Source organism: Macrotis lagotis, chromosome X, assembly GCF_037893015.1.
Source record: "Macrotis lagotis isolate mMagLag1 chromosome X, bilby.v1.9.chrom.fasta, whole genome shotgun sequence".
Taxonomy (NCBI): Eukaryota; Metazoa; Chordata; class Mammalia; order Peramelemorphia; family Peramelidae; genus Macrotis; species Macrotis lagotis.
The window spans coordinates 13,701,569-13,845,747 of NC_133666.1; the positions used below are offsets into that span (position 1 = coordinate 13,701,569).

Genomic DNA, 144,179 nt, shown 5'->3' on the forward strand with positions numbered 1-144,179 from the left:
GGTCAAAAGCTTTTCTGAGGAGAAGCAAAACCAGCCATTCGTCATTATTTAGCAAGTATGCCAATTGTCACAGCATTTTCCTGGGATGATCTTCTGTCCGTATGCCTCCCTGCATGTCATAATGAATCATAATAGTTTCATATGAACTATAACTTAGAAGTGAAGAAGTCCTTTAAGAGGATGGCATTGTACCATCTGGCTGATTCCTTTTCAGGATATGACAGGATGTCTGGCATACAGGACACTCTGGTTTTTGTTACATAGTCTCTCTCATAAAAGGATCACATACACTTGCAGTTTTGGAGAACTTAGTTTTGGTGGATGATTTCCAGACAGATATCCTCCTCCTCTTCCTCCTCCTCTTTTCCTAAGTCTTCACAGTTAGACAGTCTCTTGGAGGAAGGTAAAGCCATCTTGAAATCATCACCAATTGTGTCCAAGGGGAATTTGGAGATTATTCTAATTCTCTCCAAGGGAGAGACCCGGCCCTTGTTTCTGCTGAGCAGGAACTTCGACACTAAAATATCTCTTGATATATTTCATTGCTTTTTCAAGGTACTTGGGCAAACCGGTCAAGGTCAGTTCTTGTTCGTTCCACTCGAAGTTTACGTGGGAGTGCTTTCTTTCCAGGTTTTCATAGAATGTTTTCTCAAGCCAGCATTTTTTCTTTTGGTCTAATGGTTTCAGGATCACTACCTCTTTAACAATCTGAGGTACAAGCATCTGAAAGATATCAGCAAAATCTTCATAAGCATGTGCAGAGAGGTCTATGTCTTTGTCTTTTGGTTTAAATATAACGAGTGTTTTCTGAGTTTTGGTTTTGTGTATCAATTCCATTACAGTGTGATATGTTTTCTCGATTTCTCTGAATTCTTGACCCAGAAGACGCCAATGAAGAGTATCAACCTCAATTCCATTCTTCACATTTTGAGAGACCATTGATTGCCCAGGTTGTTTTTGGGAGAAGCAACTTGCTTCAATGAAATGCTGAGCTTCTAAAATATCCTCTGTGTTTCCCCAGAGGATTAAGTCTTTTTCTTCAGCTTCAATATGAAGATTTTGAAACTTGTCAGACAGTGTTTTTTGCATGCCAAGTACCACCTTATCATCTGTGAAATGAACCTCCTTCTGGTTCACATTCTGTATTTCTGCCTGAAAAGCTTTGATAAAAGCTTCTTGAGCCTCTTCTTGGGTCCATGCCTTACTTGTTTCAACGTCTAAACTCACATTGCCTGTAGGATACACCAAAGCACTTCTGATATGCACTTGATGCTCATTTTCTATTCTGTTTATAGTTTGCGAGAAGATATCTTTGAAATATTCATACATATGTGGAGGAATTGTGATAAGATTTGAATCTTCTTCAGGTATGATTTGTGGTTTTGAGTAAAGAACAAGACTTCTGCATTCATTTGGTGCAATCTCCTCGGTTTTGCTTGGTGAGACTGAGTCAGGAATATCTTCTTTCTGGTCATTTCCCTCGACCTTATCTCTTAAGAAGTGATAAATTTTTTCAATATCTTCATAATCACCAATCACTTTCTCAGGACCATCATGGCCTCCCTCTATTTTGATATTTGGACAAAGATTGGTAATTATCTCCCTTTGCTCTTTGGAAAGCTTGAAGCTCAGCTGAGCCTCCACTTGGAGAAATACTTTTTGTTTGGAGGAATTAGAAGCACTAGCAGCACCTCCTTCCTCTGGTTGCTTCTTATCTGGAAATTCCTTTGGCAGTGACTGAGTCTGAGGGGAAAGCTGGCTTATCTCCAATGTGTTGTTCTCCCCTGGATCTTCATTTGTTTCTATGAAGACATTCACATGTTTTGTATCACTGACAGGCACAGAGTGATCTCTCTTGGCTATCACACCTTCCTTGGCTTGTTTTTTATAAAACTCTACCCAGTAAGTGCCTTCAGTGGGACCAGCTTTGACCTTGCACTTGCCTCCCCCAGACTTCCATGGGTTCTGGAAATATTTCTGCAGCTTCTTCTGCATTCCAGGGCAACTCTCAGATACCCGGATCAGGACCCGGTATGGTGGGCTGTGGGCAGTGCTGTCAGTAGCCATCAGGGCAGGGAAGAGACTTGTGAGTACAAGAGCTGAGGCTGTGTGTGATCTTTATTTGCTGGGCTCTGGTGGGGGAAACTGGGGAGAAGAAGAGAGACAAAAAAGTGCTGTCAGCTCTCTACCTCACCTCTTTACCAAGACCATAATAAAAATAATTGGTTGAGAAAACACAAACATAAGACAGAGAATCAAATGGCAACAACAATGAAATCCCAAATAATTAGTAGTTCAAAGAATAATTTTTAAAAAACCAAGTAATTATTTGAAAGAATGATGATTATGAGTATGAAGATCATGGTCATGAAACAATATACAACTGCCAGAATGTAGATAAAGCAACCCCAAGGAGGAAAGATTGTGTATGTGTGTGTGTGTGTGTGTGTGTGTATACACATAGATAGATAGATAAACGACATAGAAAACAAGAGAAGTAATGATCTGAATATTAGTTGAAATACTAAGAAAGCCAACAAGTAAACAAGATTAAAATAAGCACAAAGATTTTTTTTTTAAATAGAGGAGAGACTTCTGGGGTGGAGTCAAGATGGAAGCATGAAGCTAGCATGCTTCTGGAGATTTTCCCACCACAACATTAAATGAAGCCTCTATACAGACATTAAAGCTACATCTCCCCCACCCCCAAAGAAAGATCAAAACAAGTTTTCAACTGCAGACATCATGGAGGATCTTTACTGAAGGTCTGTATCTCTGGTAGAAAAGAAGAAGTAAAGTCCAGCTAGGTGGGAGAGCAGGAAAACCACTGGAGGTTTTTTTAGCCACAGTGTAGTCCAGGTCCTGGCAGCCAGACAGCAGCCCAGGCCCCTGCAACTAGAAAGCAAGCCAGTAGGGAGGATCCCAACTACAGACAATATCAGAACTTTGGGAACGATAGGGCAAACGTCAGAACTAGTGTGAGAAGAAACCACAGCAGAGCAGTGACAAGTTACCTACAACAGAAGTCTCAAAGGAGTCGATGACTTGGACATAAATCCAAAATTTCAAAGAAGAACTTGAAAATAAAACCCTATTAATTAGAATTGAAGCAACAAAATCTAAAGAATCTATAAGAAACCAAAATTCCATCAAACAAAATTAAAAGGCTGAAAAAAATGAAAGAAAACAAAGTACTTTTTAGGAAAAACAAATGACTTGGAAAGTAGATCTGGGAGAGATAATTTATGAATTATTGGTCTATCAGAACACCTAGGTCAAAAAAAGAGCCTGGAAAATATTCTCTCAGGAAGTTATTACAAAGACCTGCTCCTATATACGAGATCAATAAGACAAAATAGTCCTTGAAAGAATACACAGAACACCTCCAAAAAGGGACTCAGGATTAAAAACTATCAAACTATCATGGCCAAATTCCAGAATTCTCAAATAGAGGAAAAATTACTATAAGTAGCCAAAAAGAAGCAATTTAAATACAAAGGATTCAAAATCAGAATTAACACAGGACATATCAGCTTTAACATTAAAGGCTTAGAGGACCTGGAATATGATATTTCAGAAGGTAGATTGCAACAAAGAATTTACTACCCTGCAAAATTGAACATATTCTCACATGAGAAAAGATGGATGTTCAAAGAAATAGAGGACTTCCAAAATTTCCTGATAAAAGGAACAGAACTGAACAGAGAATTTGCTGCTCAAATACAAGATTCAAGAAATGCATAAAGAGCTAAATGGAAAGGGGAAAAATCAAATGTTAATCAAGAACATTAAATTATATACAACCCTACAAGGAAAGATAACCCTTGTAACTCCTGAGAATTTTATTTCTCTTAGGATAGTTAAAGGGTTGAATATGGTGGAAGAGATTGTACTTAGGGATATAGATATGGTGGGTTCTTGTCCTTCTATTGAAGAAAACCAAAATGACATCACTATGTTTGAGACAAATTACTGGGCATCTGGCTGTGGCTGATCAGACCAATACAAGCTCAGAATGCTCTGAAAGGTCATATACAAATAGTCCAGGTGAAAATCTAGGATGCTCACTTTAAACTTATATGTCTCATGTTTCCTTTGACCTACTTTAATTCTGCCTTGCTCATAGATATCAGTCCTTTCTTTGATGAGGGCATCATAACCTGGGTGGTCCTGTGCCAGTGTCTCCCATATTATACAATCAATTGTAAAGTTCTCAAGAGAGACCTTCAGGATGTTAGTAGAGTCCTTAGAAGTTCTATACTTATTTAAATTAGAAGTGATTTTACTTTACTAGATACTTAGAGGTTTCTTTCCCCATTTATACTTTTCTCTTTCCTTTTCTCTCATTCCTCCCTCCTCCCTAATGTTTTCCTCCCTTTCCACTTTAAATTTTCTGTTAATTTTAATTTTTTTTTACTTTCACTTATACTTTCTTCTTCCCTTTTCTTCCCCCCCCCCCACTTCCCTGTAGGGTACAATAGAATTTTAAACCCAAACTCTCAGTATCCCCAAGTCTCCACACCAAGATGTCCAGGGCAAGAAACAGAAAGGAATTGGCTTAGGCTTTGTTGAGCTGGTAATGAGTGACACAGATTCCATAGGGCTCTGATTGACTATCTAGCAGCAAGAAACAAAGCAGGAACAAATTTGCAATTTGCTCTTGGACTGAATTAGGGACTGCAGGAAAAATTCTTTTTACAAAATACTCCCCCCCCCCCAGATAATCACTTAGGCAGATAAAATTGGGTCGGCTAAATTTTAAGAATTATGTGAATGAAAATGAAACAGGAGATAAACTTTCACTACAAGGTATCTTTGGCTTACTTTCTTCTCTCCCACTTCTCCCCTGAAATTCTCTGCAAGACTCCTCTGCAGCCTCCACCCACCTTTCTCCCCCACTTGCCACTTGTACTGGCTCAACCTTGAAACAAGAACAGAAGGGAGGAACTAAGAAAAAGGACTAGTTAATAGAAAAAGGGGGCATTGTTTCATGAAGACTTGGTGAAACAACTTTTAAAAAGGAAATTTATTTGAAGTTGTAGAAACAGAAAAAGAAACAGTGAGTTTTACCAGATGGGAAAATATGTTAAATAAATAAATCATGAGAGAAATGATATTTTATGTTGAGAAAACTTTAAGGAAACAAATTCTAGGAGGATGAGAGTCAGCTCTTTGTCCATTCTAAAGTGCCTAAAGGGATATATAGAAATGCCAGAAAAAGGGAGACTGAAGCATATGCTGAAACAGTTGATCATTTAACAGGAAGAATCCAAGTATACCCTATGGTAAAATTAAAGCTTCAGGAGTTTAATAGTGAAAATATAGATTCTGATAATGTTATTTATTTCATTTCCAAAACAATCACAGGAATTCATGAGACAATTGAGATCTAAGAACAGAAGAACCCCTAGAAAAGATTTAGGGCTGCCCCCTTAAAGACAAGTTATTTGGTTTATTCTATCTGAAAGGGGGTAGGGAATATTCCAATTAGGCTGTGGGATTTTTGAGTGGCTGTTTGTTTTTCCAAAAGTTATACCAGTTAAAATCAAGGAGTGTTAAATATTAAAACGTTTGAATGGAAAGGTGTATTGTGAAAAACAGAATCAGAATCATGTAAGAAAATGTGGTTCATAAAGCTGTAAAAGTTTAAATAAGTCAGTGAGTCTAGTTAAGAACAGTACATCCTAAAATGAAAAAGAAAAAGGAAAGTATAATGAATACAGTCTGAAATATGGCTAAACAGCATGTTAAAGGAAAGTGTAAGTTGTGCTGTCTGAGTAATGAGTTTGAAAGAACTGTGGAGAAAATAATAAAAGGGTTGCAAGGAAAAATAAAAAGGTATGGAGGAAGTTGAGGGGTTTTGAAGTATATCAAATTTATGGAAGTTAGCTAAGGCATGTGGGAAAAAAGTTTAACTTTGTATAAGTAAAAAGGATTGATTTGGGGAACTCTGAAAATTGATTTCAAAATCAATGTAAAAAGAGAAAGACTATAGAGAGTTATAAGTCAATTGATAAGCTATGGAATGTCTTCTGGTTTTGCATATCCCTGGTTTATGCTAAATTGAGATGTGCTTTTAAATCAGTTTGGGGGTAATTTGAAAATTGCTTTAGACTGCCACTTTTGCAATATCTGGTAGTGAACTGACTGGAAAGTAATAAACCCCATAATATGACTTGTGAGCAATTGCTAGGTTAATGTTAATTTTTTAATTTTATTATTATTTCTTCTATTAGATAACTCTAATAGGCTAATCTTCTGTACAAAGTAATCTGGAAATACATGTAACTGAATTAAGGGGTTTGTAAAAATGTATAATTTTGATTATGATATGTGGTATTCCTAAATGTTCTAATATTAAGAAATGTTGGTCAGTGAGGATAAAAAGCTCTGATAAGCTAGAACATTAGGAAGTTAGAATTGCACTGATAAAGATTAAAATTTGCAAACTTTTCGGTTTTGAAAAGAAAATAGTTTAAGGTTATGTTGGATATAACTTTTAGAATTTATAAGATTGTTAAGAAAAGTATAAAGAAAATCTTATAATAATAAGAAGGAATTTTTAGAAACATCTGGTCTTAGGAATTTTCTGTGTTGCAAAGTTCTAGGGAATAAAGGAAATATACATGAAATTGGAATGTATTTCATATAATTAGTAAACTTCATTTAAGAACAGATTCAAACTATACTTTTTGAGAATCTTAAATTGTGTTGTAATAACAAAAAATGAATGAATTGAAGTTTCATCTATCACCTTTTAAAGTAACTTACTTCATATCTGTCATTTGAAAAGAAGAAAATGTGTCTATTTGAGGTCTTGTTCTAGGTAAATGTAACACTGCATGGCATAGTTTTACATTAAGGCTTTTGAAATTATCATATGTATAAGATTAATTCATGAAGAATCTAATTTTCTTTTTGAAAATAGAAGTGTATTTGGAATAAGAGGTAAATAAGCTTGTAAAAGAGATTTGCATGTAGAAGATATTCAGGTATAAGGTTAACTTTAAGAGAACTTGTTCTGTTTTGCTTTAAAAGAATGAGATGTCAGCATGGAAATATTATGTTTCATGTAGGTTAAAAATTAAATGTTCAATTTTGAAGAAGTAAAATTGCAGATTTCTCTGCCTCCCTCCCTTGTTAATTGCAAATTCAAAAGAATAGTATATAGGAGATTGGAAAGTATATTCTAACTGCGAGATACCTTTCCAGTAGCATTGAATAAGTGTAAGGGAAGAATGACTGGAAAAGTAAAAAGTATGTAACCCCTAATTAGGTAACTTATTGGGTAAGCTGTTGAAACATTTTTGTTATGTTATGTGATATACTTTTGTAAATATAAGATATTTTACTGTAATGATGTCAAAGCCTGGAATTAATAATTAATTGCTTTGTAGGGATAATGAGGAGAAATATCAAAAGTCACAACCCTCTGGAATCCCTGAAATTTTTAAACAATGTGTTGGAACTTGCTCTAGATCTCTAGGTTCATATATAAATGTAACAATGGAAAGATTGCTTCGCAAAATCTAGTAATTAATGTGTTACTCATTACTTTTTTCTTACATTTGGAATTGATAGCACATTTTGAAGATTAAAAGTCCCCTAAGATGTTCTAATGGATTGAAAGAATTTTAAAATCAATGATTTGTATTTCAAACGTGAATAATAATCAAACTGCTTTATTATAGATAATTGTTTACATAGGAACTTTCTGATTATATATGTAAATTAGGATTATTGCCATTAGCTATTGTGATATATATCACACACATATATACACACACACACATACATACCCCAAAACTGTGGTTGTTTGCTTTGAAGTAAAAGCACCTGAGCAAAAAGGGAAAGAAAAAAATAATGATAATAATTTGACATTTTTCTGTGACAATCTCTGGCTAATTTTTATGTGGGAATTCTGGAGATGATCCCCTTAGCCAAAGGAGGTATTTATTTACTGTACAGAAGGAGGGGTCTTTAACCAAGAGGCTTCTGACATAATATCTTTATATAGGAATAAAGCAGATATGATGTCAGACAGAAAGATATGTGTCTAGAGATAAGAAGTTAGTGCCACTAGAGGGACAGATCTTCTAGTTGAGTTATGAAACATGCTTGTGAAGAAGTTTTTGTATTTCAGGGAATGCTCCAGATGCTGGGAGAACTTGACTGCTCTTTGCATGGGTTGAAAGATAACCTTATTTAGTGTATTCTGATGACAGGGACCCAGGAGGTGTGCTCAGTGTAGATATATGTGTAGGGGAGAGGGCTCATTGATTCGGAACCCCCTCTGTCCAGATTATAATTAGTATTTAGTCCTTGTAAAGTTGGTTCACTTGGAGGTCTAATCTGATGGAATTACTATTTTAGATCAATGGTTTTTGTTCTGTGTCTGATATCAGGTATGATCAGCAAGGAAATGTTTTGGGTTAATGCGCTTCTAAAGCCAGGACGCCCAACAGAGGTTTGGAGACTACATGTGACAAGTGCATTGGGATAAAATGTTGAAGGCGCAGCTTTTCAGTGTAGACTTAAATCTGACTTGATTTCCCTAAATGTAACATCTGAATAATTCTCACCAGATAAATATAAAATTTAGTTTAAGGCATTTGACTACCCATATGACCTCTGCCTGGAAACTGACACTCAAAATTATCTATAAAGGAATTTTTTTGATGTCCTGGATCTTTATAGTAAATTGCTATAAGAAAATCCGATTTAGAAATTTTAGGTCAATTGAAGAATAAAAAGACCTAATTCTGCACAATAGTAGTCTTAGGTTTGAGCCAAATATTCCCAACAAAACCTTCTTAAGGTTAATATTTCTAGTGAAGTCCTCTCAGGGTTAAAAAATTTTAAGGAAAAAAAAAACCATTCTTCTTAGAAGAACAACCTTGCACTCCAAATGAGACTTGTAATGCCACCTGTTTTCTCAATAAGGATATTTTTACTAAATAGGAGAATAGTAGACTGTTCCTATGAAGACTTTGCATTCCAAGACAAGTTCATAACTTTATGAGAAACCTATTTTTACTAGACTTAGACATTATTTCAATAAGAAGTAACTGAAGGTTATTCTCACTATCTGGATGGTGAGGTAATATTTTATAAAAACCTTTCATTCTTTTCTTTGTTGCTGGGGTAGATTTTCCCAAGTAGAATGAAACTCTGAAGGCTAACCAATGAGTTAACAGAGAGGATAGGGAGTAGGAGGAGGAGGGGATCACATTAGGCCATATAATTTTGCTTGACTGTCCTCTGGGTGCATGAGTCTGCCCTTCTCTCAAGAAAAGCAAATACATTTTTTTTCTCAGAATATTCTGTGAAAATTTTCTTTAGTGTATTTTTATCACACACAAGTTCTACTGTAAGTGGGGGGGAATGAAAGTCAGTTGAGGATATCAGGAGAAGAATCATCTATAGTATATTTAGAAACATTTTGGGAAGAGAAATTCATTTTAGTTAAGGATGCTTGAGTTATTATTTTAATGAGAAGCAAGAGGTAGAGAATGTATGTCATTTGCTGAACATTGTACTCAGATGATCATCTAATGTAGATGTTATAAGCTCAAATTAATCTACCACTTGTTTTTACATTTTTGCAAGGCAAATGGGGTTAAGTGGCTTGCCCAAGGCCACACAGCTAGGTCATTATTTAGTGTCTGAGGCCAAATTTGAACTTGGGGACTCCTGACTCAGGGCCAGTGCTCTATGCACTGTACCACCAAGCAGCCCAATCTAGCAATTTTTAGTGAATCCACTTGTGTAGTGACATAATTATGGAAGATTTATTTTGTTAAAGTGAAGTATGTATATCAATGTGACAGCGAGTAAGGCAGAATGTGAATTGTAATGGCACTAGAATTTTATTGTCTAATGATGAAAACATGAGTGTAAGTCTGATAAGATGTTGTGATAAGAAGTTCCTTTACCAGAAGAGAAGATTTCAACAAGTTATCTGACTTAGGGTTTGGAATGGACTCTGCAAATACGGAAAGATATTGAATGTCTTCAGGGGAAAAGAGAGAGACCAAACCAGTTCATCTTCCCTCATCTTACATCTTTGTGTGTGTGTGTGTGTGTGTGTGTGTGTGTGTGTGTGTGTGTGTGTATGGCTCAGGGAGTTGTGCCCCCTTTAATATCTGTAACATTCCCCATGACTCTGTAAGTCTAACACCCTTACTTATGCTCCTTTCTGGCTGACCAATCTTATGTTTGTTGCCTGTCTATTACCTAGAAGAAGAAGGAGAGGCAACTATTAACTCCATTCCTACTCCCAAAAGACTCATAAGGGTACAGGCAGTGATAAAGATCATTACCAATCAAGAGATAAAGAATTTCACAGGAAGTTATGGGGATTATGGTAATGAAAACACAGGGAATGGGCCCCTCTTGGAAAAATAAAGTTGAATATGGAGGGAATATTGAGAAGAATGGTATGAGGAAACTTCATAGAGGATAAAAAGAATAGGGGGGGTTGTGAGAGACAGTCATTTAGTGAAGTTTCCTCATTAAAAACCTTATTCAAACAGTTTCTGGGTTTGCCTTGGGAGACAGATTCCCAAGTTATCTGCAGTTACTGTAAATGGAATTTCTCTTTCTATCTCTTGCCCTTGGACTTTGTTGTTCATATATAGAAAGAAAACATTCTTATATACAGGTGGTGAGAATGAACTTCCATTTTTATATTTTTATATTCTTATACATTTTTGCATTCCTTAACAGTGTTGTTCACTGGGAGAGAAAAACACTATCTGGTTCCCATATTATTGGAACCTGAGGTAATCTTTAGAACTGAACTGATTCTTTCTTTCTGACTGGACATCTCTAAATTTAGTCAAAGGAAATGCATGATAAGGTTTTGTAAAACATCACCTTTAATAGGGTATAGATTAGCTATGAATAATTAGGATACTAAGGATTGAATTTGCTCTGCACAGTTTAGATGTTAGTGAAAAGACTATGAGCCCGACTTACCAGCCAATGCTGGGATAAGACAGAATTTAGAGGTGGGAGTATTAATCACTATAAAAATAAGCTGCCAATTATTATTTCTGACCCACTCCCTGCCATTTTGCAATGGAATGTGTCCTTTCTCAAGGAAAATTCCTAAGAACATTATTATTATTATTAGTATTAAGGTAGTTAGAAGGAAAATACACAGAGGGGAAAGATATAAGCTGTCTCTGAGACATGATATTAATAAAAAAAAATAAGGAACAAGAAAAAGGGATACACCAGGAGAAGGAGACAAATAGACGCACCATCAGGCAAATCATCTCATATATAAGATGTGTGAAAGAGCTTTTACAAATAAGGTAACATGTCTTCTCAATGATGTGGCATGGCAAGGAAGGTAGAAGACAATTTGGAACTCAAAAGTGTAAACGTTTGAAGATTAAAATTGTTTTTACATGTAATTGAGAAAAAATAAAATATCAATTAAAAATCATCCCTTTAATTATGACTAATGACTTCTTGGGGGAGGAAATGACATCAGATGGTTTAAATTCATTTAAAAAATCAGTTCTTTTCACTAAACCCGTAAGTAACAATAGGTTGCTTTGATTTTAAACTGCTAACGCTATTTTTAAGTCTTTCAGATAATGATTGCCCAAAGTTTTGAACTGAGACTAGAGTATTCATCAGCTAAAATTTCCCTTATTTTTAAATCAGATATTACAGAAACTAATTGTTTCTTTTTGTTGTTCCTTCCTCAGTTGGGAGTTCTCCCTTATCCCACGCTTTAAGGAGTTTCCTTTGATAGATTATTTTTGCCTACACTAGTGTTTTGTGTGTGTGTGTGTGTGTGTGCTTGTGCATATTATACATATATATGAAAAATTCTTAAACATGACAAAGAAAAATCTGTAAGACACATATACATACACACCTGTGCATATTCACATATATATACAAAAAAGATAATGAATGTGAGGTCTTCCCACTAGTGATACCTTGAAGCTTCAGTAGCAGCCTCTGGATTTTACTTCTCCTTAATTAGGTAAAGTATCTCTTCTGGATGGAAAAGCTAAAAAGATTATTTTACTGGCCCAGTTTGAATCTGGGGGAGATATTTGTGGAGACAGTCTTCAGGAACACCCTAGATAAAGTTTTAATTATTTCTCAACACACTCCTATTACATTCACTCCACTTAGTTGAACAGCATTGCCACAGGTCTGGCGCTCAGTTTGTGAATCTAATCAGGATTCAGGACATTAACTGAATGTTGCACACAAGTGTTTGCCCAAAGTCTTGATATTGTCTAGCATTTTAAAAACAATGAGGAGTTAGTGACAAGTTTATTTAAGAGATATTTCCTGAAAGCAAATACTGTTTGAAAGTTTCTGATTTGTCCTATCATAATATTAATAGGGTTTATTTTTGTGTTGTTGATGCTATGGTGCTGCTCTGAACATAACAGTTGTGAGAGACGGCCTTTTAGTGAAGTTTCCTCATAACAACCTTATTCATACAGTTTCTTGGTTTGCCTTGGGAGGCAGATTCCTAAGTCTACAGTTACTAGAAAAGGAATTTCTCTGTCTCTTGTCCTTTATTATTTTTTATTCATAAATTTATTCATAAATTATTCATAAAGAAAACATTCTTATGCACAGGTGGGAAAAATGATGGCTCTTTAGTGAAGTTTCCTCAATACACTTTTGTGCACATTCTGGTGAGAATAACCTTCATTGAGACTTCCTTGGATACATTTTTATATTCTTTATCAGTGTTATTTGCTGGGAGAGAAAAACATTGTCTGGTTCCTATATTCTTAGAACCTCAGGTAATCCTAAATGAACTGACTATCTTTCTGACTGGACATCTCCAAATTTGTTTAAAGGAAATGTTATGATAAGGTTTTGTAAAAATATCTTTTTCGTAGGGAATAGATTAGCTATGAATAATTATGGTGATAAGGGATTAAAAATGATAACTTCCTAATAAGATAGAGATTAATTATGAATAGGTAGGATAACAAAGATTGAATTTGCTATGCACCTGTTGGATAATATTAGTGAAGAGACTGTGAGTCTGTCTTACCAGCCACTGTGTATAAAATGAGAATTAAGAGGTAGGATTATTAATTACCATAAAAATGACCTACAAAATATTATTTCTGACATACTTTCTAGTTTTGGTTTTGCAATGGAATGTGTCCTTCCTTGAGGAAAATAATGACATATCCTGCTGCCTGACTTAGACTCCAAATTCTTGATTCCTGTGAGCGTTGTTTTACTTCACACAATAGTTATACGAAAACCTGAGAACTGTATAATTGTAGTATAGCTCTTGAAAAGATCTGAATTCCCTAAAGTGGGTGATATTTTGTAAAATAGTATCAAAAGGTAAGTGAGGGTTAAATTCTAACATTGGATTGTCCTAAAGAGATTATATTCTAACCTAGTTTTGAGAAGTAACTTTGTATAAGATTCTTTACCTTCTCCCATGATCAGGTACACAGAATGGAACCAGACAAATATTCTGCTAATGTTATGCCAACATTATTGAGGCACCTGTAGGTCATGATACACATAAAATGAAAAAATACCTGGATAAAAGATCTGAAAAATAGTTGTATTGAAATAAATTTTGAGAAATAGTTATACTGCATATTATTTTTAGATATCTAGAAGAATTCCTACTCTGTGGTCTGCTCTTGTGCATTTCACTCATAGTCTCTTTTTTTTTTGCAAGGCAATGGGGTTAAGTGACTTGCCCAAGACCACGCAGCTAGGTCATTATGAAGTGTCTGAGAATGCATTTGAACCCAGGTACTCCTGACTCCAGGGCCGGTGCTCTATCCACAGCACCACCTAGCCACCTCCCCCATACATATTTTCAATGTATTAATCAATCTTGTTCATTATTTTCTTCTTTTATTTATTCTGTGATTATCATCCTTGTTGAGAAAAGAGATGAGGCTGGAAGTTAAATATTAAGAGTAAAGGTTTGTAGATTACAGCATGCTTTCTCTGGTTCAATAAATGTCTTGTAGTGATGGGAAGATCATAATAATAAGACAACAAACTAAAATTTGTGAGATGCAGGCGAAGCAGCGCTTAGGGGAAAGTGTACCTCTCTAAACACATAAAAATAAACAAAAGAAAGAGAAGATCAGGGAAGCTAGGTGGCTCAGTGGATAGAGCACCGGCCCTGGAGTCAGGAGGACCTGAGTTCAAACCGGCCTCAGACACTTCATAATGACCTAGCTGTGTGGCCTTGGGCAAGCCACTTAACCCCATTGCCTTGAAAAAAAAAAACCTAAAAAAAGAGATCAATGAACTGGGCATTCAAATAAACAAGAACAAAAACAAATGAACAATCTCCATTTCAACACCAAAATAAAAATCCTAAACCTCAAAGGAGAAATTAAAAAAAAAATTAAAGTAAAAATATATTGAACTAATAAATAAAACTGGAAGCTGATTTTATGAAAAAAAAGACGAGGATTTTCATTCAAAATAGCAACTCAATATAAAATATTTGTAAGCCAATCTATAATAGAAACCTAGGAACTACATGAACATAATTACAAAATAATTTTCACTCATTTCACAAATAAAGACATCTAAACAATTAAAGAAATATTAATTACTCATTGTAGGCTAAACCAATATAATGAAACTGACAATTCTATCTAAAATAATTCACATATTTATACCAAAGTATTATTTAACAGAGATAGAAAAAAGTATTAGCAAAATGCTAAATAAAATATTAGCAAGGAGGTTAGAGCAATTAATCACAACGATCATACACTAAGACCAGGTGTTATTTATCCTTGGAATGTAGGACTGATTCAATATTAGAAAAATTAAAATCCAAATGACCATAATACAAGCAAAAAACCCCCCAAATCATAAGTTTATATCAATAGGTATAGGAAAAAGCTAGAAGAATAAGAGTTCAAGAATATCAAGGGAAACAATGAAAATATGTGAAGAAAGGCTGCCAAGCAGTGCCAAATTTCAAATTGTTAACAAAGCATGTTAATCATCCAAACAATCTGGGGCTGTCTAAGAACTACAGTGGTGAATCAGAAGCATGGATTACATACACAATACATAGTAGTAAACCATAGTAATCTGGTGTTTGAGCAACTCTGGGGGCAAAAATTCACTGTCTGCAAATCATTGCTGAAAACATTGAAAAGCAGTTTACAGAAACTTGGCAGAGACCATCATCTCACAATTGTTTACCAAGATAAAATCCCAATGGGTAAATGATTTAGACAAATTACTGGAGCATGGTAAAATTTACCTGTCAGATCTATGGATAAGGAAATGGAGGTAAACTGATACAAATACAAATCACTCCGCAATTGTTGTAAACAAGTAACATTCAGAAGAAGAAATCAAAGCTATCAATGAAAACATATACTCTAGGGCGGCTAGGTGGCACAGTGGATAGAGCACCGGCCCTGGAGTCAGGAGTCCCTGGGTTCAAATCCGGCCTCGGACACTTAATAATGACCTAGCTGCGTGGTCTTGGGCAGGCCACTTAACCCCATTTGCCTTGCAAAAAACTAAAAAAAATGGAAAATATATACTCTAAATCACTCTTGATCTATTCCAGAAGGAGAACTGATTAACTGTGCAGATTAATTTTATTCTAATTATTGCTCTAGCTAGCAATTCTAGTATGATATTCAATGGTGGTGGTGATAATTGATATCTTTGCTTCATTTTCTTTCATTTTCTATATTTTTCTTGCTTCTGATTTTATTCTATTTTATTTTCTAATTTTTGCAAGGCAAATGCAGTTAAGTGACTTGCCCAAGGTCATACAGCTATGTATTAAGTATCTGAGATCATATTTGAACAAAATGCAGGGAATCAAAAAGAGAAAAAAGCCCCATAACCCAATTTTAATAATGACTAATAATAAGAAAACTTTAAATAAAATATTAGCAAGGGGGATTTATAGTAATATATACTGTGATCCTGCTGATTTATGCCTGGATTGGAGATTTTGTTCAACATGGGGAAAAATAAAACTCTCTAGGGATTCTGAGGTCCAGGTAAGTGTTCTCCTCTGTCACTGCAGAAATCTCTGGTTTTTTAATCCTGGAACTGAAGGGGGAATACCTTCTTTTTTTTGACATCAAAAATTAGCTATATTTTATGCCATTAAAACACAGTACTGTCCATGTGACAACATCACTCATATTATATAGCATTTTAAAAAGAGACTCTGAGGTGTCAGTATGACCAAGAGCATACATTATATTTATGGAGAGATAAGATGAGCAAGGAGGAAAAAAGTCACCTTTCATATCCACAGATAATGGAAGAGACTATGAACAAGCTTTACAAATAATCACAGAAAATGAACAACTGAATGAATAAAATTGAAAAAGCTTTGGCACAATCAAATCGAATAAAAATTAGAAAATAAACAGTATAATGGGGGAAATTTGGAGTAAACTTCTCTCTTAAAGGCTTTACACAATAATAATGTGTATACATACATCAATATAGACACAGTATTTATATGGAATTGATTCAAATTTATTAGACTAAGGGGTCATGCACCAATAGATAAATGGCCAAAGTCTATGAAGAGGTAGGCTGCAAAGGAAGAAATCTCAGCAATCAACAGCCATATGATAAAATGCTCTAAGTTATTAATAATTAGAGAAATGCCAATCTAAAGAACTTTGAGGTTCCACCTCCTACCCCTCAGTCTGGGTGACAAAAAAGGAAAAATGAGCACCCACACCAGTTTTCTTCTGTGTTATCTTCTTCCTTTATATTGTAAACTTTCTGACACAGGGACTAGCCTTGATGATTTTATCCCCAGTGCTTAGCACAGTGGCTGGCATATCATAGATGGTTAATAAATGTCTATTGACTGTTCATGAACAAAATGACAAATGAAGCAGAGACAGCAGGAAAACAGGCACAGTAAAAACACAACTAGTAGAGGTGCAAATTGGTCTCGACATCCTGGGAACAATTTATAATTGTGCCCCCAAAGTTACTGAATTGTGGCCCTAAATTGTACTAGCACGGAGCTTATTACCACATAAGGAGCAAAAGAAAAAGGATTGTTCATATAAAAATAATTACAGGAGTGCTTTTTTGAAGTAGCTAAAAACTGGAAACTAAGGAGGTGTCTACTTACAGTGAAGTAACTGTGATCTATGAATACAATGGTAGGAGAACATTTTATTTTACTGTAAGAAATGGACAGTTTTAGAGGAAACTGGGAAGAACTCTTAAAATCTGATACAGATGGCAGTGAGCAGAACTAAATCAATTTATACAAAGATAACAATATTGAGGAGAGAAAAAAAGTTTAAAAGTTTTGGGAATCCTATTGGATGCTGGATCTAGATGAATCACTCCTACTAAGGAATGGATGGACTGAAAATCCACAATGGCACCTGCTTATTTGGACTTGATCAAGATGAACACTGGTTTGGCTAGAATATACATCATTATGGTGAGCCTTTTATTGTTCTTGCTGCTGCGAGGAACCGGGTGCCATTAGGAGGAATTGATAATAAATCCTTGCAAAAATAAATTTTAAAAATACTTTAAAATAAGAGAATTATTCTTTTAAATTCAATTCAATTGATTAGATGATCTACACAGGGACCATCCTTTTGTCCATTTTTAAAGTATTTGAGACGGGGAGGTAGCCTTATCTGCTTGGCCTCCTAAGCCATATTAGCTCTGCAGCTACTTCACTGAGCCTAAAAGAGGTGGGGTTTGCCCCTGTGAAAGACTTCAGGTCTAATCAACGAAATGATCAATGAATATCCTGGAAGACCGATGAAGAAGCATGGGACCCACATTTAATATTGGCCAAATAAGATACATTTTCAGATAGAGCCAAAATAGGGATTTGTGTTCTTTGACTGTGCATATTTGTGACAAGGGCTATCTTTCTTTTTCCTCTTTCTTTTTTCAATGAGGTAAGGTGTGGGAAGTAGAGAAACCAGAGCCTGGGGAGAGGGAAAAACCAAACTCACACAAAGACAGCCACTAAAGCATTAAAAACCCCAACAACAATGGAATAGACCAGAACAGAAGGAAGACCAAAAATCAACCACAAAAAATCGGTAGCTTGGAAAAATACGTAATGAATTTATTGATTAAAAAACCCCCAAGCTAAAGAGAACAGAGATCAACAGGTGCACAGTCAAGCCTCTTGTTCCTTTTGTCTGCTGTACAAGGGAATCGGGAGTTTGTTGAGCCCAGAATAATAAATATATGCATGAATGAATGAGTGACGATGAAAAAGACGAAAATAGTAAGCATTTCGTGGACTGAACACTTTTTTCCCTTCCACCCCCCAGCAATGCCACCTTCCGTCCCGTTCTTGCGAGGGTCGGAGGCGGGCGCGAGGCTTGGGGGGGGGGGCGGAGGGAAGGGGTGCGGGGATCGGGCAGTGGGAAGAGGGCCATCGGAGGTTGGGGGGGATGGGGGATGGATGCATTCCCAGAGGACCCCCCAGGCCTCCCGGGACCCGTTCGGAGCCCCGGGCACATGCAGCTGCCGAGCCATCCGTGGGGGAAGCCCGCCAGGCCCGGGACCGAGGGGGGGGGCGCACCTACACGCCCCGAGGGGTGCTGGGGAGCGAGTCCGAGGGACGCCCCGGGAGACCGTACTTACCTCCCACACACAGCGGCTCCCGCGGGGATCGAGCAGGCCCGGGATGCGGGAACAGACAACAGCTGCTGGCAACCCCTTTTCACAAAATGCGCAACAGCCCAGCCCAGGTGAAAACCGCAGAAAGGAGGAGACTGTGACGTCACCCGGGAGGCGGGGCTTGACTCGGCCAATGTATTAAAGAAATGAACAAAATTTGGACAACGCCTCCCCTCCCAGCTAATTAATTGCTCAGTTTTAAAATTTTTAAATAAATTTATTTTCCAAATACATGCAAAGAGAACTTTCAATATTCGTTTTTATTGTAAAGGTTTTTTTTTCCCAAATTTTTCTCCCTCCCTCATTCCCCTGCCCTGCCCTTCCCCTTCCCCCTCCTTGGCCCAAGTCATCTTAGGTTACTTTGGGTTGGGATAGTGAGATCTGTGCTTTAGGATAATCACTTAGACGGCTGAATGGTGAAGACCAATCTGAGTGGGGAGACATTTGAGACAAATGAAATAAAGAAAAATATTAGTTGAAGCTCTTTTGTCTAATTTTATGCCTAAAATACTGATAAATGGATGAATGTTTTTTTAAAAAAATAAAGTAGCCAGTTTAACAGAACAAAAATAAATTTAACAAACCACAAATGATCTTACAAAGGATGGGGGAAGGAGAGAAGGAATCCAAGTTGAAAATGGATTTACACAATTGCAAAACACTTCTCACATAAATAAAATTAGATTTAAATGACTGGGCAAACATCAACTGCTCATGGATGGGTCAAGCTAACTTAATAAAAATGACAATTCTACCAAAACTAAACTGTTTAGTACTCTGCCAATAAAAATTTCAAAAAAATTACTTTAATGAGTTACAAAAAATTGTAAGTAAATTCACAGGAAGAAATAAAAAGTCAAGAATTTCCAGGGATTCAATGAAAAAAACTGCAAAAGAAAATGGTTTAGCCCTACCCGATCTAAAATTATATTATAAAGCATCAGTCATCAAAACTTTCCGGTATTGGCTAAGAAACAGAGTGGTTGACCAGTTGAATAGACTAGGTGCAATAGAAGGAAATGACTATAGTAAGCTGCTGTTTGATAAACCCAAAGAGTCCAGCTATTGGGACAAAAACTCTCTCTTCCATAAAAACTGTTGGGAAAATTGGAAGTTAGTATGAAGAAACTTGGATTAGACGAACACCTCACACCCTATACCAAAATAAGATCAAAATGAATACAGCATCTTGACATAAAAAATCTTATTATAAGCAAACTTGAAGATCAAGGAGTAGTTTACCTGTCAGATCTATGGAAAGGGAAGCAGTTTATGATCAAGGAAGATATGGGGAATATCATTAAAAACAAACTAGATGATTTTGATTACATTAAATTAAAAAAGCTTTTGCACAGACAAAACCACTGTAACCAAGATCAAAAGAAATATAGCAAACTGGGAAACAATCTTTACAACTAGTATTTCTGACAAAGTACTCATTTCTAAAAATTATAGAAAACTGAGTCAAATTTTTAAAAAACCAAGCCATTTCCCAATTGACAAATGGTCAAAGGATATGCAAAGGCAATTTACAGATGAGGAAATCAAAGCAATCCATAGTCATATGAAAAATTGCTCTAAATCATTACTTATTAGAGAAATAGAAATTACAGCATCTCTAAGGTGTCACCTCACACCTCTCAAACTGACCAATATGACCAGAAAGGACAATGATCAATGTTGGAAGGGATGTGGAAAATCTGGGACACTAATGCATTGTTGGTGGAGCTGTGAACTCATCCAACCTTTCTGGAGAACAATTTGGAATTATGCCCAAAGGGCAACAAAAAATGTGCATACCCTTTGATCCAACAATATCACTAATGTGTCTATACCCTGAAGAGATGATGAAATAGACTAAAAACCTCACTTGTACAAAAATATTGATAGCAGCCTTATTTGTGGTAGCAGGAGGTGGGGGGGTGGCATCAAGATGATGGCTTGAAGGCAGCATTTCCTGGGAACTCCTTCCCCCCAGAACTCCAAAAGCCAACAAATGATAACTCTAGCCAAAATTTAGAGGGGCAGACCCCACAGAAAGACTGAGTGATACATTTGCCCAGTCCAAGATAACTTATAAGTCCTGTGGTAAAGGTGTGTTTTTCACCAGGCCCGGGGTGGGGGGGAGGGTGGAAAAAAGCTGCAGCCACAGCCCAGCCCAACCCAGCCCAGCCCAGAGATCACCAGCAACAGCTTGAAGGGGTGGGGAGAGAACTCTGCTACACCAGAATGAGTGCAGAGTAAGGAGCACTAGTCACAGAATATGCAGTGAGAATCTGGAGAAAGCAGCCTGCACTCCCAGAGATGGTAAGTGAAGCCTGCAGAGATTTCTCTGCTCTCCCTCAGAATAGGACTCTGCTGCTAGCCTACACTCAGATCCAGGTTGCAGTTTGGGCTACTATACTAAGTAGCCAAACTGGATCCCTCCTTATAGCTACAGGGCAGAGGGAAGTTCAGGGGCATCTACATATTAAAGCACAGGCAAGAGAGCATAAGACCTTAGAGGAATAAGGGTCCCAGTGGGGTGTCACCCCCCCAAAAATACCCCCAAACCTTGGAAATCCTGTCTTGGGCTGAGGAAATGAGTAAACAACAGAAAAAGAAGACGCTGACCATAGAGAATTCCTTTAGTTCCATGGAAGGTCAAAACACATACTCAGATGATGACAAAATCGAAACTTCCATATCCAAATCCTCCAAGAGAAATAGAAAATGGGCTCAAAAAAGAATTTGAAAATCAATTAAGGGAGATGGAGGAAAAATTGGGAAGAGAAATGAGAGCAATGTAGAAACTTGTTGGAAGATATACACAAAAATACTGAAGAAAATAATATGTTAAAAATCAGTTTAGGACTAATGGAAAAAGCAAAACAAAAGGCAAATGAGGAAAAGAATGCCTTAAAAAGCAGAATTGACTAGTTGGAAAAGGAAATAAAAAATCTGTCTGAAGAAAATAATTCCTTCAAATGCAGAATGGAACTAAAGGAAGCTGATGACTTTGCAAAAAATCAGGAAATAAAATTCTTCCAAAAAACCCAAAAATTAGAAGAAAATTTCAAATAAATCTCATAGGAAAAACAAAGGACCTTGAAAACAGATCCAGAAGAAATAATTTAAAATTATTGGGCTTTCTGAAAGCCACAATCAGGATAAGAGCCTAGACTTCATTTTTCAAGAAATAATACAGCAAAATTGCCCTGAGATCATAGAACCAGAGGGTAAAATACAAATAGAGAGAATTCACTGGTCACCTCCTGAAAGAGATCCTAAAGATCCTAAAAGAAAAACTTCCAGGAATATTATAGTCAAATTCCAAAACTCTCAAATCAAAGAGAAAATTCTAAAACCTGTCAGAAACAAACAATTCAACTAGTGAAACTCCCTAGTCAGGATTACAGAGCATTTGGTAGCATCTACATTAAGGGCTCATATGGATTGGAATATGATATTCTGGAAGGCAAAGGATCTTGGTTTACAACTGAGAATCAACTACCCAGCAATACTGAACATCTTCTTTCAGGGGAAAAGATGGATTTTCAATGAAACAGAGTACTTTGAAACTTTCCTATTGAAACAACCAGAGCTGAACAGAAAGTCTGATCTCCAAGTACAGGATTCTGGTGAGGGGTTGGAAGAGAAGGACTAACTATGAGGAACTTAATGATATTGAACTGTTTGTATTCCTGCATGGGAAGAAGATATTGATAACTCATATGAACTTTCTCATTTATAAGAACTGTTAGAAGGAGTATATATAGACAAGGCACAGGAAGGAACGAAATATTATGGTAAAATATAGTAAAAAAATGGAGTCAATGGGTGATAAAGGGAAGTACTGGGAGGAAGGGAAAGGAGATGAACAAGAAGCTAAGGCATTTCACATAAGTGTCAAGAAAAAACTTTTTCAATGGAGAGGAGGGGGGAAGGTAAGGGGGAATGAGTGAGCCTTCATTCTCATCATAAATGCCTCAGAGGGAGCAGCTAGGTGGTGCAGTGGATAAAGCACCGGCCCTGGAGTCAGGTGTACCTGGGTTCAAATCTGGTCTCAGACACTTAATAATTACCTAGCTGTGTGGCCTTGGGCAAGCCACTTAACCCCATTTGCCTTGCAAAAACCTAAAAAAAAACATAAATGTCTCAGAGAAGAAATAACATACACACTTAATAGGGTGAGGAACTCTATCTTACCCTAGAGAAAAATGAGAAGAAAGTGATGGGATAAGGGAGAATGGGCGGAGGGAAGGGGGGAATAGGTAACAGAAGAGAGGGAAGAATGAGGGAGAAGGTACTCAGATTCAATACACTTTTGGACAGGGCCAGGATGAAAGGAGAAAGAGAATAGAATAACTGAGAGTGGGGAGGAATAGAGTAGAGGTACAGTTAGTAATAGCAACTGTGGGATAAATATTGAAGCAATTTCTCTGGTGGACTTATGATAAAGAAAGCAACTCACCCCAGTGACAGAGCCATTGAAATCTGAACACAGACTGAAATACATTTTTTTTCTCTCTCTGTTCCTGAGGGTTCTCATCTTCTTGGTGGGTGGAGGGGGCTTATGTTTACTCTTTTTTTTGGTTTTTGCAAGGCAAACGGGGTTAAGTGGCTTGCCCAAGGCCAGACAGCTAGGTAATTATTAAGTGTCTGAGGCCGGATTTGAACTCAAGTACTCCTGACTCCAAGGCCAGTGCTTTATCCACTGCGCCACCTAGCCGCCCATGTTTACTCTTATAATACATTCAATTTACATCAATGTATAGCATGGAAACAATGTAAATACTATCAGACAGCCTTCTGTGGAGGGGGGAGGGAATGGAGGGTGGGGGAAAATTTTTAAATTCAAAACCTTGCAAAAATGATAGGTACATACTACTATTGTATATAATTGGAAAACAAATAACATTTTAACAAATTTTAAAAAAAGAAAGAAACCACAAGGGATGGGAATTCAGGAAAGCCTGGAGGTATTTGCATGAACTGATGCTGAGCAAGATGAGCAGAACCAGAAAAACACTGTACACCCTAACAGCAACATGGGGTGGGGTGATGATCAACCTTGATGGACTTAATCATTCCATCAGTGCAACAATCAGGGACAGTTTTGGGCTCTCTGTGATGGAGGATATCATCTGTATCCAGAGAAGAATTATGGAGTTTGAACAAAGACCAAGTACTATTACCTTTAATTTATGATAAACTTTTATTTAATTTATGATCCAGATAGTGAGAATAACCTTTAGGATTATATCTTAATGAAGTAATGTCTAAGGCTAGTAAACATAGGTTTATCATAAATTAAATAAAAGTTTATCATAAATTAAATAAAATAAATTATTAAATAAAAACTGATATCTTATTGTCTGATCTTGCTATTTCTTATATTTTATTTTTCTTCCTTAAGGAAATGATTTCTCTCTCATCACAATCAATTTGGATCAATGTATACCATGGAAACAATGTATAGAATAGCAAATTCCTTCTATGGGAGGGGTGGGGAGAGGGAAGCAAGACTAGGGGAAAAATTGTAAAACTCAAAATAAATAAAATCTTTGGAAAATAACATAAGGATGAAAATTAAAGAAACAAAGAAAATGGATTTACAAATGAATTCTGGGAAACCTTTAAAGAAAAAATTGAATTCATTTTACACAAATTGCTCTTAAAATAGGGAACTCCAGTGAGAAAAATTATGTTTTTAAAGTCAAAGAAAGAATATGGCTAGACCATTCTTTCTGATGAATATCAAAACAAAAATGCTAAATATAATATTGACAAAGAAGTTACCAGAACACATTACAAAGATTTTTCTGTGGGCAGATTGCATTTATACTGGGAATGCCAGTCTGGTTCAATATTAAGAAAAATTACAAATATAATAAACCACATTAATAACAAAATGAAAGAAAACACATAATTATATAAATACTGTATCTCTCTTGATTTTAGATAGTATTTTATCTTTTCCAATTACATATAAAGATTTTTCAGTCATTTTATAAAAATTACTAATTCTAAAATTTCTCCCTCTCCTCTCCCTCCAAATTTGATATAGGTTATATATGTGTGATCATATAAAATTTATTTCAATATTGACAAAAAAGAAAAAAAGGGAAATAATATGTTAAAAATGAATATGCTCTGTTTCTATTTGAACTCAGACTCCTTCATTTCTTTTTCTGGATGCTGATAAGATGTTTCCATCATGAATTTTTGGAATTGTCTTGTATCACTGTTATTTCTGAGAAGAGTTGAATCAGTCATAATTGATCATGGCATAATGCTGCTATTTCTCTGTACAATGTTCTCCTAGTTTTACACACTTCAGTGTGTATCAATTCATATAAGTCTTTACATCTTTTTCTGAAAGCAGACTGGTAATCCTTTCTTTTAGTAGTCTAATAGTATCCCATTTCATTCATATAAACTCAACTTGTTTAGCCCTTGATGGGCATACTCTCAATTTGTAATTCTTTGTCTCCACCAAGAGGTGTTATAAATATTTTTGTACATTTATACCATTTCCTTTTTTATATAGGCTTTTGGGATAAAACTTTAGTAGTGGTTTTGCTCCATCAAATGGTATCCACAGTTTAAATGCCAAATTTTCCTCCAGAATAGTTCTCCATTAACAGTGCATTAGAGTCCAATTTTTTTCTACATTCTCTTCAAAAATTTATCATTTTTCTTTTCTTTCATAATAGCCAATTTGATAGGTGTGAGACAGTACCTGAGTTGCCTTAATTTGCATTTCTTTAAACAGCAGTGATTTAGATAATTTTTCCCATAGGACTAGAGGTAACTTTGATTCCTTCATCTTGTTTGGGATAAAAATCCACTTAAAAATATAGAGAGACTCCTCTAAGCAAAAAGGAAAAAAAAAGGTTTACTTTTCTCGAGAGAAGGGAACACCACAAGACTCACAAAGGTAGTAAAGATCAGGGAGCTGCCCCCAATTGACAGTCAAACAAGATTATATGGACTAACTCAATCCCCTCCTTCTCCCTATCCTCTCTCTCTGTGGATTCATTGATTAGTCTTCAAAGTTACATTCTACTTGTGAAAATCTACATTCTACTTGTGAAAATCTACCCCAGCAACAAAGAATGAAAAGTTATCATAAAATATTACCTCACCATCCAGATAGTGAGAATAACCTTTAGGATTATATCTTAATGAAGTAATGTCTAAGGCTAGTAAACATAGGTTTATCATAAAGTTATGAACTTGCTTTGGAATTCAAGGTCTTTCTAGGAAACAGTGTACTGTAGTTCCAGTTTTTAAAGCAGGTTGTTCATAAATGCTTTTTGGAATGCAAGGACCTTCTTCTAAGAACAATCTAGGAATGATGGTTTGTTTTCCTAATATTCTTTAATCCTGAGAGGACTTCTCTAGGAATATTAACCCTAAGAAGGTTTTATTGGGAATGTTCCATTCAATCTAAAAATAACCTAGTCATATTCTTTTACCATTTATCAACTGAGGGATGACTTGTATTCTTATAAATTTTTTTTTAAGTTTTTTGCAAGACATACGGGGTTATGTGGCTTGCCCAAGGAAACACAGCTAGGTAATTATTAAGTGTCTGAGACCAGATTTGAACCCAGGTACTCTTGATTCCAGGGCCTGTGCTTTATCCACTATGCCACCTAGCCACCCTATTCTTATAAATTTGACAGTTTTCTATACATTTGAGAAATGAGACCTATCACAAGTACGTGCTGTAAAAATTGTTTCTAATCTTTCTACTTTCCTTCTAATCTTGATTGCATTGGTTTTGTTTGTGAAAAAACTTATTCAATGTAATCAGAATTATCCATTTTATATATCGTTATGCTCTCTATCCCTTGTTTTGTAATAATTTATTCTCTTTTCCATCGAGCTGATAGTTAAACATTCCTTGGTCTATTAATTTGCTTATGGTATCACCCTTTATGTTTAAATCATATGGCCATTTTGGCCTTATCTTAGTATATACAATGCAGTATGCAGATCTGCCTATAATTGGTTTCTGCTATAGCATTTTCCAGATTTCCCAATAGGATTTGATAGTGTGTTCTTATCCCAGAAGCTGGACACTTTGACTTTATCAAACACTAGGTGATATGTTGATTTGTTACTGTGTCTTGTGTAACTAATCAATTCCAGTCATCTACCACTGTATTTCTTTACCAGTAGCAGATAATTTTGATGATTACCACTTTACAATATAGTTTTAGATCTGGAGTGGCTAGTCCACCTTCCTTTACATTTTTTTTCATTACTTCCCTTAGTCTTTTGTTCTTTCTAATGGATTTTGTTATTATTTTTTCCAGCTTAATAAAATAATTTTTGGTACTTTGGCTTGTATGATAGGAATAAGTAAATTAATTAAGGGAAAACTGTCATTTTTATTATATTGACTCAGCACCCTTGAGCAATCAGTGGTTTTCAGATTATTTAGATCTGACTTTATTTGCATGAAAAGTCCTTGTAATTGTGTTCATATATTTCCAGGCAGGCAGATTCACAAGTATTTTATTGTGCATAGTTTTTTGTTTTTGTTTTTGTTTTTGTTTTTGTTTTTGTTTTAGTTTTTAGTTTTTACAAGGCAATGGGGTTAAGTGTCTTGCCCAAGGACACACAGCTAGGTACTTATTGTCTGATGCTGGATTTGAACTCAGGTCCTCCTGACTCCAGGATTGGTGCTCTTTGCATTGCACCACCCAGCTGCCCTTTGTTTTTTAAATAGAATTTCTCTTCTATTTCTTGCTGTTGGTCTTTGGTGGTAATGTATAGAATATTGATCATTTATGTAGGTTGATTTTGTATCCTACAGCTTTGTGAAAGTTGTAAATTATTTCAGGTAGTTATTTTCAGTTGAGTATCTAGGAATCTATATATATATATATATATATATATATATATATATATATATATATATACCATCATGTTATATATAACATCTTCAAAGAGTGATATTTTTTCACTTCTTATTCTAATTTTTTCAAATTCTTTTTCTCTTATTGCTAAATTAAGGTTTCATGAAAAATATTGAATATTAGAGGTGATAGTTAACCTTGCTTCATTCCTGATAGTGGGAATGCTTCAATCTTATTCCCAATAAAATAGTGCTTGCTGATAGTTTTATATAGTTACTATTTATCATTTTAAGGAAAGTTCCATTTATTACTATGCTCTCCAATATTTTTAATAGGAATAAGTGCTTTTTGTACAAAGCTTTTGCTGTATCTTTTGAGATGATCATAAGATTTCTGTTGGTTATGTTACTGTATGAGAGTTTTCCTAATAGTGAACCAGCCCTACATTCCTGATATAAATCCCATCTGGTCATAGTGCATAATACTGGTAATGTACTGGGTTTTTTTTTAGTTTTTTGCAAGGCAATGGGGTTAAGTGACTTGTACAGGGTCACACAGCTAGGTAATTATTATGTGTCTGAGACTGGATTTGAACTCAGATCCTCCTGACTCTAGGGTCAGTACTCTATTCACTGTGCCACCAAGTTGCCCCCTTATCTTTTTTAATGAAATTAACAAATTGTTTATGCATTTCATTGTTTTATTTATAAAGGAAGCCCTTAGTTTTATTTATTAGTTTAATGGTTTTCTCACTTTTAATAGTATAATTCTCTTTGATTTTCAGGATTTCCAATTTGGCCATTCATTGGGAATTTTTGATTTGTTCCTCTTCTAGCTTTTTTTAGTTACATATCTAATTTATAGATCTGCTCTTTCTCTATTTTATTGATTTAGAGAGATTTAGAGATATAAATTCTCCTAAGTACTGCTTTGGCTATATCCCATAAATTTTAATATATTATCTTATAATTATAATTATTATAATTCTCTTATTATTTCTGTGATTTATTCTTTGACCTATTTATTTATTTAGGATTATTTAGTTTTCAATTAATTTTTTATCTATCTTCCCAGAATCATTTATTAAATAAGAATTTTATCATCATGATCTGCAAAGGAATCATTTAATAGGCAGTCTGTTAGTCTTTACTTGTTTCCATGGTATACATTGATCTAATTTGAATGTGATGAGAGAGAAATCATATCCTAAAGGAAGAAAAATAAAGTATAAGAGATAGCAAAATTATATAATAAGATAACTTATTTTTTCTAAACTGTAGGTAATAGTCTTTGGTCTTTGTTCAAACTCCACAGCTCCCTCTCTGGATACAGATGGTATTCTGCATCACAGATAGCCCTAAGTTGTCCCTGATTGCTGTACTGATGGAATGAGCAAGTCCATCAAGGATGATGATCACGCCCCCATGTTGCTGTTAGGGTGCACAACATTCTCTTGGTTGCACTCATCCCGCTCAGCACCAGTTCATGCAAATTGCTCCATGCTTTCCTGAATTCCCATCCCTCCTGGATTCTTTGTTTTTGGTTAATATGATTTTTTTATACATTACCAAAATTGTCTTGGTTAAGAGTAAATATAATACCCCCTCCCCCACAAAAACATAGAACCTCATGAGAAAGAAAGTAAAAGAAAGAGAAAAATGTGTTTCAGTTTGTGTTCCAATACAATCAGTTCTGTATTGGGTGGATCACATTCTTTATCATAAGTCCATCACAGAAGTTACTTCCATATTTTTCCACAGTTGCTGTTGCTCATTGTAATTCCCTCCATCCATTCCTCCCACTACCATAATTTATATTTTCTCTCTCCTTTCACTCTGTCCCTCTTCTAAAATGTGCTGTAGGGTAGCTGAGTGGCACAGCGCACTGATCACCAGCCCAAGAGGTCCCAAACCCACATGCCACCCCAGATACTGAGGAACCACATGGTCCTGTGGTCCCGGACAGGCCACTCAATCCCAGCACCTTGCAAAAAGTAAAAAAGAAAATGCGTTATATGTGACTGTTCTCTCCTAAGATCTACCCTCTCCTCTGTCACCCACATACCCCCCTTTCTCCTGTCCCCCTTCTCCTCTCCTTTTTACTCCAGATGTTGTTACCATATAGAGTGTGTTTGCTGTTTCCTCTCTGAGCCATTTCTGATGGGAGTGAAGGTTCCCTTATTCCCCCTCACCTTCCCCTCTTCCATATTATTGCAAAAGCTCATTGCAAAAAAATATCTTTTATATGAAATATCTTAGCCAATTCTACCTCTTCTTTATCTTACTGCACTTACATTTCCCTTTTAGCCATTGACTCCATTTTTACAATATATTATATCTTTAAATTCAAAACTCTCCTGTGTTTCATCTTTAAAAGCTGCTTGTACCTGTTTTATTAAATATGAAGGTTCATATGAAGATTTTCAATGTCATTTTTCTATGCAGGAATACATGCAGTTCATCATCTTAAGTCCCTCATAATTTACCCTTCTCCTCTGCTCTCTATGCTTCACCTGAGTACTGTACTAGAAGGTCAAACTTTCTGTTCAGTTCTGGCAATTCCAAAAGGAACATTTGAAATTCCCCTGGTTCATTGAAAGTCCATATTTTCCCTTGGAAGAGGATGTTCAGTTTTGCTGGGTAGTTGATTCTCAGTTGCATTCCAAGTTCTTTTGCCTTCTGGAATATCATATTCAAATCCCTATGAGCCTTTAATGAAGTTGCTGCTAAGTCTTGTGTGATCTTGACTGCAGCTCCATGATATTTGAATTGTTGACCTTCTGGCTACTTGTAATATTTTCTCTTCGACTTAGGGATTCTGGAACTTGACTATAATATTCCTGGGCAGTTTTTTTTGGATCTCTTTCTGGGGGAGATCAGCAGATTCTCTCAATTTCTATTTTGTTCTCGGTTTCTAGGATATAAGGGCAATTTTCCTGTAGGAATTCTTTAAAAATGAGGTCAACTCTCTCTCTTCCTGATCATGACTTTCAGGTATTGCAATAATTTTTAAATTATCTTTCCTGAAACTGTTTTCCATATCAGTTGTTATTTCAATGAGATATTTCACATTTTTCTTCTAATTTTTCATTCCTTTCATGTTGAAGTATTGTGCTTTGATTTCTTGCAGTCATCAGTTTCTTTTGCTCCATTCTACATCTGAAGGATTGGTTTTCCTCAGAGACCTTTCTTATCTCTTTTTCCATCTGGCCAATCCTGCTTTTTAAAGCATTCTTCTCCTCATTAACTTTTTGAACTGTTTCATCCATTTGACCTAAGCTGATTTAACATGTTATTTTCTTCAGCACCTTTTTCGATCTCTTTGACTAAGCTACTGACTTCTTTTTCATGTTTTTCCTGCATCTCTCTCATTTTTTCCCTAATTTTTCTTCTATCTCCTTCACTTGATTTTCAAAATCTTTGTTGAGCTCTGTCATAGCCCGAGCCTAACTTCTATTTTTCTTGGAGTCTTTAGACGCAAGAGCTTGTACTTCCTCATCTCCAGATTGAGTATTTTAATCCTCGTTGGGACCATCGACAATGTATTTGTCAATAGTCCAGTTTCTTTTTTTTTCTGTTTACTCATTTCTCCAGCCTGTGCCTGGTTTGGGGGTATTTCCTGAACTTTTGAGTTTTATTGAGACACCCCCACAAGGAACTCAGTGTGTGAAGCCCTGACTGCTCTCCTGGTCTGTGAATGACCACAACCACACCCCTCTGCCATGGGACTGTGGGGGGGATCCCTGTTCTTTGGGGTGCCTAGACTGCAATAAGGATCTGAATGTTGTCAGGGCCCCAGAGTCCTGTTCCAGGGACAGAGGACAGACCTCAGAAGTCTCCCTCCACTTCCTTACCTTCAGTGGGCTGAGCACTCAGGGTACAGCTGCCTAGAGGCTGCTGCTTGCCAGATCCTCAAGCCTGCTTTTGTTTCCTGGATCTGGGCACACTGAGTGAGGTTGCACAGAGCACTGTGACTGGCTGAGGGCCTGGGCTTCATGCTTGATCTGGCAGAAGTCTCCCTGCTGATTGTCCAAGTTGTGCTTCGTGCTCTCTGGGGTGCACGTCAGGAAACTGCTTCTGCTGCCAGGAGCCATGGCTCCCAGGTGCCCTGGGGCTATTCCCAGGACTCTGAAGTTTCTTCACTCTGGTGGGGCCACCCCTCTAACCTCGTGGAACAGAGTTTTCCCACTCTTTTTCAGGTTACTTTGGGCTGAAGAATTGTCTCAGTGGATCTTTCTGTGGCATATGTCTTTTGAAAATTTAGTTAGAGTCATAATTTTAAGATTTTTAAAATATTTTGGAGAGAGCACATAGGAGAGGCTCTTCTCCTGCCACCCCAATTGATTTTTAAATTCCTTCTGATATCTTCTAAGAAGTATTTTTGGGCTGGAGACCAATTCATATTCTCCTCAAAAGTTCTAGCTCTCTCTGAGTCTTTCTTTGAGGTAGCTTTCAATGGACTCCCCTTTCTCCTGCCCTTTCTTTGTTTTCATAGGATCTTGTGTTGGGGGAAGGGCTTTGCTCACTGGGCTTAGTAACTCCAAGTGGGCCCACCAGTAAGGGGAACTAGAGGCTTTTTCTGGTGATTCTTTGAACTTCATTTGTGGCACACTCCCTAGGTCTGGGGGGGTTGGGGGTAGCAGCAGGATACTGTTATCCTTAAACAATGTGGGCTGGGCCCTCAGGATAGATAGTTAATCTCATTATTCACTCAGCACAGAGAGGGATCTTCTACCCACACCTGAGCCTGAGGGCGGGTGGGACTAGGGCAGAGTTTGTTACTGTGTTATTCTGGGAAGAGTCTCTTTCTCTCACAGGGATGGGGGGGAGGTGAGCAACTGAAAACATGGGGACTTCACTGAAAATATGGGGTTTGCAGCCTTGGTCTTCTAGGCCAGTGGAACTGATCAGATTGATGTTCAATTGCTGTGCTGGAGCTCTCCTTCCAACCTCAGTGAAGCTCTCCTGCCTGCTTAAAGCCAAAATCTTCTCAGGATGTTCAGGGTTTAGTAACAGATCTCACCCTGCTGCCCCTCACCCTGTTGACGGTCAGTTCTCTGCCGCCAGCTCACCCATGTTCCCCTGAGATAGAACTTGTTGATAGATGTTCTCCTTTGCTTTTTCTGGATTTTGTGGATCTGAATTCTATTAAGAGGCCTAATTCATATTAGTTCTGAGGGAAAGCCAAGATACCTTAGAACAGTGCCTGGCTTCTCTTTACCATCTTGGCTGGAAGTTGTGTCTACCTAGTAATTCTTAAATTATGTCCCTTGGATTTATTTTCCAGGTCAGTTGTTTTTCTCATGAGACATTTTACATTTTCTTTTATTTGTTTCATCTTTTTGATTTTGTTTGATTGATTCTTGATGTCTCATAGAGTCATTAGCTTCACACTTCCTTAATTCTAATGTTTAAAGAAATATTTTCTTCATTTAGCTTTTGTACTTCCTTTTCCACTTGTCCAATTCTGCTTTTTAAAGAGTTATTTTCATCAGTGAATTTTTGTATTTCCTTTTCCATTTAACCAGTTCTACTTTTTAGGGTGTTGTTTGCTTCAGTGAATTTTTATGAATCTTTCCCCTTTTTTGTGCTTCCTTTATCAAGCTCTTCACTCTTTTTATCATAATTCTCTTGCATAATTCACATTTCTCTTCCCAATTTTTGTTTTAATTTTCTTATATGATTTTTAATACTTTTCTAGGTATTCTTAAAGTACTTTTGGGGACTGAGACCACTCTATATTTTTTTCACATGTAATTGTTTTTGACATAGTTGTGTTCTTCTGAGTTTGTGATTTGATCTTCCTTGTTGCCTGAGTATCATTCTAGGGTCAGGACTTTTATTTTTGCTTCTTACTCATTTTCCAGACTGTTTTCTTGCTTTTATTAAGCTCTGCTCCTTGGATAAAGGAGGTAATATCCCAATATTCTTGCAACAAGGGCCAGGGACTGGTTGGTTGCCCTAAGGCCTTTGGGGTGAGGACTTGCCTGCTGCATGAAAGGATCTGGGGTTAGTGGCTCTCCTTTATTACAGTAGGATTTATGACTGGCATATCACTTATTATAGTACTGGAGGTCTCATAACTGGCCTATTGTGCACTTGCCTTCTGAGCCTGGGCCTAGTGTCTTAGGCTGTGTATTTCTCTTGGGGCTAAGATCCTCTTACTAGCTTCTCCAAACACTGTCTGTGCCAGCCTGTGTTCCTCTTCTACTCCAGTTAGATGGATCTTTCCTGCAGTTCAAGTTATATTGAAGTAGAAAATTATTTCACTATTGTTTCCTTTTGTTGGTCCTGTCTCTCCAGAATTCATTTTGAGGCAAGATTATAAAGTTGTTTTGAGGGAAATTGGGGAGAACTCAGACAACTTCCTGCCTTTTCTCCACCATCTTGATTCTGCCTCTAAATAAATATTAACACTCATAGTAAAGCAAGGATATTTATTTTTTTTCATTAAAGATTTTATTTATTTTTGAGTTTTACAATTTCCCCCCTGATCTTACTTCCCTCCCCCATCCCCCACAGAAGGCAATTTGTCAGTCTTTACATTGTTTCCATGGTATACATTGATCCAATTTGAGTTTGATAGGGACATTTATTGTTAATACTATTATGAAATAGAGTAATAAAAATATTAAGTGGAGTAACTAAACAAAAGGAATAAAGGAAAGAATTTCAATGGTTAAAGAAACCAAATTATTACTTTTTACAGTTAATGCACTCGATGTAATATTTTAGGGAATCTGACAATTGACAAAAATAGTAAAATAAATAAAATATTCATTAAAGTGGAAATTTTTTTGTATATCAACAAAAACTCTAAAAGACATTGAACAAGAAGTTCTTTTCAAAACAACCCCAGAATTTATAAAAGATGTGGTAGTCTACCTAAAAGCCATATTCAGAAATTATATGAAAACAATCACAAAACATTCTCTACAAAAATAAAAAAGATCCAAATAATATTAGACAAATAAATTATTAAATATTGTGACATCCTAGGGACATACTAGAGACTGACCCTGGGATTTCATTGTTATAGGATAAGGATGGGGTCCTCTGACCTGTGGGCCAAAGGAGGCCCACAAAATCATTTGGTCTTGTGCTACCATGGCAAGCACAGGCAGAACTTGAAATTCAATAAATTTAGAAACTTTCTAGGCAGAAATTAAATGTTTGATCAAATAAAGCAGGCCTGCTGATGATGTTGTAAGTATCCCAATGGCCCTTGGTAGAAAAAAATGGTTATCCATCCTTGTTAAAAGGAAACGCTTAAGGAAGAAGCTTCTTTTAAGTCTGCTGCCATCTCTGCAGTTTAAAATTTTAGTGAGTTGTCTAAAACATTGAGAATTTCAGTGACTTGCTTAAGGTCCCTCAGTCAGTCTGTATCACAGTGAAAAGCTTGAAACTGGCTAATTCTTCAGACCTATAAAGCTAGTTCTTTATTCACTATGCCAAACTTATCCAATAAATGTGACATCATTACCTTAAATAAGTTGCAGATTTCACTCCATATCAATTAAACTATCAAAGGTCTACTAAAATTCATCTGGAGGTACACATGATCAAAGGCTCTATGGAAATCATCAAAAAATATTAAGGAAGTAGGGTAGCCATATCAGATCTCAAATTATACTACAAAGCAATAATTATCAAAAAGAATTTGGTACTAATTTTAAAAAATTAGAAAGTCACTGAACGTAATAGTGCTGGTTTTGAGAAATCCAAGAATACCAAATACTGAAGAAGTTTGGATATAACAGCAGATGATAGTGTTTCAAAAATTATAAAACAATATTGGGACATTTAAGCTTAAATTAATAGCTCAAACAATAAGGTTCAAATGGTTGTGTACCAGATTGAAAGATCAGATCATTAAGAAATTAGAGAAGCCTACCTTTCTTGCCTTGGCTGGGGAAGAATTCACTTTATTGTATTTGTTTAATCAAACCAATGATAGGTTAACTTTGATAACATAAAATTGAAATAATTTTGGGCAAACAAGATCAAAGACGTCAGATTTAAAAGGTAAATAGTTAACTGGGAGGTGAAAGGGAATTTTTACAATAAAATTTTCAGATTAAGAACTTGTACCCAACAAATATTGGTAAATATGACACAAATATATGGGAACTAGAGCCCTTCAAAAATAGATAAATGGTCTTTGGAAATGAATAGATGGTTTTCTTAAAAGTAAATTATCAAAATAGTAAAACTTTTCCCAAATCACTAATAATAAAAGAAATGAAAATTGAAACATCTCTGTGTTTTGGGTTCATAAAAAATAATTGGCAATGTGGACCAAAAAAAAAGGAAAGAAAAATAACAATTGTTTAAATGGTTATGGGAAGGACAGGAATCCTTGGTGGAAATGAGAATTGATGAAAAATCTTTTCTTTGTTTTCTTTTTAGGGTTCATTTATTTCATATTATTACAATAATCTTGTTGTGAAAGTAAACACAACCACCCCTCCACCCAAAAAAGATAGAGAAACCTCAAGAGAAATGAAATGAGGGGGAAAAAAGTGTACTTCAATCTGTGTTCAAATTCCATTGGCTCTGTGTCTGGGATGAGTTGTTTTCTTTATCATAAGTCCACCAGAGAAGTTGCTTGAATATCTTATCCCACAGTTACTATTACTAGCTGTATTTCCCTCCAGTCTATTCCTCCCCACTCCCATTTATTCTATTCTCTTTCTCCTTTCACCCTGTCCCTGCTCAGAAATGTGTTGTATCTGAGTACCCTCTCCCTTGAACTTCCCTCTCTTCTATCACCTACTCACCCCTCCCTTCCCCTGTACCCCTTATCCCATCCCTTTCCTCTCATTTTTCTCTCTAGGGTAAGATAGATTTCCTCACCCTATTAAATGTGCATGTTATTTCCTCTCTTAGCAATTTCTGATGAGAATGAAGGTTCACTCATTCCCCCTTACCTTCCCTGCTTCCACTCCATTGCAAAAGCTTTTTCTTGACTCTTATGTGAAGTATCTTAGCCCCTTTTCCCTCTCCTTTCCCTTCCTCCCAGTCCTTTATTACCCATTGACTCCATCTTTATACTATTTAATTCATTTTATTCAACTCCCTCTTCTACCTTATACATGCTCCTTCTAACTGATATTATAAATGAGAAGGTTCATATGAGTTATCAGCATCTTCCTTCCATGCAGGAATACAAATAGTTATTTTCTTCAGCATTTTTTGCATCTCCTTGACTAAGTTGCTGAATTCTTTTTCATGTTTTTCCTGCATCTCTCTCATTTCTTTTCCTAATTTTTCTTTTATCTCCCTTACTAGATTCACAAAAATCTTTTTTAGCTCTGTCATAGCCTGAGCCCAACTTCCATTTTTCTTGGAGTCTTTGAATGCAGGAGTTTGTACTTCCTCATCTTCACATTGAGTATTTTGATCCTTCTCGGGATCATAGACAAAGAATTTCTCAATGGTGTTTTTCTTTTTTTTCCCTCTACTCATTTCTTCAGCCTGTGCCTGGTTTGGGGGTGCTTCCTGAGTTTTTGAGTATTATTGGGACACCTGCTTTGGGGTTTTTTGGGGGCCACCCCACTGGGACCTTTATTCCTCCAAGGTCTTATGTTCTCTTGACTGTGCTTTGATATGTAGATGACCACAGGCACTCCCCTCTGAGCTGGAACTGTAAGGAGGAACCCTGCTATCTTAGTATGGAAGGTCACACTGCAACCTTGATCTAAGTGTGGGCAAACAGTAGAGCCCTGTGCACAGGAAGAACAGAAAGATTTCTGCAGGCTTCCCTGACCCCCTTACCATCTGTGGGCTGTACTCTAGAGGTGCAGGCTGGTTTCCCCAGATTCCCACTGCAGGTTCTCACTACAGGGCTGCTCTGAAGCTGGTACTCCTCAGTCCACACTCATTCTGGTGTAGCAGAGTTCTCTCACTGACCCTTCAAACTGTTCCCGGTGATCTCCAGGCTGGGTTGTCCTGGACTATGCTGAGCTGTGTCTGGGGCTTTATTCCAACCCCTAGACCTGGTGAAACACACATCTCCCACAGAACTTCTAAGTTATCTTGGACTGGGAAAATGTATCAGTCTTTCTGTGTATTCTGCCCCCTCTAATTTTTGGCTACAGTCATTATTTGATGGCTTTTGGAGTTTATTGGGGAATGAATTTTTGGGATATGCTTCCTTCAAGCTGCCATCTTGATTCCACCTCTATGCCTTCATTTATACTTTTCCAATGCCTGGGAAGTTCTTGATCCTCACTTTTGCTTCTTAAAATCCTTGGTTTTGTTTTCCTTCAAGTCTTACTTCAAACCTCGCTTTCTGCTGAAAAGTTTTTCATGGTATCGCTCCTCTGCTAGAAACTTCCCCACCACAAAAAAAATTAGCTCATTTTTCATTCTTTTGGTATTGGCTTATTGTTTCTTGATTTCTCGCAAAGGCATTAGCATCCTTTAGTTCTATTCTATATTTGAAGGAGTTATTTTCTTGAGAGACCTTTTTTATCTTCTTTTCCAGCTAGCCAGTTCTGCTTTTTAAGGCAGTCTTTTTCTCATTTTCCTTTTTGGGTTGCTTTTTCCATTTGGCCTAAAGTGGTTTTTCACATGTTATTTTCTTCAGTATCTTTTTTCTATTTCCTTCACCAAGCTACTGATTTGGTTTTCATGATTTACCTGCATTGCGCTCATTGCTCTTCCCAATTTTTCCTCTACCTCCCTTACTGGTTTTTCAAAGTCTTTTCTGAGATCATCCATAGCCTGAGCCCATTTCCTACTTCTCCTGGAGGCTTTGGATCAGAAGCTTCAACATTGTAATCTTCTGAGTGTGCATTTTGATCCTCCATAGGACCAAAGTAATTTCCTATGGTCAGGTTCTTCTTTTTCTCTTGTTTTCTCATTTCCTCAGTCTGTGATTGACTTGCCACACTTCCAAACCTTTAGGGAGTGGAGGGTTTGGAACACCCCACAGGTTCCTCAATTCCTCCAAGGTCTTATGAGAAGCTCTGACTGCTCTCCTGGTCCATACTCTGGTGGATGACCACAAGCTCTCCTCTCTGCCCTGAAGATGTGAGGAGGTTCCCTGCTCCTCTATGGTAGTATGGAGGCCCAGACTACAACTTGGATCTGAGTGTGGGCAAATAGCTGAGTCCTGCCCCAAGGAGAGCAGAGAGACCTCTGCAGTCTTTCCCCACCCCTTTACTGTTTGTGGGTTGTGCTCTGGAAGTGCTGGGTGGTCCCACAGGTTCCCACCGCAGGGCTGCTCTGAGGCTAGTGCTGGCTGGGGCTTCATGCCCACTCTGGTGCTGCAGTTTTCTCACTGCCCCTTCAAGCCTTCCCTGGTGATCTCTCGGCCAACCGCCCCCTCTGCCATGGACCCAGGTGTCCCCAGGGACCCAGGCACCCCATGGGCTATTCCTGGAAGACTGGAGCTGGTTTGCTCTGGCTGGCTGTGCTGCGGCTCTTTCCAACTCCCTGTCCCAGTGAAACAGACCTTTTCTGCAGATCTTCTATGTTGTCTTGGACTGGGAAATTGTATCACTCAGTCTTTTGGTGGATTATGCCCGTCCATATTTTGACTAGAGTCATAATCTGATAGCTTTTGGTTTTTTTGGGGGGATGGGTTTCTGGGAATTCCTGCCCTCACGCCACCATCTTGGCTCCACCCCAATCCAACCTTTTCAAGAAAGCAGTTTGAAACTCTACCACAAGACTCACTTTGACCCAGAAACAACTATTAGATGAATACTCCAAAGGTCAAAGACAGAAGGAAAAGATCTGTCTTTGCTTTTTGTTATAGTGAGGTCCTGGTAACAAAGTAGGTATCCATCATTTGGGGAATGCCTAAACAAATTTTGTGATAGGAATGCAATGGATTATTATGGTAGTATAATAAATGAAAGTCATCTATAAACTTATTCAGAAAAAAGGGAACAAAACCAAGAGAAAATATTACATGGTGAAAATATTTGAAAGATAAATAGCCTGGACTTATTAAATAACTGGACCACTTAATGGTGAGAGCAACAAAATCGATCCTTAACAGACAACACACCTCAAGGTGACTGGTCATCAGTATCCTCTGGAGAAAGAAGATTGCGGACACTGGGTTTCTGGAATTCTGGAATTGTGAGTTGCCATTGTCACCAATATATTTTAAATTTGTTCTTAGATTTCCTCTTCCCAAATTCTGTGTGTATTTGTGGAAGACTGTCTCCATAGTGTTGGGGTAAATGTTTTGAAACTACTCTTCTTGCTATGCCACTCAAAGAAATCTTTGCTGAAGAATTGCATCTACTGATTGAACATAGATGGATGCATGCTGTGGTGTTACAAGTGGTGCATTGTAATTGCGAGACAAGTGAGCGATGAGATAGAGATACCTTTGCAGGCTTACAATTGATTAGTGTCTCTTCCATTACTCCCCCACCTTCCCTATCCTGACTACAACTTTAGGCACAATACTTCAGTTACTCCATCCTTTTATTAATCTTTTATCAAACATGAGGTTAGCAAATCCTTAGATTCTCAATCAGGAAGGGTGAGAGAAAACTGACAGGTGGTGAAGATACCTGGGAATATGGCCTAAACCATAAGTTGTCCAGAATCCAGAAAAAATAATGCTTGACTGAAGCTAAGTGGTTAGATCTAGCTTCCTCCAATCCCTTTATGATGTAAGAGATGATCTTCAAGGGGAATTGTTGCCAAATAAACACTAGAGAGGTAATATGGTATAATCGATACAAGGTTGGCTTGTTCTCAAGTCTCACTTCTGACTGTGTGACCCTGGGAAAGTCACTTAATTTCTCAGCACCCTAGGTAAAATGGATCTGTAACTGATAAAAGAGTTTCTCACCTGTAGTTTTCTTCCCATTGTCCTGATGGTCACTGAAGTAAAGGAGCTAAGGAAGACCAATGGTGGTGTTCATGTATCTGATTTTTGTTAAGTTTATAGAAAAAAGAAAATATAAAAGAAGAAATCACACCTCTTAAGACCATGATAAATTCCTGTAATTTAATCTTCACTGTGTCCTTGCTTTTCATGGTAAAACATTTTTCTTCCTTGATTCATTCTCCATCTCATTCCCTAAGTTTAAGTTCTGACTCTAGACCATCTTGTTTTCTCTTTTCTCTCAGATCTGTCTCCTGTTCTCTTGTAGCACATTTCTTTTCAACCTCTCTGCTGAGGACTTCATCTCATATTTGAGGAAGTAAATTGATGTAATTTACTATCAGCTCCCTCTTCTTCCACCTGAACATTCAACTGAAACTCATCTCTCCAAAATCCCCAAGAATGAAATAAGACAAATTTGTAAGAATAAAGACAGTCTTCAAGGGAGGAAATGCAAGCTATCAATTATCATATGGAAACATGTTCTAAATCACTAAGAATTAGAGAAATACAAAGTAAAACAACCCCAAATCTTTATCAAATAACCTCAAAAGACCTCATCCCTATCATATTGAATATGATGGCAATAAATGTACAGATGTTGAAAAGGATGTAGGAAAATCAGCTCAAATCTCAAATGGCTGTACATGTTGTGGTATATATATGGAATTATAACAAAAGATGAAGGGGAGATTTGTATGGAGCTATAACAAAGGATGAAGGACAGAAAAATAAGAGAAGATTTGTATGCACAGATTCAAATTAAAGTGTGTAGAACCAGGAGAAAAATCTACATAGCAGGAGATATATTGTTAAGATTGTCTACTTTCATCATAATTATTAAAAGTTTCCTTTGCTTTATCTTCATCCCAATAAGCCCTGGTGCCCATCAAGGGCCTAACTTTGTTCTATACAATCTGATAGTGAAATCCAGTCTCAAATCGCTGGACTAAATTCAACCAAAAACTAGTAATTCACAGGAAATTGATGCCTAAGAAGATAGAGAGTGATCAAATCCCGTCCATATATAGCTACCCAGAAATTTACCAAATGGGGTAACAGTGAGAGTAATCTACTACAAGGAGTCCACTTTGGTCTCATATGCTAGATGTCAGTGAGACTATGTGGGATGGGGATATTGTGTTAGGAGGTTATTATAACAACTTCTAGAGGAACAGAAAACCTTCTGGATCATTCAACCAACAGAATTTCAGATTAAATATTATTTCCAGGAACACTATTAACTCCCCAAACTTCTAGCAAAGAGGAATTATGCATCACATGTAGAAAAATTAAACTCAAATCCACAGAACAAAGAGGGAATCCCAACAAGGCAAAATGTGACTGAATTATCACTGGAAGAGCACAGAAATCCTGTTAACACTCAGCATCCCTCCTTTACCAACCTCTCCTTTTCCTTCAGGGAGTCAGCTACTGATGGATATACCTGGCATTCACTTACTGTTTCAAAGACTTTGCCAACATCTTGTCACCACTCTACTCTCCTACCTCTCTGGCAACAGACACTAATTTCTGTTCTATCCTTCAGAAAGGAAGGGGAAACTAAAATATGCCATTTTCTCCATAGGGCATACCCTAGGTTAGGGACTCTCAAGGTTGTAAAGACTACCTGGTATATCCTCCTTGTATCCTGTAGAAGATGCTGATTCAGTTCAAACACAAAGGGAATTGAGAACCAAGGAAGGAAAATGGTGAAGAATACTTGCTGACTTCAAGTCCAAAGGGAAATACACCTTTACCTGAGTAGAATTAATTGTGTAGAATTTACAGATCAGTAGGAATAGGAGAGAGGCCACTTTTGTTTCTCTGAAATCATATTTCACAGGCAGAGATCTATTCTGCATACATGGTCAGGATCAGCCCTATAGCACCTTTGTCTATGTCAGGATCCTTCTAATGGCAAAGCATTTCTCAAGAAACGCATAATTCAGCAGTTTATTCAATCCCTAATCAGGCTATAGAAATAAAGATATTGAGACATCAAGGATGCTATGGGCTCTCCCTTGTGTACTTATACTTGTGGATATGGGCTGCCCTGAGCTATATTTCCATTTGCCATCCCTATCCCTGATTCAGCTCAATGATCTTCCCCTCTGAGATAGCTTATAAGAACTGGAGATTAGACTATCAACTCAGAGGAGTACTTAAGAACTAAATCTTGGCTCTTTTGAATAAGGGTTGCTTCATTCTTTGTATTTGTCCCAGGACTTGGTGTATGGTAGGCATTTAATAAATGCTTATTGATTGGATGGGATTGGAAAATATTCTCTAATGGTTAGCACCCTTTATCTTAAGAATGGTTGGGGCAGCTAGGTGGCACAGTGGATAGAACACTGGCTCTTGAGTCAGGAGTACCTGAGTTCAAATCCGGCCTCAGACAATAATTACCTAGCTGTGTGACCTTGGGCAAGTCACTCAACCCCATTGCCTTGCAAAAACTAAAAAAAAAAGAACGATCAGCTTTCTGGCCACCAGACGTAGCCTCACTCAACAGATAGTACCCCAAGCTCTCTGGTGGCAGAATGGAAATCACAAGATACCTTTCCATCAATGAGCCAAATACTTCAAAGAATAGTTGTGTGAAATAAAAATATCTTTCATCACTCAAGACTTTCAGGTTTACAAAAATTCTTTCCCCCTATAATTCTGTGGAGGAGATCATGCAAGATTTATTGTGGGTAGAGAGGGAGGAATGTGGACCATCAGTCTATAGATAGAAATTCTGGGGAAGGTGGGGAGTTGACAAGAGGGATTGGGGTAGATTCTATTTATCTCAAGTCTTTCTTTCCCCTTGCTGAGTGAGGGACCTCAACCTTTGGCAGAGACCCATGGAAAGAGAAGAAGAGCTGTCCTGAATATTTATGGACTTAATCAAACAGGTATTTATTATGGATCCACTCTGTCAGGCACTATGGTCAAGCAAAAATCCCTCAAATTTTACAATTTTCATCAGGTTCAGTAAAGATTTTCCTATATTTGTTGTGTTGTTACATTGACTGGAAACAGGAAGTCTTTTAACTGTTTTTGTTTGCTTTTTCTGATTTTCCTTGGGGGAAACCAAAAGTATAGGGCAAAAGACTCCCTGGGAGGCAGAATCGTAAAGTATAAAGACTAAATCATGTCTCTCATGCTTTGTACCTGTGGGACCTTGGCTAATTCACTTACCTTTTTTGGGCCTCTTTTACTTCACTTGAAAAATGAGAGGGTTTTGAACTCCATTGCCCTGAAGTCCTTTTCAGATCTACTTCTAAAATCCTTTACCACACATTGCTAAATACAGGTTGAAGCTTGCTCACTGAGGGGTGATTTTCTTTTACTACATCAACTCATAAAATGACCAATCCTTGAATTGTAACAATATCCAATGTTACTTTAAGAGTCCTTTTCTCTTTGTACAGAAGGGGGAGACTAAAACTCCAATAACTGCTCTGTCTTTTGTGTGATACTACACACTTTCTCACTGATATCCCTCCCATATCCTCCTTTGCAGTTTCTTATCAACTGATTCTCCATTAAGTTGCCAAAGGACTAAGATTGTTCATCTATTTGTATTCTCAGAGCTTAGTCCTGTGTCTGCCCTCGATAAATCATACTTTGTGACTTGATTTGACTTGGAAACATGGAAAATAATCTCTATCTTCTCTATTTCACAAGGGTTTTTATGTCTTGCCTCTCATCCAGAGGGCAATAGGTGAACTGCCTTCCCCTGTACTGGACCCAGAATTAGGTAGAGGGTGAAGCCTAAGGAAATCAGGATACAAGTTTTACATTCAAGAATGGGGAGGGTCTCCACCCAAGTAGCTTTTAAGATGACAATTGTTTCTGTTACAATCATAATTCTCTACTCCTAGCCAATTTACATCGCAAGAGTCAATTTACATCTCCATCCAATTTCTACATTCACAATTCTCTTCATCTTTCCCCTGCATCAATCTTAGACAAAATCCTACAAATTCACTCACAGTGTCAAATTCCTCACACTTCAGCAGAGGTTGGGGTCTAGGACCACACTTACATTTACAGCTGCTCTCTAAGAGCAGTTTTCTCAGACAGAGGGAGTGTAAGTAATCCTGTGAGCAGCAGTGAGCTAAGGAGGGAGCCCTGAGAGCAAGTGCTGCTCCCTTCTTTTGGATTCCTGCCCCCAGCACCTTCAGCTGACGTGCACATAGCACACAGCCCACAAGGAAGAGAAATATGACACCAAGGATAGCTTTACTGTTTGGGGAAAACAGTCAGAACAAAGGCCCCTGCAGGCAAGTGAGGTCCTTGTCAAATGCAGCGGGTCAGTGATGGATAAAGATGCTAGTGATGGATTAAGATGCTAGTGACTAGGCACTTGATTGCCCCCCCCCCCAACCTCAACTCATATGCTTTTGGGGGGAGAGGGGAAATGGAGGGAACATTCATGCAATGTGAGTTAGAGGGGGAAGGGGCATTAGAATAAAAATGTCCTATCAGCAAGTGGATCTTGGAGATCATCCTGTCCACCCCTCATCTTACACATGAGGAAACAGGTTTCAGGAGATTTCACTTCCCAGGGTCATGGAGAGGCAGGAGTTGAACACAAGTTTTCTGATTCTCAAGCCATCACTCTGTCCACTTTTTCCAGGTCCCCCTCTGCTTGCCACTGTGTGGGACGAATGTAACCACTTAATTAAATTTCAGAGATTTCTCAAGGTATAAAGAGAAAAAGCTTTATTTGATTCTCGAAAAGTGGGCTCCACTCAGCCTTAAAAACAGAAAATGAGGCAAAGAGACAAAGACCCTAAAGGTCATATACCCTAACATAATCTTGCTCCCCCCCAGACCCATCCTCATTAGTGAGGAATGTGGTCTTCACAAACTAAAGGAATAAAAAAATCTAAAGAAAAAAAAAAGCATATAATTCATATAGAGACAGGATTATCCCTCCAGGCCAGAGGAATGTATGGACATCTGAACTTCAACACATAAGACAGGGTCAGTTGACTCTTTACATTCTGATATTCCAGAAGTTGCTTGTCAGGGGAGGAGGGGCAGAAGAGATATAACACATAGTTCAACCATTTCTTTTTTTATCTTTTTTTAAATTTTTTTTTCGGTTTTTGCAAAGCAAATGGGGTTAAGTTACCAAAGCCACACAGTTAGGTAATTATTAAGTATCTGGGATCAGATTTGAACTCAGGTACTCCTGACTCCAGGGCCGGTGCTCTATCCACTGCACCACTTAGCTGCCCCTCAACTATTTCTAATCTATAATATTCTACTTAAGAAATCTCAAGTCTTCCCATTCACCTCTCATGCTAACTTACCATATACCTTTCATTGCTGTGCATCAGGTTCTTGCCCCCCCACCCCCCACCCCAGCATCTGTCTATTAGTCATGGATAGAATTGGCCCATTGAATACTTCCTTTCTCCTTGTTCTCTACCACCAGTATGCCTTTATACCTCATCTACATGGACTGAGGTCTATTCTTTCCTTTAAGCCACAGAGCAGCTGAAACATTCTCCAGGAAGTCTTGCTGAAGCCTTGCAAATGTCTTCTCCCTCCTCCAATTCCTCTCATCATTCTAAGTCTCTCATATGCTACCCCGACAGACTAATAGCAGGTACCTTTTCTATAGGGTTTTGAAGTTTAGAGTAATTTTATTTACATAATCCTTGGAGTTTTACCTTGGATCATCCTGATTCTTACTCCACTCCATTTGTCCCACCCTCATTCATAATCCCAGTAGACTAAAGTCATTAAAGGCAGGGGTTTAAAAATAATTCAGTGCTTTATTTCTGGATTATGAGCTGATAAACAACATTGAGCTTACCAATAATTGACAAATACAAGCACACAAAGAATTAAAAAGAGGATTATACATGACACACAAAACTTCTGTTATATGTAAGTATAAAATGTTTGTTCTAGAAGTTATGAACAAATCATCCAATTTGTTTCCATACCCTTTTTTGAACTTTTTGCCTTTTCTTGTTTATTTTTGTATTATATTGATTGTTTTCCTCCCTTTTTTGAATATTTGTCACTTCCCACTAACCCACCCACCTTCCTGCACTCTGAAACTATGCAATCGTCATCATTATTTTATTCCCAGCAGGAAGCACCATCAGTGTGAAGGCTCCAAGCAAAATCCTCTAGGCTTCCTATCTGGCAGGTCCTTTCCATCCTGGGTGCCTGGAATCCTTCACAAGTAACCAGAAGGAAAACTTTCCTGACAACAATACATAGAGGAAGGAGGGGGTATCAGGACTTAGAATTTTAGTATGTCTGAGGTGAACAAAAGTTTGGAGATCCTTGCATATGATCCTGCTATTTTCTTTCCACAAGTGATTTTGTAGAAAGAGTTATTTTTCTCCCAAAACTAAACCAAAGAAGAAACTTGATCTGGAATGGTACATTCAATGAAATTTTTTTTTAATAGATGAGTATGTGCTTTTTCTCTTCTATTTTGTATAAGGAAATATTTTTTCTGGATGTGAAATTCATAATAAAACGAAATGAAATGTAAAGATTTCTAAAGGGTAATAAATTACTTTTATGTTTTATCTGGATATTTTTACTTCTGGAAACCTTGGCATGTGTTATTGAAATTGGAATAGGATGACCCATTACAGTTTGTTATAACCATATCAGCATATTCTCCTCCTTCAGCAGAGCTGAGTAGATATTTCGAGCAGCCCAGAACCACTCCAAACTTTCCTTCTATTGTGCTGATTTGTGGGAAGGAGAAATTGGCTCTAAATAGCAAAAGAAAGGAGACTAAGGCTTACTGGAGTGTGGGAAGAATTAATCCATTTATTAACGGCTCTTGTAAGACATGGGTACCCCTTAGTGACAGACGCACCAAATCCTCATTACATACGGGTTTATATAATAGAATACCCCTGCTCCTCCCTTCTGAGGCCTGATAGGTCCCCATCATCAGGAAAGGAGGCTGGGGGGGAGGGTTGGGGGGAGGGGGGGAGTGCATTCTTAAGACATAAGCTTCCCTCACTAAGCAGGCTCACCAGTTTGAGTTAATTCACAACTTTCACTATCCCCCTTTCCCTCCCAGAAAGGCAACTTTCTGGTGAAGGGCTTCATTTAGCTCACAAATTAGTCAAATTCCTTTATAATTACTTTTCCCTTTGTTCCTTCAGCTTCCTATAGAACAGACTGGCATCTTTTTGGTTTTCACAATGACCAGACATCCTGGCTTTTGTAATGTATCATTCTTACAATACCTTTTCTCACCCTTGTGAGAACAAAGCACTTGATTCTTTCCCACATATTAAAACACTAGACAACATAGGATTAAATGGAGTTTTCCTTGAAATGATAAGCAGTATTTATCTAAAACCATCAGCAATCATTTAAAGGTAATGAATATAAAGTCAGAAGCATTACCAGTAAGATCAGGGATGGAACAAGGATGCCTGTGTTATAAATGGCTGGAGAATACTTAATCCAGAGTGATTAAAATGCTTTTTATTAAGATATCTTAACAAAATGGCACACCTCTCTCATAGTGGGAGAGAGAGGCAGGAAAATCCCAACATACAAGGTCTTTTATGCATTTTGAAAGACTTTGTTCCTGCCCCTTCATGCCAACCATAGGCTGGGGTCACAAATCTAATTGAAACATTGGTTCTTATACATTTCCCTACCCTGCTCATTAGACTACTAATAATAGTAGTAAGATACCCAGCAACTGTTTCCACCATGAACCAGTAAACCCATTCATCCAAGAGGTACTAAAGGGGCTTGTCCAAGTTTGGGTTGGAATACGTGCCAATTTTCTGATATCCCTGGTTATCTTTCGACAATAACTTGGTAAGTTCAGTTGACCACAGACTCCTTCTTCAGCCAACAGGTAGTCCAGTACCAATATATGTTGAATGATTGCCTCTTTTGTTAGCATGGTCAACCAGTAAGTCCAAGGCTTTAGCTGTGTGATTTGTAATTATTTCCACTAGAGCTTGGAGTCTTATTAGTCTATTCAGGATATAAACTGTGGTTCCAGGTTCTATAGCCCCAACTCCCATCCTATGCCCATGTAGTAGGCAATTAAGTCTAGATAACAACCCCTGACCAACTCTTTAGACAACTGGGTCTAGGCAGTAGTCCTACAAAGCCAATAATGTCCCTCTAGTGCTAGTTGGTCTTCCAGGAATATAGTTTCCAACAAATGGATAATACTGTTCCTTTTTACTTCCAAGGGGCCGTCTTAAATAGGCCATATAATCATCATTATGATAATAGGTACATTTTCAAAGTTACTGCACCTCCTTCCACTGGCAAGTTTTTATACCAATGTCTTTAGAATGGTCTTCCTGGCTCCAAAATTGATCAAAATAAATTCTTGATTTTGGGCCATTGGACCAACCCCAAGAATAGATAATATACCCAGTGATGTTCCTTAAATTATTTTTCTTTCAGATGGCCATTTCAGCACTTTCCTTGCAAGTCCATATTAACTCTTAATCACAGTTTCCCTTAACAAGTGCCCCAGTTTGCGCATCTTTACAAAGGATCCAGGTACCATCATTAATCTCACATGAGTCTGAGGTCACCTATCTCTAAATTGTATAGTCCTGAATATATGTACCCTGCTTCTGGACATGTACAGACATTTGCTACTTCTCAGGAAAATATTCTAGCTAGTCAGATATAAACAATAGTCATCCCAAACGGACTCAGTCATATGCCACTGGTATTTCTCTCCTCTGGATTAGAATCTGTACCACAGTGCATCTCTGACCAGGGACTGAGAATCTAGGCTAGACCCAGGGGTACTGCCACCCAAGGTCAATTCTCAAACTGCTGTGAACCACTACAAGTCCAACAGTTAGCCACACCAAAAGACTGGGCATTGACTTCTGTCAGCTAGATTCTCCTCCCACCTTTACTAATACCCCATTGTCTGAATCAGAGATAGGACTCACTCCCTAGATAGGATATACAGGCTCATGTAGATATAATCATGCCACCCATTAATCTCCTTTTTCTCTCTCAATGGAGAACATTTTCACGCTGCCTCCCCTCTTAATTTCTATAAGGAGAAGGGCATAAGTAGGGGTGTCAGACTTAGAGAGTCAAGGGGAAGTTACAGAGAAACAATGTACGCATAAGCAAGATGTGATGGAGATGAACTGGTCCAGTGTCTCTCCTTTTTTCTCTTCTCCCTTGGAGGGATCCAATGTCCTTCTGCATCTTCTGAATTTGTTCCAAAAAGTGCTCTCTATCTCAGGTGACTAATTGAGACCTTGTCTTCTGCTAAAGAAAATGCTTAACAACTTATTCTGATCATGTTTCCAGAACAAAACATGAGATTCTGGAACTTATTTCAATTTACATTTTTGCCTTATTCCCATATTTGGCACACATACTTCAATTTGGGGGGGGGGGCTAAGGTTAGGAAGGCAAATGGAGTTAAATGGCTTGCCTAAGGCCACACAGCTAGGTAATTATTAAGTGTCTGAGGCTGGATTTGAACTCACGTACTCCTGACACAAGGGCCGGTGCTCTATCCACTGCACCACCTAGTTGCCCACATACTTCACTTTTAACACAATAAACTCCCATTAGTGTTTTACTACATGAGCAGACTCCCAATGAGAATGATCATATTGACTCAAGCTTGTAACATATACATTCAACGGTCATCTTTGCTCTAAGAGTACCCAGCACCCGGTTTAAAATAAAATAATCTTAACCTTTACTCTCATTACAACAATGGCTCAAATATCCTTAACGAAAATGAATTGTTTTTCAAAATATTCCCATAGTTTCCTTTTCCTGGCATACTTATCTAACTCACATTCCTTTCCTTAAACTAGACCTTGGGACTCTAATTATCCTAAGAATTTCCCATTCTTCTTCTTACCTACATATTCCCCTAAATAAAAATTAAGGAAATGTAATTTCTACCTCAACATGGAGCTGATAGCAGATGTCAGAGCCAGACACCTAACCCATCTCTGGCTATTAGATCCTATTCACCTAAAACTTCTTTTTCTGGTTGCTTAGTAACTAACTATAAAGATCCAGGACATTAAATGAAAATTCCTTTACAGATGTAAATACTGAATGTTAGTGTACAGGTAGAAGTCATGGGGGTAAGTTAAATGTCTTAGGCCAGATTTATTCCTCCAAATGTCATTTTGGGGAAATCAAGTCAAAGAGGTCCAACCTCAGCCATAGTGAGAAGCCCTCCCTTTGGCTGCCTGTCCCTGTCACCTGATATCTTTAGCCCATTGGCTTTTTTGATGCCAAGAACATGGCATTTAACCAGTAACATTTCCTTTTGTTGGCCATTCTGGTATCTAACAAGAGAAAATTGATTAAAAATCCCTTGAACCAAAATGGTTGTTTTACCTAATTATAACTTCCAGGGAATACAATTTGCTTAATTCCAATTATAATCTTAATGGAGTCCTAATTAACGAAACCCCTACCTAAAGCTTTGAGTGCCTTCCTGGGTCTTTGCCTAAAACCAGGTGTTCTAACTATGACTGGCCCTACAGGCCTGTCTCCTACCTCTTACTAGAATCATCCCTTTGTCTGAAATCATATCTATTCTATCTCTGTATAAAGAAGGTATATCAGATTCCCCTTGTCTAGAGAGAAACCTTCTAGCCTGCTGTATTTTACAACAAATTAACACCTCCTCTGTCCAGGAGATTGCACAGAAAATCTCAAAGTATCTTGTGCTTATCTTTCCCATATTACATAAGGCTTTTACTTCAAAGCAAACAACCACCACTTTGGAATCTATATACATATTGAAAATATTCCTAATTCACATATATAGCTAGAAACTTTTGTACATAAACTTGTTTAGCTACTAGCCATCTTCGACATACAAATGGTTATTTTTGCTTTGGCAAGGCAATTGGGGTTAAGTGATTTGTCCAAGGTCACACAGCTAGGCAATCACCAAGTGTCTGAGGCATTAACTCAGGTCTCCTGACTCCAGGGTCTAGTGCTCTATTATGTGCTCTATTATCTGTACCAACTAGCTGCACCCTAACAAAGAAATTACTTTTCAGACTTCTTTAAAACCATTAGAATATCATAGGTAGATTCAAATTGCCAACAAGTGTTATTAATTTTAATATAACAGAACAACAATAGGAGTAACACACAAATTACTAGATTGAAAAAACAATCCCTCCATTATTACCTTACTCTTGAAACCACAGATCTATCCCAGAAATGGTCATACTTTTTTGATATTTCCCTTATCACCCTTCAAAGCAATCACACATTAATTCGAGGCTTTATCAATACAGTATTTAAATAACATATTCACAATAGATAGCTAAATATTGCAAATATAATCTCTTTTTAGTTACAGAAGAATATCACATAACTGATAAATATGTCTTATTCATCAATAAGTTGCCTTATCAGAGCCTCCTCATATCAGCTTTCTGCATTTACCAAGACAGAAGTCCACATTCTTGACTTCTTTAAAATTAAACATACATTGATAATATACATTAAGCATAAGATTCTTATTTTAACATCTCATTTCCCTTAGAACAAGAGCAAAATGAACATGATCTTTACACTTGTTTTCCAGACCTCTTTGCCCAGATTCTCAGAATCCAATCTCATATATATGATACATTTAAAAGTCAAATGCAATTACAAGTGAACTTTCCAACAGTTTAGTTTGATAAAAGCTTTAGAGTACCTTACACAGAGAATACAGCACTCACATTCCAAAAACTCTATCCAAAATAAAAATACAATTGTTAGCATTATTAGGCTTAACATTAAAAGGAATTATTAGAGTTTTTTGCCAAAAGAAATGAGTAAATATCCCTGATAACACAAGTATTTCTCTTCTCAGTAACACAATACCACTTTCCTTTAACCCAAAGGTGTTACAATAAAGTTTAAAATCCCAAACCACTTAACTCCTTACAATAGTTACAATAGAGTTAGAACTCTAGTTTAGAAACCTTAAAAACAATGAGTCATCACTCAGGCCACTGGAGCCAGAGCAGATATTCATTAAACATTTCCTTTCAATAAACATGTCTCCTAACCATTGGATTTTATATTTTCTTCCTTTCCTATCACATATCCCACCTATGATAGGGTCTCTTTCCGTTAACCTCCTGTCCCCCCCCCCACCCCCCCCCCCCCCCCCCCCCCCCCCGCTTCTCCATGGGCAGTTAGGGCTCTCAGGAGAACTCAGTTTATAGTTCGAGTCTTAACAAGATGGCAGATGGAATCAAGACTACCACGTGTACAATGCACCACCCTCTTCCCCCAAGCCAGGGAGAAAGCATGGGATCTTTCACAGACACTCATTATGATAAGAAATCTTCCCTCCTATAATTTCTCAATCCTTCCCTTTAAAGGTTCTTTCTCTTAAACTCTTCTAAACTCTCCCTAAACCACAGTCTTTTCTCTTTAAGAGTCCTCCTCCCCTTTTCTCTTTAACTACACACCAGCATAGTGAGGCTAAGTGAGGGAGGGGTTGATTTCCATATGAGGGCCCCTGCATAACTACTTCCTTTCCCCCCATCTTCTGAAACACTTAGCCCAACTCCCAGATCTCCCCATTAAAACTTAAGCTGGATCCTCAGACCCAGAAATTCATAAACATACACACTCCTGCTGGAACATTCGAATTCACTTACACAGCACTGATCCAATCAGTTTCCTTCATTCTGGCTTCCTTGGCTTTCAGCTAGCAATCACATGGCTCACTTGCCCCTAAATTTGGAGGCAACCTCCCCCCTTTAAAATTTTGGGGAAATTCCTGGAGAGGGAACCCAAATCCCCCTTCTTTGGGTCACCCTATCAACCTCCTGCCTCTCCTTCAGGATAACTCTCCCACCTGGAGGACGTCTCAGCCAGTCCAGGGTGGTCCTGGCCATTGATGCCACCCTGGAAATCACCCCATACCACGGTTCTACTCCCAGACATTTTAACCACTCTTTGCTCCAAACCTGGGCCAATCTTCCCAGGAATCTCAGCTATTTCCCCAGAAAATAACACTCAGAAAGTGAGCTTGAAATCAAAACATTTGCGCACATTATTTTCTTGTGTTCTTCCTGAAGAATACCAGGAAAAGAGATTTACATTAGTATCACAAGACGAGTTCCCAAATTGTTATAAATGGATCCAGAAAACTTAGTCCAGAGTGATTAAAATGTTTTTTAAGGTATCTTAACAAAATGGCACACCTCTCTCATGGTGGGAGAGAGGGGCAGGGAAATCCCAACATACAAGGTCTTTTATGCACTTTGAAAGACTTTGTTCCTGCCCCTTCATGCTAACCATAGGCTAGGGTCACACATCTAATTGATACATTGATTTCTATACATTTCCCCACCCTGCTCATTATACTAATGAGCAATAACAGATAGATCTGCTTGAGCGTGTACAAAGGAGAAGGTCAAGGCTCTAGGTTACTCCTGACCAGTTTAGGACTAATTTCTTCTAATCTAATTTGTCATTTTTAGAATGGGATTAGGAGAACTCTTCAGTTTTGTGATTAGCTGGGGCCATTCCCCCTTTGTAATAGATTTCAAAGGGACTCCCCTTCACAACCTGTGAAGACCAACAAGGCCCTTCATTCCTCACACCTGTTTCACCATTACTATTCAATATTATATTAAAAATATTAGCTTTAGCAATAAAAGAAAAAGAAATTTAAGGAATTACAATAGGAAATGAGGAAAGAAAACTCTACCGATGACATGATGGCATACTTATAAAATTCTAGAAAATCAACAAGAAAACTACTTGAAACAACTTACAAAAGTTGCAAGAGATAAAATAAATCCACATAAATCATCAACATTTCTATATATTCGCAACAATGGACAGCAGTAGGGATACAAAGAGAAATTCCATGTAAATCAACTGTAGACAACATCAAATACTTGGGAATCTAACTGACCAAAACAAACTTAGAAACTATATGAAATTAATTATGAAACACTTTTCACACAGATAGAATGAGATCTAAATAATTTGGTAAATTTCAATTGCTCATGGGTAGGCCAAAATATAATAAAAATGACATTTCTATCTAAATTAAATTACTTATTCAGTGACATTATCAGTCAACCCCCCAAAAAACTAGAACTAGAAAACTATAGTAACAAAATTCATATGATAAAACAAAAGGTCAAGAGTATTAAAAGAATTAATGAAAAAATGCAAATCATCTTATTAGACAGCAATCATCAAAATTCAAAGAATGGAGTGGTAAATCAGTGGAATGTACTAGGTATAAAAAAACAGTATTTGTTCATTTGCTGTTTGAAAAACCCAACGATTCCAGCTTCTGGGATATGAACTCACTCCTTGATAAAATCTGCTGGGAAAACTGGATGAAAATATGGCAGAAATTAGGCATAGTCCAACATCTAATACCCTCTACTAAGATAATGTCAAAATGGGTGCAGAATTTCCACATAAAAAGTGATATTGATACAGAGAAACCTGGGCATGGGAGTCATGAGATCATTTGGAGACAAACTTTGTAAATCTTTTGTTTGCCTTGTAAAGGGAGTCTTCTTTACTTTATCATCTAATTTAGGCCACACCTGAGGGCCCGACCTTCAACCTGATTTGGATTGCCTTGTTTTCTAGTGGGGCAACTAGGGAGCACAGGCCCTGGAAGACCACCAAATGAGACTCCTCCCCAAAAAGCAAAATCTCCAGTGAGGGTTTTATGAAAAAAACAATAAAATTGATGAACCTCTGGTCAATGTGATTAAAAAAAGAAAGAAGAAAACCAAATTGCTAGTATCATAAATGAAAAAGGTGAACTCACCAACAATGAGGAGGAAATTAAAGTAATAATTCAGAATTATTTTTCCCAACTCTATGCCAATAAATTTGACAATCTAAGTGAAATGGATGAATAGTAAAAAAAAAAAAACTATAAGTTGCCCAGGTTAAATGAAGAGGAGTTTAAATACCTAAACAAACCTATCTCAGAAAAAGAAATTCAGCAAGCCATCATTGAACTCCCTAAGAATAATTCTCCAGGGCCTGATGGATTTTCAAGTGAATTCCACCAAACATTTAAGGAACAATTGGTTCCAGTTCTATATAAAATCTTTGGAAAAATAGGAGAAGATGGACCTTTGCCTCATGCTTTCTATGGCAACAATACGGTGCTGATACCTAAACCAGGAAGAGTTAAAACAGAGAAAGAAAATTATAGACCTATCTCGCTGTTGAATATAGATGCAAAAATCTTAAATAAAATCTTAGCAAAATGATTACAAGTTATCACTAGGATAACACATTATGACCAAGTAAGATTTATCCCAGAAATGCAGTGTTGGTTCAATATTAGGAAAACTATTAGTATAATTGATTATATCAACAACAAACCTATCAGAAATTACATGATTATATCAATAGATGCTGCAAAAGCTTTTGACAAAATACAGCACCTATTCCTACTAAAAACACTGGAGAGTGTGGGAATAAATGGACTGTTCCTTAGAATAATAAGCAGTATCTATCTGAAACCATCAATAAGCATTATATTCAATGGGGAGAGGTTAGAGGCATTCCCAATAAGATCAGGGGTGAAACAAGGATGCCCATTATCACCACTATTATTCAATATCCTATTAGAAATGTTAGCTTCAGCAATAAGAGAAGAAAAAGAAATTGATGGAATTAAATATGGGAAGGAAGAGAAAAAGCTCTCACTCTTTGCAGATGACATGATGGTATACCTAGAGAATCCCAAGAAATCATCCAAAAAACTACTGGAAACAATTAGCAACTTTAGCAAAATTACCAGATATAAAATAAACCCTCATAATTCCTCAACTTTTCAATATACGAATAGCAAGGTACAGCAGAAAGAGGTAGAAAGTAAAATCCTATTCAATAGGGGCGGCTAGCTGGCATAATGGATAAAGCACCGGTCCTGGAGTCAGGAGTACCTGGGTTCAAATCCGGTCTCAGACACTTAATAATTACCTGGCTGTGTGGCCTTGTGCAAGCCACTTAACCCCATTTGCCATGCAAAAACCTAAAAGAAAATCCCATTCAAAGTAACCTCAGACAATATAAAATAGCTGGGAGTCTACCTGCCAATGCAGACTGAAAAACTTTTTGAAAACAATTACAAAACACTTCTCACACAAATAAATCTGTTTTAAATAACTGGGCAAACATCAACTGCTCATTGATAGGTCGAGTTAATATGATGGAAATGAGAATTCTATCAAAACTAAACTACCTGTTTAGTGCCCTACCAAGGAAAATTCCAAAAAATTACTTTAATGAGTTAGAAAAAGTTGTAAGTAAATTCATATGGAGAAATAAAAAGTCAAGAATTCCCAAGGATTCAATGAAAAAAAGTGTAAAAGAAAGTGGCTTAGCCCTACCAGATCTAAAATTATATTATAAAGCATCAGTCATCTAAACTGTCTGGTATTGGCTAAGAAATAGAGTGGTGGACCAGTGGAATAGACTAGGTGCAAAAGCAAGAGATGATTATAGTAATCTGCTGTTTGATAAACCCAAAGAGTCCAGCTATTGGGATAAAAACTCTCTCTTCGATAAAAAATGCTGGGAAAATTATAAGCTAGTATGGAAGAAACTTATATTAGACCGTCACCTCACACCGTATCCCAAGATAAAATCCAAATGGATACAGGATTTAGACAAAAAAACCAATATTAATAATAATAAGCAAACAATAATAATAAGCAAATCAGAAGCTCAAGGACTAGGTTACCTGTCAGATCTATGGAAAGGGGAGCAGTTTATGACCAAGGAAGAGATGGAGAACACCACTAAAAGCAAAATAGATGATTTTTGATTACATTAAATTAAAAAGCTTTTGCACAGGTAAAATCACTGTAACTAAGATCAAAAGAAATGTAGTAAACTGGGAAGCAAGCTTTACAACTAATGGTTGTGACAAAGGACTCATTTCTAAAATATATACAGAGAACCGAGTCAAATTTTTTAAAAAAAGTCATTCCCAATTGACAAATGGTCCAAGGATATGCAAAGGCAATTTACAGATGAGGAGATCAAAGCAATCCATAGTCATATGAAAAATTCCTCTAAATCATTACTTTTTAGAGAAATGCAAATTAAAGCATCTCTGAATTACCACCTCACACCTCTCAGACTGGCTAATATGACCAGAAAGGCCCATGATCATTGCTGGAATATAACCTTTCTGGAAACCAATTTGGAACTATGTCCAAAGGGCAACAAAATTGTGCATACCCTTTCATCCAACAATACCACTACTGGGTCTGTAACCTGAAGAGATTACGTAAAAGGATAAAAACATCACTTGTACAAAAATATTCATAGCAGCCCTGGTTGTGTTGTCAAAGAACTGGAAATCAAGTAAATATCCATCAATAGGGGAATGGCTTAGCAAACTGTGGTATATGTATGTCATGGAACACTTTTGTTCTATTAGAAACCAGGAGGGATGGGAATTCAGGGAAACCTGGAAGGATTTGCACGAACTGATACTGAGAAAGATGAGCAGAACCAGAAAAACATTGCACACCCTAACAGCAACATGGGGGTGATGAACAACCTTGATGGACTTGCTCATTCCATCAGTGCAACTATCAGAGACAATTTGGGGCTGTCTGCAATGGAGAATGCCATCTGTATCCAGAGAAAGAACTGTGGAGTTTGAACAAAGACCAAGGACTATTACCTTTAATTTAGGAAAAAACTGATATCTTATTGTCTGATCTTGCGATCTCTTATACTTTATGCTTCTTCCTTAAGGATATGATTTCTCTTTCATCACATTCAATTTGGATCAATATATGCCATAGAAACAATATCTACTGGCAAATTGCCTTCTGTGGGGGGTTGGGGGGAGGGAAGTAAGATTAGGGAAAAAATTGTATAACTCAAATAAATAAAATTTTTATAATTTAAAAAAACCCTCTAAAAAGAATGCAGCAAGTCAGGAAAAAAAATTTACAGTTCTGATAAAGAACTCATTTCTCAAATATATAGAGAACTGAGTCAAATTTATAAGAATACATGACTTGCTCCAATTGATAAATGGTACAAGAACATAAACAGGAAGCTTTAAGATGAAGAAACTAAAGGTTTTTATTGTCAAAAGAAAAAATTCTCCAAATCATTAGTGATCAGAGAAATGTAAATAAAACAGCTCTGAGTTACTACCTCAAACCTATCAGATTGTCAATATGACAAAAAAAATGATCAAATACTGGAGGGAATGTGGGAAACTGGGACGCTACTGTATTTTTGGTGTACTGTGAACTTTGTGGAAAGCAATTTGGAGCTATACTCAAAGGACAACTTAACTGTGCATACCCTTTTCTCCAGCAATACCAAAGAGATCATTAGAAAGTAAAAACACCCCACACATACAAAAAATATTTATAACTGCTCTTTATGTAGTGTCAAAGAATAGGAAATTGAGAGGATGCCCATCAGTTGGGTAATGGCTGATCACATTGTGGTATATGGCTAGTGTACTATAAGAAATCATGAGTGACATAGCTTCAGAAAAGCCTGAAAAGCATTGCTTGAACTGATGCTGAATGAAGTGCGCAGAACCATAAGAACATTGTACACATTAATAGCAATATTGTGTTACGTTCAAATATGGACTTTGTCTTTTCAGCAGTAAAACAGTCAAAGACAATTCTGAAAGACTTGTGATGGAAAATAGCATCCACATCCAGATAAGGAATGTATAAGTCTGAATGTAGATCAAAGCTTACTCTTTTCAATTTTTAAAATTTGTTTTATGTTTTTTTCTCTCTTTTTTCCTTTTTGTTCTGATTCTTCTTTCACAACATGATTAATATGGTTTTACATATATATTAGATTACTCTCTGTATGGGGGTAAAAGAAGGGAAGAAGGGAAAAATGAAATTCAAAACCTTACAAAAAACGATTGTTAAAAACTATCTTTAAATCTAGTTAGAAAAGTAAATAATTTTTAATAGAAAGAAATTGGTGCAAGGTATCCTAGAGTCAGTTAAAGAGAGTCGAGTACGAAGTTTTCTGGGCAAGCATTTACATCACAGAAATTGACAATCAAGGTTTGATTTATTGTTTTGCTGATTGTCTAGGCCTAAGAAAGTGATAGAAACTGTTCATAGTTCAATTTAGCTGTTAAACATTTACTAATGTGAGGTAACCATATTCTTAGAATGTCAGAGCTGGAAAAGTTCTTGGAGGTCAAGTACTTCTATAAATCTCTTCTCCTGACAGAAGAGGACAGGAAGATCTTGAAAAAGGAAGGGGACCCGTCAAAGGTCACACAGCAGAGAGTGGCAGATGGTACACTAGGCCCTCCTGGTTCATCATCTAGTGTTCTTTCTGTAACCTCCAAGCAGCCTCTTCTTTAAAAGCTTGGAAAGATTTTGTATTATCAGATGAAAATTCTTATTATATGGGAAGAAATCAATGTTGCGATCCTGAGCTACACCAATATGCCCAGTATCTGTATTTTGTCTAGGGTGGTGTATTATCATACACATCTTCAGGTCAAAATGTTCTTCAGATTAGTTACTGGTGTTCAAGAGTTGCTCTGATAATAAAAGCTGTTCCCTTAGAGACCCTGAAGGAGCATCATGACAGTGAAGGTTGTGATGGAGATTGACTGGTATCTTCAGATACTCATCACTAGGTCTTTTAAGCTCAGTGGATCCTAGCAAAAAGTACACTCATCTAAATCCCAAAGAACCTTCTATCCCTTTGGCCTCCCTCCCTATCAGGTAACAGGAGGGCATCTGAAATTAAGAAATTTACAAAACATATCATCAAACAAAATTGCCCTTCTATAGGATTAGGGCATTGCTTTGTACCTGGCAACCATTCAGAAATTCCTCTAACCAATCAATCAGCACTTTATAATTGTGTACCTGAAAGAAAGCTCACTAACCTCAGGGACACAGAAAACCTAAAGCAGCCCTTCCCAAAATTGTCTCAATGTTTCCTACTCTGAAACAGATCTCTGCTTTTCTTTTTCTATCTTTGGAATGAAAAATAACATAGCTATTTCTGCTCATACCTCAGTTCCTCAAGCAGTTCTATAAGACTTCAGATTTCAGAGCAAGAGTCAAATTGCCTTAATAGAAAATACATGTTTAGTTCAATCACATTTATAACTATAGTAATTGCCATTGTCATAGTGCTCTCACATTTCTAAAATATTGACCTCAGAATAATTCTGTAAAGTCATTGGTACAAGTACCATTTTCCTCTCTTCAAATATGAACAAACTAGGCCCCTGAAAAGTTAAGTAATTTTTCCAAGGTCACACTCAAAGTGAACTTGTAGAGCTTGAGATGACTTTAGAACATCCATTTCAAAATGGCAGACATGCATTTCTCCCCTTTTTTGTAAGGAGCGGGGGATAAGTCTCCATATATAATTAGCTTCAGTGAGCAAATATTGGAGAGCCCCTCCCCATGTGTGCACTGAGAAGACCAATTATCAGAGAGTAGAAGCACCTCAAGGGAGGTTAGTGTTGTCCAGGTGGTTCACTTTACACTTGCCTTAAGGACTTACTTAAATTATGATTGGGGCGAGAAGAAGAAAGAAGAGGATAGAAGAAGCAGAAAAAGAAGAAGAACAAGAAGAAGAAGCAGAAGGAGAAGGAGAAGAAGAAGGAGGAGAAGAAGAAGAAGGAGAAGGAGAAGGAGGAGGAGGAGCAGGAAGAGGAAGAGGAGGACAAGACACAGAAGCATTTAAAGTTTGCAAAATAAAAGCTTGTGAGGCCATCAGGGCAGTTACTGAAGAAGACTTGAACCACTTTTCATAGGAGTGAGAACAGGAGGCTGTCAAAGACAGAATAGTCAATCCCACTGCTGTGGCATCTGGTCCTGAGGCAGAAGAATACAAACCTGATGAGGGCAGTCACACACATTCCTAGCCAGTTTAGTTCTATTTCTCCTGATACTGGCATCAGCAGAAACAAGTCCCAGCAATTTGGACCTGGAAAAGTTGATGGCTATCAGAACCACCATGGAAACCTGGTGTATCATCTCAAAAGAAAGGGATACAGTGTCCCCAAAACTCTTACTCGCATACCCACTTCACATCCTCATTCTGAGTTGATTTCCCCTCTGGGAGGCACAGGTCTTACTGGAACAGAATGGCTCATCTAGGGCAAAGGAAGATATACTTCTCCTTGAATAAAAACTGGTTGATCCCATGGGGTCTATTGAAATCTAAAGAGTCATAAAAAACACCTATTTTGTCAGCAAAAATCAATATATTTTTTGACATTAATCAATCACTCAATAAACATTTATTAGGTGACTACTGTATGACAAGCACTGTGTCAAGTGTTGAAGATATAAAAAAGAGCCAAATCACAGTCACTTCTCTTAAGAGCTCACTATCTAATGGAAGAGACAGACAGACAGATAGACAGACAGACAGACAGAGAGAGAGAGAGAGAGAGAGAGAGAGAGATTGAAAAAGAGAACACCAGAGATATATACATCTAGAAGCTAGCTACAAAACTATATATATATATGTACATATATATATATATATATAAGAAAATATGTAAATCAGTTATAACTACAAGCATTGAATGAGTAGGAAGAAGAGTTAGAGATACATCATTCCATTGAAGGACTCAGTATCCACTAGCCAAGTATCTATAAGCCTTGGTCCTGAATTCCAGAATTTTCTAAGAAAATATATGAATGTGAAGGAATGGTTTTGCAGATCACAAATGCTTTCAGGATTATAATTCAGTTTTTGTATAACACATTCATTTTTTACAAGCTTGCTGGGTAGGTTTTCACTTTAATCCCGAGGTAAAGTATTCTGTTTGCTGCCCAGATGAAAAAATAGAACCTCAGAGAAGGGAAATATCTTGCCTGAGTAGAATGTTGGTTTCAGGATGGCCATGGGGCTAAGGTTAAGTCACACAGCTTAGTAAAAGCTTCATTCCAAATCTATTTCAGACCTGATTGTCCTGACCTCCAGAATCCTTGTTGTTAAGGGCTTAATCCTTTAGTTTTAGAATCCTCCTCCCACCCATTATTTCAGCTGCTTTCCTTGGTAAGAGCAAATTTACTCAGACCACTCCATCTAACTATTCCCATATAAGTCGTGCTTTTTTCTACTCTCTATCTATAAATTCCACTCATTCATTGTGACATAGAGAAAATCCTCAGGATTTGGAGATCAGTTGATCAATCCATAAACATTTATTAATCACAAATTATGTACCAGGTATTGTTCTAAGTACTGGGATGGGAAGGCAAAAAGCCTGACCTTGTACTCAGATCCTTCCTAACTTTCATTTTTCTTCTATGTTTTGGTTGAATTACTATATACTATATTTCCATTGAAGACTAAATGGGAATGGTCTGGACTCTAGAACTGGCCATGGCAGCCTCAGAGAGGACTCAAAATTCAATAAATCTAGGAGTTTTTTAAGGAGTGAATTAATTAAATGTTTGAGCCAATATAGCAGGCTAATTTTTAAGTTCATAATTTTCTATGACCCAAGAGCGATGTTATAAATATCCAAATGGTCCTTGGCAGAAAAAAGGTTCCCTATGCCTGCTTTAGAATATAACCCAAGCAAAGTCTCTGCAATCCTGGTATTCTCCAACCTAGAACAACCTCCAGACAGAAAGTAGAATGATTTCAATGCCCATCTCATACTCTCTTGCTTCTAGTGACTGTGCAGAATCTCTGGCTATTTCCAAATAAAGGAATATGTGACAAAGTCTCCATTGCAGGGGAAAAATCAACATAGGCCTCAGTCAGGAACCCACAGTTGCATCCCCCTTTCCCCTGGGAATATGGAGCTGGTTGAGGAGGAGTGCTAAGGGAGTGCTTTGAGGATTAAGGTGCCCCTCTTGTGTCAATTCATGCTAGTTTTTATTCTAATTCTTTTTTCTTTGTCCTGTAGGAATGGGGGACAGGGGATTGTTGGCAAAGTCTTTGGAAAAAGACAGGACTCCAACATGGGCTCTAAACTGCAGCCCCACCCTTCAGTCTGGGAGGCCCTGCTGAAGAAGAACTGTGTTGTGAAAGCTGCATCAGTGGGGCCCGATCTCCAGTTGTCATGGTTACTTGTCTGTTACCAAGGAAATCTTATATCCTGAGATGCAGGGTCTGACACTAGCTTTTTGTTAGGCTGGAATTATGACAGTCCCTTGGCCAAGAAGAGAATGGACTTCTTTTCCTCTTTGCTTTAAGCAGTCATCTGGGAAGAGACCTAAATCCCTAGGTACTAAAGTCTCATGGGAGATAGCAAGCATCCAAAATCTAATACACACACACACACACACACACACACACACACACACACACATATATGTATGTATATGGAGAGAGAGAGAGAGAGAGAGAGAGAGAGAGAGAGAGAGAGAGAGAGAGGCTAACTGCAGAACTATATGTAACAAAAAATGCGCAAAATACCTGTGGCTACAAGAATTGAGTCAGGCATGGAGAGAAAGAAAAAAAGAATGAGACAGATTGAGAGAAAATGAGAGAGATGGAGAGAAAGAGATGAGAAAAAATGATACATAGAGAACTATAGAAACAGAGAGGGCATTGAAGGAGAGGGAAATATAAAGTAATGAAGAGGGAGACTGATGGCAATACAGAGAGACAAAGAGATTAAGAGAAGACAGAGATAGAGAAGATTGGATGGAGAGAAAATTCCAGACAAAAAAGAAAGAGAGAATATGACTAGTAACTAGGGGCAAACAAAAAGTAGAAGAGAGATGGAGAGGTAGAGAAAGAGAGCAAGTGAGAAAGATATTCAGAGACTGAAGGATTGAGAGACATAGAGATAAAGAGATTGAGACAGTGAGGGAGGGAGAGAAAAATCAGAAAAGAGGGAGGGAGAGAGAAAGAGGAAAAAAAGAGAAAGAATTGGGAAAGGGAGAGAGATAGGCAAAAGAGAAGCAGGTTAAGGGATAGAGAGAAGCAGAGTGAAAACAGAGGGGGAAGAGAAAGAAGGATGGAAGGGGAGAGAGTGAAAGAGACTTGAGAGACTTAGAGATAGAGATTGAGACAGGACAGAGAGAGACAGAAATAGAAATAGACACAGCTAACAAAGAGAGAGAAAAGGAGATACAGAGACAAAGGGAGAGACAGTCAGAGACAGACAAAGACAAAGAGGCAGAGAGAGGAAGAGAAACAGAGACAAAAGGAGACAGAGTCAGGGACAGAGACAGAGAAAGAAAAAGAAGGAGAAAGATAGAGACAAAGAGAAGAGAGAAGAGGAGAAACAGAGACAAAGTAAGAAAGACAGATTCAAGGACAGAGAGACAGAAAGAGACAGATATGGTTATGGAAGGCAAGAGATGAAGGCAGAAAGGATAGAGAGAAGCATGTTAAGGGAAGACAGAAGGGAGAGACACACAGTAAAAGATGCAAAGGGAAAAGAGAGAGAGACAAAGATTAAAATAGAGACAGAGATAGACAGATATAAAGACTGAGGGATAAAGAAAGGAAGAAAGGTTTGGAGAGAGTGAGAGAGTTTAGAGAGCTCTGAAATATTTCACTTCATATTCCAATTTCTATATAGTTTTGGAGGCTTTTGTTTTGTGTTTTTTTGGAAACATTACACCGATCCCAAAGATAGCAGTAATCCTTTGTAATAATAGCAGTAATCTGTTTTGTATGCAGAATTTCCAAAAATTTCCTTAGATAAAACAGCTTGCATTTGTCAAATTAACCTTCCTTTGGTCACTGCAAATTTAACAGAGAGAGAGAGAGAGAGAGAGAGAGAGAGAGAGAGAGAGAGAGAGAGAGAGAGAGAGAGAGAGAAACAAGAAACCTGGCTTCCCATCTTTCTCCATCATTTGACCCAATAAAGAGTCAGGTGGGATATCTTTAGAGTCCATACTGCACTTTTGTCCAATATACAATTTCTACTCTATAGTTCCTTCACAACCTTTTGTTGACTGAGACACTGGACAGTGTGCAGGACACCAGCAGGGAGTTTGGGTCTTTTACCCATGAAAAAGTGACTTCAATTACCCACAGGGAGTTTGCTCAGTGCTTCTCCAGTGTCCTAATATCCTGCCAACTACAACATATTGTTAAGTTGCAATGAACCTATGTGAAAACAATCATTGAAACAATAAAGAGTTGATTGAAAAAGAGGAAACAGCAACATCAAGAGTATATGCATCTAGGTATAGAGACTAACTGAAAGAGAAATTCTTAAGACTTTTATACAGATAACAAAGTAATAAATTTAATAATTATTTTAAAATACCTCAGGTATAGTATATTTGTTTCTCATAAGTTATTTCTTTTTTTTTGCAAGGCAATGGGGTGAAGTGGCTTGCCCAAGGCCACACAGCTAGGTAATTATTAAGTGTCTGAGGCCAGATTTGGACTCAGGTACTCCTGACTCCAAAGCCAGTGCTCTATCCACTGTGCCACCTAGCTGCCCCCATAAGTTATTTCAATACAATTATTTTTCACAATTTATTTCAATGCAACAATCTTTCAAAAATGTCTTCTCTTTATTTCCTCATTGGTAAGTTATTTGTGACCTAGTGACATCAATAACATAGGCATAAAATTGTAGAACAATCTGTTCAAGTTTTATTCCAATTTGTGCACTTATTCTTGACAGGAGTTAGGGAATTGTGGAAGACTACTTCCTAAAATCATGCTCTGCTATCATTTAACCTCCCTGGGATGCACATTTTAACCCTCCTTGATGCTTATATTAAGAACTTTGCTAAAGCCATTTTCTCCATTAGCATCTCGCCAATTCCCAAAGATTTTCCAATTTTAGGTTCATACCATCAGAACAAAAGGATAGTTTTTGATGTCCTCTTTGTTTATCTCTACCTTTCCCAAAACTACTGAGATACTCATGTCATTTTGGATGTTTTTGTTTTAAGAATGATTACATAGGGTGTAGAGCCAAGAACTCCTTCTCCCCCAAACTCCAAAAGTCAACAACTTATGACTCTAGCCAAAATTTAGAGGAGCAGAATCCACAGAAAGACTGAGTGATACATTTTTCCAGTCCAAAATAACTTAGAAATTCTGTGGGAAAGGTGTGTTTCACCAGAACTGGGGATTGGAAAAAAGACACTGCTGGCCACAGTGCAGCCCAACCCAACCCAGCCCAGAGATCACTGTCAACACCTTGAAGGGGCAGGGAAAGAACTCTGCTACACCAGAATGAGTGTGGAGTGAGGAGCACTGGCCACAGAATCTGCAGCGAGAATCTGGAGAAGGCAACCTGCACACCCAGAGATGGTAAGGGGTCAGGGAAGACTGCAGAAATTTCTCTGCTCTCCCTTGGGGTAGGACTCTGCTGTTAGCCTAGACTCAGATACAGGTTGCAGTTTGGACTTCCATACGAAGTAACCAAGCAAGACTCCTCCTTATAGATCAGAGGGCAGAGGGAAGTGAGGTGGTCATCTACATATCAAAGCACAGGCAAGAGAACATAAGACCTTGGAGGAATAAAGGTCCCAGTGGGGTGTCCCCCCAAAAACCCCTCAGCCTTGGAAGTACTGTCTTGGGATTAGGAAATGAGTAAACAACAGAAAAAGAAGAATCTGACCATAGAGAATTATTTTAGTCCCATGGAAGATCAAAACACATACCCAGATGATGACAAAATTGAAGCTTCTATATCCAAAACCTGCAAGAGAAATAGAAAATGGGCTCGGACTATGAATGAGCTCAGAAAAGACTTTGTAAAGCAATTAAGGAAGATGGAGGAAAAATTGGAAGGAGAAATGAGAGCAATGCAGAAAAATCATAAAAACCAGATCAATAGCTTGGTAAAAGATATACAAAAAAAAAATACTGAAGAAAATAATATGTTAAAAGCCAGTTTAGGCCTAATGGAAAAAGCAAAACAAAAGGCAAATGAGGAAAAGCATGCCTTAAAGAGCAGAATTGACCATCTCGTAAAGGAGATAAAAAAGCTCTCTGAAGAAAAAACTCCTTCAAATGCAGAATGGAACTAAAGGAAGCTGATGACTTTTCAAGAAATCAGGAAGAAATAAAACTCTTCCAAAAAAGCCAAAAATTAGAAGAAAATGTGAAATGTCTCATTGGAAAAACAACTGACCTCAAAAACAGATCCAGAAGAAATAACTTAAAAATTATTGGGCTCTCTGAAAGCCATGATCAGGAGAAGAGCCTAGACTTCATTTTTCAATAAATAATACAGCAAAATTGCCCTGAGATCCTAGAAGCAGAGGATAAAAACAGAAATCTAGAGAATTCCCCATTCACTTCCTAAAAGAGATCCCCAAATATTCCAGGATCCAAATAATATTCCAGGAATATTATAGCCAAATTCCAAAACTCCAAAATCAAAGAGAAAATTCTAAAACCTGCCAGAAACAATTCAACAACCAAAGTTCCATAGTCAGGATTACACAGGATCTGGCAGCATCTACAATAAGGGCTCATAGGAATTGGAATATAATATTCCAGATGGGAAAAGATCTTGGTTTACAACTGAGAATCAACTACCCAGCAAAACTGAACATCCTCTTTCAGGGGAAAAGATGGACTTTCAATGAAACAGGGGACTTGCAAACTTTCCTACTGAAACAACCAGAGCTGAACAGAAAGTTTGATCTCCAAGTACAGGACTCTGGTGAACCATAGAGGGGGTGGAAGAGAAGGACTAACGATGAGGAACTTAATGATATTGAACTGTTTGTATTCCTGCATGGGAAGAAGATACTGATAACTCATATGAACTTTCTCATTTATAAGAGCTGTTAGAAGGAGCATATAATAGAGTGAGGAACTATATCTTACCCTAGAGAAAAATGAGAAGAAAGGGATGGGATAAGGGAGAATGGGGGGAGGGAAGGGGGAATAGATGATAGAAGAGAGGGAAGATCGAGGGAGATGGTACTCAGTTAAAACACACTTTTGGCGGCTCCCACAATGCCTCGCGCGGCGGGGCCCGAAGGCTGCTCGCGGGCGGACCCCAGGGCGCTCGGAGCCTCTGCGGTCCTGGGAGGACCGGAGCCAGGCCGGGGCCATGGCGGCCATGGCCGCGGCGCTGCTGCTGCTGCTGCTGCTGCTGCGCGGAAGCCGGTGGGCGCTGAGGGCCCGGGGGCTGCTGGAGCCGCTGTGGTCTAGTGCTCTCTGTGGATTGGAATGGATTATGAAAGACTGTACTTTATCTAATGCTCCAAAGACGCCTTTGACTGCATACATTCGTTTTACAATGGAACAAAGACCTGTATTCAAAGAACAAAATCGAGATTTGAAAAGCAAAGAGATAATAAAGAAGCTTGCTGAAGCTTGCAGGGAGCTTCCAGAATCACAGAAGAAAGTATATGAAGAGGCCACCAAGGCAGATTTTAAAGTATCCAAAGAGGAGGTCTCTAAATATAAAGCAGAGCTTAATCCTGAGGAGAAAAAAAAGTTTGAAAGAAGAAAAGCATCGAAAAAAGGCTAGAAAAGAAATAATAAAGAAAAAAGGGGAGTTAACTGTCTTTGGAAAGCCCAAAAAAACCTCGTTCAGGTTATAATATTTTTATTTCTGAACATTTTAAGGAATCAAAAGGACTTTCATCACAGGAGATGATGAAGGTTTTAAATGAAGAGTGGAAAGCTCTGTCCATATCTCGGAAGCAGGTATATATGCAGCTTGCTCAAGATGATAAAATTCGTTATGCAAATGAAATTAAATCGTGGGAAGAAAAAATGCTTGAAATTGGAAGAGAAGATCTTTTACGTTTTAGAAAGCTGAAAGCCAAAATTGGAAATCACCTTGAAGAAATCTATTGATGTTTGCATCTTCATAATGAATATGATAAATACTGAAGGAACCAATCAGGTTTCACTATATCGGACTGGCAAAATTTCCGAGAATGATGTTGGTGAACATTTTATATTGATCTCTTGTTAACACATGGATTTCAGCCAGTATGCTCACATATTTTTTATTAGCACCTAGTTATGGATACTCTGCTGGTATATACTCAGTCGACATTCAGCCAGAATTTGCTTTTGGAACTACTGAATGCCAAAAAAAATTCATCTAGGTATAGGAGAGTTTAATTTTACCCTTGGCTAAAGGTAAATCAAACTGTGAAATATTTTTGATACTGGATGATGACAAGAAAGTAGTATTGTTTCCTAATGAGGAAATAAGCATTTGCTTTTCTCAAATTGTCTTAAATTATAAAAGGCTCAGTGGTCTAAACTATCACTTAGTGTATTTTTAACTGGTCTGGGTAAATTTCAATACCTAGGCAGGTTCTAATTCCTAGGTAATACTAGCTTATATAGTATTCAGAGATGACTTTAAAAAAAAAAAACTACTGAAGGATATTTGTAAATGTTTCCATCCATCCTTTTTTTTTTGTAAAGTAAAAAGATTATGTCAACTCTGTGCACATTTGTGTTTATATCACAGAGAATAAAATCTTCTAATCCAAAAAAAACACACTTTTGGAGAGGGCCAGGATGAAAGGACAGAGAGAGAATAGAATAAATGAGAGTGGAGGTAATAGGAACTGTGGGAAAACTATTGAAGCAACTTCTCTGGTGGACTTATGATAAAGAAAGCAACTCATCCCAGAGATAGAAGCATTGGAATCTGAACACAGACTGAAGTACATTGTTTTTCCTCTCTCTCTCTCTGTTCTTGAGGTTTCTCAACTTCTTGGGGGGGGGGGTTTATGTTTACTCATGTTTTATCTTATGACACATTCAATTTACATCAATGTATAGCATGGAAACAAGGTAAAGACTATCAGACAGCCTTCTGTGTGTGTGGGGGGAGGGAGGGTAGGGGAAAAAATGTAAAATCCAAAACCTTACAAAAATGATTAGTAGATATTACTATTGGATATAATTGGAAAACAAATAAAATGTTAAAAATAAAGAGAAACAGTTTTAGGAGTAAAAATTGATTACATTGATTCCCCCCCTCCAAGATTTAGCCATCCTTACTTTCCTGATGTAACTTCAACTTGCTGATGATAAATGATTTCTTGGATACATCACTGTAATTTGTTTAACAAGCTTTTATTTGAAATTTTTGGACCAATATTCTTTAATGAAACTGGTTTGTGGATGGTTTGTGTTTTATTCTTTTCAGGTTTGTAGGTATTGGAGCCATATTTTTCTCATAAAAGGATACTGCTGTAGGGTATTTTTTCAGTTTGTAAGAATAATTTGGATAGTTTTGTTCTCTGAAAGTTTGTGAGAATTCTTTGAATCCAGAAGGACTAGGTATAGATTCCCCCCTTTCATAGTTCCTTTATAGCTGACTTTATTTCCTTTTCTGAGATCTGATTATTTAATATCTCTCTATGATCTTCTGATAGGCTATTCAATAATTTTGAAAGTATTCCTCTATTTCTTTTTCTTCTGTTTTGCTAGAATATAACTAAGCATAATAGGTTTTGATTAATGATCTCCCTTGATTCTTTACTATTTTGTTAATTTGATATGTTGATTAAAAGTTAATCGATAAATGTAAAAGTATAATAATTTTATTAGTCTTTTAGAGAATCAATTTTTTTAGTTTAATTTATCATTTCTAAATGGTTTTTGATTTCTGCTTTGTTTCTCTTGTAATTTTTAATATCTCATTTTGTACATTTTAAGTTTATTTTTTGTTGGCTTTGTTAAAGGCACAATCAGTTGATTAATCCTATTTTTTTCGATTTTCTGAATTTATTTGGATGTGTTTTTTTTCCTAACAGGACTACTTTTGATGAATACTAGAAATTTTCATATGTTGTTTTAATCAATATCATTTTCTTCACATAATTATTTCCTCATCAACTCACTTATTCTTTAGGATTTCATGATTAAATCTTCATTTGGTTCTGTGCTTTTGTTTTTGTTCGTGCTTCTTATACTAAAGCACTGATTATTTTTATTGTCTCTGGTTTGTAAAGAATATATTAACTATTTCTGCATTTTCATGTACTATCTCTGTTCCCTAACACATGGTCATTTTTTATAAAAATTCCATATGATCCTGAGAAATGTCTCACTTTTACTGCACTCTTATATAGAAGATAGTATATGTCTTTCTACTCTGATTTCCCCCAGCAGTTTGTTCAGTTCCTTTTTTTATCTTTTGTATATCTTTTTGTTAAACCCATAGAAAACTGGAAGAGGGACTTACAATTATTCTGTCTCTACTGTAACACTATCTGTGTTTTCTCATAAGTCATTTAATATTTTACTCATGGATTTGGATGCTAAGGCATTTAAGCATATAGCTTTTGTATTTAATTTGGCCTGGTGCCTGTTGTTATTTTCAGCAAAATGTAGTTTACTTGTTCATCTCTTTTTACTTTTTGAATATTTGTTTTTGTGTTTTCTGATAGAATGGTTGATACTCTTGCATTTTAGGATTTATTTGATGCAGAAAACATTAGTTTCCCATAATCACATTTTTATTCTCTCTCTTTTTAATGTTTCTTATTACACACAGATTAGGGAGTTTTGTTTTCTTATGAAATCTATCATTTTTAAGTTATGATCCCCCATCTATTTTTTTTTGTTTTGTTTTTGCAAGGCAATGGAGTTAAGTGGCTTGCCCAAGGTCACACAGCTATGTAATTATTAAATGCTTGAGGCCACATTTGAATTCAGGTCCTTCTGACTCCAGGTTCGGTGCTCTATCCACTGTGCCAACTAGCTGCCCCTTAACCCCCATCTATTCTAAACACAATATAATATGTCCTCAAATGTTTTAACTTGATTTTTAAAAGCTAAAAATTCCTTCTAAAATCTTGCTTTATAGACTTTCTAGCATTTCCTTTTCTGATAATTTTTCTGTTTGATTTGGAACATTCCTATTGCCCCCAGGATAAACCCATTATGGAGGAGGGAATGAATTTGGAAATGAATTTTTTAAAAAAAGGATGTTAATTTTTTAACATGTAATGGGGGAAATAAAGTGTTATTAAAATACAATAAAAAGGTGATGGGAGTAGGGGTGAGGATGTGTTAGACTATCAAACTTGCAGTTGGTCTCTACTTCAGTAACAACATTCTTCTTTCAGGAAAAAATCATGAGCTGAAATCTCAGCATTGTGGAAATTTCATCACATTAGATTCTCAACAATTCCTAAATACCCTAAATTCTCTCTTTCTTTCTAAATTGCTAATCAGATTTGGAGGGACAAAAAACAACTTCATTCTTAGAGGTTTCAGAATTTGCAGCTTTTCATTTCTTTCTATTTGTTCTGGTTGGGTTGCTTCCTCCATCATGAGGAAAATTAATAATATGCTGCATGATTTAATGACCAATATTACTATCTAATCCATCCTACGCCCCATTTTGCCAAACTGTCTAGCTCAAGACACCTTCTCAATCTAAACTGTAGGTGTGGTTGAATAATCACTCATAATCCCTGGGAGCAGGTGTGTTCAATCTGACCCATGGGCTATAATGGAGGCCTCAAAGCCCATACTTTATTACATTATTACATTTTATTATTACATTAATTAGTAGTATGGATTACATTGCAGTCATAAATAAATATTAGATTCTATATGTGGCCATTGACAAGTGTTTATTGGGCAGTGGGGTCCAGAAGAGATAAGAGGTTGGACAGCCATATACTTTGGGGACCTGTTTACTCACCTGCAATGTTTGCTTTTATTTACAGATAAACAAGAACCAGCCTGGGCTGGGCCCCTCCTGAGGGAGAGAACTAATCTAAGAATGGTGAATGAAGATTTAGATGGTTCTGTTTTTCTAGCAAGATTATTTGAGACAAATTGATGCCTATCATGCAATTATCATTCTTTAATTGCAAGAAAGGGGCATGATCAGTCACACCTGAAGGCTAATTCATTCTCCCCAGCTGCATAATAGTCTCCTAATGAAGAAGTCACTAGTAGTAGCTGAGGTAACCCTTAATTCACTTCCTCTTAAAAATGTTTACCATTCTGGATTGTCTTGCCTGTGGCAAGCGAAGTCCAAATGATGTGCTGTTGGACCCCTCAGAAAGAAAACACATCTAGATTTAAAATACCCTGCCTCACTTGGGATCTTTGGTCATTGAAAGAGACCAATGCCCTAATTTGTAGTTATTGCTAACTAATTAATAGATTGACCGTACTCTTGTCCTGACCTTTTGGTTGAGATGACCACTGTGAGTAATAGTTTATACACTGTTATTAATAAAATGTTACCTTGCTCTGAAGAAAACTATATCCCAACATACATTTGTTGTAATTTTTCTCAAAGTAATTTTGGAGGCTCATCTGAGTTTTGGGGTGAAGATCAGGTCCCCAGTCTCCTTGGTAGAACCCCTCCCTTCTTTGGGCCTTGGTGGAATTTTCCAAAAAGGGAGTTTTCTGTTAAGTTACTGTCTGAATTGACTATTCCTCTAAAAACCCAAGATCATCTACAGGAAATGAGGTAAGAATTCCATTAGGGATAATTTTGTCAAAAGTTGCAACTTTATATATATATATATATATATATATATATATATATATATATATATATATATGTATTTGAAAATTATTTTCATTGAAAACTGGAGTATATTCCCAATGGACAATACCTTAAAGGGAATTAAGTTTCTTTCAAGGAACATCTTCCCAAATGAGATGAAGAAGAGAACCTATCATCTTCTTGAATGAATTTTATAATTTGTTTTTTTTCCCTCAAGGAAAATCCTCAAATGGGGTGGGGGGGCAGGTTAATCTGATCATATCCACCATTTTCAGTATTCTTCTAATTCTGAATGATTGAGAAAAGTCTTGTCTTTCTAACCAGGGTATGGCATCATGTGTCATAATTGGTGTCCTTCAAAGCTTGGAGAATTGAAAGGGCCTATTGCAATATTACTATCTGGCCCCTTAGTTGGTATGGGGAATTGCCAGTTAAAAGGAGAACAAATTGATTTCTTTCTCACTATTGGCATAAAAAGGATTTTTCTTTTAAATGTGTTTGAGATTATATGTATTAGTGAGAATAAAGCAAGCTGCTTTTTCTACCTTGAGGTCTGATCAGCCTTGAGAGGTGTTGGTGGTGATGGTGGTAATAGCAGCATATTTCTGTTCTCATTAGTGTAACTCAGTCACAATGTCTCTTGAATTCATTTAGATAGTGGGGAGGGTGTTAGCCCCAGGTTTTAGCCCTAAGAGTACCTTCTATTAGCTTATAAATTAAATGTACTCAAACCATTGGCAGCCACAATTATACTGGGTGGATATGGCTTTGTAAACCCAGTTGGAGAAAGCAAGGCCCCATGGGGGAATCCTCTGTTTTCCCAAGTTTCACGTTGTACCAAAAGCACTGATGTAACCCTCATGGTTTTTTCCTTAGCCATTAAATGATCCTCGATTCTGGTACTAAAAGCTGGCAGATTCCTGTTAGGGAATCCCAAATCCTGATTAGATTCTTATATAGAGCACTAGACCTGTGGTAATTGTTCAGTTAAGCTGTATGGTCCCTCAGGAGTGTTTCCTGAATAATTAAAACCTTAGCCAGGACATTGTTGAAGTCTGTTTCCACAAATATCTCCCCTAGATTGCAAATTGGATCAGTAAAAAAAAAAAAAAAAACTTTTTAACTTCTTCAACCAAAAGTAGTAAAATCCAGAGGCTGCTACTGAAACCTTAAGGTAACAACTAGTGGGAAGATCTCACATTCAGTATCTTTGTGAATGTGTATCCCTGAGAGTGTGTCTCATGTATTTTCCTATCATGATAAAAGAATTCTCTAAAATATTACTGATTAAAAAAATACAAATTAAAAAATTCCGAGATACGATCTTAAACCTATCAGATTGGCTAATATGACAGAAAAAGAATGATCAATGTTGGTGGTGATGTCAGAAAATTGGGACACTTGAATGCACAATTGGTAAAGTAAATTTTGAGAGAGAGAGAGAGAGAGAGAGAGAGAGAGAGAGAGAGAGAGAGAGAAGAGAGAGAGAGAAAGAGAGAGAAATTCCTTTGAGGAGGAAGCTCCTTTGAAACTTTGAAATGGGAGTAAGAGAGAACTCCCAACTGAGCTGAGGCAGGAATGATTTTTTTAAAAAAAAAGTTAGGTTTTATAATATGTGATTTAAAACAGGGAAAAGTTTAGCTGGTGAATTACTATCCTCAGTTCAATATAAACTGAAAGATTTAAGATTAGTCTTAGCAGATAAAAACCCCAAATTGTTAAGAGTATTGGTCTTTATGGAATAAATTAACTGAGCTTTAAAATGAAAGGGTATTTTACCCCTTCAAGTAGCCATTAATTGTATTTGAATGGGCATTGTGACTTTAAAAATATTTTAATATTTTATTTTTTCCCAATTACATATCAAAACAATTTAACTTTCACATTTTTTTACAATTTTGAGTTCCAAATTTTATTCCACCTCATGGGCTCCCCCTGCCCCCACATCTTTGAGAAGGTAAACAATTTAATTTAGTTTATACATAAGCATTCATAGAAAACATTTCCATACAGGTCATGTAAAAGAAGACACAGAAATACTCAAGAAAAAATAAAGTTAAAAAATGAAGCAAAACAAAAAACAGTATGCTTTGATCTGCATTCAGATTCCATCAGTTCTTTTTCTGGAGAAAACATTTTCAAATCATGGGTCTTTCAGAATTGTCTTGCATTTTTCAATTACTTGGAATAACTGGGAAAGTCATTCACAGTAGATTGCTGCACATTATTTCTCTTTGAGTGCTCTTCTAATTCTACTCACTTCACTTTGTTTCTGTTCAGATTTTTTTCCTGATTTTTCTGAAAGCATTCTGCTCATCTTTTCTTATAGAACAATAGAATTCCATCACAATCATATGCCACAATTTGTTCAACATGTCCAAACTGATGAACATCCCCTCAGTTTCCAATTCTTTTCCACCACAAAAGGCTTCCTTTAAATATATTCGTATTTGTAGGTCATTTTCCTTTTTATCTTTTTGGGACACAGACGACTAGTAGCATTGCTAGCCCTTTGGGTATACTTCCAGATGACTTTCTAGAATAGTTGGAGAAGTTTACAATTCTGCCACTTAAAATTTCCCAATTTTCTTACATCCCCTGCAACACTTGTCATTTTTATTTTCTGTCACAATAGCCAATCTGATAGGTATAAGATGGTATCTCAGAGTTGTTTTAATTTGTATTCCTTTAATAAGTAGTGATTTAGAGAATCTTTATATCACTACAGATAACTTTGATTTCTTCATCTAAAAACTGCCTGTTTACATTGTTGGCAATTTATCAATTGGGGAATTACTTGCATTATTAGTTTTAATTGAATGCTTTATCTTTTCCTAATTACAAGAGAAAAATGAACATTTAACTTTTTTAAAAAAAAATATTTCCTAGATTCTCTTTCTCCCTCCCTCCTTTCCTTCCATCATTGAGAAGGCAAGTAATCTTATAGTTATATATATATATATATATATATATATATATATATATATATATATATATATATATATACAGTCATACAAAACATATTTCTATATCAGTCATGTTGTGAAAGAAAATACAAATAAAAAACAAGAAAAATAAGGCAAGGAAAAATGTTATGTTTCGATCTGAATTCAGATTATTTAATTTCTTTCTCTGGAGCTGGATAGGCTGTTTTATCATTAAGTACTTCAGATACATAGATCTAACTCCTCTAATAGGTTTATGGTTTTACCCTTTATAGTCAAATGCTTTAAAACATGGCTAAAATTTTTAGGTGCCATGTACTGATGAAGAAAATGGTATATTTCCTCCTATTCCCACTCACTTTTCTCAGAGGTGCATCTTATAAAACTTGTCTAAAATTTCTATTGATCTTAACTTCTTGTTTATTTTCTCTAATTCTGAGAAGAGAAAGTGGATGTCCCCCACTAGTATATTATATAGTCTATTTTATCCTGTAATTCATTTAATTTTTCCTTTTAAAAATGTTTGATGCTATATCATTTGGAGGCTTTATGTTTAGTATTGATGTTACTTCATTGTATATGGTAGTTTAGAGGTAGTTTTTAGAGGTAGTTTCCTTGCTAATCTATTTTAATTTAATTTACTTTTGATTTTGCTTTGTCTGAGATCAACGTTGCTACTCCTGTTTTTTTTTTTAATTTCAGTTGAATCATAAGAGATTCTGATCTAACCCCTTACCTTTATTCTCTCTGTGTATTTTTATACAAAATCAAAATATAGAAAAAAATAGAAGAAAATGTAAAATACCTCATCAGCAAAACCACTGACCTCAAGAATAGATTGAGGAGGGGCAATCTGAGAATTACTGGACTTCCTTGAAAACATTGAAGAGAAAAACAAAGCCTGGACTTAATATTACAGGATCTAGTTATGGAAAGAATACATCAATCCCCTCCAGAAAGAGATCCTAAAATGAAACCACCTAGGAAATTCCAGAAATATGAGATAAAAGAGAAAATCCTGCAAGCAGCCAGAAAGAAACAATTTAAATATCAAGGAACCAGAGTAAGGATTACACAGGACCTGGCCGCATCAACATTAAGGGATCAAAGGGCCTGGAAAAAGATATTCTGAAGAGCAAGGGAGCTTGGAATGCAGCCAAGAATCTACTATCCCGCAAAGCTGAGCCTTCTTTTTCAGGGGAAAAGATGGACATTTAACAAAATGGAGGAATTCCAAAAATTCCTGATGAAAAGACGAGAGCTAAATAGAAAATTTGGACATCAAACAGGAGGTTCAAGAGACACATGAAAAGGTTAAAAAAGGGGGGGGTATGGGGGTAGATAACCTTTAAATATTTATTAAAAGTGATATATCACAGGGGCGGCTAGGTGGCGCAGTGGTTAGAGCACCAGCCCTGGGGTCAGGAGTACCTGGGTTTAAATCCGGTCTCAGACACTTAATAATTACCTAGCTGTCTGGCCTTGGACAAGCCACTTAACCCCATTTGCCTTGCAAAAACCTAAAAAAAAAGTGATATCACAGGGGAAGCTAGGTGGTGCAGTGGATAGAGCACTGGCCCTGGAGTCAGGAGGACCTGAGTTCAAATCTGCTCTCAGACACTTAATAATTACCTGGCTGTGTGTCCTTGGCCAAGTCACTTAACCCCATTGCCTTACAAAAACCTAAAAAAAAACAAAAAAAAACCAAAAAAAAAATGATATATCACATTTGAAGTTCTTAGTAATCTTATACTGTTACTTCTCCAAGTAAATAGGTCTAAGAGATTAAAAGGTTGATGTTATCTAATTGGAACTACATCACTAGGTACAATAGGTACAAAAATCCACTGAAGTGAAGAACTCTTTTAAAAAGTATGGTGAAATGGAAATATGACAAAACATGAGGAGTGGGGCTTGGGGGAGGGTCCCACAGCAAAACATTTAAGGGTGGGGAGGAAAATGCCTTGTCAGTCTGATTACAGTCCAGGTCAACACCAGCTATGGTGGATTGACCTGGGTCAGTCAAGCTGATTGATAACACAACAGGCCCTTTTTTTGTGATTTTTTTGTGTGTTCCTGAGTATCAGGGTTGAAAGTAAAACTGAAACCAGTCCTGGATTTTTGGAAAAGAAGAGCTACCTGAGTGTCAGCAGATGACAGCAGCATCTAGGATCTAGATAAGGGGATAACAGAACCAACCACAATGGAACAATGGTAGAGGGAGGGTGTGGAAGCCAGCTTATGTATGTGAGTGATTGTCAACACCAGAGAGAGTCCTTTGGAAGAAGGTGACATTCAGAGCTAAGCTTTAGAAAATAGCTGTTGTAGGGGCAAATTTTTAAATATTTCTTCTTGGGGGAGTGAAGAAATAGCCACATATTTGATATTTGTATATCAACCACTTGGGAGAGAAAATCCCTGTGCTTGTTCAATAGTAAAATTATCTTCTAAGGAAAAAAAGAAAGTACATGTGATTTCCAGAACATCCCTTAACATTCAGATATTCCTTTGGAAAATTCAAAATTTCAAGACCAAAGATTATGGGTACCTGATTAGGAAGTGATCAAGGTTCCTTGAATGGAATAATGGAGAATGATTCTTCTTCCCCCAACTCAATTCTGTCACTGTTTGATAAAATCATGACATTTCTCAAAGTTGCACTGGATGTAACCTAGGTCAAGAAGTTTGGGTACAGGGCTATCACCAAGTGAGGTCATGCTGTAATGTAGTTCTATTATCACAGCAGAATTCCATGGAGAGCCTTCAGCTCAAGAGTCACCTAAACCTGGGCTTTAGTCATAAACTGACCTTTCACTCAGACTTACTCAGGCAGCCCTACAACACTTCTCCCTTTTCTCTTCACACGGCAAACTCACAGTTGCCCAACCTGACATTCAACTTGGGTTACACGATTCTTGACTCTTGATAGCATATACAGTTGCTTCAGTTACAGAATAAAATACTTTGATTAAACTTGGCATGAAGCAAAGGAGAAACACTTATAGAATCAGTATAAGACACAATTATATAATACTCTTGCTCCAATACCTGGAGAGGGTCAGATATCGAAACCACTCAATTATCTTTTCAGCTGTCTTTTCAGGAGTCAAGTCTGGCTGGGGGACTTCCTAGATGTCTTTAGACTACTTATACAAATCATCAATTCCAAAAGACACAGTAGAATTCCCAATCAATCTATTAAGGTGATTACTAACCTTTGTCCATTCCCATTGTGTATCACTATATTCTAAGCTGGTCACACAAATTCACATGTAGTGATAATCACAACTAAGCATCTGTCTAAAGTTTACCACATCCAATTCATTTACTATAGAAACTACTGTCTTCTTCAAACCCTCTAACATTTGCAAAAACTGCTTATCAATATCTGACTGTTTTTAGAAGTCCAAACTTACATTTTTATAAATTCCTCTAAATAATCTGCTTGAACTACTTCATTTTGTACATTAGATACAGACATAGCAAGTGATACAGAGGAAGCTATGAGAGATACAAGCATAATAACTCCAAATACAAAAAACCCCAAACTAATACGTATCTTAAACTTTCCAGATGCAAGGTTCTCCTGTCATTGAATTAATTCACCAAAAACATGATCAGCCCTGCATTTGTACCATCCTTTGGTTTGGACTGGCATTAGAGCAAAGGTAGGTTTGGTAATAATCAACACTACATGTCCTGCTGATAAATGAGAAATACAATTAGTGACATTACATTACTTGTACATAACCTTGAAGGAGCAAGTTGTACTTGCACTTTTAGAAGTTTGAACATACACTAATTAATTTTTACCAATCATAAAAGCATATGGTTCCTGAATACAGGAGGTTAAATTTACTTCTTCATGCCACCACTTCTCGCCCCTATGTGCTTCAGATCCTAGCATAACCTGATCCATTGCTGCTCGGATCATCCAAGTCTGTTGATCTGATGGCCGCTCAAGTGGTGTCCACGTGAGTATAGGATACCTTTGATGAGTGGGAAAAACTATTGAGTCATTGCACCAACTTTGAATTAGTATATCAGGGGTAATATGATAACAGGTTCTTTCTCCTGTTTTACAGTCCATGAAAGGAGGGTCAGAGAAGCATGGATTCCAAAACCCAACAGTACACTTTTTATAAAAAACATAGAAGTATCATACTATTTAAGCCAGAAAAATTATACTCAACTTCTCATCATCTCTTCTTTGATATTTCTAATAACAACGTTATTAAGTTCCCAAAAGTTTGCAACTTCCCCTTATCAAAACAACGTCATCCATACTTTTCTCCCCATAGTATAGTTGTTACCCATGGAGGGTTTTGAACATAAGTCAGTTCCTTTTGCAGTCCCCAAATTGTTCGTGATTAATGTAAGCATCACAAATTGTCCTATAAGTCCATGTTGTGCTTTCCTTTTGCAAGGTTTGTCCTTCCTTCTCCTCTTATACTTTCTTTCTCAATTTAAGAGTAAGTTATTCATTTTCTGTATTACTTGATTCATCTGATCTGCATGGTCTGATATTCCTTTCTGGTATCCAGACAATTTCTCCATCTGTGGACAAAACAGAAACATAGCCTCGACCCCAGGTTAGTAATTGATCAAGTCCTGTCCAATGTCCCTCTTTTGTATCCTTCCACATTACTCTGAATACTCTTTAGGGATATTTATTATGTTATCTATGGTATTTTTGTAAGCAAAGTGTTTTCAGCCAGAGTTTTATTCTTATCATACAAAGTCAAATAATTTAATGAATACAAAGCTTTACTTAGGCATTGTCTAGTATCTGCTCCCCCACAGTCCCCCTTTTCTGTTTATGTAGGAACATCTTTAACGACTTATTCTTCTTCTCAACTATAGAATCACCCGTGCGATTATAATGAATGCCTGTAATATGTTTTATATTATAATATAGAAAGAATTGTTTAAATGCCATAGAAGTATATCCAGGGTCGTTATCTGTTTTTATGGATTTTGGTATCTCTACACCTTGACTAGCCTCTGTATATGAACTAAATGGATGCCATTGTATATGAACTGAATGTATCTACAGTAACGTGAATAAATTTCATTTTTCCAAAAGTTGCATAATGAGTCACATCCATCTGCCACAACTCCTTTAGGTGTCTGGTCTCTAGGATTCTTAGAATAATTTAGAGTGGTAGGTAAATATGGAATGCACTGTAGACAGGATTTCACTGTATTCCTAACTTGCTCTTTGGTGATTTTAAATTCTTTCCTTAATAAAGAGGGCATTCTGATGAAAATTTTGTGAGACAAATTGTGAGGCAGAGTGCCAGAGTGTGAGACAATCTTACTTGCTCTTCTACTAAGTTCATAAAGAGTGGAAGGGTTAATTGATCAGCCCTATGAAGATAACTTCATGTATAGGCCCAGGCAATCCAGGGTAGGAATTTATATGTTCAATAAAAAGGGATTGTACCTATTTCTTATAACTTCTAGTAATTCTTTAAAGTGTTTATATAATTCTTCATCAATACTATAATTAATAAAGGCTGTTTCTATGTATCTGACCACATGATAATTATACTTACTATCTGTAAACATGTTAAAGGGCTGCGGCTATTCTTTTAATGCCATTAATATAACATATAATTCATTCTTTTGTGTTGATGTAAAAGGAGTATGTAATTTCTTTTATATTATTGTATTTGTCTTTGGACCTATAGGTTTAGAATAGGGTCCATCACATTGTGTAAAAATTTCAGGGAACAGGGCAGCTAAGTGACGCAGTGGATAGAGTACCGGCCCTGGAGTCAGGAGTACCTGAGTTAAATTAGACCTCAGACACTGAATAATTACCTAGCTGTCAGGCTTTGGGCAAGTCACTTAACCCCATTTGCCTTGCAAAAACGTAAAAAAAAATTCAGGGAACCCAAACTTCTGATATTTTCCCTCATTACCTCTACAAAGCAATCAATCATTAATCACAGGCTTTGACATCATTACAGTAAAAAAGCTTATATAGACAAAACTAGATCATATTACTTTTCAATATCTTGCTCATCAGTAAGTTACCAATTATGGGTTAAGTAATTTTCAATATTCCAATAATTTTCAAACTCCCTCATATATACTCAGTAGTATTGGAAATAATTACAGTTAAGATATACTTCCCAATGTCTTATACACTCTTCTTCTGAGTTTAACACCATTACTTCTTTTTTTTATTTTTTTAAAGATTTTATTTAATTTGAGTTTTACAATTTTTCCTCTAATCTTACTTCCCTCCCCTCACCCCCCCACAGAAAGCAATTTGTCAGTCTTTACATCGGTTCCATGCTGTACATTGATCCAAATTGAGTGTGATGAGAGAGAAATTTGAGTGTGATGAGAGATAAAACCATTAATTCTTTAAAATCAAACATTTAACCCTTAACCTATGTGAAACAAGATTTCTAGGCTGACATCTCATTCAAAAACAAAACAAGTTCTCTTAAAGTTAACCTTAGAACTGAATATCTTTCACACACAAATTTCTTTCACATATCATAAGCTTATTTTCCTCTTATTCCAAATACACTCCTGTTTTCAAAAATGAAATAAGATTCTTTGTTAATTTAGTTTATATATACATATGTATGTGTATATATATAAAATATTAATTTCCAAAACCCAATGTAAATCTTTTACCAGTGCCAGTGTTACAAGATACATATATATTTTCTTGTTCTTAAATAACAGATATTAAGTAAGCTACTTTGATCTTACATATAAATATTCCCTTTTATAAACATGAGATGGAAAAACAAAGCTTTTCACAAAAACACTCTGGGCCAAAAAGACCTTGAGAGATATAGACTGTTGGTAAGGTATTCTCTAATTTTCTTATAACAAATCTTTACAATTGTAATGGATGACACTTCAATTTATTCATATTTTTTTATTGTAACACAATTTTAAATTTTTCAAAAAATAGTTTGAATTTGTTTTTATACATAGTTTACTAATTATACATAATACATTTCAATTTAATGTATATTCCCTTTACTCCTTAAAACTTTGCAATAAAAAATTCTTAATACCAGATGTTTCTAAAAATTTTTATGATTACAAGATTTGCTTTTTTTATGGTGCCAGGACTTTTTTTTAATTAATTTTTATTAAAGATATTGATTGAGTTGTACAATTTTCCCCCTATCTTGCTTCCCCCCCCCCCAAGAAAGCACTCTGTCAGTCTTTACTTTGTTTCCATGTTGTACTTTGATCCAAATTGGGTGTGATGAGAGAGAACTCATATCCTTAAAGAAGAGGAGAGAAGTCTAAGAGGTGACAAGATCAGACAATAAGATATGTGTTTTTTTCTAAATTAAAAGGGAATAGATTTTCTTTATAGTTCTCTTAATCGTATAAATTCTAAAACTCATATTCAAAATTACCTTTAATTATTTTCCTTTTCAAAATATAAAAGTATACAAATCCTTCTTATCTGTATCAGTGCTATTCTAACTTCTCAATATTCTAACTTATAAGAGCATTCTATTCTCACTGACAAAATGATGTTCTGGGAATTGGAGATTCCCCACATTTTGAGATATCAAAATGGTATGTACTAATTCTTTATCTTTACTGTTCATCATTCCTCTGTCACCCCAAATTTTTCAAATACATGAACTAAACCCCCCTTTTAGCAATTTTAAAGCCTGATTAAGAACTAACAAAGGTTTTGGCAGACTCCCAGCCTGTATGAAGACCATTCTATCCCTATCTAGTTTAGCATTCCCATTAGTTCTTTTTCCTCCTATGACTCTGGAGGAGCCATAAAACATTATAACCAAAAAAAAATCAATATTATTTTTTTACAATCCCCTTAATTCAGTTACATGTATTTTCAGATAGTTTTGTATAGAGGATTAGCACATTATAGAATTATTCAGTTTGAAGAAACAGTTAACATTTACCTAGCAATTGCTTTCATACAAACTTTTCACTTTATTGGGTTTATTACTTTTCTAATCAATTCACTGCCAGATATTGCAAATGTGGCGGTTTAATGCAATTTTCAGATTACTCCAAAACACATATCTCTATATTGTTGCGTTCCTGCTGGCTAACTTATCTGTTACTCATAACTAATACTTGTCTCATACAAACATTGAAAAGTCAGGAGACAAAGATGATAAGTTCTCCAATTATCAAATCAAACAAATGCCTCTGTACTAGTGGATAGCAGGTGATAAAGTTTGCTTCCTCAGGCTAGTACTTCTCACACAATGTTACTATCACTGGCTTAGTGTTTAACAAATTGCTTCAGGACAAAACATAAGGAAAAGATAAGAAGATCCAGAGAGCTGAGCACGAAAATTAGGCCAAGGGTATACCTGAGCAAGAGGACTACTAGGCCATTCCCAGTCATGCAGTGACTGCTCTGTGACCCTCAACAGTCTCTTACACTGTATAGATATAACTTTATATACTTTCTTCTCCTCTTACATTGATTTGTAAATCACTTTTCAAAGTTCCCAAAATCCATCTTATATTTATACAAAGTCAAACTTGCTCATATTTGCTTTCTATATGCTTAAACCAACTTCCATTCTTCACAAATGGTTCAAAAACCCCAATTCTTACAGAATTAGATTGAACTACTTACATTTTCCCTTAATATACTGTTCCATTATTCTCTTCCATAAACTCTTTTTCTTAGTTTTTTGTAAGGCAAATTGGGTTAAGTGGCTTGTTCAAGGCCAGACAGCTAGGTAATTATTAAGTGTCTGAGACCGGATTTGAACCCAGGTCCTCCAGGGCTGGCATAAAGTCTTTTCTTAAGACCAGCAGTATAAATGCAATTTGGGTACTGTAAAATTATTGTAATATGTTCTGCTAATTTCTTTGCCATTTTTTGTATTGATTTTTGTCATGTTTTTGGTATTTAAAATCATTTATTTGTCATAGGAGTTCCTCTATTCTAAGAGACAATTTAAAAATTTTCTAGAATTTCTAGAATTTCTAGAATTCACTTGTACCATTTTCTTCTTGGGTTCCTTTTCTCCTCTCACAGCCTTTGCAAGTTCATTTATGGTTTGTTTAATTTAGTTTTGTTAATCTTAGTGTTGCTGGGGATTGGTGTTGGCAATTTAAGATCGAGAGGTCTTGATGGTGAAAGAATTCACATATAGCCCTGAAATTTTAAAACCACTTAGGTTTTATTATACAAGCCTGCAAAGTTTAGAGAGTTTGAAACTTTTCTCCTGGAGAAGCAGCAAGCAGCTTGAGGTTAAATAGCAAAAGACCAGACCAGTGAAAAAGAAAATAGGCAGGAGACTTGGCTGATATGAATTTGAAAGGGAAAGGAGGGATAGTCCCTGTCACATAGTATAGAGACCCATAGTTCTAGGCTGGGAATATGTGGCACTATCTTAAGGAGTGAGAGATAGATCCCGATCCTTGTAGGGAAAAAGAAGGCTGAAGAAGAGAAGAGGATTCTATTCTGGCATAACTTAAATGCCTTTATGTAATGAGTTGGATGAGGGTGGTGCTTGGGGAGTGGTCTAGCACCTGGTTCTAGGTATTCTCCAATGGGCAAGCTATGTGCTGGTCTTTCCTGTCCCTAGATGTGGGACCTCTGAGTCGAACAGATCATTTCCTGTTATATCAGCACAAATCTGACACATCAGTGGCCAAGGTCAGGTAGACTGGAAACTGTAAGTTGTAAGAGGGGTGAAAAGCTAAGGCAATTCCGGTCTTGACAAATTCACATTTCACAATGAAGTCATAACAGGGAGTTCCCCAGACAGACACAATGTTTTTCCTTCTACAACAATCTTTTCTAATCACATCTAAATCCATAATTCTCTGCATCATTAGTATTGTTTTATAAATATTCCTCCACTTATCAGTATTGTTCGCTTAAAATAGGAAAAAAAAGTTCCTATTGATAAATTCCTGAGAAATACCATCACCCCCACCCCCATCCCCAAATACACCCATATACACACCAATACACTCTTAAAGTTCAGAAGCTCCCTATTCACTTCAACAAAATCCTCTTTTTCATAAGAGGGCGTTCAAAGCCCTCTCTAACCTAACCCCCTTCTACCTTCCCAGTCTTCTCACACCTTATTCCTTTCTCTATATTCTTCAATTCAGTGACACAGACCCACTGGAGGGCCCACCTCTGAGACCCTCCGTCTCTGACTTTGGTTAATTTCTGAAGTCCTATGTAAAATCCCATCTTTTCTAGAAAGCTTTCGCCAATTCTTCTGGATTCGAGGCCTTCCTTTCTGTTATTTGGTTCCTTTTATTCTGCAGGGAGCTTATCTGTCCATTCTGGCTCGCCTATGACCTCCCCCTCCTCACCACCCTTGGATTGGGAGCTTTGGGGATTTCTTCAATAGTGATTGATTGACCGATTGCTGTGCCCTTTTTGCCCATAATAAAGCATCCTGACCACTTGTCATCTTTTAAAAAGTACTCAATAAGCTGTTTCGTTCCTGTGTTATTCACTTCTCTCCTTGCCATCCTTTTCTTTAGGGGCAGATATTTCCCAGCCCCTTTTCCTCCGGTTTTGGAGATTTTTCTCTCCTTCATGGACGTTGGCGTGCGCTGCCTTATTTTGCCCGTTTATTCGATAACCAGACGGTCTCTTCTGATTTATTCTTTGTCCTTTCTGCTTGCCGGCTCGGGCCAGATGCCTGACAAGTACAAGGAGCTCACGGAATATTGATTGACAGCCGGACTCATTGTTCGGCGGGGGCCGTGCTGCCCGCCCACGGACTCGACCTGCGTCCCATTGGCCGAGCCACGCCCCGCCTCCCGGGTGACGTCACCGTCCCCTCCTTTCTGCGGTTTTCACCTGGGCTGGGCTGTTGCGCATTCTGCAGAAGAGGGCAGCCCGCAGCTCTGTGCGCTTCAGCCTCCGGCTCGCCCTCCCCGCCCCACGGCACGCACCCGGGCCTGCCGATCCCCCGCGGGAGCCGCTGTGTGTGGGAGGTAAGTACGGTCCCCGGGGCGTCCCTCGGACTCGCTCCCCAGCACCCCTCGGGGCGTGTAGGTGCGCCCCCCCCCCCCCCCCCCCCCCCCCGGTCCCGGGCCTGGCGGGCTTCCCCCACGGATGGCTCGGCAGCTGCATGTGCCCGGGGCTCCGAACGGGTCCCGGGAGGCCTGGGGGCACGCATCTAGTCATTACCTCCCCGCAACCTGCCGCCGCCTTCTCTCCCCACCCCCCACCCCCCATCCCTTCGGTGGAGCCCGACCTAGAACGTGGAACTGGTGCGCTGAAAAAGCCGCCAGTGCACGGAACGGCCCTGATTTTGGCCCGTTTGCTTTTAAGTCATTTTCCTCATTCAAACGTTTATGATGAGTCTGGACTCCACGACCCCCGATCCGACAAGCATCTCCCTGTACAATACACAGCAGAAAGAGGGGATTGTCGGTGCACCTGTTGATCATTCCGCTATTGCTTCCTTCCTTGCAATATATAATAAATTCAGTCCGTGTTTTTCAAAGCTCCCAAGGCTTCCTTCTGATTTTCCTTCTGCTCTCCTGTGTGGTCCCTCAATGACGAGCTTTTGTTGTTCGTTCGGTTTTTTTCCCTTCTCCTCCATCTCTGTCTTCTCCGCCTCCCCAATCCCACCTCTTTAAAAAAAAGAGAATGAAAACGACAGCCTTTGTCAGAAATACACAGTCAAGGAAACCAAACCTGCGCTTTAACTGTGACTGAACACGTGCCTTATTCTGCATTTCATGTCCCCCCAGTCGCCTTCATAGGATTTTAAAGCGTCGTTGCATAGAGTTCTGAAGCCTTTCACCGGGGCAAAAGTCTTCCTTTTAGGCTCACTGAATTGAATACAGAACCAATATATCCACACAACTCCCCATGTTAAAACACTTACAAATGGACAAAAAGATGGGTCCTATATAGAACATCCAGCCAATTTGTTTGGACTTGGAAGAATAATTCTTTGCCACTATAAGAACAGCTGCTATAAACATTTTTGTGAATGTGGGCCTTCCCCCACCCCTTTTATAGACCTTATCATAAATTGTTGGATAAAAGAATATGCAGTTTTATTGCCCTTTGGGCATAGTTCCAAATTGTTCTCCACAATGGTTGGATAAGTTCACAACTCTACCAATAATGTAGATGTATATTGTACCACAACTAATTTCCATTCAAATATGGCATGTCTTATCCTTGAATTTCAGTCTGTCACATCTGGCAGGAGTTGGGTAGCATGATTTATATGCAGTCCTGTAGGCTGAATTAATCACGGTTCTAAAAGCTTAAAGGTTTATTTTTCAATTTCTCTCATTGTATAAGTTGGTCTACTTCTACTCACCTCAATCTGTATCAGATTTTAAAGAATTCTTCCTAGTTTCCTCTGAATCTATCCATTTCTTAAGGCACAATAAAATATTATCATGCTCTTCAGACCTCAATTTATTTTACCATAGATGGCTACCCCCCTTAGTTTCCAGCTTTTAGCTATTTCAAAAAGTACTTCCATATATATTTTTCTGTGTATGGGTCCTTTTCCTTTTCTCCCTATATGATAGAAGCCCAGTGATGTTACAGTTGGGCCACAATTTATTAACTTTTGAGGTACAAGTATAAGTTGCCCCCCAGTATATCAGGACCAATTTGCATCTCTATTGGCAAAGTCTTCAGTGTACCCTCTACTACATTTGTCATTTTGGTCATTGACAGTAAACATTTTTTAAGGTCCAAATTTCATTGATTAGAGAAATGCAAATTGAAAGAACTCTGAGATACCACCTCACACATATCAGATTGGCCAATATGACAAAAAAAGGAAAATGACTCATTCATAAAAAAGGGGAAAGACCCATGTATACAAAAAATATAGCAGCTCTTATTGTAGTGACAGAGATGTAGAAATTGAGGGGATGTTCCATCAGTTGGGAAATGGCTGAAAAAGTTATGGTATATGAAATATTATGGAGTACTATTATTCTGTAAAAAATCATTAGTGTGTGGATTTAAGAAAAACCTGGAAAGACTTGCATAATCTTATGCTGAGTGAAGAGAATAGAACCAGGAGAACATTGGATATAGCAACAGGAACTTTGTGTGGTGATCAGCTTTGGTGGATTTAGCTTCTCTCAACAGTTCAGTGATCAAGGACAAATCTAAAAGGGTTTTTTTTTTCTGTTTCACTATTTTCTGTATTCACTGTATGTATTTATGTATTCACGGATATTCATTTAAGAAAGAAACTGCAGCATTTCAGAGGGTAGACTCAGAAAGAGCTAGCTAGTCATCAGAGTAGAGGTTAATATGTAGAATACTGGTGTAACTTCAAATAAGCATGTAGATATTTAAAAATCAAGTTGTATTGTTTTTAGGTTTTGGTAAGGCAAATGGGGTTAAGTGACTTGCCCAAGGCCACACGGCTAGGTAATTATTAAGTGTCTGAGACCAGATTTGAAATCAGGTACTCCTGACTCCAGGGCCAGTGCTCTATCCACTATGCCACCTAGCCACCCCCATAAAAATCAAGTTGTATTTTAAGGGGGTTGTATTGCAGACTAACTCACAGGACTGTTGTGAGGTTAAAATGAAACAATGCTTTCTATAACATTACAGAGGTATAAATGGGTCAGTAGAACTTGTTCGTGTCCCTGAAGGAAGAATGAGGTTCTTCTGGTTTAAAAAAAAGAAGGGGGGAAAAAAGCGAGAGATGGTCATACAAATATGATGTGGTCATTTCATTTAGGAAGATGATGATGATTATGATGCTTGTCCTTCTTTCTTTTTTTTAATTGAAGATTTTATTTATTTTGAGTTCCACAATTTTTCCCCTAATCTTACCTTCCTCCCCCCACCCCCCACAGAAGGAAATCAGTCTTTCCATTGTTTCCATGGTATACATTGATTCAAATTGAGTATGATGAGAGAGAAATCATATCCTTAAGGGAAAAATAAACCATAAAGTACAAGAGATAGCAAGATCAGAGAATAAGATATCAGGTTTTTTTTTTTCTAAATTAAATGTTATAGTCCTTAGTCTTTGTTCAAACTCCAAAGTTGTTTCTCTGGATACAGATGGTATTCTCCATTGCAGAGAGCCCCAAATGGTCCCTGATTGTTGAACTGATGGGATGAGTGTGTCCATCAAGGTTGATCATTGCCCCCATGTTGCTGTTAGGGTGTACAGTGTTTTTCTGGTTCTGCTCATCTCACTCAGCATCAGTTCATTCAAATCCCTCCAGGCTTCCCTGAATTTCTATCCCTCCTGGTTTCTAATAGAACAATAGTGTTCCATGATATACATATACATTAGTTTGCTAAGCCATTCCCCAATTGAAGGACATTAACTTGATTTCCAATTCTTTGCCACCACAAACAGGGCTGCTATGAATATTTTTGTACAAGTAATGTTTTTCATCATCTCTTCAGGCTGGAGACCTAGTAGTGGAATTTTTGGATCAAAAGGTATACACATTTTTGTTGCCCTTTGGACGTAGTTACAAATTTCTCTCCAGAAAGGTCGGATGAGTTCACAGCTCCACCAACAATGTAATAGTGATCCAGATTTCCCAGAACCCTCCGGACAATGATTATTACCCTTTCTGGTCATATTGGCCGGTCTGAGAGGTGTGAGGTGGTATCTCAGAGAAGCTTTAATTTGCATTTCTCTAATAATTATTTAGAGCAATTTTTCATATGACTATGGATTGCTTTGATCTCCTCATCTGTAAATGGCCTCTACATATCCTAAAAGACTTTTGATGGAAAATGCCATCCACATCCAGAGGAAAAACAGTGGAATGTGAATGCAGACTAAAGCATATTATTTTCACTTTTTAAAGCTCATTTTTATACTTTTTTCTTTCTTTGTCATTTTTTTAATTTTAGATCTGATTCTTCTGTTATAACATGCTAATAGGGAAATATGTTAAATGTAATTGTACATGTACAGCTTATATCAGTTACTTTGCTGCCATAGGGAGGGAGGAAAGAAGGAAGGGTGGTAGAAAAGTGTATACATCAAAAGCTTCTGAAAGAATGAATGTTGACAACTATCTTTGCTTGTAATTATTTAAAACTTTAAATATGATATCCATTATATCATATTTCCATATTAGTCATGTTGCAAAATAAAAGAGTGAAAAATGAAGAAAATGAAAAAATGCTTCAGTCTACACTCCAAGTTGATCAGTTCTCTCTCTCTGGAGGTGATCAGGAATGATTTAAAGCAATTTAAAAAAATATATGTCTATTCATAGCTTTGATTTCTTCTTCTGAATACCTTATCTATGTGTATGATGTTTGTGACATAATACTGTGGTTTCCTTGCTAGTATTTTGGTCAAATGTTGTTTGGCTTAATATTCACTAGAAAAATTAGCCTACAGTTTTGTTTTTGTGCTTTTGTTATCTCTGGTGTGGCATCAAAACCATATTTGTGTCATAGAAAACATTCAGTTGGATTCCTTCTTTATGTTTTGTCAATAGGTACATTTTTGGAAGAATTCAATCCATCTGGTCCTGGAGATTTTCCTTTAGGAGCTCATTTGTTGCTTGTTTCTTTTTCTGAGATCTGGTTATTCAAGGATTCTACTTCCTTTTCTGTTAATCTGGGCAGTTTATATATATTTTTTTTGTAAAATTTCATCCATTTCATTTATACTGTGTCATTAGATTTTTAGTATATACTTGGGCAAAATAATTCCTAATAATTGCTTTAATTTCATCTTTATCGATGGTGCATTCAGCTTTTTCCTTTTTGATACTGATAATTTGATTTTCTTTTCTTTTAATCAAATTAACCAGTGCTTTCTTTCTTTCTTTCAATATGATTAAGTTGAATATTCCCAGTAATACCCTCACAGGGTTAATATTCCTGGTGAGGTCCTCTCAGAGTTAAGAATTATTAAGAAAAACAAACTATTATTATTAGACTATTCCTGGAAAGACCTTTCATTCTAAAAGAGAAGCTCATGAGCCACCTGTTTGATGATAAGATTAGTATTATTATTTTTTGATAGGTTTTTGCAAGGCAGTGGGGTTCAGTGGCTTGCCCAAGGCCACACAGCTAGGTAATTACTAAGTGTCTGAGACCAGATTTGAACTCAGGTACTCCTGACTCCAGGGCTGGTGCTCCATCCTCTGTGCCGCCTAGCTGCCCCCAAGATTATTTTTTTTAAGAAAAATATTATTTATTTTGAATTTTACAATTTTTTCCCCTAATCTTGCTCCCCCCCCCGAAGGTAGTCGATAACATTAGTTTTACTATACGTAGACATTACTTCATTTAAGGTAATTATAGATATGAAGATCATTGAAATCTTTTTTTTTTTGGTTTTCTCACTATCTGGATGGTGAGGTGGTAATATTTTATGATTGCTTAAGGTCATATTATCTTGCGTGACTATCATCTAAGTGTAGCTCAAACTCTCACCACTTGATATGAGATTATGAGTCTGTTCTTTTCTTGAGAAAAGTAATTAAAACCTTCATTTTGCTCAGAATCAATCAGTCTCTGAAGACTTTCTTAGTGTATTTTTATCCCACACATTATTTATCTTTCCTTTGATATTTAGCATTTGTATTTTGGTGTTTAATGAGAGATTGTTCTTTTTCTTTTTTTCTTTATTCAGTTACATGCTTGTGTGGGATAAAAATCCACTTAAAATATAGAGACTCCTCTGAGCAAAAAAAAAAAAAAAGTTTATTTTGGCTTTTGTCAAGAGAAGGGCACATTCCAAGTCTTACAAATGTAGTGAAGATCAAGGAGCTGCCCTGAATTGACAGTCAGGCAAGATTATATGGCCTAACCTGATCCCCTCCTCCTTCCTATGGTCCCTCTTTGTCAACTCATTGGTTAGTCTTCAGAGTTACTGCATTCTACTTGTGAAAATCTACCCCAGCAACAAAGAAAAGAATGAAAGGTTTTCATAAAATATTACCTCACCATCCAGATGGTGAGGATAACCTTCAGGATTATAACTATTTTATTGAAGTAATGAAACTTGTCTTGGAACACAAGGTCTGGGAACTGTCTACCCATCCTCCCATTCAATGCATATTATCAAACAAGAGGAGGCTTATGAGCTTCATTGGAATGTAAGGTTTTTCTCATGGAAAACGTCTTCTGTCCTTCTGGGAATCAGTAAAAGTAGTTTTCTCAAAATTTAGGAGAGTGAGCCACCTGTTTGGAATACCACAGGCTTTCTTCTAGAAATTAAGAATAATAGTTTGTTCTTTCTATTTTTCTTAACTATTTCTTAACCCTGAGAGAATTTCACTAGGAATATCAACCCCAAGAAGGGTATATTGGGAACATTTCACTCATGCTCAATTCATTGATGATCTGTTCTTTTTCTTTATTCATATAAGTATTTCGAGCTCTAAAATTTTCCTTAAGCATTGATTTGTCTCCATCTCACAAATTTTAGTGAGTTGTCTTGATTTTTGTCATCATCTTCCATCCTATTCCTCCACTTTGCAAGGTATTTATTGGGCCCAAGAAGCTATGTTGTAATCTGCAAACTTTATCCTTTACAATATTTGGCTTCCAGTCTCTTATCTCTCTTCAGCAATGGTGAGATTGATGCAAAATAAAGCAAAAAGAAGAACATAGTGAGCACAACTTGTCAACACCTTGAAAAAGTTAAAAACTATGTATAGTTTGCAATACCTGTGGACCTCCCTTCTCTCCTAAGGGTTGGGATAGAAACAAATTCTAATACCTCTTATTTCAACACATATTTTCATTTTAATTATGCAAGACATATATGTCTATATGTGTATATTTATATTCATGTATGTGCATATATATATATAATTTCTACATCTGTGATTCTTCTTTGTTGAAATCTTTGCATATTGCTTTCTTGCCTCTCCTTACTTAGCTCTGTATAAGTTCATATAGATCTTTCCACAGTTCTTTGTATTCATGTTGCTTCTTTCTTATAGAATAATATATCCCATTATATTCATATTCCACAATTTACTTAGTCATTCTCTAGGTATTTTAAAATAACTCATTTGCAATGCATTTATTTTTCAAAATATTTCAAATATAACTTTCAAGTCCTATATCAATAAAATTATTTCAGTAGAATTCATTTTCTAAATTTTCATCCAATCATTTTTTCACTCACATGTTTACTGTAACCTAGACACCATGATAATATTGACACAGCATTGGCAGAATAATCAATTTAAGTCTGATTCCATTATCTGCACCTGGTCCTGGTAGGAGGTAAGGAATTATTGAAAACTACTCCCTAAAATTGTGCTGTGTTACAATAAACTTCTTAGGACAAGGCAAAGTTAGAATTTAACCCCACCCTTACTGATCTCTTTTGGTATTATTTTGTAGTATCACACATTTAGAGAATTCATATTGATTTATTACTGTATAATTCTCAGATTTTCATATAACTTATATGCAGAACAGTACTATAACAAAACTAATAATATGATGGGATGAATCAGAAACTATAGAAAAAAGTTTGCTTTTAGGAAATATCTCTTAAAATAATCTTTCACTAAATTCCCAGTGTATTTCAGATGCTAGTTAATATTAAGACTTTAGGCAAACACTTCTGTGTAACATTCAGTTAATATCCATTTAAATTATAGATTTGTAATTCTGTTGTGCTATGTTTAGCTTTTTCCCCTTCATAACAGTTAATAAAATAAAAGTATGCCAAGTACTCGGGAGGGAGGGAGGGAGAGAAGGAAGAAGAGAGAGAAATGGAGGAAAATGGAGAAGGAAAGAAAGAGAAAGAAAAAGAGATTGGAGAAAGAAAAAAGAGAGTCAAAGGGAAATAAAAAGGATGGAGAGGAAGGGGGTATGAATAGAAAGGGGAACAAAAAGGGGAGAAAAAAATGGAAATGGAGAAAAATAAAATGACCTAAGAATGGAGAATGGAAGAGAGAAAGAAGAGAGTGACAGTAGAAAAATGGGAAAAGGTAGAGAGAAGCAGAAAAGAGTGGTAGAGAAAAAGGGAGAGTAAGGTTAAGGAGCTAAGGAAAAGAGGGAGACAAGAATAGAGGAAGAAGGAAAGAGAGATGGTAGGGAGAAAGATCAATAAAACTATGGAGAGGAAGGGAGAGAGAAAAGGATAAAAATGGAAGGAGAAAGATAATGAGAGGAGAGACAAAAGAGAAATATTGAAAAAGAATAAGATATGGAAGGATGGAAGGGAGAAGGAGGTAGTTGGAGAGAGAGGGGGGAATAGGCTAGAGAGAATAGAATAAAGAGAAAAAAGAGGGGAGAAGGAGATACAAAGGGAGAGATAGAGAGGATAGGAGAATGGATGAGCGAGAGAGAATGATAGAGAGGAAGGAAGAGAAGGGAAATTGAAGTAATGAGACAGAAAGAGAATAGCAGGGAGGGAGATAGAGAATTTGAGAGAATGCAAAAGAGAAGGCAGAGACAGAGACAGTAACAGTCGGAGACTGACAGAACCAGAGACCAAGGGAGAAAATGAGAGAGAGAGTGAGAGACAGGAAGTGATAAAGACAGAGAGAGAGAGAGAGAGAGAGAGAGAGAGAGAGAGAGAGAGAGAGAGAGAGAGAGAGTATGAGGATGAAAGAAAAAGAGGAAGGAGAGAGATGGAGAAAGGGATGAGGATAGAGAAAAAGGGAGTTGGAGAGACAGAGAGCAAAAAAAGTGATGGGAAGACAGGAGACAGGGCAAGAAAAATGAGAGAGAGGTGGGGGAGACAGGAGAGAGAGTGACAGAAAGAAAAGAATGCAAGAAAAGAATTAGCAAGAGACAGAAGAGAGATAGGGGAAAAAAAATCCATCTCCCAGTTGTGGAAAGTTTGCGAAAGTTTCTATACCCTTGGAAAAATGGCTGCTCCTCAGGTTGGTAATCAACTGTGGTTGGTTAACAATTAATGAGGGAGAATGAATATTGCAATAAGAAATGGACCTGTTCTAATGAGGGATGTAAGTTTTATTTTTTCCTTTTTTTAAAAAAATAGATTTAAAAAAAAATTAAAACCTAAATACCAGACAAGAAAGAAAAAAAAAACATTGCCATGTGCTCAGTAGAATATGAGAGGATTAAAATTATTAAATAATAAATTTCCATTTCAAGAAAACATATAATAAATATGACACATTGTGTTCAAAATTGCCCCTCTTTTCTTCCTTATGTTTTCTTTGATTTTCTGCTGCTGTGCTTTTTTTATCTTTTTCCCCTCCCCCTCTAAAAAGGCTACAATTAAGCATGAAAACAGACACACACATACATACTAATAACATTCATGCATTTGACCTTTAATAAAGAATTAAACTACATGTGTTAACTTCCTGTTACGCTAATAAGGAAAGCAGAAATAAGCTAGCTTATTAGCCTCCAGACTTTGATGTAAAAAAGGACAGTCAAGCTAACATACATGTTTCTTCTCTCAGTTTGCTCTTTATGCTTATGCATGGGGGTGTTCCCCAAGTGATATTTTGGGGACACATTTATAAGGATATGGAAAAAGGACCTTCAAATTATTTGCAGGAGTCAATGAAATTATAAATTTTTAGGGGTGTTAGAGATCCCATTAGATAGAGGAGTGCCTCCTTCTGACTCAGGATAATTATGACTTTATCAGCTATGTTACAGACTTTCATAAAACATGAATATATACCCTCCAAGGTGTTGGTGCCGTCCTGTGGCTGTTGATACAATGGGGGAATTTATAATTGTTTTTAGAGAGATAAGCAGATTAAAATTTATGTTTTATCCCACTCCTGCCTGTCTGGCATCCAGTATCACCTCCTAGACCCAGATGGCTCAAGAGGAGAAAGTGAGGCTGGTGACTTAGCACAGCCCCTGTCACTCAAATCTAATTCACGTACTTGTCATGGCATCACCTCCCTGATGTCTTGGTCTTCTTCAAGAACAAAAGCATAAACCACAACAACAAAAACAAATATGTACACACATACAAATATACACATATACACAAAGAACATATACATATATATAATCATCCATATGCATATACCTGTATATTCATATATATATATATATATATATATATATATATATATATATATATATACATATAGTCCATACTATACTTATTTCCACTTATCCTCTATTTATCTGAAGGTGGAGAGTATCTTCCTTCATTTTCCATTGGCAAAAATAACTTGCATAAGAATTAAGATTCTATTGCAAAAGTGAATTCATTAAAAATTGCCAAATTAACTTGAGTTGGTAACATAGACATTTATATATTGTTTTAGAACAGATTATATCCAGTAAGTGATTTATAAAAAATTTTAATTTTTTGATGTTTAAAATATAAATGTTTAAAATGTTTTAAAGTGTTTAATGTTTAAATGTTTAAAAGAATGTTTGAAAATAAATCAAAACCTGTAGTTGAAAAATGAATTTCTCTTTAAAATAGTTTTAGAATAGACCACAGGCCATCCTTCTTCTGATATACTTAGTGGTTAACATTTCTTTCTTAAAACAGATCTTGACATAGGATGGAGAATCTTGATGTCACAGACTACTTTTCATTTTGCTTAATATATAATCCCTTAGCATTAAAGGATCTTAATTAACACAGGAACATGTAATTCGCAACAGATGCAAAAGCCTAACTGGTTATTAGAATTTAGGTAATTGAGGCCAAATGACCTAAATTTCTATCCCCGATCTCCTGACATGATTATAGCAATTTACCATAAAGACCAGGGACATAAGAAAAAGAAAATTCCTTTATTTGTTTAAATGTCGTTTTCTAGGAAAAGTTATGTATGTGGGTGATCAAATGCTTTGAACCAGACTTTAAGTATACCACGTGAGACATATTAAATGTTATTTTGGGGACATTAAGTCAGAAGAATACAACCTCAGAATGTACCAAACATTCTCTTTCCTCACCTTTCCCAATGAGACCATCACCTGCAGTATGCGTGTCAAGTCCCCATAGGCTTACTGCCATCCATAGAACATCGGCCCAACAACATTTCTTTTGCTGATTATACTTGAAGTCAGAGTAATATCAATTCAACAGTCAAGTCAAGATCTTAAATAGCAAGTATCAGCAAATCATAACTTTAGGCGAGTTTAGCTCACTAGGATCAAATATTCATTATCATCTCATAGATTACCACAGAGAAAGATTGCACATATTTTTATTTATGTTGGACAGTTGGTTTCACTTCAAAATAAACAACAAAATATTTGGGGATGTGTAAATATAATAATCTCAAGCTGCATATAGAAACAGTTTGTATAAAGACATTTTCTTTATCAACATGTTTAGTTTAGCCATGTTCAACCAAACATAAACAACAAACGAATGATTCCAAAATTCTTTCAAAATAATTACTATCTTTTGGGGATTTTTAAATACTTTGCATATATTTCTACAGGGGTTCTAAATTCAGATAAAACAAATTAACAGAAGATATATTAGATTCTCCAATAAGGTGACACTTGAATTATTCTTCCCTGAACATGTTTCCATAATGAAATCTTATTTCTTAAAAAAAAAGAAACCACACAAAAGTTTCTTAAACTTATAACTTAATAGGTTTTTTCATGTTTGTTTTACAAGTTTATGCACTGCTACCCAAATATATGCATTTAATTTTTAAATGAAATTCTTCAGGAATTTATTTTTTTCTTTTGAATTATAAAGATTTTATTTATTTTGAGTTTTACAATTTTTCCCCTAATCTTACTTCCCTCCCCTTAACCCCCACAGAAGGCAATTTGGCAGCCTTTACATTGTTTTCATGGTACACATTGATCCAAATTGAATGTGATGAGAGAGAAATCATATCCTTAAGGAAGAAACATAAAGTATAAGAGATAGCAAGATCAGACAATAAGATAACATTTTTTTCCCTAAATTAAAGATAATAGTCCTTGGTCTTTGTTCCAACTCCACAGGTCTTTCTCTGGATACAGATGGTATTCTCCATTGCAGAGAATCCCAAATTATCCCTGATTATTGCACTAATGGAATGAGCGAGTCCATCAAAGTTGATCGTGCCCTCATGTTGCTATTAGGGTGTACAGTGTTTTCTGGTTCTGCTCATCTCGCTAAGTATCAGTTCATACAAATCCCTCCAGACTTCCCTGAATTCCCATCCCTTCTGGTTTCTAATAGAACAATAGTGTTCCATGGCATACATATACCACAGTTTGTTAAGCCATTCCCCAATTGAAGGACATTTACTTGATTTCCAATTCTTTGCCACCACAAACAGGGCTGCTATGAATATTTTTGTACAAGTGATGTTTAGGAATTTAGTCTTATACATGTGATAAGATCAAAACACTAATTTAACTCTTATACCATGGAATGGCAACAAATTTAGATCAAAACTGCAAAACCCTTTCTACTTGCAATTATTACAGTAATTTAAAATGCTTTTAATATTAGTCTAATGGCTAATTGATGTAACATTGCAATTACAAACTTCCAATTTTCTATGAATAGAAATTTCTATGAGAACTATAAGCATCAATATCATCACATTATTGTAATGAATTAGCTTACAGATTTAAAAATTTAGTAGACCCTTTTATAAATCACAAAAACTTTTTTGACTCACTTAACTTTATTTTTTATGATTTATTAACATTTTATTTGTTTTCCAGTTATATATAATAGTAGTATCTGCCTGTCATTTTTTGTGAGGTTTTGAATTTTAAAATTTTTCCCTCACCTCCCTCCCCCCCCCCACAGAAGGCAGTCTGATAGTCTATATTATTTCTATGCTGTACATTGATTGAAATTGAATGTGTTATAACAGTAACCATAAGAGTAAACAAAACAACCCCCCCCCAAAAGATGAGAAACCTCAAGAATAGAGAGAGGAAAAAAAGGTATTTCAGTCTGTGTTCAGATTCCAATGACCCTGTCTCTGGGGTGAGTTGCTTTCTTTATCATTAGTCCATCAGGGAAGTTGCTTCAATATTTCTCCTACAGTTGCTATTACTAGCTGTACCTCCACTCTATTTCTCCCCACTGTCATTTATTCTATTCTCTCTACTTTCATCCTGGCCCTGTCCAAAAATTTGTTGTATCTGAGTACCCTCTCCCACAATCTTCACTCTCTTCTATCTCCTATTCCCCCCTTCCCTGCCCCCATTCCCCCTTATCCCATCCCTTTCTTCTCATTTTTCCCTAGGGTAAGATAGATTTCCTCACCCTATTAAGTGTGTATGTTATTTCCACTCTCAGCCATTTCTGATGAGAATGAAGGATCTCTCATTCCCCCTTACCTTCCCACTTTCCACTCCACTGAAAAAGCTTTTTCTTGACTCTTAGGTGAAATTTCTTAGCTTCTTTTTCATCTCCTTTCTCTTTCTCCCAGTACTTTCCTTTATCACCCATTGACTCCATTATTTTACTATATTATACCATTATATTCCGCTCCTCCCTATGTCCTGTCTATATATGCTCCTTCTAACTGCTCTTATAAATGAGAAAGTTCATATGAGTTATCAATATCTTCTTCCCGTGCAGGAATACAAACAGTTAAATATCATTAAGTTACTCATAGTTAATCATTGAGAGTGTTTCTTAAAAACAGCAATAAATGTTCCTGATGTTAAAAGGACAATTGCAAAACCTCCATGAAATAAATTAGTTGGGAATTTGTAAAGTGATATATATCTGTTTTGTATTCAGCCTTGAAGCAAAATTAAATCTTTAAAATTGGAATTTATCAAACCTAAGTTGGTGTAAAACTATTTTTAGGTATCATAAATAAATCCCAAATGTTTTAAGAAAGAAAGAAATCCCAACAAGCTCCTAAGTACCATAACTTCCTTGAGCCAAAAGATATTTATAAAAGGAAAGGGTCTGTTTGTCTGAGATGGGGAATGACATAGTTCACCAAGCCTTTAAAATTTACTTGGTCTTTACCTTTATTATCATATTAATTTATATATAAAATACATTCTTAGACAAAGCAGGCTTGTGTGTATATATATATCTATATCTATCTATCTATTCATCTATGTAACATATCTTTGAGGTGAAACATATTTGTGAATTGCACAATATTCTCATGTGAAAATTTTCATTTTATTCAAACAATCTGCAGTACTCAAACTTTTTTTTTGTAAGGAAATGGGGTTAATGGCTCCTTACTAATATCATATCATTGACCAATATTTCTTAATATTACAACATTTAGAAACATTAAAATAAAGGGGAAACTTGGTGGCACAGTGGACAGAGCACCATCCCTGGAGTCAGGAGGACCCGAGTTCAAATTTGACCTCAGATACTTCATACTTACTTAGCTGTGTGATTTTGGGCAAGTCACTTTAAAAAATATGAAAAACTCCCTGATTTAATTAATTAAATGAATTCTCTGTCTCTCTGTCTCTCTCTCTCTCTCTCTCTCTCTCTCTCTCTCAAATATATACATATATATATATATATATATATATATTTAGTTATCTTTGAAGAGATAATAAAGAAGTTAAATTTGTTTTCATGACAAAACATTTTATAGGCATTTGACCTAAAAATATGGGTCTTTGTTTGCTCCTTACAGAAAAATTACTTAGAGGGAACTTTCTTTCTATTGTATAACTTTTAAATTTCTTAGTGCCAAATACCAAAATATTACATAACCCTTTCTTGTTTCCTTCTGGACTAGAATTTGGATTTAAATCAAACTGAATCTGGATTTATAAATCCTCAACTCCTGTTACATATACTCCTTTCCTCTTTATAAGAGCAGTTTGAAAAATCACTACTAGTCATCAGACTAAAAACTTTCATCAATTTTTTAAGTGATCACAAATGGACCTTTAAAAAATCTTTTCTGTAGTTTTCTGCTGATGTTAAATTGCTATATAATTTTTTTATGCTCTGGTGTAGGCTAGACATTGGAATCTTATGCTCAGATGATAATCTGCTAATTTCACATTAGTCTCTTTTTTTTTAAGTTTTTTCAAGGCAGTAGGTTTAAGTGGCTTGACCAAGGCCACACAGCTAGGTAATTATTAAGTGTTTTAGGCCAGATTTGAACTCAGGTACTCCTGACTTCAGGGCCGGTGCCCTATCCACTGCACCACCTAGCTGCCCCCTACATTAGTCTTTTTAACGCCCAAATGAATAAAACATAACTTTTTTTTCCAAGCATTCAATTTTTCTGGATTTCATCATTTCCCAGCAAATTTACAGCTAAAAATTTGTAAAAGTAGTGTGATATTAGGATTTAATTTTACCTCAGTTATCACATCTGAGAATAATTTAATTTAGTTCAAATCTGGATTCCAAAATCCCAGAAAGAATATATAAATTAACATTTGATTTACATTTTTCACATATTTTTCAAACTTGCTCATACCTTCTTCAATATACTTCTAAAACTGTCTTTCAATTTAAATATACCTTTCTTTTGGTTCTGAAAACCCAACGTTTTACCCCTTCCATTTTTCCTTTTAATTTTTAACAGATCTTACTCTTACAGCCAAACAGTAATTAAATTTAAAAACTTATCTATCACACCATAATGTATGCTTTTGTTACAGTTTATATATTACTTCTTTTAACATATAAATTATCAATATTAACAAATTAGCATATTTATGTTTTTAATCTTTTAAATTATTCACAAACTTAAACCAACCACAAAACATTTAAAAATTACTTTAACAATTTTATGAAGAGAATCAAAACAATTTATACCAAGAATTCCAGTATTCACGTTAACATTCCAGTTCATAAAGAACATCTTACATTCATACATTTAAAAATACCCAATGAACTTCTTTTACAGCATGAATAATATGAATTTATGTTTAACATAGTTATACATGTATAACCTATATTAAATTGTGTTCTGTCAGGGGGAGGGGAGGGAGTGAGAAAAATGTGAACCTCAAAACCTTGTAAAAAATGATTGTTGAAAACTATCATTGCATGTAGGCTTCAAAATTGATCAAACTGAATTCCTGATTTTGTGCCATTGGAGCAACCCGAAGAATAGCTAATATATCTAGTTATGTTCCTTAAATTATTTTTCTTACAAATGGCCATTTCAGCACTTTTCTTAAAAGTCCCTATAACTCATAATCATAGTTTCTCTTAACAGGTCCCCCAGTTTGCACATCTTTGCATGGGATCCAAGTACCATTATTACGTCTCACATTGAGTCTCAAGTCCACCTATCTCTTTAAGTTGTAACAGTCCAGAATATATGTGCCCTGCTTTTGGACACATCCAGATATTTGCTACTGACCAGGAATATATCCTGGCCAGACTGGTATAAACAGTAGTCACCTTGAACTGGTTCAGTCATAATGCCACTGGGTTTTCTCTCCTTTGGACCAGAATCCTGTGCCTCCGTACGTCTATGACCAGGGACTGAGAATCTAGGCCAGACCCAGGGGATCTGACACCCAAGGCCAATTCTCAAACTTCTGTGGACCACCCCAAGTCAAACAGTTAGCCACACCAAAAGACTGGACATTGACTTCTGATAACTAGATTCTCCTCCACTATTACTAATACCCAGTTCTCTAAATCAGAGATAGGAATATTCCTAGAGAGGATACACAGACTCATGTAGGATATAATCATGCCACCCAGTAATCTCCCTCCTGTTCTCTCAATGGAGAACATCTTCACCCTGCCTCTCCTCCTCCTTTCCATAAGGAGAGGGGCATAAGGAGAGGTGTCTCACTTACAGAATCAAAGAGAGGTTACAGGTACAGATCCCCTGACTAAACAATGTACACATAGGCTAGAGATGGTGCAGATGAACTGGCCAGTGTCTCTCCTCTCTTCTCTTCTCTCTTGGAGACATCTGATGTCCTTCTTTCCAAAAAGCCCTCTCTAGCTCAGGTAAACTTGTTTTGTGGTAAAGAAACTGCTTAACATTTTACTCAGTTCAAAACACATGTTTTCATCACAAAACTGTACAATTCTGGAGTTTATTACAATTTGCATTTTGCCTTACTCACTGTCATATTGACACACATACTTACACAAACTTCCATTAGTATTTCACTACATGAGCAAACTCCCAATGAGAATGATCACATTGACTCAAGCTTGTAACATATACAATTCAACAGACATCTTTGTTCAAAGAGTACCCAGCATATAGTTTAAAATTGAACAATCTTAACCTTTTGCTCTCATTATAATAATGAATCAAGCATCTTTAACCAAAATGAATTTTTTTCCAAAATATTCCCAATTATACCATAGATTTTCCTTTTCCTGATATACTTATCTGACTCACATTCCTTTCCTTAAACTAGACCTTGAAATTGTAATTATCCTAAGAATTTCCAATTCTTCTTACCTAAATATCCCCTTTAAATAAAAATTAAGGAAACTTAATTCTTATTTTAACGTGTAGCTAATAGCAGGTGTCAGAGCCAGTCACCTAACCTATCTCTGGCTATTACATCCAATTAACCTAACACTTCTTTATTATATTTTCTTAGTTACTATAAAGAACCAGGACATGAAAGGAAAATTCCTTTATAGATAAAAGTATTGAATGTCAGTGTACAGGCAAAGGTCATTTGGGTAGTCAAATGTCTTAGGCCATCTTTATTCTTCCAGGTAAGACATTATCCAAATGTCATTTTGGAGCAATCAAGTGAAAGGGGTCCAACCTCAGCCATACTGAGAAGCTGCCCCTTTGGCTGCACATCCCTGTCACCTAACATCTTTAGCCCATTGGCTTCCTTGACTTCAAGAACATGATATTTACCCAGTACCATTTCCTTTTGTTGACCATCCTGGTATCTGACACAAGAGAAAATTGATTAAAAGTCCTGTGATCTAAAATCATTGTTTTACCTAATTAGAACTACCAGTGAATACAATTCACTAAATTTTAATTATAGTCTTAATGGAGCCCCAGTTAATGAAACCCATACCTAAAGCTCTGAGTGTCCTTCCTGGGTATTTGCCTAAAAGAATTTGTTGTATTTCCCGCTCTCATATTATATAGTTGCTTTTACTTCAAAGCAAACAACCAGTCTTGGAATATATATATATATATATATATATATATATATTATGTATTTATATGTGTGTAAGTGTGTGTATATACACACACACATCTAAAATATTCCAAATTCACTCACACACACACATATGTGTATGGAGAGAGAGAAAGAGCTAGAAAACTTTATACATAAACTTGTTTAGCTACTAGCCATTCTCAACATGCAAATGATTACTTTTTGTTTTTTGCAAGGCAGTTGTGGTTAAGTAACTTGCCCAAGGCCACACAGCTTGGTAATCATTAAGCATCTGAGGACAAATTTGAACTCAGGTCCTCCTGTCTCCAGGGCTGGTGCTCTATGCACTGTGCCACTTAGTTGCCTCCTAATATACAAATTACCTTTCAGACTTCTTCAAAACCATTAGAACCTCTTAGGTGGCTTTAAATTTCCAACATGTGTTATTAATTAATTTGTTATTAATTTGAATATAACAGAACAGCAATAAGAGTAACACACAAATTACTCGATTGAACAAAGCAATCCTTCCATTACTCTGTTATTCATGAAGCCACAGATCTCTCCCAGAAGGTGTCATTCTTTTTGATATTTTCCTTCTTGCCCTTCAAAGCAATCACATGTTAATCCCAGGTTTTAACAATACATATCAATACAATAAATAATATATATTCACAAGAAATATCCAAATATAATCTCTGTGCAGTTACAAAAGAATATCATATAACTGAGAAATGTATGTTATTCATCAATGTTACCTTATAGCGGGACTACGCATTGTTCAGTTTTTCCGTCAGAGCCCCCCTACATCAGCTGTCTGCAGTTACCAAGAGAGAAGTCCACATTCTTGACTTTTTAAAATTGAACATATATTGTTAATATACATTAAACATAAGATTATTTAAACATCTCATTCCTCTTGTCTTTACACTTTTGTCTTCCTAACCTCTACCTAGAACCTCTCCAAATCCAATCTCATACATACAATACATTTAAAACCTCAATGCAATTACAACTAAACTTCCCAACAGTTTAGTTTGATAAAAAACTTAGAGTTCCTTTTGCAGAGAATTGAGCATTCACATTCCAAAAGCTCCATCCAAAATAAAAACACAAGTGTTATCATTATTAAGCTTAACATTAAAATGAATTAGAACTTTTTCCCCAAAAGAAATCAGTAATTGTCCATGATAACATGGGTATTTCTTAGAAACACAATACCACGTTCCTTTAACCCAAAGGTGTGACAATAAATTTAAAAATCCCAAATCATTGTAACAATGCAGGCTATTTAATTTCTCCTATTCTGTACACTTTTTTTTCAGAATGTAACAATACTAATAATTCTCTTTTAAAACCCTCAGAGTGATTCCCAAAATTTCAGTTCAGAAACCTTAAAAACAGTGAGAGTCATCACTCTTAGGTCAGGTGGCCAGAGCAGAGACATTCATTAAACATAATTTCCTCCTAACCCTGATTTTATATTTTCTTCCTTTCCCAATCACACATCCTGCCTATGGCAGAGTCTCTTTCCTTTTAAAAGTTCGTTCTTTCTTAAACTCTTTCCAACCACAGCTTTTCTCCTTAAGAGTCCCCTTCCCCTTTTCTCTTTAACTCTACATGTTGGCACAGCTATCACCAGCTCAATGAGGAGAGGGCTGAGCTCCAGAGGGGGATGCTGCAGACTTCCAGATTTACTTCCTTTTCTCCCACCTTCTGAAATTACTTGGCCCAACCTCCAGCTCCTGCATGGTTTAAAACTTAAGAGTCCCCAGACCCAAAAATGCTTAACACAGACACACAAGAGAGGACATAGAACAAGCACACACATTCCCGAGGGCTCCTCTCTTGGAGTTCCCAACTCCCAGGTTTACCAGAGGCTCTTGGTTGGTCTTGAGGAACAAGAGCCCCTGAGTTTCCTAGTCAAAGGTCACGAGGGCATGATCTTTGCTTTCTTCTCCAAATCAGGGCATTCTCTTTTAAATGTACTGCTCTATCACATTTAAAATATTCATTTCGTCCACTTCATTTTCCTTTCTCTCCCTTAATGCCTTCTTTAACAACCTAAACCATCATTCTGTCTTCTTTTTTCTGTTTCTCATCCTCTCTCCTGACATAAACTCTGCACCTCCCTTAATAGTTCTTCAAGTGGTCACACATTCCATCTTTCTAATTTCAGCAATTTTTTATTAATATCAGGTCAGGCATTGGTGACACACTTTACCCTAACATGCCTTCTGTTGCAGGGTCCTGGAGATCCAAAGCTGAATATTTTATCACATTTTCCCTCATTTTCTCAAGAAATCCAGAAGGTGTCTCATTCATTTGAGGGCCTTGGGGATGGCCTCCTTGATCCCCGAGATAATAAGGCCCCTCAAATCTTGCATGTGTCTCCTATGAGCTGGATCAGTATTATCCCCAATTATCCAGCTGAGTGCATATTCTACTTCCTCTTTGTTTAAAGGTACCTTGTTATTCACAAAAAATATTTAAACTTTTCTCTTTACCCAGGACAGCATCCTCGTTATCCCAGCTAGCTAATTTTCTTCTCAATGGATTCTCTTTGGGTATTTGAGAAGGAGGAGTCTCTTCCTCTCCCCCACTAGGCACCATTTGACCCCCAGCCTCCCATCTAGGATCTTCCTTAGATTATCTAGAATTGGGAATTTCTAAGCCTTGAAAAACAAAATTAAAGTTTTCCTGCCTTTCTGGATTGATTCTACAAGTGTTCCCTCCCTCAATTATTCTGTCAATTCCCCCACCCCCACTTCCATCAATGTCAGGGTTCCAGGTCCATTCAGAGATCCACCCGAGGGAACCAGAGCAAAGAAATGGGGATCTGCTTGAAATCAAGCTGTGAGCGCTCCTTCTCTGGTGTCTTCTGGGGTTTCCTCAGGGGCACTGTAGATCTTGGATGTAGCCCCCAAAGTTATTATCTATAAAGGAAATAAATCTGCTGGAGAGAGAGAATTGAACACTTTATTTACAGATATTGCAAGTCTTGTGTGCCCCACCTAGCATGAGGCACAAGGTGGTACAATTATGTCTGCTATTATATAGTTTTTTAGAAACCCTCTCCCCTCCCACCTCTCAGAATTTGAGTTACAATCTAAGAGGTCCACCCATCCCATGACATGTTCCTCATATTATTCCCCCTCCATCATTTGACACATGTTATGTTTATGAACCTCAATTGTCACAGGGGTTATATGGGATAATATTCAAGTACCTAATTATGCAAATTCAATTGTGTTAGGTCAAGATCTCTAGGTCATCCCTGACTAGTTAGGGACTGGTTTCTTCTAATATTAGGTTTGTCATTTTTGGAATGAAATGGGATTAGAAGAACTCTCCCAGTTTTGTGATTGGTTGGGGCCATTTCCCCTTTTTAATGGATTTCATAGGGAGCCTCCACCCTTTGGAGATCAACACCCCACGTTCCTCACAGAAGCAGGACCACTGTCACCTATTCTGACTTGATATTTTATACTGTTAACAGATATGTTATAGACATAAAAAACTGGAATTTCTCTCTTTCCAAAATGTCATAAGTATAAGAATTCATTTAAGTCTATTATAGAGATAACCAAACCAAACTTGTAGATACAATTAGAGGGACACACAGAGTCAGTCTTCAGATTTACAACTGGAGAGACACAGACCTTGATAAGGGCAAAGTCTAACATTCAGACTTACAAACCTTAAGACCAGTGCTTTTTGTCAGAAATATAAGATTTAGAAACTCTGTTTTTATAACCTCTAAACCTGGGGTATGTGGGATGGTGCCTCTGGCCTCAGGTCCTTCATACTGCTATTTTTTGAGCTTTGTCCTGAGCACAACATTTTTACTCCTTTCCCTCTCCAAGTCAGAGTAGAACCCCTCAGCATAGTGTGCTGGAAATGCTCTTATACTCTAAGAACCTTCCAGTGACTATTATTTTCAGTTCTACTCTTTGACCTGGAACTCAGTTCTCCTGTTAATTGTCCAGAGTGAGTAGGCATCCCACCACTACTTGTGCACTTATGGGGCATGTGCGGTCACTACAACTGGGCTTAACAACCATCCTTAACAGCAGAAGTTCTATTAATCTTCCCAGCTTAGACATCTGACTCCCCTTCACTTTTTTTTTCTTTTCTGGCTTTTGCAATGCAATGAAGTTAAATAACTTGCCCAAGATCAAACAACTAGGTAGGTATTTATTGTCTGGGGCTGGATTTGACCTCAGGTCCTCCTGACTCCAGGGCCAGTGCTACCTAGCTGTCCCTCTCTTCACTTTCTAGTAGGTGAAATTCCTGTGGTGGAGACTGAGACTATCTCCCAACCCAGTGGCCCTCAAGGATTCACCTGGGAGTGTTTATATTTGGCTAACCTGGAGATCTGGTAGATCTCTAGTCTAGAGATATCTAATCAAGAGGGACCATTGTTCTACTTCCACTCTTATTTATTTCTGTGCTCTTCATTCAACCTGAGGTGATTTTTTGTCTTTTTTTTTGTAGAGGAAATCTGGAGAGGCTGGAATCTTATTGACCTGCTGTCATCTTCCCAGAATCCGTAAGGATGTAATTTTAATTCTTCATTTACTTCTCAATCATGCTCAGCCCCAAGGGAATCTAGACAAAATACCTATATCCTCCACACAAGCCTGAGGCCAGAAGTTTCATTCTAAATTAAATTCTTTGTAGGGCTGAGTAAGATAGCAATATTTAGATTGAAGAAAATGTTCACTGTGTGATCCTGACTGCAGTTCCATATTTGAATTGTTTCCTTCTGGCTGCTTGTAATATTTTCTCTTTGACTTGGGAGTTCTGAAACTTGGCTATGATATTCCTGTGGTTTGGGCTCTTTTTTTGGATCTCTTTTAGGAGGAGATCGATGGACTCTCTCAACTAATATTATGTGCTCTGCTTCTAGGGTATCGGGGCAATTTTCCTGTAGAAATTCTTTTAAAAAATGGGGTCAAGACTCTTTTCCTAATCATGATGTTCAGGTAGCCCAATAATCTTTAAACTGTCTCTTCTGGATCTGTTTTTCAGCTCCATTGTTTTTTAAATGAGATATTTCACATTTTCTTCTAGTTTTTCATTGGTGTTGAATTATTGTGTCTTGATTTCTCACAATGTCATCAGCTTCTCTTAGCTCCATTCTACATTTGAAGGAATTGTTTTCTTCAGAGAGCTTTCTTATCACTTTTTCCATCTGGCCAGTTCTGCTTTTTAAGGCATTCTTCTCCTCATTAATTTTTTGAATTGTTTTACCTATTTTACCTAAACTGGGTTTTAGCATATTTTCTTCAGCATTTTTTGGATCTCATTGACTAAGCTGCTGACTGAGTTTTCATGTTTTTCCTGCATCTCATTTCTCTTCCTAATTTTTCCTCCACATCCCTTACCTGATTTTCAGTCTTTTTTGAGCTCATCCATAGCCTGAGCCCAACTCCTATATTTCTTGGAGTGAAGAAGCTTGGACTTTGTCATCTTCTGAGTGTGTATTTTGATCCTCCATGGGATCAAAGTGTTTGTCTATGGTTAGGTTCCTTTATTCATTTACTCATTTCACCAGCCTGTGCCCCAGTTTTGGGGTGCTTCTTGAGCTCTTGAGTAGTATTGGGACACCCCCACAAGGACCTCCATTCCTTCAAGGTCTTATGAGAGGCTCTGACGGCTCTCCTGGTCTGTGGATGACCACACACTCACCCCTCTGCCCCAGGGCTATGAGGAAGGTCCCTGCTCTAATGGAGGGGGGCAGACTATGATCAGGTTCTTAATATGGACAAAGCACCAGAGTCCTGTCTCAGGGACAGAGGACAGACCTCAACAGTCTTCCTCCACCCCCTTTCCTTCCAAGGGCTAAGCTCTCTGGGAGCAGCTGCCAGGCAATGCCCTGCTGGGAAGCTCTGTGGGTCTGCTTCCATTTCTTGGGATCTGGGCTGTGCTGATGACCTGTTGATCTTCCAAGTATTCTAGGTGTTCCCTGGGTTGGCAGGTCAGGAAACTGCTTCTTCTGCTATGAGCAGGCACTCCCAGACCCAGATGCCCTGGGGCTGTTCACAGAGGACTTTCACTCCTTGCTCCAGCTGCACTGCTGCCCCCTCCAACCCTATGCAACAGAGCCTTCCCATGGTCTTCCAGGTTACCTCAGACTAGAGAATTGCCTCACTGGATCTTTCTGTGGGTTCTGTCTCTCAAAAATTTAGAGTCATAATTTTAAGGTTTTTGATATATTTTTGAGAGAGCTCCTAAGAAAGGCTATTCTCATGCTGCCACCTGGGCTCCACTCCCTCCATTGTTATAGTTCTAAATTTTCTTACTTTGTGAAATTAATAATCTCTTATATCAATTATGTCAATAGAGGCTTTTCAAAACCTAAATTTTATTAGAGTGTGAATTGAACTATTAAAAGAAAGTAAATTTTTTAACAAAACTTGTATTATTTTATGAACCCTACTAACCCTGTTTTATGTTTTTAATTATATTTTAGAAAACTGGAAATGTTCGTCTTATGTAATAGTTAAGAGTAAATTACAACTAAAACTATTTGGCTATCACTTCTCAAAATTGTAAGATTGTTAACTAAATTATTTGGGATTATTGTCATAATGTTAATAAAACCTATCAGGTATTTAAATAGATATTTTAAGAGATAATTGGTCATTGGTTACTGTGTAAAAATGATACAAAGAAAAGACCTTGTACACTCCTCCTCTTTTTTGCCCAGACGTTCTGTAAACTTTCTAGGTATCTGGAAATTATCCGTATAGGGGAAAGGGAAAAGCCCTGGGAAAAGAACTTGCTATGTGTTGTCAAGTTCCTCAACAATGAAATTGGCTTACTGAGAATTTACATTTCTGTATAGTATAGAAGTGATTTTAAATAACTGATTCTTAAACCAAGAAGTACAAGCTCCATGAGAAGAAGAAAAAGAAAACAAATGTTATACATGTGTTACATGTATGTGAGTTCTGGTAAAATTTTATTGCTTATTTCAATTCCATGAGAGTTAAAAATAACTATCTATCTTTAATCTGTGATTAGTGAAATTTGTCATTTGAAGTAAAAACTCTTGGAACCATAACTGATATTGTTTTAAATTGTAAGTTAAGGTATAATTTTCTAATCAATCATTAAGTCAATAATCTACCATTTAAGAGAAATGTCATAAGCCACTCAGAGGGAATATGATCTCCAACTGTATCTAGGAGAAAGCCTGTATCTGGGATGAGCTTAGCACAGCCTAAAGTAACATCCTTTGGACTCAGTTCCCCATTGTGTTGCCTTTTTTAATTGAAATATTTCCCACTTGGCCATTCCTTAGTCTGAATATGAGGTAGAATTACTCTTGCATGATTGATTATCAACTGCTACTCTTACCTGAAGACAAACATCTAAGTATATCTTATCCTGCCATATAAGTGTTAACTCATTAGAGAGCAATTTGATACTGTTTGAATCATATCCATACTTTATCCTTTTAGAGAAAATTTCTGTAATCAGAGCAAGTGGTCAGTAGACGTGTGCACAATGCAGGTGTATAAGATCTTATGGTTTTCATTCTAAATGTGTAGTCATTTCTTAGCATGAAGAATTAACTTAGTACTTGAACTTGGCATCTGCTTACTAAAACTTACATTGTTATCTATAAGATTAAGTTCCTGGAATACCTCATTCCTTCAGAATACAATAGGAATAATTAACCAAAGGTAAAGGAACCTTATGAAACAAAGATATAGACACAGTGTTAGTGTTAAGCCATCATCCCATAGACTAAGGCTGAAAACAACCCTACTACTATAATAAAATACAGTGTATAAGATTTGAAATATTCAGCCTAGAATTATAGTCTTTTTTATATTGTAAACTACCTAATAAATGAATGCATGGCCTATTCATCTGTCTGTTTCTACATATGTATTTCTGTACAAAATAAGGTCCTTAAATGTTTTCAAATAATGCAAGAATAATTGCATGTTGAGACAACAGTTTATGTTACCAAACTACTATTCGATTAATAATTAAAATGAAATCAGAAATATCTTCAGTTTGGTTTGAAGAAATGAGTTTTAATACAACAATTTGTAAATTCATTTGTGTATCATCTTATAAAAATGTTGTGTATTGGGGCGGCTAGGTGGCACAGTGGATAAAGCACCAGCCCTGGAGTCAGGAGTACCTGGGTTCAAATCCGGTCTCAGACACTTGATAATTACCTAGCCGTGTGGCCTTGGGCAAGTCACTTAACCCCATTGCCTTGCAAAAAAACCCTAAAAAAATGTTATGTATTATATGTTGCTGAAATGTAAGGAGAAGAACCCTATCTCTGTTCTTCCTAAGGGGAGAGGGCATTGAATAATTGAATTGAATTGGAATTAAATTAAATTAAATGGTATTTAAATTTGGAGTTCTAAAATAATTAACTTAAAATAAAAAGTTGAGTAAAAATATCAAGAAAACAAGATCAAATGATATATATATATATATATATATATGCATATATATAATAATGTAATTTGGAAGATTTTTAAAGTTCCACACTCATGTTATTTAAAATATTTATTTCATATTTGAAAGTCATATATATGTAAATATAACAGTAACCCTTTAGCTTGTTGCTAACTATGTTTACATTATTTATAGAATTTATACAGAGATGGAAACAACACTTGGTATTTATAACCAGAATTCTCTGAAGTTTCAAATGAACTATGAGTCCCTAATTTGTGGTTTTCCTTATATATCTGTTACTGATTAGAATAGAACCTCAAGGATTCAGCTGGCTTCTACCACATCTATTAGTTGTTAGAAAAGTAAACTTTGTGATTAGTATTAAAATCTGATATTGAGATATGTTTTGTAGAAGATTTTAGCAAAAAGATCTGAGTCTTTGCAAGTAACTTGGAAACCAGAAAGGAAATAAACTGGTGATATTCCTGAAGATATGATATTTTCCAGACTGCCCTGTACCAGGGACTAGATGACTACATAGGACATCTGAGATACGGGATGAAATGTGTTGATTGAATAGATATTGGGAAGGGTTATTAAATTGCAGGGAGACAATGTTTGTTCATATTGATAGACATTGTTAAACTGCTTTGGCTTTTATTTTCTATATATGTATACTTTTGATCATTTTTACCATATACTTCATTTATGCTTATGGTTCTGATCTCACTTTGTAATTGGATCTATCCTATATTAGCTGTGAGACATAAAAGAAACTAGGGACTTTTCTTAGTTTTCTGTCTGTTATCTTTACCCTTGTGAAATGTTTCTTTTTCTTGTCTTCAGAAACTGTCCCCAAGAAATGTTTTACCAAGTGTATTCTCTGTAGTCATCAGCATACCCAGGAATTGACTTTGACCATTGCAGGGAGAGGAATGTTAAGGGGTCCACAACTTGTCTTTTTGAATTGGTACATTTTGTAGAAGCACTGAACCTGGAGCATGCAAGAAGCCCTGAAAATGTCGAGCTTCACTGGAAGTGACATGATTTGTTGTTTAAACACTAAATTGGACTCATTATGTGTCCTTGGGAGTCAAGACAGATGCCAGTCATTCACTACCAGGCTGAGAAACTGTTTCTGTAACTGGGATCCTTAGAGATAAGGAGACCATCATATAAGTTCATTGTCTAGGAGTTCCCAAGGGGAAAAAAATGCTGCTTTTGTCATTTTACTTATCCATGATGCCCTTTGGGAAGGGATTGGTCCTTCTTCCTTCCCCTATGACTCCCCGTTTTCCCTGTAATTTACATATCAAGGCTTTCCCTATACTGTTGGGCTCCTTAATATGGGGAGTCCCACATGTGCATGCCTTTTCTAATAACTTGTAACCTATGTCAAATGTACTTGTGGGTTTTTTTAGTTGACACTGATAATATGCTGATTTTTTTCTTCTGATTCTGTTGATATTTCACTTCACTTATTTGTCATTTTATTGATTTGATTTACTCCCCTCTTCTTTAGGTTTATCGATTATCTGTCATGCTTCAGTTTCAAAAAATATAATTGTGCTTATTGCAAGTTTGTTTATTCTGAATTTTTCAATAATGGTAAATTATTTATTTCTTTTATCTTCTATTGGATAATGTATGTTTGTAAGGATATATACTTTTTGTAAGGATATATACTTTTTGTAAGGATATATACTTTTTTCCTCCTTAGGACTGCTTTATCCGCATCCTTGAAACTTTTGTATATTGGTTCTTCATCATGATCATCTTCTTCCTTATCATTATCATCATTTTTTCAAATTCAAATTCAAAACAATAATTTTGTAACTATTCTTTGAACTTCTCATTATTTAGGATTTCATTGTAAGTTTCCATTTGGTTGTCTTTCTTGTATTTGCGTTTTCTGAACCAATTATTATTTTTATTAAATTATGATCTGCGCAGAGATGTGAGGTAGGTAGCTGACAGTACTTTTTTTGTCTCTTCTCTGCTCCACAGTTTCTCCCTCCAGAGCCCAGTGAACAAGCATCGCGGCCTTAGATCTTCAACTCACAAGTCCTTACTCTGCCCTAATGGCCACTGGAAGTCTTGCCCACAGCCCACTGTACCGGGTCCTGGTCCGGGTGTCTGAGAACTGCCCCAGAATGGAGAGGAAACTACAGAAGTATTTCCAGAACCCGTGGAGGTCTGGGGGAGGCAAGTGCAAGGTCAAAGCTGGTCCCAGTGAAGGCACTTACTGGATAGAGTTCTACAAAAGACAAGCCAAGGAAGGTGTGATAGCCAAGAGAGATCACTCTGTGACTGTCAGTGATACATCACATGTGAATGTCTTCATAGAAGCAAATGAAGACCCAGGAGAGAACAATACATTGGAGATAAGCCAGTTTTCCTCTCAGACTCAGTCACTGCCAAAGGAATATCTATATATGAAATATGCAGATGAGGGAGGTGCTGCTAGTGCCTCTAATTCTGTCATTCAAAAGATATTTCTCTATGTGGAAGCCCAGCTGAACTTCAAGCTTTCCACAGAGCAAAGGGAGAAAATTATCAACCTCTGCCCAAATATCAGACTAGAGGGAGACCGTGATGGACTTGAGAAAGTGATTGGTGACTATGAAGATGTTGAAAAAATTTATCGCTTCTTAAGTGAGAGGATGCTGGGAAATGGCCAGAAAGAGGATATTCTGGACTCAGCCTCAGCAAGAGAAAGTGAGCACATGATGCCAAATGACTATGACAATCCTATTGTTCACTCATACTCCAGACGTGGAGAAGAGTCAGACCTCATCTCAGTTCCTTCACATTTGTATGAATATTTCAAATATTTCTTTGCTGATACTCTGGACAGAATAGAAAGTGAGCACCAAGTACGTATCAGAAGTACTTTGGAATATCCCACTGGCAATGTGTGTTTAGACTTTGAGACAAGTAAGTCAGGCAACAGGAAAGCAGCTCAAGAAGCTTTCACCAGAGCTTTTCAGAGGGAAATTCAGAATGTGACCCGCCAGGAGGTTCATTTCACAGATAATAAGCTGGCACTGGATGTCCAAAAAACACTGAGTGACATGTTTCAAAACCTCCATATTAAAGCTGAAGGAAAAGTCTTAATCCTCTGGGGAAACCCACAGGATATTTTAGGAGCTCAGCATTTCATTGAAGCCAACTTCTCCCGCAAGCAACCTGTGGAAATGATGGTTTCCCAAAACATGATGAAGAATGGAATTGAGGTTGATACTATTTATGTGCGTCTTCTGCACCAAGAAATCAGAGATATAGAGAAAAAATATGACACTTTAATGGAACTGATAAACAATTCTCAAACTCAGAAAACCCTCATTGTATTTAGAGCAAAAGACAAAGGCTTAGACCTCTCTGCACATGCTTATGAAGATTGCATGTATGTCTTTCAGATGCTCTTACCTCAGATTGTCAAAGAAGTAATTATCCTGAAACCATTAGACCAAGAGAGAAAGGTTTGGCCTGACAAGGTATTCTTTGACGACTTTGAAAGAAAGCACCCTTATGTGAACTTGGAGTTGAATAGACAAGAACTGACAGTGACTGGTTTGCCCAAATATGTTACAGAAGCGATAAAATATGTTAAACTATATTTTAGCATTGAAGGTCTTGCCCAGCAGAGACAAGGGTCAGCTTTCTCCCTCGGAGGGAATTGGAATAGAGACACCAGGTCTCCCTTGGACAAAATGGGTGATGATTTCAAGATGACTTTGCCTCCCTTGCCTAGCTGGTGGAACTTAGTAAAAGAGAAGAAGGAGGAAGAGCAGGAGGAGTGTGTCATCTGTATGGAAATCATTCAGCAGAAAGAAGTCCTCCCAAAGTGCAAGCATGAGTTCTGTGGTCCTTGTATCCGAGAAGCCATGAAGCATAAACCAGTGTGCCCTGTATGCCAGACTTCCTATGGTATCATGAAAGGGAATCAGCCAGATGGAACAATGACAACTTCTTACAGGAATTCATCACTCCCTGGATATAATTCATGTGGCACAATTGTGATTCATTATGACATGCGGGGAGGCATACAGACAGAAGACCATCCCAACCCAGGGAAACGCTATGAAGGAACAAGACGAGTGGCATACTTGCCAAACAATGAAGAAGGACGGCAGGTTTTGCTTCTTCTCAGAAGAGCTTTTGACCAAAGGTTGATTTTTACAGTAGGACAGTCTCGAACATCAGGAGTCAAGGATGTGATCACTTGGAATGATATTCACCACAAAACTCTACAATTCGGCGGGCCAGAAAACTATGGTTACCCTGATCCCAGCTATCTGCAACGAGTCAAACTGGAACTGAAAGCTAAAGGAATTGAGTAAGAAAGAGGGTGACTTCAGGAGAGAGCTGCACTTGCAAAAGCTGGAGCTGAGGAAAGCAGTCAAATAAATCATTAATGTGTGTGTGTGTGTGTGTGTGTGTGTGTGTGTGTGTGCAGTCACTATTTAGAGAAAAAGAAAAGCATTTGAGAAGAAATTAGTTTGTTTAGAGGTGAGTGGAATAAAGTGCTACTTGCTAACCTGTCCAAATTAATTCTTGGGAGTATTTTGCTTTTTATTAGATAAGCTGAGAGCCCAATAAGAATGTAAAAATTGCTCTAGTGAGAACCCAAAGTGCTTTGCTTCCTGTCTCCATTTTGCTGTCACCAGAGATGCTGGAGTTAAGGACCCTTCCACTGTACCACCTTTACAATGTGATGACCCTCAGGTCCATTTACATTATTTGTACTAAACTGGTGGTGGTCTTGGAGCTCACCAAAATTTTCTCCCTTCTAACTGGAATGGTATCCAGGAATGTAAAAAACATTGGAAGACATCCTGAAGAAAATTATAGTCTCCAAATACTTACATGAGTCTTTCATACAGAAAGACACTATTCATTCTTGGGATTCTGGAAAGTTTAATGTAAATTGGGGAGTGGAGAAAGATATTTCTGTCTTCAAGTCCAGTGATGTCCAGTTGCTTCAAGAAACAACGAGAAAAGCCTCTGGTTGGTGTTCAAAGTTCTTCATATTCTTGCTGTTCACGTCACTCTTCCACTTCGTACTCTGTGATTCAGTGATACTGGTCTACTTGATTTTCCTTGCACAAGAAACTCCATCTCTCCAGATTCTGAGTTTTCACTGGTGATCATCACCGATGCCCAGAATTCTTTTCCTCTTCATTTCCACCGACTTCTTTGACTTCTTTCAAGTCCAACCTAAAATTCCACTTTCTAGATGAAGCCTTTTTCAAAGGCTTTTACACTAGTGCTTTTCTTATGTGGATTATTTCCAATTTGTTCTGTATGTAACTTGTTTGTGCATACTTGTTTGCCTATTGTCTTCCCCATTAGACTAAGAGTCCTTTGAGAGCAGAGACTGTACTGTCTTTTACCTTCTTTTGTTTCTGCACCACCTACCACATATTAGGTACCTAATTAAATACTTGTAGACTAACTGACTATAGGCAGGCTTATTGACCTGGGAACGAGATTTTCCAGATTCGTGGTCAACCAGTATTGACTTGTGTGCTGCCTTGCTTCTCTAGCACTTAGCTCAACTTTTGGGATGCATCTTATGGCATCTGTTCTGAGTGTCTATTCTTAGTGAGACCACATTCATATCCAAATATTTCTGACTCTCAACCTCCAAAATAAATTGGTTGCCCAAGTTGCCATTGTTTTAGGTACCTCCTTCAAAAGTGTATTTGTAGGGCAAGATATGCAATGCCCATTTATCTCTGAATGAGTCCCCTTTTTAATATTTGCTGCAAAAACTAAGCAGAAATTGCTTGGAGAATGAAAGAGAACCTATGATACAGAGAGGTTCCTTTCCCAATCAGTCTATTGGTGATGATAACAGCTTATTGTCCCCGGGCAGAAGACTAAGTATTATATCTCTAATGATATTTTGTTGTTTTTCTTTAAATAATCAAATCATCTGGCTCTGACTCTATACTAATGTTAGGGGAGACATGACTTAATGACTGTGTCAGTTACTTCTAATAAAGTCAAACTGTTATGATCAGAAATGACTTATAATCTATCAAGAATTTGTTAAAACTTCTGTGTTTTGCCATGTGTTTGCAAACTCTCTGTGCTCTAAATTGATGTGGTCAATTTTTTGTAAAAGTTCCATGTGCTACTGTGAAATGTGTATATTCTTTTGTAGTCCTATTTAGATGACAGAAATCTTTCTGATCTAGTTTCTCCAGTAATTTGTTTGTTGTTTCTATTTCTATTAAAATCATTCCAAACTGACAGAGATATTGATGATTTACTATGTCAACAAATTCATCTACACTCTTACTTTTTTTGTGAGGTATAAATCAGCAGTTTTCTCATGTGAACCAGGAGGACGCTTGAGTCTCAAGTATGGAAAATGCAGGAACCCAGTCTGAAGGCTGGAAACACATAATGAATTAAGGAGGACCCATTGGTGAAATAAATAATTTTAAGTTTCCTACAGATGTCAAAGAATGATAGTGGGTGAATCACAGGCATGCCTAACTTTGGATAAAATTGATTAACTTTATCTTATTTTCCTTCTTTTCTTACCAGTAAAATAGATTACTATATGGGCACTGTCTCTTTTTGGTAAGTCCTTATTTCTTTAAATCTTCAATTATTGATTGTATTCTCTCAATTTGAAATTTAGACAAAAGATATTTCTTAATGCCATAGCTTATCCCTGGAATAACTGATTATTAATGGTTTCAATTCCTTTTATCATGCCAAAATTGTTTCTAGATTTAGCCTACAATACAGACTACATTTCCTTCATTTTGGAGTGCTTTTCAAACCTGGGTTGAAATTGTTACTTTCCTTTGCACTCTTCCTGAAATTGAAGCCATATAGTTCCTAAATCATCCTTTTTTGTACTGGATATCCAAAAACACCCATCCAGGGTATGACATATCTACATACATACATATAAATTTCAGACAGATGATCATGTCCCAACAGTTAAATCAAGTGATAGCACAAAAAACCCAAAACAAAAGAAAAAACAACCAATTAGAGGTCCTTTCTGAACAGAGGGTTTGGGGAGAGAGAAAACTTTTAGCTATTTTATCCCTTCTTCCTTTTTCTTCCACTTTTTTTTACTTTCTGACTATCTAAATCCTTCCTAAGTACTTTGGAGGCAAAATATCTGCATCAAAGATACTGGTAATACAATTATTTTGGACTGCAGTGTTTTTCAAAATCCCATTGAACTCTTGTTGAACCAATTCAACTCTACCTTGTCTATTTCCAAATCCCTAGACCTCTTATATCATTGATTTTGTCCTACCAAAGTCTCAGCCTTGGAATATTCACACACAGCATTGCCTTACCTCCTCCGTGTGTACTGCTGAATGAAGGTAGAGAAAATCATACAGCTGTTCTGACTTAATTATGAAATTACATAACCTGAACTGGAACTTCTTTGCTGCTTGCCAGGTTTCAGTAATACCAAAAATGGAAGGATTGGGAGAGGAAATGATTTAGCATGAAACAAAAGTTATTTCCTATGTGAAACAGGTATTCCAGGGGACAGCTAGGTGATGCAGTGGATAGAGCACTTCAAGAGTACCTGAGTTCAAATCCGGCCTCAGACATGTAATAATTACCTAGCTGTATGGCCTTGGGCAAGCTACTTAACCCCATTGCCTTGAAAAAACCTAAAAAAAAACGGAAAAAAGGAATAGGTATTCACAAGGTAAAGTGGGAAGGATTGTGTGATGTCAGCTTTACTTAGGGATCAGAGGGTTGAGTGGAATGGGAATAAGTAATTGACTATAGGGGTATGTAATGTAGTTTGGATGATGACCTTCAGGATTCAGAAGCTCTGAGATGAGAAGAAATGACCAGGTGTAAGACTATTCTTTGTTGAGTGGAGGATGCCACTTCTCTTCCCAGTTGGCTGAGGAAGAGCAGTATGAGATGGAAAGCATACATTCAGATGGTCAGATGGGAAACCCTGCTTTACTAGTCCTTATCTCAGAAGGCTGGAGGCAGGGAAAGATTACAGCAAAAGATGAAAGTCAAACCTGAAAGATAAGCAGAATCAGAAGTCCCTCTCCTGAGGGGCAGCTAGGTGGTTCAGTGAATAGAGCACCCTCCCCGGAATCAGGGGGAGCTGAATTCAAATCCGAACTCAGACACTTAATAATTACTAGCTGTGTGACCTTGGGCATGTCACTTAACCCTATTGCCTTGTACAAAATAAAACAAAACAAAAGAAGAAGTCCCTCCCCCTTCCAGCTTTCTTTTTCCCACAAGAGACAGGACAGCAGGAAATGGAAGAGCTGCTGGTAGGTTGTTCCTTTTTGCACCAGGGATTCTCCACATTTTAATTGAGACAGAGAGCTAGTAGTAGGACACAGAAGTTGCCTTGTGTTTGGTTGAAGCAGATGAAAAATGTCTGATCTGGTCTCTTGCTGCCTTCTCACAGGGGACATGCTGTGCCCAGCAATGGATGGAAAACTTAGGACATGTAGTTAGTGGAACATTAAAATCCTCAATTGAAGGACCTGCTGAAGAGTGGGGAGCAGGAAATGGTAGATTCCCCATGGAAGTGAAAATCCTTTGAGGCAGATGGAAGACAGCTACCTGGTCCCTTACCACTTTCCTTCAAAGGACACTATGACCACTGTATTTAATTGTCCTCCAACTTGCTCTTCTTTTTCTTTGTGGTTTTTCATTTCTCTCATTGCTCCACATGCTGTAAGGTAGAAAAATAGACATTGAAAGTTGCAAAACCTCTCCTAAGTCCAGGTTGGAGTCAAAGTTCAATAAGGGAATCAGTTACTTTATCTTTTTTTCCTGTAAATTCCTTAAGGTTAACATTATGCCTCCACTTCTTCATCCTTAGGAGGACTCCCAGGAAGAACTTTGCTGCCAAACTCCTGTGCAAAAAATGTGCTAACACAACCAGCACCATTGTCTTTGAAAAGTGAGTTTCCTTCAGGTTCTCCAGCTGTTTGCCTGTGAATTCCTTAAAGTTAACATGATTTCTCAGTTTATGGATTCTAGGGTTGTTCCAGTGAAGAATTCTGCAATCTCCCTTTAATAGACAAATTTTATTTTGAAAAGCTCACTGGTATTTCAGAAAGGTGAGTTTCCAGAATTTATTTAAGAAATTTACAGAGATCTGGGGAGGGAACATCAGTTAGGGCAACCCTAGGTGTTATATCTTGATGGACCAATGAAAGGGTTCCAGAGCACCCCTGAGATATCTTTGTTTGAAACTATTCCTTCACATCTGTACCATAAATTAACTCTTATATATTTTGAGTCATTTTTGAGCCTCTGAGCAAACTCTGAGATTAATCATTTTCTTATCCCTATATTGCAGTGAAGAGAACAGAAAAATAACACAGATTAAGTAACCTTGACAGATCTGGTAAGTGGATTAATTGGGATGCAAAGCTTGGACTTGCTAACACTGTGGTTCAGCTTGTGACCACCAAGAGATTTGTAATACTGCCTGTTAGCCATCATTTTTCGTCCCACATCACATATTTATTCATTCCTGCCATATTTGACTTCCCAAGAAATTTATGGTCCATATAGCCAGAACTACAAATCTCAAAGGCCCTCTATTTGGAATCCCCTTATCGGATAACTGAAAAAAGTAAGAACTTTGGATAAAGGTCTAATCAAAAGTATGTGTCTGATGTATTAATTAGGTCCTTTTCTTGTCAGAATTCTTGTCAGAATCCAGATGTTGACCACTAGACATTGCCATAAGTGTGCCTTTGCCTCATTTACATTTTATTTCCTTGTTCCCATTCCAGGTGTGCCAGGTCTTTTCTTTTCTGGATTAATCACAATAAGAACAACAGCAGAAATCACCACAATAATAATTTAAACCACCAAATCAACAAAAAGCATAGAAAATATGATTGACAGAGTACAAAATATGCATATTTTCTCCTTCCTGCTTCTGATGCTCTTTGTAGTCCAATTGGTAGAGGAATTAAGTGAATCTAAGACATAGAAAGTTACTCAGGTCAGGATGGCACACCTACTATGTAGGATAGGTTTTTGGACCTCCTGACTCCAATTCTTAAGGCTGTGAAATGTTTGACCATCTCCTATCATTTTTGTTCCACTTGATTTCCTTTTACAATACTATCAATCTTGGCTGGCTTGGCTGTTTACCTTCCTCAAGACTCCAGGTTTTGATCTGTTAAAACCAGTGATGGACTTGAGCATATATTTTCTTCTACCTTTTTATATTTCTCTAATGTCATTTCATTTTCCTGTATCCTTATATTATTTGCATTTCCCAGGGCAAAAGTTCTTGCAGACTGAGATCAGAGTCTGAGGGCCTTCCTCCAACACCAGTGTCTTCTTGTTTTGACCTCTTAATGCCATATGGTGAACCTTATTACTCTGTTGATTGGTTCTAGGAGTATTCCCCAAAAAAGCAAGCAATCTTCCTCTTGTGGACAATTTTAATTTTGACAAACTCACTGTTTTCTCTTCAAAGATGAGTTTCTAAATTTATATTTGTTTCAGAAATTTGGATGGGTTAGCTTTGGGTGTCTAATTCAGGGAAAACCATGGAGTTTACCTCTTGATGGATCTTTAATGTAGTTCTCCTGTATTCCTAACACATCTTTCCTTGGAAGGGATCATGCACATCAGTATTAAAAGAAGTATTCCCTTGTATGAAGCAAGCTCTACATTTTGTGTGCCTTTTAAGCATCAGAACAAGCTGTGAATAGGGAAACTAGGTTGTGTAATAGAGCACCAACCCTAGAGTCAGAAGGACCTGAGTTCAAATCTGGCCTCAGACACTTAATAATTGCCTACTTGTGTGACCTATGAGATTACTGGTTTTCTTGCTCTAATTTTGCAGGTCAGAGAGCTGAGGAATGAGATGACATGACTTGACCTCTTTGGCATGTCTGATAGGTGGATGAAATGAGATGTGAAGTCTTAGGCTTCAAGACTGTGCAGGTCAGGATAGGAGCTCTTAGCAATTTATGTCCCTGCTCCACAGACATTCATTTCTTCTTCTGTCACTACATACACATTCATCATTCTTGCCATCCTTCACTCACTTGAAAATTCAGGATCCACATAGGTGAACTATAGACCTTTTCATGAAACATTTGCTTGAAAACCTCTTAAGAGACAAGTGAGGAGGGTGAGACTCTCTGGCTTCCTAAGGCTTATTTGAAAGAATTTGGGTGATATATGCATTAGACCCTCTGCTTAACTGATCTCAAATGGAAGCTACTGGAAAGAGCCATTCTTCATTTTTGGTCACATTTTTTCCTTCCTTGTAATTTCTTTCTTCCTGGCTCTATCATATGGAGTCAGCAGGACAATAGATTACAAGTAGTTGGGATGTCAGACAGCTGGAGGATGTGCAGGACTAACTGCGCCGTCTTCCAAATCTTTTGCTCTTAGTCCTAGTCAGTCTTGCCATGTCTTTTCCTCTATCTCTCAAAGGCAGCATGTCCTTTTGTACTTCTTATTCCTAGGACTATAATATCCTGGAAGATTTGAGAAGTCTCCCCCTTGTAAATTGTTTACCAATTTCATCATGTACCATCCCACTTCCTTTTGAGAGGTAAATCTCTTCATTTCCTTTTTCTTTTGGGAGAGATGGATGAAGGTCATCATTAAAGCTGATGTTCAGCTTGCCTAAAGCTGTCATAATATAATGGAAGGATTCCGTTCTTGTCCTCCTTGAATGTCAGGACTATATTTTTCCCTCTTCAGGATTAATAACAAGAAAAACTGCACCAAAAATTGAAGTACTATTTTCAAGCACAAAAACAGAAAACCATAACAAATACTATTTATGGAGTACTGTGTTTGCTTTGGCAGCAGACTTCTGATTTTGAAACTCTTTGTAGTTCAGTTGACAGACTTTACCAAGATGGCACAACTCATCAGTGTTTCAGTTGGGATTCTTGGTTGTGTTTTCTTCTTTCCTTGTCTAAGTCTCTAAGAATTTTGCTGTCAACCATGACTTTTCCTCCTATAGTTCATTTCATTCTTATTTTCCTTTTTTAAGAATATTTGTTATTTAATTTTAATTTTAAGAAGATTTTAGTTTTGAATTCTCTTTCCCACTCCCCTACCTCATTCACTGTAATAATAAGAAACAAGATACTAATTATATATGTGAAATCATTCAATACATTTCTATATTAATCATGTTGCAAAAATAAAATAAACAAAATGAAGAAGGTCAAAATGTCATGCTTTGATCTGCATTCAGACTCTATCAGTTCTTTCTCTGGAGATAGATAGCATTTGTCATCATAAGTCATTCTGAATTTTCTTGAATCATTGTATTGCTCAAGACAGCTAAGTCATTTACAGTTGATCATTAAAGATGGTGTCCAATATTCTCTTGGTACTACTCACTTCACTTTACATCATTTGTTATAAGTCTTTCTAGGTTTTTCTGTACCCATTCTGTTAATCATTTTTCCCCTTTAAAATTTTTTCCTAGTTGCAATTAAAAACAATTTTTAATGTTTGTTTTTTTAAAATTTTGAGTTGCTCTTTCTCATACTCTTTCCTACCTTCCTTTAACTGGCACACATTTTGAATAGGTTATTCATATGTGATCATGCAAAGCAATTTTCAATAGTCATGTTATGAAAGAAAACAGAAGAAAAAAATCATGAAAAAGATAAAGTTAAAAATAATTTTCTTCAATCTGCATTCCTTCACCTTCATCTTTCTCTGCAGGTGGGTAGCATTTTTCAGCATGAGTTTTTTGGAATTGTTTTGTATGATTGTATTGCTGAGAACAGCTAAGTTATTCACAGTTTATCATCATATAATATTGCTATATTGTATAATGCTCTCCTGGTGTTGCTTAATTCACTTATCATTGGTTCATGTTAAACCTTTACAGGTTTTTCTGAAATTGTCTTAATTTATTTTTTTTAATTTTTTAAAAATTTATTTACTTTGAATTTTACAATTGTTCCCCTATTCTCACTTCCCTCCCCTCATAAAATCATCGTAATTTAGATTTTTTATGGTACAGTAGATTTTTTTATAATCATATATCCCAGCTTATTCAACCTTCCCAAGTTGATGGAAATCCCCTCAGTTTCAAATTCTTTGCTACCACAAAAAAGCAGCTATAATACTTTTATAAAAATAGTTCTTTTTTCCTTTTTTTTAAAAAAATCTCTGGGATATAGTCTTATTAGTGGTTATTGCTGGGTCAAAGTGTATGCACAACTTGACAACCCTTTGGGCATCAATCCAAATTACCTTACAGAAAGGTTAGATTGTTGCCCCTTGGATTATCACCTGTGAGGAATCACAATTCAGAGACCAGGGAATGCAGGTATGGAAAGAAAAATAGAGATTTATTAAAAGAAGTTACAGCACAAAAGAAAGTGATAGGAAAGTTAAGTAGAGATTAAAGAAAAAGGCCACCTTGGCAGACCCACTACCAAGGCTCAGCAGGAGTCTGGAGAGATCAACAGAGCAAGCCCCTTCCTCAGATCTCCTTAAATTCTCCCTCAGATTCCATGGGAGGGGTAGTGACCCAAGGAGTGACCCAAGTACCACATTAGAGATTTTGCCTTTTGGGGAGGGGTCTCTTATGGGTAGTCTTAGATGTGTGCAATCCAGATCAGATTCAAGGTCAGGCCCTCAGTGTGTGGCTTAAGTTAGAAGATAAAGGAAAAAGGAAGATTCCCTCAACAATGCTAACAAAAGATTTATAAAATTTGTCCCCAACTAATCTCAGCATCCCCTATGCCCATGGTTCCCTGCATCATATTCCCCCCCCTCAAATTATTAGGGACCCAGATTCTTGTGGGGAATTGGAATGAAGGTCCATCTTCTAGAACTTCTTCAAAGCTGAGAAGGGGCACAGCAGTCTCCCTATCTAACCTATTAGGGGCCCATTTGGAGAGAGAATATTCTGCAGAGGAAACTTGATTGAAGTAGCATCCAAGGGATGTGGGTGGTCAGGATAAGATAGAGGCCACTCCTTGGCCAAAGTCACTAGCTGTAGGCCTGCTGCTCGAATCCTAGAAGAAAAATTTGACAAGGAGTTTAAGTAGGCAAGGGCCAAAAAGAAGCAGGAGAGCAATCAAGGCACTAAGCAAAGAGAGAAACCAGGAGCTCCAGAGGAAGAGGAGACCAGGATAGAATGGAGGTCTGGCATCCAAGTTACTTCTTGCTGTATTCCCCTGGTATGGAGTTCCACTTTATAGTTGTTAATATACAAGCTGTAAGATGTGCTGGCTAGAGCACAAATGCCACCTGAAGAGACAAGGAGATTATCTAGAGGGGCAGCTAGGTGGTGCAGTGAATAGACTACTGGCCCTGGAGTCAGGAGGACCTGAATTCAAATCCAACCTCAGACATTTAATAATTACCTAGCTGTGTGACCTTGAGCAAGTCACTTAACCCAAAAACGAAAAAAAAAATATGATTATCTAGAACCACTTTGGCTAAAGAGTTAGTGACTCTTGAATATCACATAGGGCCTGGGAGGTCTCATTAGCAAGGCGTGAAATGGTGAGTGTTGGATTAGAAAGTATTGCTTCATGTTGTAAATGGCCATAACAGGAGCAGATACTCGGCTATCTTGGATAGGTACCAAAGGATGTTCTCCCAAAGTCCACATTTGGAACAGGAATGTGTAATATGGGTGTTATGGAAGATATCAACAGGAGGGAGTATATGACCAAGTATATGACCCAGAGGCTGGAAGGGTGAGAGACAGTGAGAGTTGAGCACAATCGGCAAGGGGTGTGGTGTCTTAAGATCAATCTATCCTCCTGCAGGGGCACAGAGAGACCCTGTTGTCTGATTTAGCAGAGCCCTTATCTTGACTGCTTGTGAGAGGGTTGTGTTACAGGTTCCTGGGAGTTGTCCAGGCATATGCTCAGTAGCATTGTAAAGACACAAGATATGGCCTGGAGGGTGTTTTAGTGGGTGTTGGGGATGGACAAAAGTCTTTCTATTTTGAATGCCAGATCCACTCAGGAAAAAGCAAGTCTCCCTTGCAAAAGCAACTGTCTCCCATTTCTTCTCCAGCCCAGAAACAAGGGTCTCAGGCTGTTAGATTTAAGAGGAGATGAGCATTAATGATACTAGGGAGGTCGGAGGCTGATCTTTGATAAGTGAGCTGCCATACAGGCTTCTCTGAGGATAAGTCAAGAGAGCAAAACTTGTCTTTTCTGGATGACAGTGACATATCCAGCAATCTTGAGTCCCACCCTGTCCTATAGTTTCCAATTTGAACCAGAGCATTTGAGGTCCGGTTACAGAATTTCTCCAGAAGCCTGGAGAAATAGGGGTGAAAAGACAAAGGATAATTAGCAATAACATAATAGATTTTATTTAAGGACAGTAAAGATGGGAATAAGAATATGATTCAAATAGAGTAAAATAGCTTAGTTATGTGGAGTACGAAGTTTCCAAAGACACTTATCTCCAAGGTTCCTCAGGATGCCTTCTTAAACAGGTACTTCAAGTCTTCTAGTGGCTCACAAGAGTATGCGGTGTCACCTGGAGGAGAAGCTGAGGGAGAGACAAGTCTAATCATAGAAAGGTGAGTCCAGCTAGGGAGACCTTCCAATTTCACTGCTGTTGGGGTAGAGAAAATAACTCGATAGGGGCCCTTCCATTTCACCCCCAGAGGATCTGTTCCCTGAGCCTTCCAGGACTTTGAATATACCATATCACCAGGATTTGCAGGAGAGACTTCCCTAGAGCCATTATCTTCAGCTTTGGGCAGATGCTTGCTAGCATATTCAGAGAGAGCTGTTGTAACAGCACCTAGTTGTGTGGCAAACTGTAACTAGGTGTTACTCTGAGTCCATAAGAATATTAATGTCAGGAATGGTCTGCCATATAGCAGCTCAAAAGGGCTAAGTTTAATATTTTCCCATGGAGCAATACGAACTCTCAACAATCCGATTGGAAGAAGAGTTATGTAGTCCCCCTTGGTCTCTTGGCATAGTTTAGCTAAGGTGTGTTTGAGAGTGCCATTCATTTTTTCTACCTTTCCTGATGCTTGAGGATGCCAAGCTGAATGAAGAAAGTATGTGATGTTCAAAGCTCTGGCTAGCTACTCCCTGAGTTATCTGAGAGACAAAAATAGGGCCATTGTTACTCTGAAAAGAGCAGGGCAGGCTGAAGTGGGGGATTATCTCCTTCAAAAGGACTTTGGAGACCTCCTGAGCTCTCTCAGGTCTACAAGGTCATGCCTCCACCCAGGAGGTGAAGGTGTTCACCAAGACAAGGAGGAACTTAAAGCCTCGACAAGGGGGCATATGGGTGAAGTTGATTTGCCAGTCTTCCCCAGCATAGATACCTCTCTTTCTACAGGTTTTAATAGTGTAGGCTTAATCTCACCCTCGGGGTTCACCAGAGCACAAATGGAGCAAGCTCTGCAGATGTAGCTGACAGTCTCCCTTAACTTGTGGCCTGTAAAAACATGTTATTAGAGAATAAAGGGCATCTCTTCCCAAGTGAGTGGCATGGTATAATCCAAAGAGTAGTTTCCACTGACTCTCTCCTGGAATGAGAAGTTGGTCTAAGGGTGCTTCATACCACCCAGAGGATGAGAGAGTAATAACCCCTGTCCTTGGCTAAAGCCTGTTCCTGAGGGCTCTAGGAAAGAGAGAAGGATTCAGGGAACTGCAGAATTAAAGGAGCCAATGTCATAGGCTGACAGGATGCTCACTTGGCCGCTGCATCAGCCTACCTATTCCCCACAATTATATCTGAGTTACCTGTCTGATGACGTTTGCAAAATATTACTGCTACCTCTTGGGGTTTTTGAACAGCTTAGAGAAGGTTTAGGATTTCCTGACTTCTTAAGAGGGGAGTTTTTTGCTGTGAGATAACCCCTTTCTTTCCAAATAGCTGCATGTGCATGTAAGATTAGAAAGGAGTACTCTGAATCAGTAAAAATGTTTATTCTTTTGCCCTTCCCTAATTCTAGAGCTCTAATGAGTGCAATCAACTCAGCTTTCTGGGCAGAAGACCCAGGTGGGAGAGGTTTAGCATCTATAATATAGTCTGACAACTGCATATCCTGATTTTCTCTCTCCCTTTAAAATAAAACTTGACCCATCTGTTTACCATTCCTCTTCTGGCTTAGTAAGGGGAATGTCCTTTAAGTCAGGTTGACTAGAATACACTGAGTCTAAGGTCTCCTCACAGTCATGAATTAAGCTAACAGCTGATAGATTGTCAGGGAGTAGAGTTGCTGGATCAAGGCTGTGGCAGACTCTGAGAATTAGATCAGATGTGTCTAATAGAAGGGCCTGCTATTTAGTGAGCCTACCACCTGAGAGCCAATGATGGACTTTTGCCTCCAAGATACTCTGTATGCTGTGGGGAGTAAAGACCTCCAAAGGTTGGCCTAGAGTGAGTTTGGTAGCCTCTTCTACCATAAGGGCTGTGGCTGCAACTGCTTGAAGACATGTTGGCCATCCCAGAGCTACCGGATCTATCTGCTTTGAGAAATATCCCACAGGTCTCAAATCTTGGCCCATTGTCTGAGTGAGGACTCCTAGGGCCTGGCCTCTCTATTCATCTACATACAAAATGAAGGGTTTATCTAGGTTAGGCAATTCTAATGCTGGAGAAGAGGTAAGTTTACATTTTAAAGTCTCAAAAGCCTTTGCTTGATCTGGACCCCAATTTAAGCGCAGATTGTCAGGACCCTCTATTGCATTAAAAATAAGCTTAGCTATTTCCCCAACAAAATTTGGTATCCAGAGTCTACAAAACCAAGATACCCCCCAAAAGCATGCAGCTGCTTCTTAGTGACTGGGGATATTTGTTTTCTCTCTGTGGTGAGAGAAGAGACTTTGGGGCGAGCTCATGGCCCAGATATTTAATGGTTTGAGAGGCTATTTGAACTTTGTTCATTGAGACTGTATCTTCTTGATCCTAGGAAATTTAGAGTTTGGGAAACAGTTTTCAAAGCAGATTCTCGAATTGGACTACAGTTCAAAATATCAACATTCTGGATTGTGGTGCTGTCATCTATCTTTAAGTCTCTTAGATCTTTACCTAATGCTTGACCAAAAAGATAGGAACTGTTTCTGAATCCTTGTGGAGTACAATCCACATTAGTTGCAGTACAATCCACATCTCCCAGGAGGTGTCCACTCAAAAACAAAAATATTTTGGGAATCCTTATGAAGGGGAAAACAAATGAATGCATCTTTAAGATCCAGGGTGGAAAACCACTGAGTATTCCCTGGTATCTGAGTGAAAATTGTATAGGGATTTGGAACAATGGGGTGTATTAGGATTACTGCTTCATTTATAACTCAAATCTTGTATTAAGCAAAATTCTTCATTAGACTTCTTAATTCCAAGTATTGGACTATTATAAGGAGATTAACGGGGTATTAGAAGACCATATTGCAGAAAGTTGTCAATCAAAGGCTGTAATCCCTCCCTTATCTCAGGTTTAAGAGGATATTGAGGTCTATGAGGAAAAAAAAAATTAGGATCCTTAAGGCGGATTGACACCAGAGTGTCATGGGTTGCCTTTTTTGTACACTTATATTCCAGACCTCATGATCTACCTCTTCCCAGACTTCTGAGGGAATATGAAATGTCCTTTCTAATAGAGGACAAAGTGGAAATGGGAGGCTTAACAAGAGAGAAATAAGTTCCCAGCTTTACTATCAAATCCCTTCCCAATTAGGGAACAGGGCAGGAGGGAATGTTCAAACAATAGGTCTTCAAACTGACGCGAGTGGTCTCATCTGTAAACATTTCCTCAGTTTCCCTTCAATGCCCATGACTTTACATGTAGAGGGCAGAAGCTCACCGGAATGGTCAAGCAAAACAGAATAAGTAGCCCCAGTGTCAATAAGGAAGTTAATTAGCTTACCTCCCACATCTAGTGTGACTCTGGGTTCAGCCATGGTGATAGAAAGGGAGGAGTCTGGGCTGAACCTGGCTTCCAGTCAACCCTCCCTCAGGGAGGAAGGACAAACTGGGCACTGAGTTGAAGCCTCTGCATCTCCCTGTCATTCTGGGAGTGGTCATGTCTCCACCTAGTGGACTGCCTTAGTTTGGGACCAGAGCAGTGAGATTGTCCTGGGTGGGGGATTCCCAGAGAGGGGCTCACAACACCAGTGACGCCTTCCGTGGAAGCATTGGCAGGAACCATGAGACCTGGTCGGGATATGCCTAGAGAGACACTCTCGGTAGCCATGGCCTATGCCATTACCCTGAAAACAGACCATACCCCCAAGGGACCTATCCCCAGCTTGACCCAAGTCACATAGCAGGGTAGCTAAGATCTGGGAAGTTTGTTCTTTGTTGGTTCTGCCTTCTCTTGGCACGAAGAGACCTCTCTTTAGGGCTGTATCTCTTTGATTGAACATAGCAAATACTGCCTCCAACAATTTGGACATAGGCATTTGGTCTCTCAGGTCTAACGTCTTAATTTTCTAAGGTATGTTTGATGCAAACTAACTGATAAAATGTATGCCTAAAATGATACTCCCCTCAAAAGAGGTGGGGTCTGAGTTAGTATATTTCTTCAGGGCCTCCAGAAGTCTATTATGGAAAAGGGCTGGATTCTCCTCAGAATCCTTCATTCTGTCATAATTCACTAGTTTCTTAATTCCTTTTTTCATTCCTTCTAGCAAATAAGATATCATATGGTCTTGCTTTTCTCTATCCTTATTGATTTGAAAATCCCATCTGGGATCAGCTACTTAAATTGCTATGGCCCCAGAGGAAAACCTGTTCAGCTCTCTTACCCTTGTCTCTGAGATAGTTTGCCTTCCTTTGAACTAGTTTCCAAATCCTCTGTTTCTCTTCATCTGAGCAGCAGTTGGAAAGGATAATATTTACATTTCCCCAAGATAGTTCATACTGAAGGGAAATCTTTCTAAACTCCTCAGCAAACTTCTGAGTATCTGAATAAAGCCCTCATTTCCCTTTATCTAATTCAAATCCATCATGGAAAATAGAATGTAGACCCAAGTTGCACGTCCCTGAGCATCTGGGATTTCCCTTAAAGGGCACAGATGAATAGAAATCTCTCTGTGGTTTAAGAGTAGAGGGATTAGGAATGTCTTGAGTTATTTAGCAAAGGAAGGTCAAAAGGAGAAGCCAGAGGCTCAGGTGGGTTAAGGAAAGGTGAGGATGAAGGGGAAAGAGGGATGGCGTGAGGGATCAGGGGAAGGCTGAGTAGGCGGAAGGATTGGCAGTGTTGGGGAGAGGCACACACATGGATGAACCCATGATATGGGGGGGGGGACAATGGCACCAGAGGCATAGGAGGTGAATTTTGAGGCAGTAAGAGATAAACAGTCCCTCTCCTAGTTTGAGAGGGGTTCAATTCAAAAATGTAAACCTTTGAGAACAAATTAAAACCCCCCAATTAAATACCGAATTAGAAATTCTAAATATTAAAGGAGAAATTAATAAAATTGGAAGCAAGAAAACTATTGAACTAATAAGTAAAAGCCAGAGTTGGTTTTATAAAAAAAATTCATAAACCTCTGGTGAATTTGATTAAAAAAAAGAAAGAAGAAAACCAAATTGCTGGTATCATAAATGAAAAAGGTGAACTCACCAATGAGGAGGAAATTAAAGTAATAATTTGGAATTATTTTGCCCAATTCTATGCCAATAAATTTGACAATCTAAGCGAAATGGACGAATATTTACAAAAACATGAGTTGCCCAGGCTAAATGAAGATTAAATACCTAAATAACCCTATCTCAGAAGAAATTCAACAAGCCATTATTGAACTACCTAAGAAAAAATCTCCAGTGCCAGATAAATTCACAAGTGAATTCTATCAAACATTTAAGGAATAACTGGTTCCAACTCTATACAAACTCTTTGGAAAAATAGGTTAAGATGGATCTCTGCCTAAATACTTCTATGACACCAATATGGTGCTGATACCTAAATCAGGAAAAGTCAAAATGGAGAAAGTAAGTTATAGACCTACCTTCCTGATGATTATAGATGCAAAAATTATATATATATATATATATATATATATATATATATATATATATATATATATTTAGTCGTGTTTTTTGCAAGGCAATGGGGTTAAGTAGCTTGCTTGCCCAAGGCCACACAGCTAGTAATTGTTAAGTTTGTGGGGCCGGGATTGAACTCGGGTCCTCCCGACTCTAGGACCAGTGCTCTATCCATGGTACCACCTAGCTGTCCCCTTCATGCAAAAATTTTAAATAAAATCTTAGCAAAATGATTACAATAACTTATCATTAGGATAATACATTATGTTCAAGTAGAATTTCTCAGGAATGCAGCGTTGGCTCAATATTAGGAAAACTGTTAGGTATATTATTGATATAAGAAATCATATGAATATGTTAATGGATGCTGAAAAAGCTTTTGACAAAATATAACACCAATTCCTAATAAAAACACTAGAAAGACTAGGAATAAATAAACTGTTCCTCAGAATAATAAGTATCTTATCTGAAACCATCAACAAATATTATATGCAATGGGGAGGGGCTAGAGGCATTCCCAATAAGATCAGGGGTGAAACAAGGGTGCCCATTATCACCACTACTATTCAATACCATATTAGATATGTTAGCATCAGCAATAAGAGAAGAAAAAGAAATTGAAGGAATCAGAATTGGGAAGGCAGAGACTAAACTCTCACTCTTTGCAGATGACATGATGGTATATCTAGAGAATCGCAAAAAATCATCTAAAAAACTACTAGAAATAATTAGCAACTTTAGCAAAGTCCCAAGATATAAAATAAAACCTCATAAATCCTCAACATTTCTATATATAACTAGCAAGATGCAGCAGGAAGAGCTAGAAAGAGAAATTCCATTCAAAGTAGCTTCAGACAATATAAAATATTTGGGAGTCTACCAGCCAAGGCAGACTCAGAAACTTTTTGAAAACAATTACAAAATACTTCTCATGCAAATAAAATCAGATTTAAGTAATTGGACAAATATCAACTGCTTGTGGATAGGTCAAGCTGATGTAATAAAAAATGACAATTCTACTAAAATTAAAGTACATATTTAGTGCCCTATCAATCAAGATTTCAACAAATTACTTCAAGGAGTTAGAAAAAATTGTATATAAATTCATATGGAGAAATAAAAAGTCTGGAATTTCCAGGGATTTAATGAAAAAAGTGCAAAAGAAGGTGGCTTAGCCCTACCAGATCTAAAATTATATTATAAAGCATCAGTCATCAAAACTGCCTGGTATTGGCTAAGAAATAGAGTGGTGGACCAGTGGAATAGACTAGGTGCAGGAAATGATTATAGTAATCTGCTGTTCGATAAATCCAAAGAGTCCAGCTATTGGGATAAAAATTCTCTCTTCAATAAAAACTTGCGAAAACTGGAAGTTATTATGACAGAAACTTGGATGAGACCAACACCTCCCACCCGATACCAAGATAAGATGAAAATGGATGCAGGGTTAAGACAAAAAACAATACTATAAGCAAACTGGAAGATCAAGGACTAGTTTACCTGTCAGATCTATGGAAAGGGAAGCAGTTTATGACCAAGAAAGAGATGGAGAACATCACCAAAAACAAACTAGATGATTTTGATTACATTAAATTAAAAAGGTTTTGCACAGACAAAACCCACAGTAACCAAGATCAAAAGAAATGTAGTAAATTGGAAAAACCATTTTTCACAACTAGTATTTCTAACAAAGGACTCATTTCTAAAATATACAGAGAATTGTGTCAAATTTTTAAAGAAACAAATTCCACAATTGTGAAATGGTCAAAGGATGTACAAAGGCAATTTACAGATGAGGAAATCAAAGCAATCCATAGTCATATGAAAAACTGCTCTAAATCATTACTTATTAGAGAAATGCAAATTAAAGCATCTCTGAGGTACCACCTCACACCTCTCAGACTAGCCAATATGACCAGAAAGGAAAATGGATCAATGTTGCTAGGGATGTGGACAATCTGAACACTATTACGTTGGTGGTGGAGCTGTCAACTCACAACATTTCTGGAGAGCAATTTGGAATTACACCCAAAAGGTGACAAAAATGGGCATACCCTTTGATCCAGTGTTTGATTAAAGAGTTTAGTTTCAATTTGCTTCTACAAAATGACACATTCACACCAACAAAACTAAAAAGTATATTTAATAAAGTGATTATAAAACATGTAAAAATAAATCAGTTTTACAGCAAAGATAACCAATCAGTCCTAATATAATAAAAAGAAGAGCAAAGCGTACGTAAACATAAATATTAAGAGAAAAACATCACGGATTTGGGGGAGCTTCAACATCTGAATCAACAGTGGCTGGGGAGTCCTGGAGTACAGCCTCCAGAGTCCCAATCAGGAATGTCCCAGGCAGAGTGTCCTTTCAATGGGTGAGACTACAACTAGGTTAAGGTCTAATTAGATCTTATATAGCTTGAGAACAAATAATTCTTCTTGCCAATTTTTTGTGGAATCAAACCAAATTTCCCAGGTTGTCCATGGAGGGAGCCACCCCCCTAAACCAAAAGAATTATGGGGTTTACATTCAGGAATGGCTAGTTACTGAAGAGCCAGGCAATGTTAATCAAGTATGGCCTTGAAATCTTGCCAGGACCAGTCAAGGACATTCAGAGGTTCTTTTAAATATTCAAAATGTTTTAAATACATCCATAAGATCAATCCTACTCATCTCCCCTCCCTGTATATCAGGAGTGAATTGGGAATCAGTAATTCTCTGTATACCAGAGGTATAACTATAAGGCCTTAATATGGAAAATCTTATATCTTATATATTAATGATATATCCAGCTATACCACTACTGGGTCTGTACCCTCATGAGATCATGTAAAAGGGTAAAGACATCATTTGGAGAAAAGTATTCATAGAAGACCTATTTGTGGTGGCAAAGAATTGGAAATCAAGGGGATGTCCATCAGTTGGGGAATGGCTTAGTAAGCTGTGGTATATGTATGTGATGGAACACTATTGTTCTATTAGGAAGTAGGAGGGGTAGGAATTCAGGGAAACCTGGAAGGATTTGCATGAACTGATGCTGAGTGAAATGAGCAGAACCAGAACACTGTACACTCTAACAGCAACATGGGGGTGATGATTAACCTTGATGGACTTGCTCATCCCATCAATGCAACAATCAGGCACAATTTTGGGGTATCAGTGATGGAGAACAACTTCTGTATCCAGAGAAATAATTGTGGAATTTGAACAGAGACCAAAGACTATTTTACCTTTAATTTTAAAAAAACACATTTTTTTCTAATTATATAATTATGTTATCTCTTATACTTTATTTTTCTTCCTTAAGGATATGATTTCTCTCTCATCACATTCAACTTAGATCAATATATACCATGGAAACAACATAAAGACTAACAGACTGCCTTCTATGGGGGTGGGGGAAGGGAAGCAACATTAGGGGGAAAATTGTAAAATTCAAAATAAAGAAATAAATAACCTTAAAGAAATGTAAACCTTTTAAATCACCCTCTTGGCTTAGAATAGGTTTGGCTTCATGCCTGGAGGCAAGCTTCCTTTTAGCTGAGATTTCTAAGTCGGAGGTGGGCAGGTTTTGGCCTCTTTCTCTCTGAAAAGGAGTATATGGAGATAAAGTCCCCAAGGCTTCAGCTGAAACTTCACAGGCTGAGTTGTAGGGGACACTCAATTTTGATATTAGAGTGTTTAAGGGACCTGATTCTGTATTTGAAGGACTAGGAGTTGGGGGTGGGTTGAAGTTTTCAAACCAGAGGAACTGTTCTGGCAGAGCTAGGGAAGCTACTGGAGTTTGGGCAACTGCTGGAGTTGGGGGTGCAGCTCGAATAGGAACCCTGTACATTAGGTCATCAAGAATATTTATTTTTCTCTAAGTTTTCCTCACTTAATGAGCGTTTTGTTACTAACACTTTTCCCTTTTTGAAAAGTTCTTGGAGGTTTGCTACTGCTACAAAAGCTTGGACATAGCTAGCTACTGTAATTCTCCTTGTCTTTTTTCAAAATTTGTCTAATTCTATGAAAACTTAACATTTCATGGTGCTATGAATTGGACATTTTTATCTCCTTTTGTACCTAGCCCAATTCTGTGTGCAGAACTTAATGAGATATTTCCTTTTTTAAAACTGCAAATCTAAGGGCAGTGGATAGAGCACGGGCCCTGGAGTCAGGAGTACCTGGGTTCAAATCTGACCTCAGACACTTAATAATTGCCTAGCTGTGTGGCCTTGGGCAAGCCACTTAACCCCATTGCCTTGCAAAAACCTAAAAAAACTCCAAATCTAATCCCTTCCAATGAGATAGCACCTGACCCAGAGGGATTGTCTTTGGTTCCGAATAAATTTTCCCCATGTGTAATTCTCCTAATTTCTAAGCGGACAACACATCATTTGGATCTACAATCAAAAAATCTTTCTATAACAACCTAACACTCTTAAAGTGGAGTCAAAACCTCCAACCTCAGTACTGCCTGTCACTGATCATTCTGAACAAAAATACAGAGCAGACCCACTGGCAAGACACCTGATAAGATTAGCACTTAGAGAAGATCGGATTAAGTTTTTACTAATCTCTTCAACCTCCAACTTTCCCTATCCTTGGGTGAAAGCAGAGAACACAGATACAGGAGAGCTAGAGAGATCCAGTGTCATTTCCCTACTTTTCTAGAAATATTGTATCTAAAAAGGGATGTACTTCTCACTTATGGAGCTCAATCCAGTTTCCCAAGTCAAGGCAGAGAGTCCCTTTGTGGTCACCAAAAAAGGTTGCCTCTTGTATTTTATTTTTTGCCTGTGACAAATCACAATTCAGAGACCCAGGAATACAGTGTGGAAAAGAGATTAATTAAAAGATTAAATTAAATATATTTAATTAATTTCATTACATTAAAAACGATTTATTTAAAGAAGTTATAACACAAAAGAAAGTGATAAAAAGGTTGAGTAGAGACTAAAGAAAAAAGCCATGTGGATTGCTAATCCAATTTGGCAGACCCACTGCCAGGGTTGACCAGAAGTCTGGAGATGTCCAGAGAGCAAGCCCCTTCCTCAGATCTTAAATTCTCCTTCAGGGTCCCTGGGAGGGGTGATGACCCAGGAGTGACCAAAGTCCCACATTGGAGATTTTGCCTTTGGGGGAGAGGTCTCTTATGGGTGGTCTAAGACTGGTTTCCAGCACCTGTGTACCCTGGCTGCTCTGACTAAAAGAGAATGCAATCCAGATCAGATTGAAGGTCAGGCCCTCAGTCTGTGGCCTAAATTAGAAGATAAAGAAAATTCCCTTAACACTGCAAACAAAAGATTTACAAAATTTGTCTCCAAATGATCTCAACACTCCCTATGCCCATGGTTCTCTGCATCAAGATCAATTCACAGTACTTCTAATATTCTTATTTTTCCACATCCCTTCCAACATTTATCATTTTCCTGTTCTATTATATTAGCCAATCTGATGGGGGTGAGGTGGTACTACTTTAAAGTTGTTTTAATTGTAATTTCCCTAATCATGATTTAGAACATTTTTTATAAATGTAGTCCTGCTTGTCACTCACTATTAGGGAAGCCTTTTTAATATTCTATTGGGAGAAGCATTACCCAGTCTGTAGCTTTTGCATTTCCTGCTGTCCCTCAAGTCCTGGGTCACCTACTATCTCTTAACTAGCACCTAATGGCAATTGAGGAGAGAGATGCAATTTCCTGTGTTGATGTGGACATGTTTGAATTGTCTTCAACTCATGAAAGTTATGCATAAAACTGACTCCTACTGTAGGAATCAGTCTGTCAGCATGTTGCTACTTTCACATACTTTAATAAACTCCTTTTAATGTCTTGGGGGAAATCCCAAGCAATGTTCCTTTTAACAAATGGAGAACCAAGAGCTTTTATGGGCTTTCACTCCTGACAATCACTATAGGTGGGCCTGCTTCACCTCCTGGAACCAACAATTAGGTGTAGAAGGAGAAATATCTGTCAATTTTTTAATATTAAAAAACTGTTATTATGCTTGTATTGATGAATTCTGAGGGCTCCCTGGGTACTATGGACCCTAATTAGATGAAAACGCCCTCCTATTCTTCAATGTAACTTCCTTGTTAAATGCAAATACAAAGACAAGAGCAACCTCAGTTCATCCCTCCACCAGCTTCCTGCCTCTCAGGGTGGGTACCTGATCCCCACAAAGAGGGGATGGGTCCCGTTTTACTGTCCGTTTTACTCTTCACTGCACAGGAAATGGGCAAGACTATAAAAATTTGACTTACACCCCCCTGGAGACCAAGGACTCCATCCTTTCTCTCTCTCCCTCAGGTATTCTCATCTGGACCTTGGTTTTTCAGCAGCTTATTGTCTCTCCAAGAAAAAGATTTTTCTGTGAACTATTCTGGATTGTAAAATAAAAATCTTTTTGTACTTCAAGTTCAGTTTGTGAGTTTTTCCACTTTCATTATAAAGATTTTATTTATTTGGAGTTTTACAATTTTCCCCTATTCTTACTTCCCTTCCCCTACCCCCCCCACAGAAGGCAATTTGCCAGTCTTTACATTGTTTCCATGGTATATTTAATATGATGAGAGAGAAATCATATCCTTAAGGAAACAAAGTATAAGAGAGAACAAGATCAGACAATAAGATACCAGATTTTTTTTTCAAAATTAAAGGTAATAGTCCTTGTTCTTCATTCAAACTCCACAGTTCTTTCTCTGGATACAGATGGTATTCTCCATTGCAGATAGCCCCAAATCGTTCCTGATTGTTGCACTGATGGAATGAGCAAGTCCTTCAGCGTTCATCATCGCCCCCATGTTGCTGTTAGGGTATACCGTGCTTTTCTGGTTCTGCTCATCTCACTCAGCATCAGTTCATGCAAATCCCTCCAGGCTTCCCTGAATTCCCATCCCTCCTGGTTTCTAATAGAACAATAGTGTTCCATGACATACATATACTACAGTTTGCTAAGCCATTCCCCAATTGATGGACATTTACTTGATTTCCAATTCTTTGCCACCACAAACAGGGCTGCTATGAATATTCTTGTACAAGTGATGTTTTTACCGTTTTTTTTCCCATCATCTCTTCAGGATATAGACCCACTAGTAGTATTGCTGGAGCAAAGGGTATGCACATATTTATTGCCCTTTAGACATTGTTCCAAATTGCTCTCCAGAAATGTTGGATGAGTTCACAGCTCCATCAACAATTTAATAGTGTCCCAGATCATTATCCTATCTAGTCATATTGGCCAGTCTGAGAGGTGTGAGGGGGTAATTCATGGAAGTTTCAATTTGCATTTCTCTAATAAGTAGTGATTTAGAGCAATTTTTCATATGACTATGGTTTACTTTGATCTCTTCATCTTTAAATTGCCTTTGCATATCCCTTGACCATTTGTCAATTGGGGAATGGCTTTTTTAAAAAATTTGACTCTGTTCTCTGTATATTTTAGAATTGAGTCCTTTGTCAGGAACATTAGTTGTAAAAATCATTTCCCAGTTTACTACATTTATTTTGTTCTTGATTACAGTGGTTTTGTCTGTGCAAAAGCTTTTTAATGTAATGTAGTCAAAATCATCTAGTTTGTTTTTAGTGATGTTCTCCACCTCTTCCTTAGTCATAAATTGCTTCCCTTTCCATAGATCTGACAGGTAACCTAGTCCTTGATCTTCTAATTTGCTTATTGTATTGTTTTTATGTCTAAGTCCTGTATCCATGTCTATCTTATCTTGGTATAGGGTGTGAGGTGTTGGTCTAATCTAAATTTCTGCCATACTAACTTCCAATTTTCCCAGCAGTTTTTATGGAAGAGAGAGTTTTTATCCCAATAGCTGGACTCTTTGGATTTATCAAACAGCAGATTATTATAATCATTTCCTACTATTGCCCCTAGACTATTTCACTGGTCCACCACTGTAGTTATTAGCCAATACCAGAGAGTTTGGATTACTAATGATTTATAATATATTTTTAGATCAGATAGGGCTGAGCCCCCTTTTTACACTATATTTCATTGAATCCCTGGAAATTCCTGATGTTTTATTTCTCCATATGAATTACAACTTTTTCTAACTCATTAAAGTATTTTTTTGAAATTTTGATTGGTAGGATGCTAAACAGTAGTTTCGTTTGGGAGCATTGTCATTTTTATTACTTAAGTTCCATGAGCAGTTGATGTTTGCCCAATATTTAAATCTGATTTAATTTGTGTGTGAAGTGTTTTATCATTGTTTACAAAATGTTTCTGAGCCTGCCTTGGCAAATAGACTCCCAGGTATTTTATATTACCTGAGGTTACTTTGAATGGGATTTCTCTTCTTTCTAGCTCTTCCTGCTGTATCTTACTAGTCATATATAGAAGAGTTGAGGATTTATGAGGGTTTATTTTATATCCTGCAACTTTGCTAAAATTGCTAATTGTTTCCAGTAGTTTTTTGGATGATTTCTTGGGATTCTCTAGGTAGACCATCATGCCATCTGCAAAGAGTGAGAGTTTTGTCTCTTCCTTCCCAATTCTAATTCCTTCGATTTCTTTTTCTTCTCTAATTGCTGAAGCTAACATTTCCAATATGATATTGAATAGTAGTGGTGATAATGGGCACCCTTGTTTCACCCCTGATCTTATTGGGAATGCCTCTAGCCTCTCCCCATTGAATATAATGCTTGTTCATGGTTTCAGACAGATACTGCTTATTATTCTAAGTAACAGTCAATTTATTCTTTTTTTTTTCTAGCAACTTTTTCTAACTCATTTTTTTATTCTCATTTTGTACAAATGTTTTTTTTTTTTTACATTAATAAAATATTCTTCTTTACAAGTAAACAAAATACCCCTCCTCCTCCCCCATGAATATAGATAGACTTGTTTGGGCAAAAAAAGTAAAGGGGAGAGGAAAAAAATTAAAATAAAAAATAATAATAGTAATAATTGTAGGTATGGCCAGGTGGCGCAATGGATGAAGCAACAGCCCTGGAGCCACGAGCACCCAAGTCCACATCCAGCCTCGTAAACCCAACAATCACCCAGCTGTGTGACATGCAAGCCACCCGATCCCCACTGCCCTGCAAACCCCCCCCCCAAAAAAAAGAAAGAAAAAAAAGACCCAAAATAAAATAAAATATTAATAATAG

The 144,179-nt window shown here is 37.1% G+C and overlaps 1 protein-coding gene and 2 pseudogenes across 1 annotated transcript in view; 2 read left to right on the forward strand and 1 right to left on the reverse strand.

Moving 5' to 3' along the window:
* The window catches only part of LOC141497717 (E3 ubiquitin-protein ligase DTX3L-like), a 20,783-nt gene extending 2,059 nt beyond the window's left edge, over window positions 1-18,724 (reverse strand). The window contains exons 1-2 of the mRNA XM_074200486.1: window positions 18,631-18,724; window positions 1-2,145 (exon numbers count right to left, since the gene is read on the reverse strand). The exon at window positions 1-2,145 is cut by the window's left edge and continues 2,059 nt beyond it. Coding sequence (XP_074056587.1) covers window positions 460-2,067 — 1,608 coding nt within the window. The 5' untranslated portion in view covers window positions 2,068-2,145; window positions 18,631-18,724 and the 3' untranslated portion in view covers window positions 1-459. The remainder of the gene's footprint in view (window positions 2,146-18,630) is intronic.
* Window positions 18,725-68,373: 49,649 nt separating this feature from the next.
* LOC141498606 (transcription factor A, mitochondrial pseudogene) lies at window positions 68,374-69,128 on the forward strand (annotated as a pseudogene).
* An 18,424-nt stretch (window positions 69,129-87,552) lies between these two features.
* LOC141497681 (E3 ubiquitin-protein ligase DTX3L pseudogene) lies at window positions 87,553-120,588 on the forward strand (annotated as a pseudogene).
* Window positions 120,589-144,179: the final 23,591 nt, after the last annotated feature.